Source organism: Peromyscus maniculatus, chromosome 11, assembly GCF_049852395.1.
Source record: "Peromyscus maniculatus bairdii isolate BWxNUB_F1_BW_parent chromosome 11, HU_Pman_BW_mat_3.1, whole genome shotgun sequence".
Lineage (NCBI taxonomy): Eukaryota > Metazoa > Chordata > Mammalia > Rodentia > Cricetidae > Peromyscus > Peromyscus maniculatus.
The window spans coordinates 25,268,189-25,412,367 of record NC_134862.1 but is presented as its reverse complement, the minus strand read 5'-3'; positions in this window follow the sequence as shown (position 1 = coordinate 25,412,367).

The following is a 144,179-nucleotide window of genomic DNA, read 5'->3' as shown; positions in this document are numbered from 1 at the left end:
TATAGAACTATACATTTATCTTACTAAATGTATATTATATATACAATTACACAATTTTTCTATGATGTATATATGTATATGTCTATATTATATATAATAACATAAATTTAAAAAAAAAACCTTGATACAAAATAATGAGTGAAGAAACTTCTAAAGATGCCTTTGAGTTCATTTTCTGTTGGTCATCTACTGCTGGATCTGCATCCTTTACTTAGAGTACTTTCTTGCTCCATTGAGATGCTCTTGGAGGAAACAGAATCTACACTGAAAGTGGTTATCATAGCTTCTGCAGAGCTTTCTACATCACCAAAGCCCAGGCCATCTCCCTGAAAAACAGGCAAGCAACTGCCACCTCTTGTCCTGCATGTACCTGCCCAGCATAACTCTTACTGACTTCCCTCTCCTAGTCATTATTCATGGGCGCATACACCTGGCAGGAGCTTCATACTCCACCAGAGGCCATGCATGATCCCTGAACCCCAGGTAAGTCTGTCCCCACCCTGATTGAACCTTCCCAGCACAACCATAACACCCCTTTTTTTCCTTGTCACCACTTCCCAGACCACACCTACAGTGGAAGTCTCTTACCTAACCAGAAGCCAGTCTAGCACCCTAAAAAAACAGCTGAAGCCTCCTACTTCACCACAGGAAAGGACAGCTTCCTGAAATGCAAGTAAGCTACCACCTCACCCAACTGCCTGCCCAACATATAAGTAAAATTGGACAAGTATGAAAGCAAACCTACTAGATTTGACTCTAAAAGCCAGAAGAGCTTGGGCAGATGTCTTGCAGTCTCAAAAACACAGATGCCAGTCAAGATTACTATACCCAGGGAAACTTTAAGTCATCGTAGAGGGAGAAATTAAGATATACCATGGTAAATTGAATTCAAAAAATATCTATGTACAATTACAGCCCTGCAGAAGGTACTAGAAGGAAAAATCCAACCCAGGCGGTTAAATAACACTCACAAAACACATAAATATATATTACACACACACACACACACACACACACACACACACACACACACACACACAAAACCAACAACAACAAGAAGAACATAATAACAGGAATTTAACAATCATGGTTCAAAGTGCCCCTCCTCTCCTCATCACCATTTCTCAGCCCATGCCTCTGATGGCAGCATTCTGCCCCATCCAAACCCTGGCCAGAATCCTCATCTCAGAGAACAGGTGGCCTCACTGGAAACAGGCAAATGCTACAAATTCCACAAGAACACAAGAAACCAGGCCAGCATCTGAACTCAGAGGACACTCAACCAGATTACAGGCCACACAGACACATGGCCAGAACTTCATCTCCAAACATGGGCAGCAACACTCTCCAGAACCAGAGCCCATCCCCACCATTAGAAGCCCAGCCATCAACATGAGAAGAGACCCTCTAAACAAGCAAAGGCCGTGGGATCCAGAAAACCAGAGAGGAAACAGAAAACATCATCCAACAAATCACTCCAATTCCAGATGCCTAAATCTGAGTGTAAGAATACAAACAGTAAATAACAAACAGGGCAATATATTACTACCAGAGCCCAGCCACTCCATTACAGCAAGCCCTGAATACACAGTTCAAGCACATGATAACAATCTTAAAACCAACTGTATGATGATGATAGAGGTTCTTAAAGAGGAGATAATGCAGGAAATCCTTGGATAACTGGGAATGAATCTATTTATTAAGGTATTATATGCCGGGCGGTGGTGGCGCATGCCTTTAATCCCAGCACTCGGGAGGCAGAGCTAGGTGGATCTCTGTGAGTTCGAGGCCAGCCTGGGCTACCAAGTGAGCTCCAGGAAAGGCGCAAAGCTATGCAGAGAAACCCTGTCTCGAAAAACAAAAAACAAAAAAAACCAAACAAAAGGTATTATATGGGGTAACTCACTGATATAGGGTAGTGAAATTTTGGTCACAGAGTCCCTGGAAGGCTGAGAACCAGTTTCAGGATGCTTCACACCACCTAACTCCGTCTTCCCCTTCCACATGTGAAGAGAAGAGAGAGACCAGACCGTGTACATGCTCCTCAGGTCTTAAGTTAGCCAAGAGGCCACACCCTAGGGGCTGGTACCGCAATGTCATAGGTGGAATGAATAACCACTGCACCAGAGCCCAGCCATTCCACTACAGCAAGCCCTGAATATTCCAACACAGCTCAAGCACAAGACAAAAACTTAAAACCAATTTTATGATGATGATAGAGGTCCTTAAAGACAAGATGAAAAACTCCCTTTAAGAATCTAGGAAAAGATTTAAAAAAATAGAAGAAATCAACACATCTCTTAAAAAAAAAAGAAGAAGAACATAAACTGAGGGAATTTATTAAGTGGAAAATATGGGTATGTGAACAGGAACTACAGACACAAGCATCCTCAACAGAATTCAAGAGATGGAAGAAAGAATCTCGGGCATTAGAGATACAAAAGAAGAAATAGATTACGTAGGTCAAGGGCATCACAAGAAAACCCACAGAACCAACTAACCTGGGTTCATAGGGTCTCACAGAGACTTAACCAACCATCAGGGAGCCTGTGTGGGACTAACTAGGCCCTCTGCATTTTTATGACAGTTTTATACACTATCTACTCTTCATCCCATCCTGACAATGGGAGCATGGGCTCACCCTAATGCTTTGGGTGGCATTTGGAATCCTATTCCTCATATTAGATTGCTTTTTACCATCTTAATATGAGGGGAGATGCCGAATCTTACTGCAAATTGATATGCCATGTTTGGTTGATAACTATAGGAGGCTTGCCCTCTTCTGAATGGAAAGGGAGGAGGAAGAGTGGCTGGGGGAGCATAGGGGAGGTGGTGGGTGAAAGAATAGGAGGAAAGCAAGGAGAGCAATATTATTTATTTAAAAATCATTAGAAAAAATAAAGTGGTTACAAATTGGGGATTGCCTTTGGTTTAAGGAAAGGGGCATGAGCCCACTTCTTTCAGCTCTAGTATCACATCTTGTGTAAACACTTGCAGGACCTGAGCATGCTCAGTCTCCGTGAAGTCATAGGTATGTAGATTCTATAGATTTGGAGGACCTTGTTTCCTTGGTGAACTCTAGCTCCTCTAACTACTCCTTCTTTCATCTCCTCCTCCTCTTCTACAGGATTCCCTGAGCTCTTAGGGGAGATATTTGATTGAGACATCCCTTTTAGGGCTAAGTGTAATAATGTCTTTCTGTAGACAGAAAATAGTGTCTGGTTGTAAGTCTCTGTATCTGTTTCTCTATGCTGCAGGAAGAAAGTTTTCTAATGATAGCAGAGCAAGGCACTAATCTATGAGTATAGAAGAATGTCATTAGGAATGAATACATACACACACACAATAGACAGAGTGTGTATGTGTGTGTGTGTGTGTGTGTAGTAGTAGTAGTAGTAGTAGTAGTAGTAGTAGTAGTAGTAGTAGTAGTAGTAGTAGTAGTAGTTTTTACCATAGGTCTCTAGTCTCAGTTTCTTAGTCACTTAAACAGTATTGTATATGAACTCCATCTAATAGAATAGAATTTTGTGTCAAATCAAAAATTGATTTTCACTCCCATAGGCTTTGTGCCACCATTGCATGAGTATATATAACAGAGAAGACACCATTGTAGATCAAATGGTTTGTGGTCTGGTGGGCATTTACATTTGTCCTTTGTTAGCATACAGAGTACCTTCCTCTACCAGACTATTACAAATGACTGACAGCCCTATGTAGGCATCCGTAGGCATCCGTTAGACTTATAAATGTTCAGTGGGTTCTGTTGGAGCTGTCCTCAACAATAGTGCCTTGCTGTTAGTTTGGTGAGAGAAACCTCTATTGTGTGCAACATCCTGGGTTGTTTGGTAAATCCCATTGGACCACTTTGGCCTACAACTCAAACAGATGTAAACCAGTGCTAGTGTTGGAAGGTTGTTTTGGTGACAAGAGATGGTCAGTGGGGCTCTGTCGCATCCACTATTTGATGGTTTCACTTATAAGATCATCATATATGTATATGATTAGGAAGCTTCTCCTGTATTAGGGTCCCATACTACCCCTCCAATGGACCTTAAATTAACTGTCTTTCCCTGTGTTCCCTCCCTCAGCCTCTTTCCCTTTGTACTACATACTTGATCATTCCATTCCTTCCGTTTATCCATTTATAACTACCTATTTTATTTCCAACTCTTGGAGAGATCTAAGTTTCTACCCTAGTATCTTACTCTACATCTAATCTCCATGATTCTATAGATTGTGTGTGGTTATCATTAACATTACAGCTAATATCCACATAAAAGTTTACGCAATATTTGTATGTCTGGGTTTGGGATTACTCAGGATGATTTTATTTTTCTAGTAGCATCTCTTTACAAGTTAAATACATGAATTCATTTTTGATGACTGAATAGCATTCCATTGTGTAAATGAACCATACTTTTCTTATCCACTCATCTGTTGAGGGACATTTATGCTGTTTAGAAATTCTGGCTATTATGAATAGAGCAAGAAGCATATTTGTACAAGTGTCTCGGTGGAAGCGTCTTTTGGTGTATATGGCCAATAGTGGCATAGGAGGATCATGAAGTTCTGTCCTGAGGAACCACCACATAGCTTTACACTGTGACTGTCCAAGTTTGCACTGCCAACAGTAGCTTAACCTACATCCTCACCAGAATGAGCTGTCATTTGGATTGACCTTTGGCATACAATAGATATAAGATAAAATCTCAAAGTAGTTTTGATTTGTATTTCCCTAATAATTAAGGATGTTGAAATTTTCTTTCATTGTTGCTTACCCATTTGAGTTTGCCCTATGGGTAATTATCCATTTAGTTTTGTACTCCATTTTTTTAAATTTTGTATTCTTGATATCTAGTTTTTTTTTTAAGTTTTTTATATAATGTGGAGAAGCTTTTTAAGTTTCATGAGGTCTTATTTGTTAATTGTTGATCTTAATGTCTGCCATACTGGTGTCCAGTTCAGAAAGTTTTTTTCTGTGCCAGTGAGACCAATGATATAACACACTTATACTTCTATTAGGTACAGTATATCTGTTTTCATGTAAGGTGTCCAATCTATTGGGACCTGAATTTGTTCAAGATGATAAGTGTGGTAATATTTTCATTTTTTAGATTCAGACATCCAATGTGACTAGCACCAACTTTTGAAGATGTTGTCTTTTTCCAGCGTGTATATCTCAGTTATTTATTTTAAAAAAGTTGTTCAGGAGTGTGAGAATTTATATCTATATCTTTTTTTTTTTTTTTCGAGACAGGGTTTCTCTTGTGTAGCTTTGTGCCATTCCTGGAACTCACTTGGTAGCCCAGGCTGGCCTCGAACTCACAGAGATCCGCCTGGCTCTGCCTCCCGAGTGCTGGGATTAAAGGCGTGCGCCACCACCGCCCGGCTTATATCTATATCTTTAATTGAATTGTTTTGATCAACATTGCTTGTGTGTGCCAATAACATGCAATTTTTGTTTCTGAAGCTCCATGGTAAATGTTGAACTTTGATTTAGTGGCATATGCAGCATTTATTTGTTTATTCAGGATTGTTTTAGCTCTCTTGTGTCTGTGCATGTTTAAGTTTGTATGTGTTTATGCTTCTGTGTGTGTTTCCATATGAAGTTGAAAATATTCCTTTCATGTTCTGTGAGGAATTGAGGTAGAATTTTGATGAAGACTGCATTGAATCTGAAGATTGCTTTTGGTAAGGATGACCATTATTACTATATGATCACTTGCAGCTTCTGGTATCCTGCTAAATTTCTATCTTCAATGTCTTAAAACTTTTATTATACAAGTCTTTCATTTGCTTGGGTAGAATTACCTCAATATATTTTATATTATATTATTATATTATTGTGAAAGGTGGTGTTTTCCAGGTTGCCCTCTCAGTCAATTTGTTGTTTCTGAAGGACACTGATTGTTCAGGAGTTAGTTGTTTATCTAGATACTTTGCTCAAATACTTATCAGCTGCAAGAATTACCCAGGGAATTTTAGTCTAAATGATTATATTATCATATCATCTCCAAATAAAGGTACTTTGACTTCATTCTTTGTAATTTGTACACCATTTACCTCCTCCAATTGTGTTATTGTTTTAGCCATGTCTCAAAATTCTATATTTAAGGGGAGAGTGGACAACCTTGCATTGTTCATAGAATCACTTTGAGTTTCTCTCCATTTAAGTTAATGTTTGCTATGGGCTTGCTCTACACTGCATTTATTATGCTCAGGTGTGTCCCTTTTTCTGTAATCTCTCCAGGATTTTTATCATAAAAGATGTGTCATTTGGTGAAAGACCTATTCTGCATATAATGAGATGATTGTGTGTCTTTTTTATTTCAGTTTGTTTATGTAGTAGATTACTTTTATTGACTTTTGTATATTGAAACATCCAGACATCTCTGGAATGAAGCCTATTTGATCATGGTGAATGATCTTTCTGGTGCATTCTTGGATTTGTTTTACAAATATTTTATCGAGTATTTTTGCATCTGTATTTGGCCTGTAAATTTTCTTTCTTTGTATAGTCTTATGGAAGTTGGGTATTAGGCAATGTTTTTTCTTTTTCTATTTCATAAAATAATTTGAGCAGTAAAGTCATTACCTCTTCTTTATAATCTACTAGAACTGTAGTCTAACATCTTCTGGTTTATGGCTTTTTTCTGCTTGAAGGAATTTCTATGAGTACTTCTATTTTAAAGGTGGTTGTAGGCCTATTTAAATGGCTTCTCTGATTTAAGTTTCGTAATTATCTATCTATTTTTTATTTTCCAATTTGGTAAAGTACAAGAGTATAAACTATGTTCATATGCTTCTCAGGGTTTCCTATGTGTGTGTTGTTTTGTCACACTTTTCAGCTCTCATTTTGTTAGTGTGGAATTCCCACTCCAGCTTTTAGTTATTTACAATAAGGAATTCTTAATCTTACTGATTTCCTCAGAAGACCACTCTGTTTCTTTGAACCTTTTTATTGTGTTTGTTGTTGGTCTATTTAATTGATTTCAGTTCAGATTTTGTTGATTACTTACCATGTACTACTTTTAGGCCTGATTTCTTTCTTTTGTTCTAGAGTTTCTACATGTGCTATTAAGTAACTAGTGTGAGATATCTCCTCTTTTCCCCCTTCCCATTTTTATGTAGGCATTTACTTGTATGACTTTGCCTCTTAGAATAACATTCATTGTGTTACATAAAATTTGTATGTTGTGTATTCATTTTCTTTCAAGTCTATAAACTCTTTAGTATGTTTCTTAATTTCTATCTTGACTCATTATTCATTAAGTAATGAGTTGCTTAGTTTCCATTAGTCTGTAAGCTCTATTTTGACTCTGTTGTTGTTGATATCCAGCCTCCATCTCTGATGAAAGGATATGATGCAGGGGATTATTTTAGTTTTCTTGTGTCTATTGAGACTTGCTTTGTGTCTGTGTGTGTGGTCAATTTTGGAGAAAGTTCTATTAGGTGCTGAGAAGAATGTACATTATTTTGTGTTTGAGTAAAATGCTCTATAAATGTCTGTGAGGTCCTCTTGGTATGTAATGTAAGTGAATTCTAGAATTTCTGTTTAATCTTTGTCTGCATAATCTGTGTATTGTCAATTATGGGGTATTGATGTGTACTACTATCATTGTGTGAAGGTCAATATATGATTTAAGATGTAATATTGGGTCTTTTATGAAATTGGGTGGCCTTAATTTTGTTACACGAATATTGAGAGCTGCAATATTCTCTTGGTGGATTTATCCTTTGAAGTGTAAACAATGTCCTTCCCTATCACTTGTAATTATTTTTGATTTGAAGTCTATTTTTTAGATAATAGAAAAGCTACACCAGATTGCTCTGTAGGTCCATTTGCTTGGAATATCTTTTTCCAATCCTTTACTCTGAGACACCTTTCTATCCTTGATGTCAATACTTGTGTCTTAGATGCAGAAGAAAGACTGGTAGTGTATTTGAATCATCCTGTTAGACTGTGTATTTTTATAGGGGAATTGATGCATAGATATATCACCAGTGATTCCTATTATTATACCATCTTCGTAGTAGTGGTGGTGGATTTGCTGGCAGTGGTGGTGGCAGCTGTGGTGGTGGTGGTGGTGGTGGTGGTGGTGGTGGTGGTGTGTGTGTGTCTTTTACTTAGCTGATGTAGAATTATTTGTTCATTGTGTTTTCTTGGCTGTGATACTCCTCCTTAGGTTGGAGTTTTTTTATAGCACCATCAACAAGGTTGGAGTTATAGATAGATATTACATAAATTTAGTTTTGTAGTGGAATATCTTATTTTCTTCATGTACTGAGATTCAAAGTTTTCTGAGTATAATTTCTTGACTGACATCTGTGGTCTCTTAGAATCTGAAAGCACATCTTTCCAAGCCCTTCTGGGTTTTAGATTCTCCATTGAGAAGTGAGATATAATTCTAAGAAGTTTTCCTTTTTATATCATGTGGTAATTTTATTGTTTAGCTTGTTTGCCTGGATTTGTATAAATGAAACTGGAAGTTTAGTGCAGGTGTGTGTAATGGGAGGGGATAGGTCCAGAATCATTTTTCAGTTAGCTATCATAAAGCTGATGTACAACCAATGTTTTACTGAGAAAAAAAATGAGAAACTGTATTTGTTATATTTAAATTATTTTTCTAAAGGAAAAATGTTCCTCATATTTGATACTAACATAAAATATGGGTAATATTCATAGATATTATTTTAATATTATTCTTGTTTACATTGGAGAAGAATGCTCTTCCTAAGTTTAGAAACTGTATGTCTGCATTTGTGTGCATAAATGTTTCTATACATCAAGGAATTTATACACTCGCTGAGAAACATGATGCATTACATGGAATTTTGTATCACTTCTGTTAAGTCTTTTACTCTGTGTATTAGGAAATATGTACATTTGCAACTAAATGTTAGATTTTATTCCTTGGTAAGAATCTGGTTAATTTTTTCACTTGATGTTATTCTTTAGCTCTTTTATCAACATGAATGGAATTTAGAGTATTATAACTTGAGATATTTTTAGATCAGTAAACTGGGATTCTTTTTTGTGTAACATTGCTACCCAAATACTCCAGCATTCCTGATGTTTCTCCCGAAAATTGGAGCTAATTTTCTTTTCCATCAATTTCAACCCTATATCTCTGAAATATGTGTCAAGTAGTCACCAAATCACCCAGAAACATGTACTTATCTCCTCAGCAGGGCATCTGGAAAGTAAGAAAACTGTATGTTTTTTGTAACTTCATGTAGCTCACTTTACCTGAACGTTCACAAAATGGATTCTGAAAATAGGAACTTAATAATACTTTGTACAAAACCATGGTGTTAACATTTACAAAAAAAAAAAAAAAAAAAAAAAAAAAACTAAATAAAAGGAAACACATTGGCCTATTTTTTAGAAAGAACCCAGAAATTTCTTTCAAAAACTGTTGTCCTTACTTTGTTTTCCTTTATGTAAAATATAACTTGCCAGTAAAGTTACATATTATTAAAATAATTTGTACATGTAGTACAGAAACTAAGCATTGTAAATAAAAATTCATTGATAACAGGAATTGTAGGATTTCATGTTCATGAATGGTTAAGATGCTGCTTTGATATATACTCTTGTAAGCAACTGAGAACCCAATAAAATAACGGAAAATACAAGAAACAAATTGAAATAAATAGGAAGAAACTTAAGTGAAATAGCAATTGTGAAAAAAAAATTATATGTGAATTTCTAGATTTTTATGGAACTGAATAAGTGTAAGTTTCCTTGTCCTCATGCATTGAGGTGACTGTACAATCTCTTTTGGAAGACTTTAGATGCAAACTACTTAGAGAACAAAAAGATATTATACAGAGCAACTATACTGACTGTGAAATGGGAAGGGAAATCACAGTTAGAAAAGAGACAGAGATAACAAGTGTTTATATTCAGTCTGAACTACTGGATCTTCATGCAATCACAATTCACCCAAAAATATGGAGTACATAATCTAGCTAAGGCTAGAATAATTTTATTAAAATGAATTACCACTCAGAAAAGGATGGAAAACTATTAATCATTATTGCAATTAAGTTATACATATATCTTTAAAATATCTTGTAAGAAAAAATTAAATCCCTTCTCCATTTCCAGGATTCTTTCAAAATCATACATCACCCAAAGAAGTTGATGAGAAAACTTCACTAGGTGTTAATTATATTTAGGATTCCATAAATAACAAATCAATACAGATTTAACACATCTACACAAAAATTTAAGCATAATCAAATTTCTCATGAAAATAAGGGCCAACATCACAGGAATATTACCAAGAAATGATAATATCATTTCAATAAGAAAAGTTTAGAAATCAGAAATTATTCAGAATGTTATAAAATGTCTCCACTAATTTAAGAAAAATCTAGGTAATATAAAGTAAAGAATGAAGGTCAGAGTTATACATTATGCAAATATAGAGAGAAAATCAACATGTATAAAATATGCAAATTCTTAAGAACATAAATTCAAGTAAAAATTTAAAAAGTTATCTTGAATTTAAGTATTTACTTAAGAACAGAACTCTACAAAGGCAATGCTCTCAATAAATCACCAGGGAAATAAATTATTAATAATCACCAACAATACTCTTATTTGACAAAAGAGGTGAATTAAAGTCCAGGACCAGGAATTGATTTCTTCTTTTGGAGTTATTAGAAAATAAGATTTTGTAGACCTGAAAATATCAAAGGATGTTGTTATTATACACTCCAAAACTTATAATTAAGACACTGTTTTTGAAGACATCATACACTTGAGTTTAGAATATGGAGACTTCAAGCTGGCACAGCCCTGGAAGTTTCATCCCAACTGAGTAGCTTTCAAAGTTTTGGAAATTTCTATGCAACATACTGAAAGAATATAGTAAGTATAAATTATTTCCACCTATGAGTTACTTGAACTACAACAATGCTTGGTCTGAAAAAAAACATTCATGCTAGTACGTTAGTGATATAAACATCATGGGCATAACCAATAAGTTTCTGGTTGTATTAAATTTCTGCTCATGACATGAAACCCCTACCTGACACAAATAACCTACCAAGAACCTTCAAATAGAAAGTATCTAGGGAATAACCTGTTACTATCATGATGATAAATGTACACGGTGTTAAAATAATTTCCAAATGAAATATCATGATACTCATACATGTGTCTCTTAACCCTCAACCTAGAAGATTTTATTTACAGTAGATGGTGATTAACAAAGAAATATACAACTAATAAAGTGCAGAGAATAAGAATCTGTGGAATGCTCATCGACATATAAAATATCTATATTCATACCCTCGTCCCAAGACTCAGACTCATGGTAGAAAAGGAAAAAGATTGACCTGATAGACTCAGTTCAGGCAGGTCCAGTCCCCTCCAATCTCAGTCCTCGAGGGAGACCTTGATCTGGAGGAGGTGGGAATGGGGGGTGAGCTGGGGGAAGGGGAGGGGGCAGGAAGGGAGAGAACAAGGGAATCTGCAGCTGTTATGTAGAACTGAATAGTATTGTAAAATAAAAAAAAGATTTTATGAAAATACTCTAAAAGAGAATTACCTAAAGTTACCTCTTCAAATCCTATAAAGATTGTATTTAATGCTTTTATAATTGACATATGTAAAAAGGACCATAAAAATAAAAGCTGATGATAAAATTGCTCAAAAAAATAAATATGCAAATACACAATCACTAAAAAAAAAAAAAAAAGAAAGAAAAAGAAAAAAAGAAAAGGGAAAAGACTGAATGCAAGTGCCAGAAATGTTGGGTGACTATGAGGAAATAATGTTTTACAAATACAGCTTGGGAACTGCACAGATGAACTCAGTGGCTGTCACACTGTGCCCAAGACCAATGCAAGCACACGCTAGACAAAATCCTAACATGTAGAAGATGGTTGGGAACAAATGCCTATCCTGAGCCAAGCAGTTATTTGGTATTTATAGTTACTGAGGGAGGAAAAATTAGTTTTTGTTAGGAATATATTTCTATTTTCCCTGGGAGAGACAAGAAGAATACATTTTATTGCTGTAAAAATATTCCAGAGCAATGGTGGTACAAAGCCTGTGAGTAACCAACCAACTTCTGATTTGGCTTAAGACACATGCCTCAGGAAAGAACCCATATCTCACACTACTTTGGTGACAAAGAGCCATAAAATTGTAGCAAAGAGATCCAGGGTAAAGCCAAATACTACTGACCTCAAACAAACAAACAAACAAATAAATAAATAAATTTAGTGATAAAACCGTTCATAATATCCTGCTATACTCATAATTCAAAGTCTTATTTAGCCATCATCAGAGAAGCTTCCTCCTGGAGCAGATGAGAACAAATTCAGAAAACCATAGTCAGACATCACAACAAACACATACAGACAGAGACAGACACAGAGATAGAGACAGAGTCAGAGAGACCATAAAACCAACAGTGCTAAATGGGATGTCTTCATTAAATCCTTCCCCTCAGATATCTGGGAACCCTGTGAAAGTGGAGGCAGAAAGAGTATGTCAAAGCCATGTCCTTGCAACCTAAATGCCACAATTAACCAAGTGAGAAGAATAGATGGAAGCAAGATGACTGAGAAATTATCTTATTGAAAACTAAAAGGTCAAATTGTGTGATAGTGTCATGAATCATATGCCTCTGAGTCAAATGAAGAAAGTGGTTTCAAGAAAATTACAGCTAATGTAAGGGGTAAGGAAAAACTATAGTCTGTAATTGTTTCACTGGTCTGAGCATAAAAATAATTTGTAGTTATGATGACATTGAGTCTTAAACATGGACTTTTAATTAGTGCATTTTTAACAGGAAATAAACATTACTTTAAATAAAAATTATTATCTGGGTTAGAAAATCATCTTGTACTATGGTTTTATATTTTTTAAGATATTAACAAGAGAAAAATATGATACAATATAGATGTGGATTATTACAACATATATCATAGAAAAGTAGCCAATCTCAAAATCAACATTTTCAAACATGTGTTTAGCATTTAATAAGCTAGATTCAGCACCCAGAAAAAGAATATATTAAACATAGAGAAGGCTCAGTGAGTAAGAACAGTTCCCATGCCAAGTTGACTCCTTGAGTTCATTCCTCAAACTCCTTGTGGAAAGGAAATTGACTTTCATTTTCTATATGTTAGACATGGCTCATGTGCACCTATATTCCCACATCGAGAGATCATATGCACATACAAACACAAACAGAGATCTTACATACACATATAACAAGTGTATTAAAAAATACGAAATGTATAAGTGAGATATAAAGTCTGCAAATATAAAGTATGAGAGCATTCTACATAGTAAATTTTAGAATGAATGATGAAATTCTCAAGATTAAGGGTTCTGGAAATGATTCTATTCATCTTCAATTTCACAATAAGGGATGCATTGTATTGTTCTGATGATATTGGCAGATCTTATTTAAATACTGATGCCAGAAGCATAGAGAAGTGAAAATGAGATTTGAGAAGTATTTTTAACAACAGAACTAGACAGATATAATTTTAAATAGAAAACTATAAAGGGGAACCACCATAACAATCTCTTGGGACAAGGCCTACTTGATATGCCTCAAAGTTTTCTTTTCCCCAGCAAAACAAAGCAGTCAGTCTCATTTTTAATCTCTGTCCATTTTTTTCAGTTCTGTACAAAATATATGGTTTTTGATCTGTCCTTACCCACTATGCTCTGTATTCTTTCATTACTGTCTAAGTCCTTTTAACCTATTATTAGCTAAAGCACAAGAAAAGGACCTTAAAGGAGCCATTATAAAGATAATAGCGGTACTTACAAAAGGAATGAATAAATCCCCAAACAATCCATGAAAACAGAAACAAACAATAGGAGGAAATGAATTCCTTAAAGAAATAAAGGGAAACACCACTTGACTGTTAAAATAAATTAATAAAACTGTTCAAGACATGAAAAGGGTAAGAGAATTATTAAAGAAAAACCAACCTGAGGAGACTTGAGAAATGAAAAATTTGGGACTTTAAACATCAACTACAGAAGCAAGCTATACCAGTAAAATTCAAGAGATGAGACAGAGAATTTCTGGCATTAAAGATACAACAGAAGAAATGGATATATTGGTCAAAGAAATCGTTAAACATAAAGAGCTCCTGACATAATATCGAAGAAATCTTGGAAACTGTGAAAAATCCAAATCTGGTTTTGTCTTGGAATGTCTAGTTCACGCCATCTATGATGATTGAAAGATATGCTGGATATGTTAGTCTAGGCTGGCATCCATGGTCTCTTAGTGTCTGTATTACATCTGTCTGGGTCCTTCTGGCTTTTAAAGTCTCCATTGAGAAATCAGGTGTTATTCTGATGGGTTTCCTTTATAAGCCACTTGGCCTTTTTCCTTTGCTGCTCTTAATATTCTTTCATTATACTGTAGGTTTAGTTGTTCAATTATTATGTGGTGAGGGGACTTTTGGGGGGGTCTAGTCTGTTTGGTGTTTTATATGCTTCTTGTATCTTCATAGGTATCTCCTTCTTTAAGTTGGGAAAGTTTTCCTATATGATCTTGCTGAATATATTCTGTGCCTTTGAGTTGGTATTCTTCTCCTTGCTCTATCCCTATTATTCTTAGGTTTGGCCTTTTCATGGTGTCCCAGATTTCTTGGACACTTTTTGTTATGACTTTTTGGCTTTGGTATTTTCTTTGACTGATACTCAAACCACACAAAGATGCAACAAAGGAACAGAATTGCAGACCAATCTCCCGCATGAACTTTGATGCAAAAATATTCAATACAATATTGGCAAACTGAATCCAAGAACACATCAAAAACATTATGGACCATGGCTAAGTAGGCTTCATCCCAGGGATGCAAGGATGGTTCAACATATGAAAATATGTCAATGTAATATACCATATAAACAAACTGAAAGAAAATAAAACACACATGTACATCTCATTAGATGCTGAAAAAAACCTCTGACAAAATCCAGCAGCCCTTCATAATGAAGGTCCTAGAAAGATCAGGAATACCAGGAACATACCTAAACATAAAAAAGGCAATTTACAGCAAACAAACAGGCAAATCAAATTAAATGAAGAAAAACTCAAAGTGATTTCACTAAAACCTGGAACAAGACAAGGCTGTCCATTCTCACCGTATTTATTCAATATAGTACTTGATGTTCTAGTTAGAGCAAGAAGACAACAAAAGGAGATCAAAGGGATGAGAATTGGAAAGGAAGAAGTCAGACTTTCACTACTTGCAGATGATATGATAGTATGCATAAGTGACCTCAAAAATTCTACCAGAGAACTCCTACAGCTGATAAACTCCTTCAGTAATGTGGCAGGATATAAGATTAACTCAAAAAAATCAATAGCCCTCCTATATACAAATGATAAAGGGGGTGAGAAAGAATTCAGAGAAAATTCACCCTTCACAACAGCCACAAATAATATAAAATATCTTGGGGTAACTCTAACTAAGCAAGGGAAAAACCTATATGATAAAACTTTGAGTCTCTGAGGAAAAAAAAATTGAAGAAGATATCAGAAAATGTAAAGATCTCCCATCCTCATGGGTAGAAAGGAATAACATAGTAAAAATGGCAATCTTACCAAAAGCAATCTACAGATTCAATGAAATTCCCATCAAAATCCAAAATCCCTGGCATTAATCCACACACGTATGAACACCTGATTTTAGACAATCTAGCCTATGGTGATATTTTATTTGTACTGAAATGTAATTTTAATTTTATGTTAATAAATAAAGTTGCCCTGGGGTCAGAGCTATTAGAGCCATTGCAAGAGTGTGGTGATTAGAAGAGCTAGGTTGATTTCTGTGTGTTCAGGGATACAGCCAGTATTGGAGACATATGCCTTTAAGACCTGGAGGGCGGTACTTACAGGCAGTGACGAGGCAGTCATGTGGTTGGGTTTACAACCAATGAGAAGGCAGAACAGACTATTTAAAGACAGACAAACGGGAAGAAGCTCTCTCTCGGGGAAGTTAGGAGCACTGCAGGAGGTAAGATTTTATCTCTGAGCTCTGACCTCTCGGCCTTCTCTTTTACATTGGCTCTGTGTTTCTTATTTTAATAAGACGATTGGTTACATCTACAGTAGCCAAAACTGTACAATGCAAAAAAGAAAGCATCTTCATCAAATGGTGCTGGCATAACTGAATGTCAATATGTAGAAGATTGCAAATACATCCATATCTGTCACCATGAACAAAACCCAAGTCCAAGTGGATCGAAAACCTCAACATAAATCTAGTTACTGTAGTGATATTTTATTTGTGCTGAAATGTGTTGATTTTTTTGTATATTAATAAATGAAGTTTGCCTGAAGATCAGACATCATAGCCATAAACAGAATTCAGGTGGTGGTAGCACACGCCCTTAATCCGATCATATCACAGGCAGAGTCTCTGTGTGTTGAAGACCTGGATGTCTGTATAGACAGACAGTGATGAAGAAGTGATGTGGCTGGGCTTACAGCCAATGATAAGGCAGAAGAGGAAAGTAACAAAGGCACAGGTTAGACAGGAAGAGGCTCTCTGTGGAAGCTAAGATGAGGTGGCGAGCTTAGGTTAGTTGGCAGCTATTGCTCTGATCTCTATGGCTTGCACACCTATATTTGGCTCTGTGTTTCTTATTTAATAAGACTGTTTAGAAATTTGTCTCCAAGTTACACTGAACCTGATAGAAGAGAAAGTAGGAAGTACTCTTGAATGCATTGGCACAAGAGATCTCTTCCTAAATATAACACCAGTAGCACAGACACTGGAAGCAACAATTAATAAATGGGACCTCTTGAAACTAAGAAGCTTCTGTAGCAAAGGACACAGTCAATAAGGAAAAACAGCAGCCCATAGAATGCAAAAAGATTTTCACCAACCCCACATCTGATAAATTATTAAAACTCAAGTTCCATTTGCTTATGGGATACCACCTTACAAGGACTCCAATTTGCAGTAAGGCTCGTTTTAGAAGAGAATGGTTCAATTGCCTTTAGCCTCCTGGCTATGGGTGGGTTAGGATTTCTGTTTGTCTTTTCTGTGTTGCACAGATTGCAAGCCCAGTGCCATTTTGAGATCTTTGGCAGCAGTTACTCTACAGCTCACATGGTTGAGTCTGTATGATACTGAGTATTCAGAGATGGGTAATTCTTGGGGGGCAGTCATCAACCTAAGACAGAGCACTTGTGTGGCCTGGGCAGGTGTCTCTATGATGGGTAAGGTGACCTACTGACGTCCCACGCAACCTAAGTCAGAAGCTCATTTTTTTTAATAAAAAGGGGGGACCTGTGGGCCCCAGCCCCCGACTGTGAGTGGCTGCCACCTTGATTGCCAACCTTGACCAGATGTCCTCCCTATTCAGATTCCCTGCCAGTTTCCTCACCTAACGATCACCGGAGGTTCTTTGTACCTGTATGCTGCATTTTATTTACTGGAAAAATAATTTTGTAACCTCTTTATCAGTAAGAGATTATCATTTATGGGTTTATCTTAGCAACATTATTTAATAAGCTAATAACCCAATTCATTTTAGGTGTTATATTTTTATAGAATTAAATCAAGAATTCCTAGAAAGCAACTTAAATTACAGAGCCAATTTTTCAGTAATGATCAACAGACAAGTGCATACCTAATATATAGTTCAAAATTATGAATCCTGTTCCTTTAGTTTATCAACCATGAGGATCAAACATTTATCCAAACATTTATTAAGACAATCAAAAGAACAGAACATCCTTTGTTCAAACAGCATTGACTTAGCAATCAATGTCCTGACCGAAACCATTTTTCACCAGAAGTTAGGCCCGGTTTAAACTTTTAGTGCTAATCCCTTCCCGGCCTCAGCTCATTGGCTCTGCCCAGTGTTCAGGCTCTATTGTCAGTGCCTGCCTGGGCCACACTCCATCCCGGCTCTGCCTCCCACCAGCTTGTACCTGTCTACCCGCTGCTTTTGGCCATCTTGTATGTGTTGCACATGCCTTTGTCGGCCATAGCCACTGGGTGTGTGCCCCGCACACATAAACTCATGTTTAAACTTCCTACTCCCATGAAGGGACTACCTAATAATGAGTTATTCCCACCACAAGGGAAAAACAGCAAAACATTTCCCATGAAGGGATCCTAAATATTTAATTATTCCCACTCTGAGGGAAAAATACAAAACATTTGAACTAAAATAAGCAAACAGATAGCCAAACTTCTAACCTCTGGGCTTGCTTGCTGTTTAGGCAGCAGCAATGAGGCCTACCTGCCGATTCTTTGTAATTTAGATGCTGCCGCTCTGCACTGGCAGGGAGAAAAAAGCTATCCTGAAAACTCTACATCTGGAAAAAGTCTTTACATCCTCCATTACCACTGGGAAGAGGCTTCTCTCTTTGTTTATCCTTCCTCTACAGGGCCCAAATCTTTAAGCCTAGTTTCAAAAATTTTTCCCCTTTTTACCGGGAAAATACTTTTTTCTTGATTAAAATTTTTTCTCCCTTTTTAACAGGAAATTAACTGACTGTGAGCTAGCTGCACCCATTTTAATTCACTCTTACCTTTTTCTTTTTTTCTTTAAAATGCCGGCCGGTCTTCCAAGAGTGTCCGTCAACTCATTCCCTCTTTCTTGGATCTCGGTGGGACCTCCATTTGTTGCGGTAATGCCCACATTACCAATACCGGTTCACCATGTCTGAGCGAGGGGCTGCGGATTAAAAAATAGAGACAAGAGACAGCGAGTCATTCGCCATGGCTGAAATGCCAAATGCCAAATGCTGTTTATTGATAGAGAGAGGGAACCTTAAATACAGGCTTACAACACAATGGAAGATCCCTGGAGGGGAGGGCAGAAGTTTGCTACCCAATGTTCTACATTTTTGCATCTAAGCTGTTTACACCAAATGCAGGATACAGGTACAAAGAACCTCCGGTGATCGTTAGGTGAGAAGGAAACTGGCAGGGAATCTAAATAGGGAGGACATCGGGTCAAGGTCAGCAAGCAAGGCAGAAGCTACTCACAGTCGGGGGCCGGGGCCCACAATGTCCAGAATATATAAAGAACTCAAGAAACCTCATGTCAAAATAACCTAACAATCCAATTAAACAATGGGCTACAGAGCTAAATAGAGAATTCTCAACAGAAGAATCTCAAATGGTTGAAAGACATTTAAGGAACTGCTCAACATCCTTAGTCATCAGGGAAATGCAAATCAAAATGACTCTGAGATACCATCTTACACCTGTGAGAATGGCTAAGATAAAAAAAAAAAAAACACTGTAGACAGCTTATGTTGCAAAGGGTGTGGAGCTGGGGAACTCGCCTCCACTGCTGGTGGAAATGCAAACTTGTACTTCCACTTTGGAAATCAGTTTGGCAGTTTCTCAGAAAACTGGAAATCAATCTTCCTCAATACCCAGCTATACCACTCTTGTGGATATATGCAAGAAATGCTCAATCATACCACAAGGGCACATGCTCAACTATGTTCATAGCAGCATTAATTGTAAGAGCCAGAACCTGGAAAAAACCTAGATACCCCTCAACTGAAGAATGGATTAAGAAAATGTGGTACATATCCACAATGGAGTTCTACTCAGCAGAGAAAAACAATGACATCATGATGTTTGTGGCCAAAGATGAAGCTAGAAAATATCATCCTGAGTTAGGTAATACAAACACAGAAGGACAAAAATGGTATGTACTCACACATAAGTAGATACTAGATGTAAAGCAAAGGATAATCAGACTGCAACCTACAGCTCCAGGGAGGCTAGCTAGTAGGGAGGGCCCTAGGAAGGACACATTGATCACCCAGCGAGGGGGAGAGCAAATTGGGGGGTAAGGAGGGGGGTGTAATGGAGGGCAGGGAATGGGGGATGAGAACATAGGGGAAAGAGAAATTCAACCTGGAACAGGGACAGAGTGGAAGAGCAAGAAAAGAGATGTCATGATAAATGAAGACATCATGGAAATAGGGAGAAATAGGGTGCTAGGGAAGTTCCCAGGAATCCACAAGGATGACCCACCTTAGACTCCTGGCAATAGTTGAGAGGGTGCCTGAACTTGCCTACTCTGGTGATCAAATGGCTGAATATCCTAACTATCATCATAGAGCCCTCATCCAGTGACTGACTGAAGCAGATGGAGAGATCCACAACCAGTTGCAAGGCCAAGGTCCATGAATCCAAAGGATGAGAGAGAGGAGGTATTTTCATGAACAAGGGGCATTGAGATCATGATGGGAAAAAGTACAGAGATGACCAGCCAACCTAGTGGAAACACATGAACTGTGGACCAATATCTGTGGAACCCCTAGCAACTGCACTAGGCCCTCTGGATTGGTGAGACAGTCATTTAGCTTGAACTGTATAAGGGGCACCCAGGCAGTGGGATCTGGATCCATCTCTGGTTCATGAGTGGGCTTTATGGAGCCTAGTGCCTATGGTGGGACATCTTTCTCAGCCTTGGTGCCAGGCTTGGACCTGCCTCAACTGAATGTACCAGGCTCTGCTGACTCCCCATGGGAGACCTTGCCTGGGAGGAGGTGGGGAGCAGAGGGGGCTAGGGAGAAAGGCTGGGGGGAGAAGAGAGGAAAGGAGGATCTGTGATTGGTATGTAAAATTAATAGAAAATTTAATAAAATAAAATAGAAAAGAAGTCATTGGTCATTATTAGCACACAATATCAAATAGTTTCAATTTACCAATAAAACACACAAACAGAATGGATGCAAAACAGGATTCATTCTTCTCCTGCATATAAGAAAAACACCTCAGAATCAATTTAGGCATTACCCCAGAGTAATGGGTTGGAGAAAAATCCTTCAAGCAAAAGGATCTAAGAAGCAAGCTGGTGTACACATTTTAAAATAAAAAAAATAAATTAGACTTCAAACCAAAATTAATCAAAACAGATGGGCAAAGATGCTTTGTTCTGTAATCAGAGGCTTTTCTCTGTCCTGCCCTGTTCTGCACCCATTTCTAAATAATCACTCAGAGGCTTATATTAATATGAATGCTTAGCCAGTAGCTCATGTTTATTATTAACTAGCACTTACACTTAAATTAACTCATAATTCTTATGTATGGTTAGCCACAGGGCTTGGTACATTTTCTGAGAACAACATTCTGATCTTTCTGATCTTGCTTCCTCTACATCTGGCCGGTGACTCTGACTCTGCCCTCCTTCTTCCCTAATCTGGATCTCACACTCAATCGATTCCTGCCCAACTATCTGCCAACCATCTTTATTATTAACAATGAGCATACTCCACACGATCATAATCTTCAAAGGAACAATCTACCAAGATGATATTCCAAATCTTAATATATATGCCTAAAACACAAATGGTACACAGGTTTGTAAAATAAATGCTTCTACAGCTTAAATTACGTATTGACCCTCAAACAATGAAAGTGGAAGACATCAACACCCAACTTTCATCAATGCACATGTCATCCACACCAAAATTATACAGAGAAATTCTGGAGCTAAAATAGGTTATGAACCAAATGAACCTAACATACAGTTTTAGGACATTTCACCCAAACAGAAAGGAAAATATATTTTTCTCTGAATCTAATTGAATTTTCTCAAAAACTGACCACATACTTGGGCATAAAGTAAGGTTCAATAGATAAAGGAAAACTGATTTAATTCTCCACATACTATCAGACTACCATGGATTAAGACTGAATAGCAACAGCAATGACAATGAAAACCTTACAAACTCCTGGAAATTGAACAACAGTCCACTGAATAAAATTTGTGTCAGACAGAAAAAAAATCAATGACTTTGTACAATTGAATGAAAATGAATAAACAAAGTACCCAACATTATAGGACATGATGAAAGTGGTTCTCAAATGAAAGTTCATAGCACTAATTGCCTATATAAAAAAAAGCAAAAAACAAAAACTGGAAAGATCTTGTTTTAGTCAGGGTTGTTTATATTCACAGAACTTAGGGAATGTAACTCTCTATATGAAGGGCATTTATTGGAATTACTTACAGGATGCAGTTCAATTTATCCAACAATAGGTAGTTATGGGTGAAAAATTCAAGAATCTAAGTTGTTGTTCAGTCCTATGGGCTGGGTGTCTCAGCTGGTCTTCCGTATGTGCTGGAATTCAAAAGAAGTAGGTTCCAATGCCAGTAAAGGAATGAATCTGCTGGCAAGACAAAGGCAAGCAGGCAAAGAAGAAGGAAACCTTTTTTTCATTGTTCTTTTTATTTATTTATTTATTTATTTATTTATTTATTTATTTATTTATTTATTTATTTTACAATACTATTCAGTTCTACATAACAGCCACAGATTCCCTTGTTCTCCCCCTTCCTGCCCCCTCCCCTACCCCCAGCCCACCCCCCATTCCCACCACCTCCAGATCAAGGCCTCCTCCGAGGACTGAGATCGACCTGATAGACTCAGTCCAGGCAGGTCCAGTCCCCTCCTCCCAGATTGAGCCAAGCGTCCCTGTATAAGTCCCAGGTTTCAAACAGCTATCTCATGCAGCAAGCCCAGGACCTGGTACCACTGCCTAGATGCCTCCCAAAGAGATCAAGCCAATCAACTGTCTCACCTATTCAGAAGGCCTGATCCAGTTGGGGGCCCCTCAGCCTTTGGTTCATAGTTCATGTGTTTCCATTCGTTTGGCTATTTGTCCCTGTGCTTTATCCAACCTTGGTTTCAACAATTCTCACTCATATAAACCCTCCTCTTTCTTGCTAATTAGACTCCCAGCGCTCCACCCGGTGCCTAACCATGGATGTCTGCATCCAGATTCCTCAGTACTTGGATGGGGTTTCTGGCACAACTATTAGGGTGTTTGGCCATCCCATCACCAGAGTAGGTCAGTCCCGGCTGTCTCTCGGCCATTGCCAGCAGTCTTTTGTGGGGGTATCTTTGTGGATTTCTGTGGGCCTCTTTAGCTCTTTGTTTCTTCCTTTTCTCATGTGGTCTTCATTTACCATGGTCTCCTATTCCTTGTTCTCCCTCTCTGTTCTTGATCCAGGTGGGATCTCCTGCTCTCTTTCCCTCGACCCCCGCCTTTCATTGCTCCCACTCATGTCCAGGTTGTTCATGTAGATCTCATCCATTTCTCCGTCATTGGGTGATCCCCGTGTCTTTCTTGGGGTCCTGTTTTCCAGGTAGCCTCACTGGTGATGTGAGTAGCAGTCCACTCATCCTTGTTCCACGTCTAGTATCCTCCTATGAGTGAGTACATGCAGTTAAGAGCACTGACTGCTCTTTCAGAGGTCCTGAGATCAATTCCCAGCATCCACATGGTGGCTCACAACTATCTGTAATGAGATCTGGCGTCCTCTTCTGGCCTGCAGGCAAACATGCTGTATATATAATAAATAAATAAATCTTAAAAAAAAAAAAGGACTCTTAAAAAATTTAAAAAAATAAATAAATAAACGCCTTTTGGACTGGCTTTAGCTCAGCGGTTACTTCGACAATGCATCAGTTCGCTACTTTGCCACTCTTTCATTGTTCATATATTGGCTTCTAGCAGAAGGTGTGACAAAACTTCAAGGTATGTCTTCCATCCTCTAGATATGGATTAAAAATATGTGTCATCCTGCCTCAAGATCTAGATCAAAAGTCTGTGTCTTCAAGGCTCAAGATCAGGATCATAGGTATGCTTTCCATTTCTGGATTATAGTTCACTCCAGATATTGTCAAACTGACAATGAAGAATATCTGTCACTGATCCCATATGACCAATGTAACAATATACCAGAAAGCTCTACAATAAAAGGAAGAAATCATTCCCAAAAGTAATAGAAAAAAAATGATCAGACTCATGGCTGAAATAAATAGAATAGAAATAGAATAACATTAGGAATCAATGACACAAAGTTGGCTCTTTGAGAACATCAATAATATCAACAAAACTTTCTATAAAAATTTAAAAAAGCATAGAAATATTAAAATTAACAAAAATCATAAAAGAAAGGTAGAGTATATAACAACTGCTATGGGATATTCTGTATGTTAAATGTGTTGCTCTGATTGGTTAATAAATAAAACACTGATTGGCCAGTAGCCAGGTAGGAAGTATAGGCAGGACAAGGAGAGAAGAGAATTCTTGGAAGTGGAAGGCTGAGGCAGGGTGACACTGCCAGCCACCACCATGAGAAGATGTAAAGTACCTGTAAGCCACAAGCCATGTGGCAACTTATAGATTAATAGAAATGAGTTAATGTAAGATATAAGAACAGTTAGCAAGAAGCCTGCCACAGTCATACAGTTTGTAAGCAATATAAGTGTTTTATTTGCTTGAGTCTGAGCGCCACAGGAGCTGGCCAGGAACAGGATAACTAGCTACAAATGGCGCCCAATGGCTCAGATTTCCACCTAAAACTTGAGAAAGATGATTCTAAAATGGAGCTAAAACAGCTTTCTAGTTGTCTCTCTCAAGTTAGCCACAGCCTGCATGCTTGAGCTACTATATGGCAGGTTTGTGGCGTGCATACCTGACCTGCAGTATGGTGGGAATGAGGTGTCTGCAAGCCACACATTACACTGCTGTGTGGTGGATTTAGCCTTTGGTAGTACAAAAAAAAAAAAGGCTTCTGGGCTACACGCTGCTTTGATAGAAGCATAGACCCACTATTTCTGAGAAGTGATGGCTCCCAGAGCTGGCAGTAAACTGTATCAATGCCATGTTGGGAAGCTGAGGTGGGCAGAGCCAGCAGCCACAGTGGCCATTTCAGTCTTACAAATGCTGCAGTTTAAAACAATAGATTTGGGCTGGAGAGATGGCTCAGTTGTTAAGAGCACTGCCTGCTCTTCTGGAAGTCCTGAGTTCAACTCCCAGCAACCACATGGTGGCTCACAACGATCTCTAGTGGAATCTGATGCCCTATTCTGGCACAAAGTTGTACATGCAGATAAAGCACTCATATATGTAAATAAATAATAAAATCTTAAAAAAATAGATTCACCATAAGACAGATTCTGATGGAACAAGACTCTAAATGCTTTATAATGTGTGTAAAAATGTATGTAGGCTTGGAAGAGAGAGAAAAATGAATATATATATAGTTATATAAAGAAATAGAGTTTTTAAAAATAAAATTTTAAAGAGACAGTAAAGGTGGTATAGAAATAAGCCACATAAAGATAGATATTACACAGAGAATCTGGATTGTGTTGTCTTTGGGATTTTTAACTGCAGAAAAACATTTGATTGTAAAAGCTGTTGAGTTAAACAAGTATATATATTTTAAAGTTACCTTGACTTCAAAATTTGGATGTAAGGATATGTTGCTTTGGAAACGAGGCTCTGTTTTTGTTTCTACAGAAAGCCAGCGGCTATGGATTTGTTCCAGATTAAGATACATCAGCTTTGACCAGCCAAGAGCCCCAGAAAGGTCTCCAATGACACCATGGCCCAGATGATCCAACATCCAGAATGGTTTCAAGGCAAATGGCTCAGATGATACACCCTCTCAGACTACTCAATAATCCTAAAATTTTCTTTGTGTCCCCATAAGATGCAGTGCCCCCCTCCAGCAGGAAGTAGTAAGAGAAGCTACGCCCAAATTCCCAAATATACCAAGCTGGCTCCAATATATTCCATTGGAGATGGAATTGGCTCACTCCTTCTCTAAACCCAAGCATATAACTAAAAGAAAAGATTAAGAGATTTTTGTGTCCCATATCAGAAGAGCCCTCTGGTGTGGGACCGAGAAAAACCAATATTTCTATAAATGCAATCTCTTTCTAAAGAAGAAAAGGGGATACAATGTAGATATCATAGGATGAAAGGGTAAATTAATGAACCTACTTTTAAAGGGCAACAACTTGTTTAGAAATGTTTTACACTGCTATGGATTTTAGTTTATTGATACAAATTTAAAGTTAATTTTGTTATACTGTGTGTATATTTCTACTCTTGTTTAAGGTATTATGTTTGTACAGTTCATTTAAAATTGCAATGGATAATTAAGAAATAGATGAGTAATTAGTTATCTAAAATAATCATACTTGTAGACATGTTCGTTAAGTCTTCTAGGTATACATAGATATATTTCAGATAGATAGGTAATCTTCAAATACTTCAAAGACCTACAGAATATGGCATTTAAAATGTTTTAAAAAATTTAGACTTTCTGGACAATGAGACATGTCTGCTCCTGGCAGCACCGATTTACTTCAGAGAGGAGAATGGGCATCAAAGACACTCTGTATAGAGTTTATCTTCTTCTTGGCAAAAAATAGCCATTTGAGCAAGAAACTGTACTTGCCTGAACTGCTTGATCGACTGGACATGCAGGATCCACAGGAAGGTGACCAATGAACTTTGCTTGACAAAATGGTCCTTCAGGTTAATGCTTCACAGAGGAAACTGCCAGACATTCTACAGGACACAGAGAAAAATGACTGAGAGACTCTAGGCCTGTGGGCTGAAGACAGATGCCCCAACTTTACAAAAGAACTTTGGATGACTTTCCAAGCTGCCAGCTGTCTCTGTCCTTTCTCGCAAGACTCTCGAAAGTTTCTTGTGTCCTTCTCCCATTTCTCAGGTAATATTATATCCTTCTGAGGTCTTTGATGTAGTTGAAGACTAGAGTTATAATTTCCTCAGTTATGATAAAATATAAGTTAGATATAAAACCTTAGACTCACAAATATAAGATAGATAGGGTATCTTCTTTAGTTTTGCCAAATACAAATAGACTAGATATTATAAGTAGACTAGATATTATTACTGTAATTCTTGCTTGATAATTGTTTTGTTATCTGTAATTTTACTATGTGAAAGTTAAAACTTTCCTTTTTGAAAAAAAAAAGAAAAGGGAAGTGCTGTGGGATGTTCTGTGTGTTAAATGTGTTGCTCAGATTGGTTAATAAATAAAAGACTGATTGGCCAGTAGCCAGGCAGGAAGTATAGGCAGGACAAGGAGAGAAGAGAATTCTGGGAAGTGGAAGGCTGAGGCAGAGAGACACCGCCAGCCACGGCCATGACAAGCGAGATGTAAGGTACCGGTAAGCCACGAGCCTTGTGGCAACTTATAGACAAATAGAAATGGGTTAATTTAAGATATAAGAACAGTTAAAAAGAAGCCTGAGCCATTAGGCCAAACAGTTTAAATAATATAAGTGTCTATGTGTTTATTTTATAAGTGAGCTGTGGGACTGCCGGGGATTGGTGGGACCTGGAGAGAAAACTTTCTAGCTACAAACAACAGACACTGAAGGATTTCCTCATAAGGAAATACTTTATCAACCTATATTAAACCAAATTGGAAAATCTAAATTAAATAGATATTTTTCTTTTTTAATTTTTATACAAAATAATAATTATACATTGGCCCCAATTCTTGTCATCTCTTTCAATTCTCTCTTTCCTCCATCCCTTCTTATCTACCTGATCCCTCCAGTTTCAGTTCATTACTTCCCCCTAGTCCACCCATGAAAATTTTCTATTTTCTCTTCCTAGGGAGATCCATGTATCCCCTCTTTGGCCCCCTTGTTATTTAGCCTGTCTGGATCTGCAGATTTTATCATTATCATCTTTTACTTTTCAGCTAATATCTACTTATAAGTGACTACATACCTTTGTCCTTGTAGGTCTTTGTTACCTCATGCAGGATGAGTTTTTCCTAGTTCCATCCTATTGCCTTCAAATATGTCAGTTTCTTAAACGGCATAGTAATACTCCTTTGTATAAATGTACCACACTTTATTTATCCATTCTTCTGTTAAGGGTCATCTAGGTTGTTTCTAGTTTCTGGCTATTATGAAAAAAAGCTACTGTGGACATAGTTGAGTAAGTGTTTTTGTGTAAATACGGAGAGTCCCTTTGGGTATATGCCCAGTGATGGTATAATTGGATCTTGAGGGAAATCTAAATCCAATGTTCTGAGGAATAGCCATATTGATTTTCAAACTGGCTGTACAATTTTGTACTCCCAACAGCAATGGAAGAGTGTTCCCATTGTTCCACATTTTTGCCAGCATGAGTGATTATTTGTGTTATTGATCTTAAACATTCTGACAGGCATAAGATGGAAACTCAAAGTAGTTAAATTATACATCATGGAAGCTAGATTTGGTAAATATGAACTCATAATACTAGAGTGAGTATTCCTGTTTTCTATTGTTTGTTTTTTTGAGACAGGATTATTCTGTGTAGCCCCTGGCTATCCTGGAACTCACTCTGTGGACCAGATTGCCCTCAAACTACCTGAGGTAGAGATCTACCTGCCCCTGCCTCCTGAGTAGAGGTATTAAAGTTATGTGCCACTACCACCAATTGTAGAGTTGAGTAATCTTAAAATTGAATCCTCTTGTTCACCAGCATCAGAGACAGACATCAGTAGCAGCCATGGGAACATGAGTTGGCATGACATGAGAGGCTGTACTAATAGTTTGTTTGTTGTCTATTAACTTATTAATTTGTAGTGCTGATGATAGTTTTGCATGCTTTACACAAGCTAGGTATGAAGTTGACTCTGATTAGATAATAGAACATGTTTTTTTTTTCCACTGAGAAAATTCAAATGGCATGTAAATCATTGAATTACAGTTTTAAGGTGAAATAAATGTTGAAAAGTTTCCAGCCAGTAGCCTCTCTTTCTGTAAGCCAGACCGGATTCTTGATTTTGTGAAAAGATGACAAAATTATAAATGAACAGATGCCTCTTAGTCATAATTAATCTTTAGCAGAAAGATGATTACTATGAGCTGGTGTTTGCAAATAGCTTACTAAATCATGCTATTTTTAATTTTTTTTCATGTAACTGAAGATTTCACTTGAAAACCACTATGTAACTTTTACCTTCTGGAAAACCCTCTATGTCTTTTGGTTGCTTACTGAAGTAACCAGAGTTATAGCCATTCAAACATTTAAAGGAAATATATGCTGAGGAGAAGAAGAGCAAATCATATGCAGATAATACATTTGTCAGAACTACCCTGAATGAGTAAAACATTGTTAAATATTTCTTGAAGATATGCTGTGATGGCTTTCATGTAGCTTACGAAAACTTGAAGGCATGTAATGATGGTTGTGATGTTTCAAATTTTAAAGAAATATATAGCAAGTATATGAAAGAAGAACATATGAAGAGATGTACTCAATATATTTCTAGAACTCATCTTATATACATACATCAAAAGGGAAGAATCTTTATAACATTAAAATTATTGCTGATTATTTTTATTTCAAAAGCAGTCAGCAAAAATAGATAAATATGACTAATCAAATTTAATAATTTCTATGCATAATGGGACACAATCAATAAAGAGAAAACATAGAAAATAAATAATGTCCGGAATGACCTAAGGTAAGTCATTAATCCTTAAAATCAACTTTCTCTCTCTCTCTCTCTCTCTCTCTCCTCTCTCTCTCTCTCTCTCTCACACACACACACACACACACACACACACACACACCACCACCACCACCACCGCCACCACCACCACCACCAACAACAACAATAAACACAATATTAGCAAATTACTTGAATAGGGTTTCCTCTTAATGACATGTGCAAGTAATCAATAAGCTCATAAAAGATGTTTACTACCACTGAAAAGTCTGAAAACACAAATCCAAACCACTTAAGGCCACCATGCATCACTCATGAAGATCTAAAACAAAATGAATAAAATTTGTTAGTGAATATTTGGATAAACTGAAATCTTTCAATACTGTCAGTGATAATGCATTTGAGGCAAGTGCTATGAAAACATATGTTCTCTCAAAAACATCAAACATAGAATTGTGTCAACACAAAATGTCATTGTGATACATACACCTTCAGTTGCCAGTAATATGTTGGTATATATAAAATCATAATATTATAGCATTTATATTAATAGCCAAATTTTGTAGCAACCTATTTACCTTAGATAGCCATCAGTGTTACATGGATAAGTAACTGGCTACATACAACTGAGTGATACCCTATTTTTTGTATTATTACTTATTATAAATCTTAGGATAGCCGGGCGGTGGTGGCGCACGCCTTTAATCCCAGCACTCGGGAGGCAGAGCCAGGCGGATCTCTGTGAGTTCGAGGCCAGCCTGGGCTACCAAGTGAGTTCCAGGAAAGGCGCAAAGCTACACAGAGAAACCCTGTCTCGAAAAACCAATAAATAAATAAATAAATAAATAAATAAATAAATAAATAAATAAATAAATAAATAAATAAATAAATAAATCTTAGGATACCATTTTAATCAAAAATTAAGGAAATTCAGACACTTGCTGTACAAGTGAGCTACCTTGAGGACCGTAACCAAAGTGAAATAAACAGAAGACTATAACTATGTAATTTCATCCTATAAAAAGCCTGAAATAGTCAAGTTCACAGAAGCGCAACACAGAGCAAAATCTCCCAGAATGGGATCAACAGAATTGGGTGTGTTAGAAAATAGAGTCATGCTCTGTTTTGCAACATTAAAATATGTCTTTAGATAAACCATGATGGCACAATGAAGTACATGACCTTGCTGAAAGTGACCTTAAACTTCAACATGATGGGTCATAACATTTGTTTTACATGTTACCATAATCAACCATACCCATAGATGAATAGCTACAACCCATCAATGTCTAATGAGAAAGGGAGAATCATTTTATCCCAAGGACAAAAACTTGAGAAAAATTATCTAATCCTAATCCTAATTGATCAGACCCGAGTGCATATTCGTGCAAGCAACACTAAGCAGTCTCCATATGTTTTAGAAACATACACAGACACACACACACACACGCACACACACACACACACACACACACACACACACACACACACATATATATATATATATATATATAGGTATATAATTTAAATTATTACATAAAATGAGATATAATTATGGTTGTGGGCAAGTGAAAAAGAGGAGAGATGGAGTGGTAAAAATGATGGAAATATAGTACTCATATATGAAATTCTCCAAATATATAAATAAAAGTCTTTTAGAGGTTACTCTATAAACTTTTGGATGAGTACTATATATAAGCATTTCTCATATGTAAATTTGATTAATCTGTTATGTATTTTATGTGTGCATAAGCTCAGTGCACTAATAGTGTAGTCCCAAAGTTACTCAATCTGATTTTCTTTATCATCCTTCTTTTACAACTTGGGAAAATAATATTGAATTTAAGAATATAATGAAAAATATAGTCTACCAAATGAGGATAGCTAAAGATATGAATAATTTTCTTTTTTTAATTTTTCTTTTTATTATTATATATAAGAATCCCAGTTCCCCCTCCCTCCTCTTCTCCCACCCTCCTTACCTCCCCCAGTCCCACACCTATCCAGTCCTCAGAGAGGATAAGGCCTCCTCTGGGGAGTCAATTAAGTGTGACATACTAATTGGAGGCAGTATCAAGTCCCCCCTCCCTGTGTAAAGGCTGAACAAGGTATCCCACCCTAGGGAATGTGTTCCAAAAAGCCATTTCATGCACCCAGGATAAGTCCTGATCCCACTGCCAAGGGTTCCCCAAACAGATCTAGCCATATAACTGTCACCTACATCCAGAGGGTCTGGTTTGGGCCAATGCATAGTCCCCAGCTGACAGGCTAGTGTCCATGAGCTCCCACCAGCTTGGGGCAGCTGATTCTGTGGTTCTCCCATCATAGTCTTGACCTCACTTGTTCCTGTGATCTCTCCTCTGTCTCTTCAACTGAAGTGTAGGAGCTCAGCCCAGTGCTCAGTTGTGGATCACTGCATCTGCTTCCATCAGTTACTGGATGTAGGTTCTATGATGACAGAATAATCATTAATCTGATTACAGGGAAGAAAAATTCAGACACTTGTGACATTATTGTTATGAGTTTTAGTTGATGTCATACTTGTGGATAATTTTCTTAATTAGTACTACTTAACAAGTTAAATCAAGACCAGATAAACTATTTAAGTAGTATAGCTTCTGCTGAAATGGATGTAGTACCTATGTCACCCAACCAAAACAAACAAACAAAAAATAAAACATACACACAAACAAATCAAAAAGAACAGGGCCAGGGCCAGATGATTTTTAGCACAGAATTTTATAAGATTTTCAAAGAAGAATCAATGCAATACTTGTAAAATTACTACACAAAATTTAAAAGAGGAACCATTGAAGAATATTGTCTAATTCATTTTATGAAACAATAAATACCCTGGTACTCAAACCACATAAAGACCAAACAAATATGAATTACTGACCAAATTTCTTTATGAGTATATATACAAAAATCCTCAATACAATATTTATTATATTTTATGCATAGGGATGTTTTGCCTCCTTGAATGTATATGCACCAATGCATGGAATGTTGTCCAAAGTAATCAACAGAGAGCATTAGGTCCTTTATAAATGGATTAATATTCATGGTGTGAGTTGCTACATGAATACTGAGAATTGAACTCTGGTCATCATCAAGAGCAACAACTATTCTTAGCCACTGAAGCATCTATCTAGGTAGGTAATAAAAGCAGAAGCAGAATGCACTTTCTACACACAGTTTTAGGATTATAAATTCCATTGATTACTGGAACTATTGTTTTCCTTGCAAACAATGTAATATATTACTTAAGGATATTAGTACATATATATGAAATAAGTAATATAAAGTATACAGATTTAACAAAACATAGTTAGATGCCTGAAAATAATAATTTATGTTTATTTCATATGGAAATGTGACATATAGGTTACAGTAATTTGTAGAGATTTTTAAAATGGCTTCCATGACTTCTCTTAAAAGTTTGGTCAGAAACTTTGCATTCTAACTTAATAGTAATATTTCATTTTTGTAACAAAAGCATTTATAGCTGTATGTTGGCTTGTTTTTAGAAAGATATCAGTGAACTACCACAACAACAGCAGCAATAATACATGAATCTGATATATAACATCACTTCTTACAATCTTCTGAGGCTAGCCAGGTGGTGGTAGGCTATGACTTTAATCACAGTTCTTGGGAGACAGAGGCACGTGAATCTCTATGAGTTCAAGGCCAGCCTGGGCTACAATGCTAGATCCAGAACAACCAGGGCTGTTAAACAGAGAAATCCTGTCTTGAAAAAAGAATATCCTCAGGCAGTTTCAAGTAACAGGGAGATTCATTATCCTTCACTTTCTCTATGGAAATTGTAACTACTAGTGTAGTCTATTCTTTTACATGGAACCAATACTTTGCAAGCAGATGATACAGTTTTTCTTGGAAGGAAAAAAGCAATACACACACACACACACACACACACACACACACACACACACACACACATATATATATATATAAACTTCATATCCATATATGTTCCTTTCCCTCATGAGTTAGTCATATTCGTCAAATTTCTCTATCAATCCTCATATTACATCATAATCAATTATAACTTCATCTGTGTTGCTCTTGGCTAATGTGATTCTTATTTGTACAATCATACTTTATATATTTGTATTTAGGATTAGTATCAGTCAAGAGTCTTAGGTCACTACTGTACTATCAACACACGGTACATTTCTTTTCTAAGGTGATAAAGTCATATTAAATATTTGGCTAAAAATATTACACTACACTGTATTAACTTATACCCATTATCATTAATATTTCTAGGCATAATGCTGCGTGCAGAGACTCTAAATCACAATATCTGTATTTGTTGAGTCACCTGTGAGGAAAATTGAATCAAAACTAGAATCAGTGACCCTGGCATTCGTTAATTTTGTTGTAAGTTGTACCAAGTTATTAACATGATAAACTATTGTTATAATAATACTTTTTCCTTTCTGAGAAATCCTAGTGTCAGGAATATCTAATAAATACCATTAAATCAGAAATAATATGCATGTGATAGCAATGTCTCTTACCTGCACAAATCCTGAGGATTCTACTTCAGAATCAGCATTCATATATAAGGCCAAAACAGTCTCATGAACACGTAACACTAGCATTGTAGAGAACAAAGACAGAAGCACTACTGGAGTTTGATGACTGCTGGGTTCAATGTTTCAGAGAATAAGTTGGTGATTAACAGAGCAAGTACCCAACATCCTTTTTTCCCTTGCAATAGTGCATGTGCTCAGGCAACTATAAATGCACACACACACACACACACACACACACACACATACACACACACAAATAAATAAATAAATAAACACACATATATCCATACAAAAAATATATAAACCCCACATGCTCACAGAAACAACACATAATATACCCATACTCATTAACATACAATGACCCACCACACCACCAAACCACAATCACATACACACACATTTTATATATATGTAAATATATATATATATATATATATATATATATATATATATAATGTGTGTATAACAATTTATATTGTATATATATGTATATACATACATAAAACATTATTTTGCAAGATAGGTTTCTGAAACCTGTGAATAAAATTAGTATGTTACTAATTTTAAAATTTAAAAAAAGTGTTAGGGCATTAAATGAGAGAAACAATGCAATAATTTCAGTTCTTCTACCTAGCACAGGTCTCATGTTTTAGTATGGAATATTGTTTTTATTTAATTGTTTTTAATTTTATGCCCAAGAATGTTGTATAACATTAATTTAGCTATGAAAAATGAGTTATATTTTATGTTGCCGAATATCACTTTAACTATTTAAAGGTGTGCTGTATTTGTTAATTTTATATTTTTTAACTAGGCAAAGATGTGTCACATTTGTTTATGCTACATTTGTTTAATTATGTAAAGATATTTTGCTGTTTCACCTTGCCAGACTAAGCCACCTAATTGGTCTCATAAAAAGTTGAATGGCCTATGCCCAGACAGTAGAGGAATAGGCAGAGCTAGCAGGCAAAGAGTAATAGTAGGAGAAGGAGAAAAAAGAAAGTAATGATGAGAGGAGAGAATTAGGTAGAAAGGGAAGGAGACTCACTCATTCTCACAGTCAGGTGTCTCATAAAAATACCAAGTTAATCACTACAATATATATGCAGAGAACCCAGTAAAGACCCATGTAAATACAGTGCTTGATGCTTTAGTCTCTGTGGACTCAGATGTGCCTTACTTACTTGATTCAGAGGCTCATGTTCTCCTGGTGTCCTCCATCTCCTCTAGCTCTTACAATCCTTCTGCTTCCTCTTCCATGAGATTACCTGAATTCTAAGAGGAGGAATTTGATGGAAACCTCCCATTTAGTCTCTCTGTGCATAATGTCTGGCTGTGGGTCTCTACATCTGTTCCTATGTGCAGGTGGAGTAAACTTCTCTGATGATGGTTGGAAAAGGCATTGATCTATGAGTACAGCAGAATATCATTAGGAGTCATTTTCTTGATACATTTTTATACCATTAGTGATTTGTTTTACCCTAGGTCTCTGGAATATCTAGTTTCTTATTCTTGGCTATCTGAGCAGTGTTGGATATGAGTTACCTGTTATGGAGTGGACCATATCCAACTTTGATATCACAGTTCTGGCTTCATCCTTTCATACTTTATTTTGTCATGTTTAGTTGTTATCTCTTAGAATCCTGTTCTTTTCTAGTGAAAGATAGAAAGTGAATGACTCTGGAGGAGAGGGGATGGGGAAGAACAGGGAGTAGAGGGAGGAAAATTTTTTGTGGAATATTAATTTAAGATGTGTTACATTCATTTATGCTGTGGTGTATTTGCTTAATACTGCAAAGCCATGTTACGTTTGTTTAATTAAGTAAAAATTTAACCTAGAGTCAGGAGGCTGAGCCAGCAACTAGCTGACAAGAAGTAGTGTGGAGGAACCATGTGTAGCTAGGTTCTTTAGGTATGCAATGAGCAGAAGGGCACACTGTTTTTTGGGAAACATGAGCTAGGAGAGAAGGTTATCTACTTGCTATTCAGCCTCTCTAAGTGAGCAGGTTTTCACCTCAACCTTTGAATCTAGAGAATCGAGATACAGAGAAAATTCCCTGTAGCAGACATGATGGAGCCAGCGCTTAGGGAACAGAATCCTGGCCTCGCTGAGGCCAGTGGATGAGCTGCTCCAGGTACTTGCTGAGTTGCAACTGCCAATCAGGACAGCAGTTGCTTAAGGTGCAGCCACTGAATTTAATGAAACACAACAAAAAACTATCATCAGGATATATCATATGAGAAAGAATCTATTTTCAATATGATTTTAAAAAGGAAATTACTGATATATAAGGACTCAATCAGAACTTAATACTTTAGGGAATCTAGCTTTCACATCACAAGAGAATGACTTGAAAATATTGTTACATGTTTTACGTTTCTCAGAGATGTGCTTATAATTCTTACTTTGCACTTATTTTAGTATTTCCTCCTACACACACAATGCTTATGTGTGTATCTAGGAGCAATACTCCACATCAGACATGTGGCTACATATGGTCATAGTAGCAATGATAGACCTCAAAATTAATGACTTTAGAAAGTCTAATGTATCCTCACTATTAACAACATTATTTAGAACAGAGCATTTTAACATGCCTCGCTTCTACTAATTTGCCAACTGTTAAAGTGACAATCATTTATTTTTTTACTATAACAAAACTTGTTTTTGGAACTGTGGTTGAACTATTATTGATTCAGTACTCCTCAGGAAAATATTGTACGAAACTTCAAGTGTTTTCACAGCTGAGGTTTCCAGGGGAATCCATAGTATAGGGCAAGCATGATGTGAGAGAACAATACAGAATGGCTGGAAAAAATGACTATGGTGACAGGGAGGGAAGAAGAAGAAAAGTTTTAGGCATAGGCATGGACTTGAGGTTTAAATTCCTATCTGCTCCAAAATAGGGAAAAACTTGAGTTCATATTCACACGTAATAGTTTGTCCAGAAGTAGATAAAAATGAGGATAAATTGAAATGAACCAATATTAAAACCTGTCCACAATTAAACATAGCCAAAATGTTAGTCAGCCTCATTATTATATATTCTTCTCTCATTTAAAAGAAGATAACAGATATATTAATATTGTATTCTTAATTATATGGCTATTCCTGACAACAAAGAAGAAACATAACATTCAGAATTGAATGTTTAGGCAAAAAAAAGAATAATTAATCATTCCATATCATTAGGCGTACAGTTCTATCTGAAGGTGCATGGACACTGGCTTCTTGCAACAGGACTTATCAGAAAACAACAGTTCCTTCTACATACATGTCTGTAGCATATTCTCTTCTGACTATCTAAAAACAAAACCATGATAAGGATTGGAGGGAGGTGAGACAAAAGCCACAACATTATAATTAATATTTGATATTTTTCTTACATATTCTGCCTTAATAGTACCATTGATTTAATGTGTTTTACAGAAACTTCAAAGTCTCTTCACCTTCATTGCAGAAGTGCAAGAATAGAACTGGTCACCCATTTGATTTTTATGCCCATATTTTCAGCAACACAACAAAAGGGCATTGCGTTTAATGCCTCTCTGAGTATTCAAAATTTATTACAATGTTCCCTGAAATTCATAGTGTGTAACTTAGAAAATTCTTCTTTATGTGTTTTTCCTGATCAGTTTTTAGGATTTCTTTTGTTTCTTCCTTTCTCTAAATCAATCTGTCCCTTGTGAATAAATGTTCTCTTGCCACTTTATCAAAATGCTTTTTTATTTTTCATTATGTCACAAGCTGAATAAAATTTAAAAATGTTCTACCTGTTCAAGTAGCGTCTTTTGAAGTTTTGAGGTGACTATATGAATTTCCCCCTCTCTCTCTGTCTCTTCAACTCACACACATGCCTACACAAACACACACACACACACACACACACACACACGCACGCACGCACGCACACACACACACACACACACACACACACACACAAAACCATAGTAGGAATACTTTTGCTTATTGGATTAAAAATAGAAATTTGATTTTTAAAATTTCTTCTGTCATACCTTTCTTATTTTATATATTTCTTAAAACTCAGCATTATAAATCTGCATCCATGTATTTATGTACATGCAAAACTGTATAGTGCTATTTGAGTGCAACTTTTCATATTTTGCACTTTTGATTGACAGATTTAATTTGTAAAATAAAAATACAGATTAACTGTTTCAAAATGAATGGAATCGTCAGAAAATTAACAAATTTTGTTGATCTACCTCACTTTTTATGTTTTTAAAGAACATCATGAAATCACAATACTTAGGCTCTGATAATGTTGCTCTCCCTTTATGTATTACACATATCTCTATGTCACAACATTTGACACAGAGATTCATTTAAATTACATCTGACTCAGAAGGCATAGCCAGGAGGATCTCTGTGAGTTTGAGGCTAGCCTGGTCTACAGAGTGAGTTTCAGAACACACTCCAAAACTACACAGAGAAATACTGTCTTGAAAAAAAACAAACAAAATGAAATAAAAAGTAAAACAATATCTGACAGTTAGTGTATGTTGCATTAGGGTAAGTTTTCCTTAAGGATGCCCAATTTTAGTGCTGTGATCAGAATATGTGATGGCTGAAATGTTGAACCCAGTACTATTAACCTCTCTTTCATTTAGAACAAAGTGTAAACATGCCACACACCTGTCTAAAGAGACCCTGGATCCTGTACTGACACCAACCCGGTTAAATACACAACTCCCAACTCCTGTGCCTCAGAGCCATCCTGGCAATTTTAAAATCAATTTGCTATTTGACAGAGAGCCATTGCAGTTCCCAGAGGAAAGCAGTGACATGCTGAGGTCACTTAGTATGAATAAAATTTTGACAGCAGGATTTTGCTGGAGTTGAAAATTCCATGCATATTTTTTTTTCTAAAAGGCCATTAAAAAAAAAAAGCATGATACTGCTTCTAATCCAGGGGTCAAAGCAAAAAAAAATCTATTGTCTTAACCTCAAAAGCAGAGCAGGTGGTGGTTGATTTCAATTTTAAAGAAAATGTTATTATTACATTCTTGTCAGATTCTTGAAATTATGACACAAGGTAAAGGCTTATTCCAAATTTGCTGTCAAAAGTTTGGCTTGAATCCTGTGACCACTTACATTAATTTTAGTAGAGAAAGGACACTTCAGGAAATAGTCTCTACCAAGCAGGAATTTTAATTCCACTTTTCTGGCATCATTTTCTTCATCCTTTAATATATGCTGAAAGAATACACTAAATTACTGTGTTTCATTCTACATTCCAGTGATATCAATATTCCCAGATTCAAGAGATAACCTTATCTCTCTATATTTTCTTTAGTAATTGTAGTGCTTAGGATATAGCCTATATTCAATGAACATTTGACACGCTTTAACAGTAAATGCTTTTTGTTTATGTCATTATTGTCTGCTACTTTTATTCTAAATTATCCAAAGCACTTCAGTATACTATTGCATTCAGTGAACAGTATGAACATAAATTACCAGTTTTTTTCTTCCAACCAATCAAATGTGTTAAGGAGTAGACTGGAACAAAGCAAATGTATGTATGTATATACATATGATATACATATATGATATACATATATATCTTAAAAACAAACCACTGGTATTGGAAACTTAGCCAAATACTCAGCACAAATGAAGTCATCTAACTTGAAATGAGGCCTACAACTATCATACCATAGTCCCTAAACCAAAAGTTGGGTGTAGTTATAACTCCTCAGCAAGAAACTTCTTTTTGTAACTGATGGAGATCACTACAGAAAATAATAAAAATACAGAGTAATGGAAACCAGTATCAATGCATACACCTACAAAGCATTCCCACCTGTAAATCTCAGGGAACACTGTGAATTCGGAGGCAAAAATATTGTAAGATCAATGAGTTTGCTGTTATACTGTACTCCTTATAAATGTGATAAGCTATAGCCATAATGTCAAACCAACATTGCTGCCTAAATATGAGCTGAACAAGGGCATATGACAGAGTATATAAGACAAAATCCACGAGGTCTCATCCTTACACAAACTACAGGCAACTAAAGAAATTTTGAGAGTCAGCTAAATAGTTGTGTTCAGGAAATAGCATTCAAATTTGTTATCCAATATGCAATGGACACTTCTAAAGACATATACATGAGTAACATTATACAGAATAACATTATGTAAGGTAACAAAATGTAGGACAATATTGAGAAACATTTATACATAAATAAATTAATATATTCATTTTAACAACAATTAATGAATAGAGAGGATATAATGACATGAATTTAAAGGAGATACAGCAGGGGTTATGGGAGGGCTTGGAATGAGAAAAAAGGAGGAATAACTAATGCCCGCAAACCTCATGATGTCATTGTTTTTCACTGCTGAGTAGTACTCCATTGTATAAATGTACCACATATCCTTAATCCGTTCTTCAGTTGAGGGGCATCTAGGTTGTTTCAAGTTCTGGAAATTATGAATAATGCTGCTATGAACATAGCTGAGCATGTATCCCTGTGGTATGATTGAGCATTCCTTGGGTATATGCCCAAGAATGGTATGGCTGGGTCTTCAGGAAGATTGATTCCCAATTTTCTGAGAAACTGATTTCCAAAGAGGCTGTACAAGTTTGCACTCCCATCAAAAGTGGATAAGTGTTCCCCTTGCTCCACATCCTCTCCAACATAAGCTGTTTGCAATGCTTTTCATCTTAGCCATTCTGACAGGTGTAAAATGGTATCTCAGAATCCTTTTGATTTGCATTTCCCTGAAGAATAAAGATATTGAGCAATACCTTAAATGTCTTTTGACCATTTGAAATTCTTTCTTTGAGAATTCCCATTTAGCTCTATAGCCCATTTTTAAATTAGATTGTTCATTATTTTGATGTCTAATTTCTTGAGTTCTTTATATATTTTGGAGATCAGCCCTCTGTCAGATGTGAGGTTTGTGAAAAAATTTTCCCATTCTGTAGTCTATCCTTTTGTCTTATTTATTGTGTCCTTTACTTTACAAAAACTTCTCAGTTTCAGGGGGTCCCACTTATTAACTTTTGCTCTCAGTGTCTGTGCTACTGGTGTTATAATTAGAAAGTGGTCTCCTGTGCCAATGCATTCAAGATTACCTCCTACTTTCTCTTCTATCACATTCAGTGTAACTGGTTTTATACTGAGGTCTTTGATTAACTTGGATTTGAGTTTTGCGAATGGCGATAGATATGGATTTATTTGCAATCTTCTACATGTTGACATCTCGTTATGCCAGCACCATTTGTTGAAGATGCTTTCTTTTTTCCATTGTAAAGTTTGGGCTTCTTTGTCAAAATCAAGTGTTCATAGCTGTGTGAATTAATATCAGTGTCTTCAATTCGATTCCAGTGGTCCACATAGTGATTTTTATGCCAATAATACCAAGCTGTTTTTATTACTATGGCTCTATGTCAGGGATGTCAGGGATGGTGATGCCTCCAGAGGTGGCTTTGTTGTATAGAATTCTTTTAGCTCTCCAGGATTTTCTGTTTTTGCAAATGAAGTTGAGGATTGTTTTTTCCAGTTATGTGAGAAGTTGTGTTGGGATTTTGATGGGGATTGCATTCAATCTGTAGACTGCTTTTGGTAAGATTGCCATTTTTACTATGTTAATCCTACCTATCCATGAACATGGGAGATATATCCATTTTTCTGATATCTTCTTCAACTTCTTTCTTCAATGACTTAAAGTTCTTATCATACAGGTCTGTCACTTGCTTAGTTAGAGTTACCCCAAGGTGTTTTATATTATTTGTGGTTATTGTAAAGGGTGATTTTTCTCTGAATTATTTCTCAGCCCTTTTATCATTTGTACATAGGAGGAGTACTGAATTTTTTTAAGTTAATCTTGTATACTGCCACACTACTGAAGGAGTTTATCAGCTATAGAAGTTCCCTGGTAGAAATTGCGGGGTCTCTTATTTACACTATCATATCATCTGCAAGTAGTGAAAGTTTGACATCTTCCTCTTCAATTTATATCCCCTAAATCTCCTTGTGTTGTCTTATTGCTCTACCTAGAACTTCAAGTACTATATTGAATAAATATGGTGAGAATGGAGAACCTTGTCTTGTTCCTGATTTTGGTGGAATCACATTGAGTTTCTCTCCATTTAATTTTATGTAGGCTATTGTCTTTATTATGTTTAGGTATGTTCCTTGTATTTCTCTTCTCTCCAAGACCTTTATCATGAAGGGGTGTTGGATTTTGTCAAAGGCCTTTTCAGCATCTCGTGAAATGATCATATGATTTTTTTCTTTCAGGTAGTTTATATGGCGTATTACATTGACAGATTTTTGTATATTAAACCATCCTTGCATCTCTGAGATGAAGCCTACTTGATCATGGTGGATAATTTTTTGATGTGCTATTGGAGTCAGTTTGCCCATATTTTATTAAGTATTTTTGCATCAATGTTCATGAGAGAGATTGGTATGTAATTCTCTTTCTTTGTTGCATCTTTGTGTGGCTTGGGAATCAGAGTAACTGTAGCCTCATAGAAGAAGTATGGTAATGTTACATCTGTTTCTACTGTTTGGAACAATTTGAGGAGTATTGGTATTAACTCTTCTTTGAAAATCTGGTAGAAATCTGCACTGAAACCGTTTGGTCCTAGGCTTTTTTTGGTTGGGAGACTTTTAATGATTGAGTCTATTTCCTTAGGGGTTTTTGGCCTATTTAAAATGTTTATCTGTTCTTGACCTAACTTTGGTACATAGCACTGATCCAGAAAAATTTCCATTTCTTTTAGATTTTCCAATTTTAGGGAGTACAGGCTTTTGAAGTATGATCTGATGATTCTCTGGATTTCCTCATTGTCATTTGTTATGTCTCCCTTTTCATTTCTGATTTTGTTAATTTGGATTCTCTCTCTGCCTTTTGGTTAGTTTGGATAAGGGCTTGTCTATCTTGTTGATTTTCTCAAAGAACCAGCTTTTTTATTATATTGATTCTTTGTATTGTTCTCTTTGTTTCTATTTTGTTGATTTCAGCTCTCAATTTGATTATTTCTTGGCATCTATTCCTCCTGGGTGAGTTTGCTTCTTTTTGTTCTAGAGGCATGCTGTTAAGTCACTAGTGTGAGATTTCTCCAACTTCTTTATGTGGACATTTAGTGGTATGAATTTTCCTCTGAACACTTCTTTCATAGTGTCCCATAAGTTTGGGTATGTAGTACATTTATTTTCATTGATCTCTAGGAAGTCTTTAATTTCTTTCTTTATTTCTTCCTTGGACATTATTCAGTTTCCATGGATTGTAGGCTTTCTGTAAGTTTTGTTGTTGTTGAAATATAACTTTAAGATATGGTGGTCAGATATGATACAGGAGGTTATTTCAATTTTTTTTTAATCTATTGTGATTTGCTTTGTGACCGAGTAAGTGGTTGATTTTAGAGAAAGTTCCATGGGGTGCTGAGAAGAAGGTATATTCTTTTGTGTTAGGGTGGAATGATCTATAGATATTAATTAAATCTATTTGAGTTATAATATCATTTAAGCCCCTTATTCCTCTGTTAAATTTTGATTTGGCAGATCTATCCAGTGGTGAGAGTGGGGTATTGAAATCACCCACTATTAATGTATGGGTTTGATGTGTGATTTGAGCTTTAATAATGTTTCTTTTATAAATGTACATGCCCTTGTATATGGGGCATAAATGTTCAGAATTGAGACTTCATCTTGGTGGATCTTTCCTGTGATGAGTATGTAATATCCTTCTTGATCTCTTTTGATTGATTTAGTTTGACGTCTATTTTGTTAGATACTAGAATAGCTACAACAGCTTGCTTTTTAAGTCCATTTGATTGGAAAATCTTTTCCCAGCCCTTTACTCTGAGGTAGTATCTGTCTTTGAAGTTGAATGTGTTTCTTGCATGCAGCAGAAGGATGGGTCTTGTTTTCATATCTATTTTGTTAGCCTGTATCTTTTTATAGGTGAATTAAGTCCATTGATACTAAGGGATATTATTGACCAGTGATTATTAATTCCAGTTATAGTTTGGTGATAGTGTGTGTGTGTTTCTCTTCTTTGAGGTTTACTTCTGTGGTGTTGTCTATTGCTTGAGTTTTCATGGGTTTATCTGACTTCCTTGTATTAGAATTTTCCTTCTGGTGCTTCCAGTAGGGTGGATAAGTATTGTTTAAATCTGGTATTGTCTTGGGATGTCTTGTTCACTCTATGGTGATTGAAAGTTTTGTTTGTTTCATTAGTCTAGGCTGGCATCCATGGTCTCTTAGTGTCTGCATTACATCTCTACAATACATTCTGGCTTCCATTATTCTGATGGGTCTGCCTTTATAAGTCACTTGGCCTTTTTCCTTTGCTGATCTTAATATCTTTTTCTTCATTCTGTATCTTTAGTGATTTAATTATTATGTGGTGAGGGGACATTTGGGGGGGTGTCTAGTCTGTTTGGTATTCTATAGGCTTCTTGTCTCTTCATAGTTATTTCCTTCTTTATGTTGGGAAAGTTCTTCTATGATTTTGTTGAATATATTTTCTGTGCTTTTGAGTTGGTATTCTTCTCCTTCTTCTATCTCTATTATTCTTAGGTTTGGCCTATTCATGGTGTTCCAGGTTTTCTGGACATTTTGTGTTATGGCTTTTTTGGCTTTCATATTTTCTTTGACTCATGAATCTATTTCCTCTATTATATCCTCTACACCAGAGATTCTCTCTTCCATTTCTTATATTCTGTTGGTTATGCTTGCATCTGTGTTTCCTGTTCATTTACTCAGATTTTCTTTTTCCAGTATTCCCTTTTTGTGTTGTCTTCATTGTTTCTATTTCAATTTTCAGGTCTTGAACTGTTTCCTTCACATGTTTAATTGCTTTTTCATGGTTTTCTTGGGTTTCTTTAAGGGATTTATTGATTTCTTCCAATTTTTTGTTTGTCTATCCCTCAAATTTTTAAGGGAATTTTTCATTTGCTCTTTAAAGTCCTCTAGCATCTTCATGAAGTTATTTTTAAGATCACTTTCTTCTGCTTCTACATTGTGATGTTCAGGTCTTTCTGTTGTAGAAGGACTAGGTTCTGATGATGCCATACTGCTCTTTATGTTGTTGTATGTATTTTTACACTGGTATCTACCCATATCTTCCTTCAATAGGTGCAAGAGGTGCCTGTGTCTGAGGGAGCTGCTATTGGTCCAATCTGTGCTTGCTGTGTCTGTGTCTTGGGGGCTGCTCTGGGTCCAATCTTAGCTCTTGGTCTAATTGGAGTTGGCAGATTCTGTATCTCAGGGAGCTGCTCTTGGTCCAATGCAAGCTAGCTGATTCTGGGGCTCAGGAAGCTGCCTTTGGTCTTATCAGGGCTCTTTGTCCAATCAGAGCTGGCAGGGCCTGTGTCTCAGCAAATCACTTTAGGTCCAATGAGAGCTGGAAGATTCCATGTCTCAGGCAGTTAATAGGGACACCGGCAGATGGGTATTGGGTTATAGCATGGGTAATGTAGATTGCAGAGTCTGATGGGGTGTTTTGGTGGTGGGCCCTCCTGCAGAAGTTTTCCTTGCTTTCTGCCAACTGGGGCAGAGTTGGATAGGGGTTTCAAGGCAATGGCTATGTCCCAGAGCTTGGGTCTAGAGGCAGGACTGTCTGAGCTCATCTGGCAATTATACTCTTTCTTTTCCTCTTCTACAAGTATTCGTGAGCCTTAGGTGGAGGAGTTGTGTCATAAAATTGTTGTTTGTAAAAGGGCTGCAGCACTCTGAATTTTGATAGGTTGTAGTTTTCAGTAATAGTATCCTTTTGTTGAAGAGAAAATTATCTTGTTGAGGGTTAAGAAGTACAATTACCTGCAGCTGTAAGAACAAATATTTAGAACATAGTTAGTTATTATGATGGCTTTTGTAAGTGGGGGTTGTAGCTTCTTTTCCATGTGCTAAGAGTTCACCAGCCCTGCCTAGGTAGTTGGTTAGATTTCCCAATTCAGATATGATTTCCTTACTGAAATCTTAAGTCCAAGTAGAAAGCTGGAGGGAAGACACAAATATCAATCATTCCCCACAGAGAAAGAAAGATAGAAATAGACAGACAAAGAGACAGAAAGAAAGAGATCATCACCATAAAAATGCAAAAAAAAGACCAAAAAATGTAACCTTGGAATCTGATTTTTGTAGGCCAACCACTCCTCAGCATGAGGCTTGCTCTGGAGTATGATTGAAATAACCCGTGTCACCTCATTGAAGAAAACTGATTTTTTCCCCTCTCTCAGAAGGTCAATTGCAAAAGCTTCTGGGTTAGGGGTGGGACTTTGTGCCTAGTTCCCTTTCTGAGAATATTTTTTTCTGGCTTGATCTTATTCAGGGCTTGTGAATGTTGTATTCTAGCTACTCCTTCTTTATCAGATATACAATTGGTAAGGAATTTTTGCCACTCAGTAGGCTACTACTGTATGCAAATAATGTTGCTATCAAATGCTTTTTAGCATCATTAGGTCTCATCTATTGATTGTTCATCTTAATGCTTCTGTCCTATTCAAAAAGTCCTTTCCTGTGCCAATGAGTACAAGCCTATTCTCTACTTTCCTTTCTATCAGATTTAGAGTATCTAGTCTTATCTTCATGTCCTTTATACATTTGCAATTGATTGTACTAGACACTATTGTAGACTATTGTACTAGACACTAATTATGGGATAATTTTAATTCTTATAAATGTATCTATGGAGTTTGAACAGCACCATTTGTTAAGAATGTTGCATCAAAAAGTCAGTGTTCAGTGCTATGTGAAATTATGTCTTGGTCTTCAATTTTTTTCATTGACCAACATGTCTGTTTTATGCCAATACCATTTCAGTTTTTTGTTTCTTATGATTTTATTTATAGTAACTAATTTATTTATTTATTTATTTATTTATTTATTTATTTATTTATTTGCTGTGTGTGTATATTTATGCTTTTGTTTTTTTATGAAGTTTAAGATTATTTTTAGTGAGGAATTGTATTGGAAATTTTGGTGGGAATTACATTAAATCCATACATTGATTTTTTTACACTGCCATTTTTACAATATTAATCTTATCAATCCATAAGCATGAGAGATCTTTATCTTGTAGTTTCTTCAATTTCCTTCTTCAATGTTTTATATTTTTATTGTACAAGAATTCCGTTTTTGATTTAAATTATTGAAATGGGGTTTTATGGTATTGTGAATACTTAATATATTTGCAATTTGGATAATGAAAGGCTGATGATTTTTGTATATTGACTTTGTATCCTAATACTTTGCTGAAAGTGTTTATCAGCTGTACAAGTTTCCTGGTGGAGACTTTAAGATACTTTATGTATGATTTATATAGTATATGTATAAAAATACCTTGAATTCTTCCTTTCTTATTTATATCAATTGATCTCCTTAAATTACTCCACTGTTTTTACTGAAACTTCAAGTACTATACAAAACAAGTTTTGCTAGAATGAACATCATTATCTTGATCCTTATTTCCACCCAAACTGGAAATGCTTTGGTTTTCCACCATTGAAGATGATATTGTGTGTTGGATAGCTCTAAATTGCCTTTATTATGTTACATGTCCTTTGTATCTCTAGATCTCTAGGAATGTTTTTGCAAACAATGTTAAATTTTGTCAGTCATTTTCTGTAATTAATGAGATCATCATGTAGTTTCTCCCTTTTAGTCTGTTTTTTGTTTAACTATGTTCATTAATTTATGTATATTGAATCATGGCTTGCATGCCTGGGATGAGGCCAACTTAATCATCTTTGATAATCCATTTGATGTTTTCTTGAATGCCACATCCGAGTATTTTTAAAATTATTTCTTCCATTTTTCTGAGATTATAATCCTGTAGTGCTCATCCTTCATTAAGAAAATTTCTCTGTGCAACAGTTGGAGACCTTTACAGGAAACTGCAACTAATCCAAAGACATAGAAGTAAAGCCCAATGCTAATGCATGCATCTACAAAACAACTCTGATATTTGAGGCTCTGAAAAGGCCAAGAGGTATATGAAAAAACATAAGAGCCCCAGTAACAGGGGATTTGCTGTGAGATGGTGAAACCTAGTAATGTCAGAAGCTACATCTGTAAAGTCTCATTAAGATGATAACTGAAAAATGAACTAAACAAGGAAAACTGATAATAGACAAGCTAAAGTTTACAGGGAGATTCAATAATTTCATTGATAATTTTTTTGTATTATGCTCATTACAGAAATGGATATATAATTTTTTCTTAACTTTTTATATAGTTTTATATGAGGAAAATAATGACATCATAAAAGGAATTTGGAAATATTACTTCAGTACCTATTATGCAGAATTATATGAGGAAGAGTGGCATTAGTTTTTCTTTGAAGAAATATTAGAATTCTTCACTAAATTCATGTAGCTTCAGGGTTAATTTTGGTTAGAAGATTTTTTTAATTTCTCCTTATATTGCATTAGTGATAATGGTTCTCTTTTTTTTATTTCTTTTAGATTTTTCAACTTGGTGGAATACAGGGTTTTTTTTAAGTATGATCTTTAAATTTTCTGAGTTTTCTTATTATCTATTTAATATCACACTTCTTATCTCTAACTTTATTGATTTGGCTATCCTCTGTCTTTTTATTAATTTCACTGGGTGTTTGTTGATCTTATTCATTTTCGCAATTAACCATTTGTATCTCAATGATTTTTTGTATTGCTTGTTATATTTTTAATTCATTAATTTCAGGCCAGAGATTGTCTTCTTGTGTACTCCTTTTGAGTTTGAGTATTATCTTCTTTTTGACTAAAGCATTCACATAGATAAATAAGTTATTGATATAGTAATTGTTGTACTTTTTCTATTTAGACACTTAGTGCAACAAAACTTTCTCTTAGAACTAACTTCATTCAGTCCTGTAGATTTTTGTATGTTGTGTATTCATTTTCATTCAACTCTAAAATGTTTCTATTTTCTTTTTTTTTTTTTTTTTTTTTTTTTGGTTTTTCGAGACAGGGTTTCTCTGTGTAGCTTTGCGCCTTTCCTGGAACTCGCTTTGGAGACCAGGCTGGCCTCGAACTCACAGAGATCCGCCTGGCTCTGCCTCCCAAGTGCTGGGATTAAAGGCGTGCGCCACCACCGCCCGGCTTTCTATTTTCTTTTTGAACCAATTTTCACTACAGGCTAATTGTTTGGCTTCCACCATTTTGTATACTACCTAATGTTCTATATCCAGCTTTCATCCATGGTGATCACATAGGATCAGACCCATATTATATGGAGGTAGAATTTAGTTGAACTTTGGATTTTTTTGTCGTTATTTTTGATGTCTTGCTGTTTTTCTGTTGATGTCCTTTGTTATTTTAAGTTTTACCTAGACCCTCCTCCTAATAACAGTTCTAGCCTTATTTATTCCTTGTGACATCTTTGGTGTAGATAACCTTCTAGTTTTTTTTTCTTCTAGTGGCATATGTAGATCTGGATAGATGGACATACATCAATTGAAGCTGTTCGTATAATGGAATGCCTTTTTATTGTTTGATTATGATTGACAGCTTTACTTAGTATAGCAGTTTGGCCATTTATGTAAAGTTTTTTCATGACTTTATTAAAAATTTTTCTGTGACTTTGGTCTAATAGGTTTTTATCAATTTAAAAATAATTATCAAGCATTCATATGCACTATTGGGATGTCTAGAATTTGATAACTGCTGCTAATAAATTTAAATATAAGGCAAAAGTATGATAATCTTCAGTTTATTGGGGAAATTATTGTCACAAATCTCACATAAGTTACTGCAGATGAGAATGTAAGAAATTACTAATTCTTGCATTTCAGGGAATAGTATGTTGTGCTGTGGTCAGTTTTTAATTATATTATCTCAGGAGTATTTTGTAGAGATCACCTGTATTTGCTTCATTATTACACACATTTTTCCATAGACATATCAAGTATGCAACACTAGTCAGATGCATAAAACTGAATTACATAAAGCATTATGAATGTAAAGCATTTGTCTATAAAATTTCCAATTTTGTTCATAATTACAACTTTAAAGTGTCTCAAGTGGAAAATGGAGATTTATACATTGAAGGATCAGACTTTGTGAAAGATTCAGGGCTTGGGGAACTATGGTTCGATTATTGAGACCCAATTCTCTAGCTACATTATCTCTCAAAGATTATTTTATTCATTGCACTTTTATCTTCTCGCATTCCCATAATCTTTTTCATCATGACATAGAAAATAGTACTCAGATACTCAGAATGGGTAATAAGTAAAGCCTGTGCAATTGAGCCGTTATCTCTAGAGAATCATTTCCTATACCCTTCAGGTATAGACATAGTCCCTTTATCACAATGAAATTGGAAAAGGAAATGGAATTCTCAAAGGGTCTAAAGGAGAAATCAAGAATTTATCAAACCAATAGTGCCTATTTCTTATAAGCAAAGGTAATAATGTGAAATCCAAGAGCAGTTGTTCTCATCCTGAAGTTAAATATTCAAATATCTAAACTCAAAGTGTTAGCCTTTGTATCTGCTATCTAGTTGTGACTATGCAATGTGTTCATATAATAATGGAACCAAAGAACCAGCAACAAGCAGAGAAAGACATACTAAAAGTGAAATTACAGAAGAAGAAAGATAATCAAACATTATACCATTACATTAGTGAATGTCTTCAAAGATGTGTGCCCTGAAATATGAAATTATGAATATTAATTTGGGCCATAAAACTCTACAACATGGAAGGAGGTGATCTTACAGGGACCCACAGACAAATAAATACAGACAACTAAAGAATTCTGAGATTGGGACACATAGTCTTCTCCATGGATGAGATCCATAATTGATGATCCAATATCAAGAGCTCAACTCTGAAGTCATATATACAAGCAACACAAAAATACTTAAGAGGTATGTATTTAACTGGTGGTTTTAATAGGAATAACTGCCATAGGATCATATATTCGAATCCTTGGTAATTAGGGAGTGCTGCTACATGAGAGGGTTTAAAAAGTATGGCCTTTTTTGGAATAGGTGTGGCTTTATTGAAAGGAGTGTATTATGGGGTTTGCTTTTAGGTTTTTAAGACCTCAATCCAGGTCCAATGTGTCTCTTTGTCTTTTTCAGATACTTATGGATCTGTATGTAAAACTCTCAGCTTCTCCAGTACTGTGTCTCTCTCTCCATTCTATCATACTTCCTGCCATGATGATAATGGATGAAACTTCTGAAAGCAAGATTAAAACTGAAAGCAATCCCCAATTAAATGTTCTCCTTTATAAAAAGCAATATGTTTTCCCCTAGGGCCTGTAGACATGAGTTCTTGGCCTGATATTGTTGCCTGGTATGGATATTTTATTGGATCAGTACTTAAATCTAAGCAGAACATTGTTGCATATTTCTATGATCTTTCATATCATTATTATAGTAGAGGCATGTCTTTCCAGGACAGTCATTATGGTACCTGTCAGGATTAACACCTGGGTAAGATTGATTTTTTTTTTTTTCTCCAATAGCATGCGTAGTGCTTTTTAAGGGTGTGAAAGCTAGTTAATATGGATGGATCTCTGAAATGACATCTTACTTTAGTCAGAATGGATGAGATCAAATAAATAAGTGAATAATAAATAATGCCTGAAGCTGACATGGGTGAGTAATGTGAGGACTTATCAAGGCAACTCCGTGTAGTTAAAAAGGAGGTTTATTTTGGGGTAACTTACAGCCAGTAAAGGGGTTGTTTACAGGATCTGGGAGAGGTAAGGTGCTGTCCAGCAGGGGTTCTCTGGAGAACTCTCACTCGGTCTGCCATCCAGCAACCAGGATCTTGAGGTACAAAGAGGCCTGGTACATTTGGATCTCAGCTCTTAAGGGCTCTTGTCTCAGCCCCGCCCCAGGGGTACATCATATGTAGGCATGGCAGTTACCAGAAGAATCACTAGGGGTAGTACTTCCAGGTCAAAGTTGGAACAGCAGCCCACTACATCTCCCCCTTTTGTCTAAATAAGAAAGTGCTAACCTAATAAAAAACTATATAAAATAGGAGTAATTATCCAATATTGTCCAGGAGGAAAAAAGGATAATGACCTTGACAAGATGGAACTAAAACCAACATGAACAATATCAAACAAGAGACACATACTAAAATACTAAAATCCAGAGAAGCCTGGAGCATATGTAAATGGCATGTTACAGACATCATTCCAAAGAGAGTCATATCCTAAAAACCTGAATCTAATACTTAATATATTCTAGCTAAGATACAAGAAGATTGTAACTATGATGGTTAATCTCCAATACCATCAGAAGGAATATAATAATACCTGAGAAATGGGAGAAGGATGCAAGCAACTTTCAGAAGACTTGTAAGAGTAGACAGAGACAGCTGACAGCCTGGACAGTCACCTAAAGTATCTCAGTATCATTTGTACATTCAAATTGGCTATAGGCCTAGAGTATCTGTCATACCATTTTACTGTTAGTAGTTGAGGCAAGGGCAGTTCTTTGCCCAGTGGGCCATTATGTGCCAAGTTGAAGACAAACTTCCAAACAGAAATGTTTCAGAAACCCAACATTCTCTCAGGATCAAATTGATGCTGCCAGGAGCAATCGTGTCTCACATCAACAGAATTCCAAGTTATCAAAACATTTAAATACTGTATTCTCTAGGTCTATGAAGTGTTTGAAGATTGCCTATCCATCTGACATATGTTTCTATAAATCTGGAGAACCTAACAAACATAACTATAGAGATGACAAGCATAGTTGACTATAAATCTGTAAGTCTTATCTACCTAGATAACCTAAGGACTAAGGTTAAAAAGTCTGTAAGCAAATGTACAGTAAAAGGACAATGACCTCAAAATTGTGACAGTATAAAACAGCTAAAAGAGAAGTATGAATGTATAGTACAATATGTAATATGACAATAATCCTAAATATGCATCAATATATTAATATCCAAATATCCTAAACAGAGGTAGGACATACATACAGTTTGACAAATATAATTTTACATTTGTATCAATATAAAACATTTAAAATAAGAGTAAAAATATATGTACATTACAACAAATATGGTTCAGTATTTATATCAATATAAAATTATCTGGAATAAGAATATAAAAATAGTTTACATTTATATCAATATACAAGAATCCATAACAGTGCAATTTATCTAAGGCTGATATTTTACTAAATTAGTTTACTAGTATATACAACAATCTACCTTAATACCCTATACCTATCCACCAGCTCCCCTCTTTGTTTTCTCAAAGGGAATACTGAGTCCGATGTTTTCTTCCACTCCCAACCTATAGTTGGACTAACTATAGATTCTGCAGCCAATCTCAGAGTAATGGGTAAGGTGGTATAAGACCCTGGCTAGAAGTGTAGTATGATGAACCATCTTATTATTGAATGATCTTGGAGAGTTTTCAGCGCAAGGTTGATCATTGAATAATGTTTACTAATAGCATGGTATCATTCTGGACTCGCTGGAGTTGTTGTGGGGACCCATCTTCCTTCTGGAGACTTCAGAGATTTCTATTGGAAAGACTTATTTTTCATTGTGAAAAACTTTAACATTATTAATATCAAAATGGAAAGTTTGGATTTAAAGATGACATGACATGTAAGAAAGGATTCTGAGAAATGAAGTATAAGCATGGAGAGAATTAGAATCTTGAAGACAATGGTCCCTTTTTATTGGTTATTTTCTGTCCCACACCAGATGGCTCTTCTGATATGAGACAGAATTTCTCAATTTTTCCTTTTAGCAATATGCTTGGGTTTAGAGAAAGAGTGAGCCAATTCCAACTCCAAAGCCAGCTTGGTATATAATTTAATCAGAACCACAAGTTTTCTAGAGTTAAAGAGGTATAGACATTAGGCAGTGAGATATTATCTTGTGTAGATTGGTACCAACAGATTCTTTCTTTCTGCTGTAGATGTCTGGATATTCAGGACCTTATGATTTCTGGAAGATGGGCATTTCTATTTTCCTGTAAAGACAAAAACAGAATCCTACCCCAACCCTTGTTTGTTAAATTTTCCTTACATCTTGTAGAGATGAAACACAATGGATGAACTTTTACTTCTCATCAAAGGGTTTCTACTGTTTGAATCAAATTTTTATTACTTTTATTGGTATCCTTTGCTTTTTTTCTTTTGCAGAAATAAAAACAATGCCCCTTCTTCAATGTAGGACATACTCTGGTTTCCATTCTGAGGTCAACACATATTTAAAATAATCCAGTTGATTTAGCTCCTAAGTTTTTTTTATTTAATTTTATTTTATTTTACAATATAATTTAGTTCTACATAGCAGCCATGGATTCCTTTGTTCTCCCCGCTCCCGCCACCCTCCCCTTCCTCCCAGCCCACCCCCCGCCCCCGATTTCCCACCACCTCCAGGGCAAAGCCTCCGCGAGGATTGAGATCAACCTGGTAGACTCAGTCCAGGCAGGTCCAGTCCCCTCCTCCCAGGCTAAGCCAAGCGTCCCTGCATAAGCCCCAGGTTTCAAACAGCCAACTCATGCACTGAGCACAAGACCCGGTACCATTGCCTGGATGCCTCCCAAACAGATCAAGCCAATCAAATGTCTCACCTATTCAGAGGGCCTGACCCAGTTGGGGGCCCCTCAGCCATTGGTTCATAGTTCTGCAGGACTAGTCAGAGAGATTTGTCCTGACTGTGGGCCAGGCAGGACAAAGAAAACTAGAGCTACATTACACCATACCATTGACATCTATTCATAAGTTTTGTCTGTCATCCAAAGTCTCTCCGCAGCTGTTGTTCTTTTTTTTATCAGCATTGAGAAAATTCAAGGTTAATACAGCATTATGTAATCTATTTCTAGGAGTAATTGTTATCTGATGCTGTTCATTTAGCATATCCTTTAAAGTTTGATTGGATCTTTCGATGACTGCTTGGCTTGTGGGATTGTGTCTTATACCTGTAACATGTTTTATATTGTAAAAAGCAAAAAACTGTCTCATTCTATTGGAGACATATGCTGGGGCATTATCTGTCTTAATTTGTACGAGTATTCCCATGATGTCCATAAATTCTAATAGGTGTGTAATCACAGAATCAGTCTTTTCAGAACTCATAGGGGTTACCCACTGAAACCCTGAATAGGTGTCAATGGTATGGAGTAATGTAGCTATAGTTTTCCTGGTCCTGCCTGGCCCACAGTCAGGACAAATCTCTCTGACTAGTCCTGAAGCCACTCTGACCCAACCAAGTAAACACACAGAGACTTATATTACTCATAAACTGTATGGCCATGGCAGGCTTCTTGTTAACTCTTTTTATATCTTAAATTAACCCATTTCTATTAATCAATAAGTTTCCATGTGGCTTATGGCTTACCAATATCTTAACATCTGCTTCTCATCTTGGCAGCTGGCAGTGCCTCTCTACTTCAACCTCCCGCTTCCCAGAATTCTCCTCTCTCCTTGTCCCACCTATAGTTCCTGCCTGGCTACTGGCTAATCAGTGTTTTATTTATCAATCCATCATCCACAGCAATGTACATACTTTAATCTTCCAAATTCTGCAAAATGAAACACATCTGTCTGCCAAATTTCATTTCTTTGTATACCTTTTGGATTGCTCCCTGAAGGTAATGGACTTTTGTTATAGAAGGAACAAGTAGGACATTTTTTTTTACAATATCCTTGGCTTGTTGCCAAGTGATGGAGAAGTCCTTCTTTAAACTTGTGTTTTTTACATGATGTTTCTTATGAAATTCTAAGGCTTTTAGGATGTCACCTATTAGTATCTGATCAATGTCATCATTGCCTTGAGCTAGAGGTCCTGGCAGACCCATATGGGATTTGATATGCGATATATGTACACACACACACACACACACACACACACACACACACACACACACATATATATATGTGGCACAAACACACACACATATATATATATATATATATATATATATATATATATATATATATAATGTTCCCTATTTCTGGTGATTTCCTGTCATTGTATGAATAATGAAGTTAATTCAGTATTTTAAGGAGTAAATTCAGCAGTTTCAATATGTAAAACAGCTCTCTCTGCATATTGAGAGTCAATGACTATATTGAGGGTTTCTGTGAAGTCCATCAGTACCATAAAAATGGTATACAGTACTGATTTTTGTACAGAGTTGTATGGACTTTGAGCCACTTTTCTTAAGTCTCCTGATTCTCTCCTGCTTTCCCTGATTTATTTCCATCAGTAAAGAATGGGAGGACTAAAGCAATTGGCCTTTGTGAGGAAGGACACATTCAGTCATCTTTATGAATTATATTCTCTTGCCTTTGGGATAATGGTTGTTAATTTCTCCCAAAATGTTACTGCAGGCTCTCTGCCAGTATTCATTGTTTTTCCATGCTGAGGAAATTTCCTCATTATTTAAAGATACTACAATTTCTGCGGGGTCCATTCCTGTCAAATGGCAAAGACTTAATTTCCTTTTTGAATCAAATCAGAGAACTTTTCCATATTAGTCTTCAACTTCTTAATTGGTTTACATGGTAGAAATATCCATTCCAGTATAGTGTCTTCCCCCTGCACCAAAATCCATTTGGGTCACTGTCTGGGGGGGAGTATGACTAGAGGACATTTAAGTTCTGGATTGACCAGAGGACATTTAAGTTCTGGATTCACACGATCTGCATGCACTTCTCATATTGTATTTTCTATTAGAGCCAATTCCTTCCCAGCTTTGGCTGATAATTCTATTGGATTATTTAAGTCCTTGTACCCTTTTAGAATATTAGCCAACTATTTTAATTCATCCTTATGTATTCCAATGATACCCTGTGAGTTGGAAATGCTTCCTAACCATTTTTGAAAATCATTAAGAGTCTGCAATCAATCTCTCCTGAGTTGTACCTTTTGGGGTCCAGCTATTTTTTTTTGTACCTGTATGTTGTATCCTAAGTAATTAATAGAATCTCTTTGTATTTTTTCAAGAGCAATTTGCAATCTCCAGTTAGGTTAAACTGTCTTTACTTCTTCAAACATGCTTTCTAAGGTACCCTACTTTGGATTAGCTAATAAGATATCATCTATATAATGATAAATTATTAATTGTGGAAATAACACATGAATTATCTCCACAGATTTCTGCACAAAGTATTGGCACAGTGTAGGGCTGTTTAACATTCCCTGTGAGATGACCTTCTATTGATATCTCTTGACAGGCTGAGAATTGTTATAATTATGTACTGTGATGGCAAATTTTTCTCTATTATTTTCTGTTAAAAGTTTGATAAAGAAACAGTCTATTAAGTCATTAGCTATTATAGGACATTCTTTGGGTAGCAGAGATGGCAAGGGCATCCAATTCTATAGGGAGCCCATAGACTGGACTACTTCATTAATAGATCTCAGATCTGTCCACATTATTCAATTACCAGACTTCTTTTAATAAAAAATACAGGATAATCCTAAGGGCTGGTAGATCCTTCAATGTGTTGAGCATTTAACTGCTCTTGAACCAACTGTTCTAAAGCTTATAGCTCCTTTTTTTGTCAAAAGCCATTGTCCAACCCAGACAGATTATCAGTTAGACATTTTAAAGGTAATGCTGTTGGTACTTCTGAGAGTTCAAAAGCAAATGTGCTCTGTTTAATTACAGCCAGAATGGTTGGTGGTTGTTTTTTATAGTATGTAATAATATTATTCCTAGAAACACGCATTGGTCTGTATTTTCTTTCTGAGATTGTAGGGATTTTAATCTAGGTATTCCACTGTTGTAACAGATCTACGTCCCAAAAGGATAACAGCTACATTTGCCATGGTTTCAACCTTCGTCTCTGTCTTTCTGGTCTGCTGTGGATGTCTTTCTGTTCCTATGCATGCAACCAATCTCAAACTCTGATTTTACCTGAGATATGGTTCCAATCCCTAAAAATTTGACATCTGTCTCTTGAAGAGGCCAATTTGGATATGCCATGATTTTGGTGTAATTATAATCCTGTCCACACCTGTGTCTAACAGGCCATCTAGAACAATGCCATTAAATCAAAGTCTTAACTTTGGTGTTTTTTCATTTATGGAAGTATGGCAAAATATTTGTTTCATTGTGTTCTTTGGAACTTTTGCTTCATCTAGTGGAGCTTTGCAATCCAGTGAAGTATTGTTCTTTACATTAGACACAGGGTTATGCTGTGGGATGTTAATGTATGTCCTGTGGGAGCCCTTCTTGGGTTCCTTGTGGCGTTACCCAGCAGGTTTGCATAGAGGATGATTAGGACCATGGGCCTGAGTGCAGGTGTCTGAGATGGTCTGCACTTGGCTGTACTGGGGGATGGTCTGTATGTCAAGTTGCTCTGATTGGTCAATAAATAAAACCTGATTGGTCGTGGCTAGGCAGGAAGTATAGGCGGGACTAACAGAGAGGAGAAATAAAAGAACAGGAAGGCAGAAGGAGTCGCTGCCAGCCACTGCCTGCCAGTCACTGCCAGGACAAGCAGCATGTGAAGATGCTGGTAAGCCACGAGCCGCGTGGCAAGATATAGATTTGTAGAAATGCGTTACTTTAAGATATAGGAACAGTTAACAGGAGGCCTGCCACGGCCATACAGTTTGTAAGCAATATAAGTCTCTGTGTTTGTTTGGTTGGGTCTGAGTGGCTGTGGGACTGGCGGGTGACAGAGATTTGTCCTGACTGTGGGCAAGGCAGGAAAACTCTAGCTACAGGGTTATTTAATTGTCATGGAGAAGAATTTCTTCCACAGTGGCTGGGAATGTTTGGACCACATTCTATTTCGGGGCCTGCAAGAAGCCCCTGGGGCATTTCCTACCAGTAAAGTATTTTCTGATATATCTGTTGTTGATGTGCACTCATTATTCAAAAGTTGGCCTTTCCTGCATCTTTGACATGATCTAGACAGTTGATGTCTCCTGTTTGGGTTATTTCTATCTAGATATAATATTGCTTCTAGGAGCACCCTATGTACAGTTTGTATTCATATGACCTGGTGTACCACATTTACATTTGGTACCTTGAGGTCTCCTTCTTCCTCTGGAAATTGTTTCTCCTATCCAAGCTACATTACCATAGCTAAGAGATTCAACACCATTTGTATATTGAATCCATTATTCCAGAGGTGCTGAGCTGACCTTGAATGGTGTAAGTATTCATTTGCATTCTGCATTAGCATTATTAAATGCCAAGGATCAAGTTAATACTTGTTCATTGTCTGACACTGTATTATAGCTGTGGTCAGCCTTTGTAAAAAAAAAAATCAGTAAAATTTTCCTTTGGCCCCTGTACAGTTTTCCCATATAGCTCAGTTGTTTTTTTCTGCTTCTGGAATTTGTTCCTAAGTATTTAAACCAGCTGCATCACATAGGGATACTGTATGCTCATCATAAGTGGCTTGTGCATTTCTATCTGTGAAACAACCTTCACCAAGAATTTGATCTTGGGAGATCTCAATACCTCTGGCCTTTTCCTGGCATTCTAGGATTCTCACTTTCTCTCTCAAACAGCCCTTCCATTGTAACTGTTGCCTACATTCTAGAACAGCTGATATTAACTGATTCCAATCATCTGCTATAATTCTATTTGTGGAAGACCACATATTTAACATCTGTTTTACATATGTTGAGTGTATACCATAAGCAACCACTGCTTCCTTAAGTTTTCAAATCTCTCATAGGAATAGGTTGCAACAAAAATTCCATACTTGGCTCAGGATGTCTATCATCTGCTGGTCTTACATGGATGATGATGACAGGATAAGGCTTTGTATGGGAGCCATCTGCAGATGATGACTTGTGTGGCCTTGCCCTTCTGTCTATTAAGTCCCTAGTCATCTTTACTGAGAGTTTCTCATAGGGCTTGCAGACAAGCACCTAGGGTATATTCCAGTGAGTGAACCTCCTCTGTTGTAAGAGATTCCAGAGGTTTCATGGTATCACACAACCTTTTATGTTCTTTGGAAACACATGATTCCATAGACCTTATTTTATCATTTAATTATAATCTTTCTTCCTTACAAAGTATGTGAGTAGCAACACCTTCATTAACGAGAGGTATTGTCTTATTCATTAAGTATTCATATTTATTATCAATATAATCAAATCTGGTTGTACATTTATTATTATTGGACTGAAGTTCTTTTAGTAAGTTAGCAGACTCCAAAGAATCTTTTTAAATGTTATTACTACCTTGTAAATCCTGAGTAGCAGATTCCAAAGAAATATCTTTTATCTAAGTCTTCATTGCTAGCTTGTAAAGCCTGGTTAGCAGATTCCAGAGAAGGAATCCTTTTATGTAATTCTTCATTGCTACCTTGTAAAGCCTGTATCAGTCCCAATCATGGCTCATCTTTGTTATTATTATTAAACAAGTTTTACAATGCTATGTCAATTATCATGGTAAATGCTAAAATGATATATATTATATATGTCCCAGGAAGGTAGTATATGTCCTATAAAATTTAATACATCATACAAGCAAAAATGTTTTTAAATTCATGTCATGTGATATTTTCCACCATGCTTTGAAAAATATTCAACATTTGTAAAGAAAATTTTATTAATTTGTTTATTTATTAATCAGTGTTAAGGTGTAAAATTATTAAGTACTCTTACCTGGAATGGAATTCTTGATTGCTGGTGTTTCAGTTCTTGTGAATTTTTTTGGTGTGTAGTAGTACTGTGTGGTCAGCAAGTGTCACCAGTGTAGTGTTAAATCAGTTCTGGTGCAAGCTGACTGAGGTCTCTGAATGGCTCCTGTGAATTAAACATTTACCCAGACCACTCCTGAACACTAGGTAGGTATGCTGGGACCACAACAGATTGTATACAACAATGAGGCAATACATCAATGAGCTGGAAGTACTCAGGCATAGTCAGGCACCTGGCAGGAGCCACCTGGCAGGTTGCTGATATAGGACTGGTGACAATGGTAGCCAGTGGGAATATGCCAGCAGGACCAGAATCAGCTGGAGTGCTGGAAGCAAGCAGGAGGGCAGCCCTTGTGCATGCTCTCAAGGGTTGCATCTCAGGGTGTCCTGGAATTGGCAGTTGCTACAATGAACAATTTTAAATGTAAAGGAACAGTCTGCTGGTAATCTCTAAACAAGTGCTGAAATGTGACCCAATCTGGCTCCTAAAAGCACAGAACTAGAAAGGTGCCTGCACTAGGTGCACTAGGCACCTTTCTCTGTGGCTCTATCCACTGAAAAATGTGAGTGCTTCTGGTAGTGGTTACAAGAGTTGCTGCTTTGTGAGTCACCTGGCCCGGCAGTGATTGGCTCACATGTCAAATGAGCTGCCTAGTCTACAGGCTCTACCCACAGGGCTACTGTATGCATCTGGTCACCTGAGCAGAGCTCAGGCCCTTCCTGGGTGGGAGGGGAAATTGGGCTGTGTGGGCTCTGTAGGGTGGATAAACTCATCAGTAGTTTCCTTCATGCATTAGGGTTTGGTCACACAAGCAACCCCAGTATGGATGTGAGGGACACAGATCCACATGGTTAGGACTGAGTGGTTCTAGGGTGCTAGCATGGCTGGCTTGCTCTGTGCACACAAACCTCTGAGCCAGTGTGCCAATGCTGCCAAAGAGGCTGTGGGCAGAAGCTACAGGGAGTGTGGGGTCATTTTGTCACATGGGCACCACTTATTATGATCATTCCACATGAGTCTATTAAATGGATAACAGAATTTATTAAGATATAAATTGAGGAAATACACTCATGATTACAGAAAAGAGTAGACATTAGATGTAATCCTTTCATCTGACTGGAATCAAATCCACCTTACAGGCAAGAGCAGGGAGAAGGCATATGACCCTTCTCCAACTCCTTATCAGAGGTCACATACAATGGCAGGATGCACAGCCTCCTTTGGGCCATCAGAACAAGGTCATAGGATGAGCAAATACCACTACAGCCTCAACCTCCACAAATGGATTAACCTTCTAGGAGATGGATCCAAGGCTTGGCTACTGAACACTGTCCTGCAACCAGAGACAACATGAGGGCATATGGACATGTGCTACAAAAGCATGGAAGCCCCTACTAAACACAAGACATAAGGACTCAATGCAAATTCCATCCCTGTTGACTCTCTGACTGTTGTTTGCTTGATGTTTCCTTCTAAAAGATTGGTAAGCTTTTCATCACTCCTACCACTTCCAAGTCAGATATCTCTACAATATCCAATGATGAGGAGACAGATAGTTTGGGCCCCACAAAATCTGTCAAGGAGAAGGTAGCTGTCATTTTCATGTGCTGCTACCACTTCCATTCCACCACCACCTTTGGCGGCTCCACTTTTACTTCATATACTTGGGGTGATCTACCTCAATACCCTCCTGCTTCAGGAGGTAGCTACTCTCCTAAGGTGCCAGGTATCTTACAACCCTCACAGTCTGTAAAAGAAGAAGACTCCGCAGTCAATATAGGCCCAAATACAAATGCCCAGCTCTAGATTTTCACCCCCATAGCTGATCTCTCCCTCATCTGGAAGGTAGCTAATGAGTCAGTCCCAGAGTCCCCCTACTTTCAACAGGTCCTTACTCAATGGTCCATGCAGTCACAAATTTATTTTGATTGGTACCATTTGCTTAATTCAGTGTTGGAGCCTGCAGTCTTTCATGGTTGGAGATCAGCCTATGATGACCAGGCAGAATCCCAGGCCAAGATGAACATTTTAGTTAATATTCCAGTGACCTATGATACTCTCCCAGGGTACAGGGAATATGTCCATCCAGTGCTTCTGGCACAAATTGTCTTCAATGCCTATTTTCTTTTTCTTTTTCTTTTTTTTTATGAAGGTTCACCAAAGTCATTTAATCTGTCAGTTTCTCATTCATTTTTATGTCTTAATAATATTCTATTGTATGAATAAGCCACATTTTACTTCTCTCCAGTATTTGATAGCTATTTGAGTTGTTTTAACTTTTTTACTATTAGCAACACACTGCTGTAAACCTTCATGTACATGTTTCATAGGTGCACATTTTCAGTAGTTTGAGGTTATATTCCTAAGAGTAGAATTGTTGAGTAACAGAGTAACAATGTTTTGTATTTTGACCAACCACCAAACTGTTTTGCCAAAGTGGCACACCATTTTACAATCTCACCAAACCCTTGTTTTTAAGGCTCTGATTTTTGTACAAAAGCATTCAATCATTCTGTCAGACCAAACCAGGAAAAGTAAGCTATAGTTCAGAGCTGTTCTATTCCATTTACCATGCAATAGATAGCTATTTACAAACAAGATGTTCACCTTTTTTGTTCCTTTATCAAGAGAAAAATCTACCTTCAGACTATGAGGGTGGTGATGGGGAGGGACTAGAAAACAGATTCAAACAATCCCATGCAAATATCACATTTTTCAAATGGAAGAACTCCAAACTGCACTAGAAGTTCCAATCACTAAGACACTTTCCACTGAAATGATTTAAGTACAACTACATGGCACCAAGGTTTAGGCCTAATATAGGCCTGACAACCAAGTCCTTGTTTTCTAGAAGAAAGGCCTCAAAAGTCCCACTCAATTCCACATAACAATACTTCAAAGATCAATTAGGTTTTCCTTTCCTTAATATTTTTGTTTTTGACTTCTAATTTTAAAGACTAGATTAAAACTTAGCTCATTTCACTTCTAATTTTAAAGACTAGATTAAAACTTAGCTCATTTCCCAGAAGGCATTGCTTCCCTTTGCTCTATGAAAGAGTCCACCAAGACCTCTTCCTCAAAACCATCTAGCCCCCAGCCTCCAGCCTGTGCTTGTGATGCATCTTTCTCAACATCCTGAAAAGGTAATGTAGGTAAAATATGCTCATAAACATTAAAACTAGTTGTTAGAAAGACGTAACTAGCTTTATAATTTAAGTTTTAAAGCATAAATACTTGCAGCTTAATCTGCACTGACAATGATTGTCGAAGCCTAGAATTCAACATTTACAAATTCTCATTCACACACACAAAACACATTATTATCACACAACTTGTGTCTTGAGAGAATCTTCTGCTTTTTAAATCTTTGGCTTCCCAGTCAATCCCAAGTTCAACCAACTTTTCCGAGTTCTGGTATTTACCTGGACCACTGAGGCATTGCCACAAGACTTCTCTTTTGAAACATCCTTTTTCTCTAGATATTAGGATAGCTACACCAGCTTGTTTATACTGTGGTGTATGTTGGTGTGGAATTATCTATTGCTTGATTTTTCATGGATGTGTTTAGCTTCTTTGGGTTGAATTTTCCCTGCTAGTGCTTTCTGTAGGGTTGGGTTTGTAGACAGGTATTGATTAAATCTGGTTTTATCCTGGAATATTTTGTTTACTCCGCCTATGGTGATTAAGAGTTTTGCTGGGTATAATAGTCTGGGTTGGCATCCGTGGTCTCTTAGTGTCTGCATGAGATTTGTCCATGATCTTCTAGCTTTCATAGTCTCTATTGAGTAGTCTGGTGTTATTCTGATGGGTTTACCTTTATATGTTACTTGGTCTTTTTCCTTTGCGACTCTTAATATTTTTTCTTTGTTCTGTGTGTTTAGTGTTTTGATTATTATGTGGTGAGGGTACTTTTTTTTTGGATCCAGCCAATTCGGTGTTCGGTAAGCTTCTTGTATCTTCATATGTATTTCTTTCTTTAGGTTAGGAAAGTTTTCTTCTATGATTTTGTTGAATATATTTTCTGTGCCTTTGAGTTGGTATTCTTCTCCTTCTTCTATCCCTATTATTCTTAGGTTTGGTCTTTTCATGGTGTCTCAAATTTCCTGGACGTTTTGTGTTACGACTTTTTTGTCTTTAGTGTTTTCTTTGACTGACGAATCTATTTTCTCTATCGTTTCTTCAGTGTCAGAGATTCTCTGTTCCATCTCTTGCAATTGGTTGGTTATGCTTGTTTCTGTAGTTCCTGTTCATTTTGTCAGGATTTCTATTTCCAGCATTCCCTCAGCATGTGTTTTCTTTATTGTCTCAAATTCATTTTTCAGATCTTGGAATGTTTCTTTCATCTGTTTAATTGCTTTTTCTTGGTTTGATTTGATTTCTTCCCATTTTTTGTTCGTTTTTTCTTCCATTTCTTTAATGGAGTTTTTCATTTCCTCTTTAATGGAGTTTTTCATTTCCTCTTTAAGGGAAGTTTTTATTTCCTCTTTAAGAGAGTTTTTCATTTCCTCTTTAAGGAAAGTTTTTATTTCCTCATTGAGGGAATGTTTTATTTCTTCTTTAAGGGCCTCTATCATCTTCTTAAAGTCATTTTTAGGGTTGATCTCTTCTGTTTCTTCTGTTATGGTATGTTTAGGTCTTGCAGGTGTAGAATCACTAGGTTCTGATGTTGCCATATAGGTCTTTATGTTGTTGCCTGTATTTTTGCACTGGCGTCTATTCATCTTTTCCTCTGTGCGGTGCAGGTGGTGTCTGTGTCTGAGAGTGCCTCTCTTGTTCTAATTTTTAGTCTTGGTTTAGTAGGGGTTCTTGGTTAAATTGGTGCTATTGGGCTGTTTCTTCAGGGACAGCTGATTTCAGTCGGTAAATTATATACTTATGATTTTGGTGATCTGGTTTGGTGACTGGGTAGCGCCTTCTTCTGTGTTCCCAGGTCACGTTTTGTTCATTTGTCAACTCCTCAGCTGATCTTGTTTCTTCAGACTTCAAACTGTAGGCATCTGAATCCTCTCCCAGATGGGTTTCAGCTGAGCAGGGTAGTCTCACCAACACCTCCAAGTTGTTGGGTTTCACAGGATCAGCAGTTGGGCCCTGGGTTGTCCCCAGACTGAGTGTCCAGACTCGCCCTGGTTCCAACCCACGGAGATAGCCTCTTCCCCAGGTGTTGGGGCTAGGGGTGTCCCTGTTCCAAGCTGCGTCCACCCCTCTCCGTCCCCGGGCCTGTCCACCCCTGTGGCCCACCGCCACAGGCCCACCTGTGTCCACTTGTCTCCGTCGCCGCCGGCCCTGTATGTCCCTGTCAGCTGCCGCTGGGTCTGTCTGCCTGTGCGGGCGGCCAACAGGCCTGTATGTCTCTGCCAGCTGCCACCACGGGCCTACCCACCTCTGCTTGTCACTGCTGCCGGGCCCATCCACCTCTGCGAACTGCCACGGGGCCTGTATGTCTCTGCAGGTTGCCGCTGGGCCTGTAGGTCCCTGTCGGCCACTGCCACCGGGCTCTTCCACCTCCGCGAGTCGCCGACCTGCGTCTGCCTGTCTCCACCGAGTGGCTTGTTTACTTGTGTGGGCCGCCGCCAGGCCCGAATGTCTCTGTTGGCCGCCGCCGCCGGTCCTGTCCACCTCCGTCTGCTTATGTCCGCCGCAGGGCCTGTCCACCTCTGTGGGCCGCCGCTGGGCCTGAATGTCTCTGGCCAGCTGCCGCCAGGCCTAAATGTCCCTGTCGGCCACTGCCGCTGGACCCGTCTACCTCCGCGGGCTGCTGCCACAGGCCTACCTGCGTCTGCTTGTCTCCGCTATCTTCTTTCTTTTTCTTTTTCTTTTTTTTTTTTTTTTTTGGTTTTTCAAGACAGGGTTTCTCTGTGTAGCTTTGCGCCTTTCCTGGAACTAGCTTTGTAGCCCAGGCTGGCCTCGAACTCACAGAGATCCACCTGGCTCTGCCTCTTGAGTGCTGGGATTAAAGGCATGCACCACCACCGCCTGGCTAATGCCTATTTTCAATAGGTCTCAGACCTGGCCCTCAAGGCTCTCAGAGTCTGTAATCCCTGGAACCCCTCAGCTTACTTTCAGAATCTTATCCAACAGCCAGGGTAAATCTTCACTGACTTCCTCACATGTGTCAATGAGGCAGTAAAGTACAGTGTGGATGACAGCCCCACTACAGGTATGCTGACTAAACAACTGATTTGGCATGGCCTTAATGCCCAAACCCATAATGTGGTTGCAGCTGTGGAAAATGAGGGCATACATAAATGGGTACAGGCTACCAGAGATCCCAACTGCAGCACAGGTCCTATCACCTCTCTTACTGATCTTATCTCCCTCTAATGGCAGCTATCAGCCCCCCTGCTAACCCATGGGAGAGGGTATGCTTGTGTTTGTCCTCATAGTGTCATAATGCCAATATGGGGCCCTGCAAGAGATGTGTACCTGGCCATGTATCAGTCTAATTCCACTAAGTAGGAAATAACCCTGTCTTGCTCTCATTGCTCCTCTAAAGGATCTCTATGAGTTCAAGGCCACATTGGGAACACAATCAGGCAGTGGTGGTGCATGCCTTTAATCCTCATACTTGAGATAATATGCCTTTGCTTGGAAAGCACACACACACACACACCCCTTTATTCACAGGAAGTGACATGGCTGGGTGGAGAACGGTATATAAGGCATCAGGAGACAGGAACTAAGCAGCAGTTCAACTGAGACCCTCAGGAGTGAGGACTCAGAGGCTTTCAGTCTCAGGATTCATGGAAAGATGATTGGCTGAGGAGATAATGAGGTGAGATGGGCTGTGGCTTATTCTGGTTCTATGATATTTCAGCTTTTGCCCTAATATCTGTGGGGTTTTTTATGATAAGACCATTTAGCAATTCATGTTACATAGACCCTTGCTTTTCCTCATTTTATATGCCTTTTGAAATGAGGAACATCAGTTTATCAGGCAAGGAGCTCACAAAATATATTAAGGGCCCATGGTCAGCTAAGTTTCTATATTATTCATTACAACTAACTCATGGAATTTTCCAATTAAATCAGATAACATCAGAGGTTATGACCTTTGGATCTTTATTTTTGGAAAATGCTTGGCATAAAATAAATAGGCTATTTGATCCCTCATGAATTTTCACTTATGTTTTGATTAGTGCAGTGGTGTTTTTAATCTTTCTTCTTTCTAAGTGTCTTCTACAGCACATCTGGCAACAACAGGCAGTCATTAAGGTGACTTGTAGCATGAATCTTAAAAGTTCTTATTAATAAAAACAAACCCAGAGCCAGGCATTGGGGTGAATGCTGAATGATCAGAAAAACAGAACAAGCCACAGCTACCTCACCTTGCCAATTCCTCAGCTGATCCTGTTTCCTAAGACTAGAAGCCTCTGATTCCTCATCCAAATGGATCTCAGCTGAACTACTGCTCAAAAGCCTAAAAGCTTAACTGACTCTAGTTCCTGGTTTTCATGCCTTATATACCTTTCTGCCATCACTTCCTGGAATTAAAGGCATAAGTCACCATGCCTGGCTGGTTCCAGTGTGGCTTTGAACTCACAGAGATCCAGATGGATCACTGCCTCCCAAGTGATAGGATTAAAGGCATGTATGCCACCATTTTCTGGCCTCTATGTCTATCTAATAGCTGTTCGGTCCTCTGACCCCAGATAAGTTCATTAGGATGCTCACTAGTTTGAGAAACACAATATCACCACAGTGACTCTACAGGTATTTATGGTTCTTAGACATCCAACTCATAGCCCTCCACAGGAGATTATTCATGCCTGGCTTTAAGGAATTGAAAAGCTTACTGCCTTACCCTCCCCACCTGGGGTGACCCCGAGTGATTGATGCTCTTTGAGGGCTGATTGTAAATGGCAAATAAAAGCTTGTTTGGCAAGTCAACCTAAGACAGGCAGAGTCCAGTTGCTGAGCCCCTCTGATGTGGGGTCAACAAGGCTGGAAAAAGAACTTCACCTCCTGCTGAGTGTCCATGTATTAAAATAAAAGCATGGCTATGTATTAAGGCAGGCCTGTAAGGTTGAGAAAATTGTGTCAAACCAGTTGCCAAGGCATGTATATAATGTATTTTCTTATGAGCCAACATGGAGTCTGCCTGAGAGCCTAGCAACAGCCCAACTCAGCCCCAGGTGCCAGCCAGCAGGGAGGGCTCCTGCAGGAAGGCTCCCTGTTCACCAAGACCCCTCAGCAGACCCTGCAATCTATACGACCTCTCCCCATAACCATCCTCCTAAAACTCCAGCCACTCCCTGTGGCTTGGAAACCAACCCCCAACTCTTACCAAGCCTAGAGAGAGAGCTGTCATTGGACAAAGAGCTGCTATTAGACCAAAAGTCACCTCAGCAGTCAGGGAATCTACCAGCCCTCATTAGACTAAGAGTGTCTTTCTGAGAAGTAGAATCTGCCAACTCTCATTGGATCAAGAGAAGCTGCCTGAGACACAGTATCAGTCAGCTCTGACTGGACCAAGAGCCCTGAAAACAAACAAACAAACAAAAACCCAACAACAACAAAAAACAAAAACAAATAAACAACAACAACAACAAAAAAAAAAACAAGATCAAGAATTGATCTGTGACTCACAGAATTAACTAGCTTGGGTTGACACTGCTCCAATTAGACCAAGAGCTAAGATTAGACCCAGAAGGGGCCCCTGAGACACAGATACAACAAGCACATAGTGGACCAAGAGCAACTTGCTCAGACACAGGCACCTTTTACACCTATTAGACTAGGAGATGGGCAGAGGTCAAGGCAGAAGTACATACAACAACATAAAGAGCAATACAGCATCACCAGAACCTAGCCCTCCTCCTACAGCAAGACCTGAACATCACAAGGTAGAAGAAGCAAAAGAAGGTGTTCTTAAGAATAGCATCATGAAGATGCTAGAGGTCTTTCAAGAAATAATGAAAAATGAAAGTGAGAAAAGGACAATCAAAAATTGGAAAAAATCTATAAAGAAATAGAGAAAAAGACAAATAAAAAATTGGAAGAAAGCAATAAACTCCTTAAAGAAAACCATAAAAAAGCAATTAAACAGGTGAGGGAAACATTTCAAGACCAAAAAAAAAAAGGGAAATAAAAACAATGAAGAAGTCACAAACAGAGGGAATGCTGGAAATAGAAAACCTGAGGAAATGAACAGGAAACACAGATGTAAGCATAACCAACAGAATACAAGAAATGGAAGAGAGCATCTCTGGTGTATAGGATACAATAGGGTAAATGGATTTATCAGTCAAAGAAAATACCAAAGCCAAAAAAGTCATAACACAAAATGTCCAAGAAATCCGGGACACCATGAAAAGGCCAAACCTAAGAATAATAGGGATAGAGGAAGGAAAAGAATACCAACTCAAAGGCACAGAAAATATATTCAACAAGATCATAGAAGAAAAATTTCCCAACTTAAAGAAGGAGATACCTATGAAGATACAATAAGCCTATAGAACATCAAATAGACTAGACCCCCCAAGAAGTCCCCTCGCCACACAATAATTAAACAACTAAACCTACAGAATAAATAAAGAATATTTAAAAAAAAGAATATTAAGAACAGCAAAGGAAAAAGGCCAAGTGACTTATAGAGGCAAACCCATCAGAATAACACCCGATTTCTCAATGGAGACTTTAAAAGCCAGAAAGACCCCAGACAGATGTAATGCAGACACTAAGAGACCATGGAAGTGAACCTAGACTAATATACCCAGCAAAACTTTCAATCATCATAGACGGAGTGAACAAGACATTCCAAGACAAAACTAGATTTAAAAAATACCTATCCACAAATCCAGCCCTACAGAAAGCACTGGAAGGAAAATTCCAACCTAAGGAAGTCAGATACACCCACAAAAAACACAGGCAATAGATAAACCCACAGCAGTAACCCCAAAGAAGAGAAGTACACACATATTACCACCAAAAGATAACAAGAATGAACAATCACTGGTCATTAATATCCCTTAATATCAGTGGACTTAATTCAACTATAAAAAGACACAGGCTAACAGAATGGCTATGAAATCAGGACCCATCTTTCTGCTGCATACAAGAAAATACCTCAATTTCAAAGATAAACACTACCTAAGAATGAAAGGCTGGAAAAGTCTTTCAAATCAAACTGTTTTAGGAAGTAAGCTGGTGTAGCCATCCTAATATCTAGCAAAATAAACTTAAAATAAAATCAATCAAAAGAGACCAAGAAGGGCATTACATCCTCACCACAGGAATGATCCATCAAGATGAAGTTTCAATTCTGAACATTTATGCCCCAAATACAAGGGTACCCACATACGTAAAAGAAATGTTAATAAAGCTGAAATCATGCATAAAATCTCACACATTTGTGGTGGTAATCTAATTATACTGAAATGTGATTTTGATTGTATGTTAATAAATAAAGTTGCCCGGGGGTCAGAGCTATTAGAGCCATAGCAAGAGTGTGGCGGTGGTGGCACACGCCTTTAATCCCAGAAAGCCAGCCTTTAATCCCAGGGAGTGGTGGTAGAAAGCAAAAAGATATATAAGGCGTGAGGACCAGAAACTAGAAGCATTTGGCTGGTTAAGCTTTCAGGCTTTGGAGCAACACAGTTCAGCTGAGAGCTATTGGGATGAGGACACAGAAGCTTCCAGTCTGAGGAAACAGGACCAGCTGAGGAACTGGTGAGGTGAGATAGCTGTGGCTTGTTCTGTCTCTTTAAATAGACGAACAGACAGGAAATAGAGCGCTCATTCGGGAAGCTGGGACACCGCAGGCGGAAGGGTGAGATTTTGGCTCTGAGCTCTGACCTCTCGGCTTTCTCTTTTGCATTATTTCTGTGTTTCTTATTTAATAAAACGGTTGGTTACATCAATGCACATTAATAGTGGAAGACTTCAACACCCCACTCTCACCAATGGACAGATTTGCAAAATCAAAACTTAACAGAGAAATAAGGGATATAACTGATGTTATGACTCAAAATTACTTTATTAAATCTACAGAATATTCCATCCTAACAAAAAAAGAATATACCTTCTTCTCTAAAAGTATGGAACCTTCTCTAAAATCGAACACATACTTGGCCACAAAGCAAATCTCAACAGATACAAAAAAATTTGGAATAACCTCCTGTCTTCTATCAGACCACCATGGTTTAAATTTAGATTTCAAAAACAACAAAGATTACAGAAAGCCTACAATCTCATGGAAACTTAAATATGCTCAACTGAATCACCAATAGGTCAAGGAAGAAATAAAGAAAGAAATTAAAGACTTCCTAGAGATCAATGAAAATGAATATACCACATACCCAAACTTATGGGATGCTATGAAAGCAGTGCTAAGAGGAAAATTCATAGCACTAAATGCCCACATAAAGAAGTTGGAGAAATCTCAACTAGTGATTTAACAGCACACCTGAAAGCCCTAGAACAAGAAGAAGCAAATTCACCCAGGAGGAATAGATGCCAGGAAATAATCAAATTGAGAGCTGAAATCAATAAAATAGAAACAAAGAGAACAATACAAAGGATCAATGAAATAAAGAGATGGTTCTTTGACAAAATCAACAAGATAGACAAGCCCTTATCCAAACTAACCAAAAGGTATCGAGAGAACATCCAAATTAGCAAAATCAGAAATGAAAAGGGAGACATAAGAGCTAACACTGAGGAAATCCAGAGAACTATCAGGTCATACTTTAAAAACCTGTACAGCACCATGGAAAAACTCAACTAAAAAGTGTCTATTTTAGGCAGAGGCAGGGCATGATCACTGCTCAGAACAAACTCTCTATTGCTTCAGAAAATCAGGGATTTAAGACTATTTAGATGATGAGATCAAATACCAGTAAGACAACCCCAAGGAGGAGGATTCAGAAACATTCCTAGGCTGACCAAAGAATGTATAGAATTGACCACCCTGGAATCAAGGAAGTACCTCAAACTGTTAATGTATTTTCCATAAAAGATGGGTGGAATGGTCCAATAGATAAATTGGCTGATAGATACAGGGAGTGAAAGGACAATTGGTAACCATTACTCACCCCTATTAAACCCAAAGAGCTTATGTAAGTTTTGCAAGAATAGTATGAAAATCCTTTAAAGAAGGATAGAAAATATAGAATTACTGGTATACAATTTATCTCTAAATATCCTTCAATATTTATACCAGCACCTAATTGTGTGCTGGGGATTGCTGTCATACTGAAATTATTTCTGTAGCAGCATTACATTAAGAACTTAAGCCCTTGGGCTGTGCGTGATGTTAAACAAGTACAAATTCATCCAATAGAATTCCCTAAAATTAAGAGGGGGATTTCACCAAACAAAACCCTTCCAAGTGACATGATTAAAATATAATTCAAACTGTAAATAAATTGTAGAAGGAAGACATAAGTGAATCTATACAATCTTTCAAATTCAATAGTCTTGGTTGGCAATTAAAAAAGCCAAACAGTGAGTGGAGATTCACAGTGGACTATATGAACGTTAATCTACTTTCTCCACAAATACCAGGGGATTTACCTGATATAAAAGATATAGTCTTAATGACAAGGAATTTCAACTGGAAATTCTTTGGCACCATAAACTTATCAGATACATTTTTGTAGCATACCCCTCCATGTGGCCTCTAGAGACATTATTACTTTTACTTACAACAATAAACAGTACAGATTCAAAAGACTATCTGAAGGTTATAAGAATATCCAAATAATTGCCCATATGACACTAAGATGGTCACTGGAATAGCTATCTAAGTCACGTTGACTATTTTTAACTTATGTAGGTGATATTTTCATTTCAGGATACAACAAGGACAGTGTTTAAAATTATGTGGAGAAAATAATTGATACCATGATCCATGACTGCTGAACATTTAATAAGGACAAGGTGAAAGGGCCAGATATATCAACAAAATTTCTAGCTGTGTTATGAACATCTGAAGGACACAAGTTCCCAGATGACCATATTGCATACAATTTTAAATATACTGTCTCCCAAGGACAAAACTCACTGCAACACCCAATTGATTGTTTGCATACTTGTAGAACTATATACCATAACCTTAGGTTATTATGAAATCTCCCTATAGGGTTACTAGAAAGGCAGCTGACTTCAAGGGATGATAGGAAAAGAACAGGTTTGGAGACAGCCTGTAAGGTCATCTCTGAGTATGCAAGCCTGAACAATACTAGACCAAATGATTACCAAATTATCAATATCACATGTATTGGTAAATATGGCAGTTGGGAACTCTTTACAAAGTGAAAGGGAATCCACTGATATCTGCCTGTTGGCTTCTCTTGCAAGTACTTCCCTCACACAGAGAATAATTCATCATTCTCTAGAGTATGTAGCTAGAGGTTTCCTGCCTGGCCCACAGTCAGGACAAATTTCTGTCACCCGCCAGTCCCACAGCCTCTCAGACCCTACCAAGTAAACCCAGAGACTTATGTTGCGTACAAACTGTATGGCCATGGCAGGCTTCTTGCTAACTGTTCTTATAGCTTAAATTAATCCATTTCTATAAATCTATACCTTGCCACATGGCTCATGGCTTACTGGCATCTTCACATGCTGCTTGTCATGGCGGTGGCTGGCAGTGTCTCCCTCCACCTTCCTGTTCTCTCAATTCTCTGCTCTGTTAGTCCCACCTATACTTCCTGCCTGGCCACTGGCCAATCAGTGTTTTATTTATTGACCAATCAGAACAATTTGACATACAGACCATCTCACAGCAATAAATGTGTTTACAAGTACAGAAATACTTGAGATTTAAAAGAGACAGAAATCAAGCTACCTGGAACAGACAATACAATCTGGGCCACAGATGAGAAGAGGAAAATGAGCCTTAGAAAATTAGGTAACCTACAAGCATAATGAGTCAAGTACATTGCGACAATATTGGAACCAGAATGAAGAGCCAGTTTACCAGACTGAGGTAACAAAATCATGTGAACCCATGATTTGGCAGAACTTTACCTTTGACCCAGACACTGATAGGAGAACATCATGGAAGCATTATTTTTGGAATACAATACTACCACTATAAAAACTCAAATGCCCAAATTCACTTTTTGGACTACATCCAAAACTAAATAGGTCAAACATGGCTTTAGGGTGTGTGTTTGAATTTGCCAACCTACCCTGGTATGAAATAATGACGTGATATGGAAGGTATTCTCCTGAAATTTTCACTTATTGATGACTCTATGAGAAATGTAGCATTGGGAACACAACATTCCATATTTCCATTGATGTTAACTAAGCACTGCCACAACATTTCACACATTATAATATTGAAGCCCTACCTCCTTAGGAGAACTCACACAGATACCCGGACACTCTGTGCCTGAGTGACATTTTATGGATCCGAGATTATACCATAGAACAACGAGGCATATTTTGTACAGACATGGCCTATGTATCACCACATTCTCTTTTTTATATACAAAAGTCCTACAATCCATAATAGAATCTCTGGAATGGGTACCAATCAGTGCAAACTGGTTTAACGTACTGCCTAATGTCTCTTGAGTATGAATGACTTCTCAATGCATTCATCCATGCACAATGGACTTCTAAGTGTAAATCTATTCACATTGCCTCATCAATGGCTCAAACTTCAACTGGGCCACCACTTTCTAAGGTTTATCACTCAACCAATAAACAGCAAGTCTAAATAGTAGAGGAGACAATAGAGTAACCTAACTGACCTACCAGTCTTTTTTATACACCACTGTCAGAAAATTTTAGAACTTGTCATCTACATTTGCTTATACCTTTTAAAGAATTATTAAACCAAAGGAGCAACAGACTCCATTAATTATCAGTGATACACTGAAATCCATCTTTAAAACTAAAATATCTTCTTGTCAAATGAGGAAGAAATTTTGGAGCTGTGATACCATGCATATACTCTATGACAATAAAATGATAAACTTCACAATTCCTCTGGATATACATGCCAGGAACCACACACACATATTTCCTCCCAGAATATGGAACATTAGTTCCCAGGCTGTTGATATTCCAGCCTGGAATTATACTCACTATCAAATTTATTACATCAATCCAAGAGTGGAAATTATACCCTGTGCAAACAGAGGTTGCCATAGATCCCATGACTCACTTATTCCCAAGTATTACATAAGAAAAGCAGACCAAAGAAACTTAGATTAGAGGAAAACTGAGGGTTTGGATCTCTCGAAATTGGAACCCTAGAGACACACATACTGAGGACTTCCATATTATTTCTACATGATTCTTCCAGTACTGTATCCATAATCCTATATAGAGTTTAGCACATACAGGAACTCTGTACAAATAACCTGAATTTGATGGCTTCCTTATGAAGTGTAAAGACTGTGGAATCAAAGAAGTTAGACTAGCACCATGCATCAATGATAGAGGAGGATATGATGAGAAAAACAAATTCTCATCCCACTAGAAGGCAGCATTTGTCAACCCCACTACACCCCTATCAATAGTTACCAAAGCACCCTTGATGATGCCTGCCCTTAGTTTACCTGCAATACTTATAATTACATCCAGATTAATAGAATCTAAGAGAATTCACTTACCTTCAACTACAAATTAATGCTACCACCTAAAGAAATCTGGTTGAAGACTGAATTTAGTGGAACACCATTCTTCTCCTATTCCTCAGGAAATAGTTTTGCTGCATTTTATTTTATTTTATTTTTTGTTTATTTTTTTTTACAGTTGATGATTGCTGGAGCTATATTGGTTGGGTCCTTCCTTAGAGATAGTAAAGCATCTTCAGTTCTGTCAGGCAACATTGCATATATAGCAGATATCGGAAATCTTACTGAATGACAACCATTGACTATTAATATGTTGTCTGATGGACCAGCTACTACTCACAAACTGATTACAGGCCTTCATCATGAAATATATTTATTAAAGCATTCATTTGCAGATATTCACAAATAAACAACTGAAGACTTGAAGACACTACCAACTAGATCTCTCCAAATGATCTCCTTCAACTTACTCAGAGAAACAAAGAGAAGTTAGTATCCAAGCAAGACTTGCTTTTCAAAGAGTAGAGGCACACCTGCCTCAGCTCTTTCCTGCAGGATTTGGAAAAGAAATGCCAGTCTATAAGACTCTGTTGGACTCACAGCAAACCTCCTGGTGTGAACATGGATTCCAAAATACATTTTCTCTCATTCTATATGGACAATGCAGTACCAGCTTATCACACACATACATTGCCTAGGAAACTTGGGGGTGGGTTTGTTAAATTGGCTGATTCTTACCTATGGTCTAGTTAGTCAGAGGATGTCTATTACCTAGAAAAGCATACCATCTCATTCGGAGCCCATACCTTTGTAGCTACTTATTCTCTTCCCAATGGCCTCCAAATATCTGAGCTGACCACTTTGTACTTTGCAAACGAAGTCACAGACCTTGGCAACAGGCTATAATATCACCATGGACACCTTAGACTCCACATATTATTCTGCAGAACCTTGTTGTGTGGCTATATACAATGCTAATAGAGTTAAGGACAGTTAAACATATCTAAGATCTCTACCCTAACTTTTGAACAGAGACATGTTTTTGACTCAGGTACTCTTTATAATAACTAATATGAAGATTGCTTCCCAGAAAAGGCTTTGAAGGAGGGCACCAATGACATTTCCAGTGTTCTCTCCTTTAACAAGCTGCAGTTACACTCATTGGATTATGAGATCACTAGGGATCATAAGACTCTGGGAGAACATGTAAACAGAGTACAGCATTTATCAGCTGCACTCAAAGTGGATACTGTTATCTATACCCATAAGGTTGGTTAGCAATCTTAAAAAATTCTATTTATTTGACGTGATTGGTATGGTATTTAGGTTTGACTGTACCAGCTGTCCCACATGGACTTTTCCACTGAATAAAGGAGAGATTTTAGCTTTTTATGTACATTATATTGGTCCTTTTGTTATGTAAATTCTTTATGATTATTTTGGGCTTGTTTAATAAACTTCATTTTATGAGGACATATGACAGTGAGCTCCAGAGATTATTGTAGAACCAGAAGGACCAAAACACCTATGTATGATTATGGCATACATATCTGTGCAAACTGATTGGAGAAATTTGGAGTTGTTTAATCTCAATGGAGATATCTCAGGCCAGGAGTATTGTATTCTGGATTCTTAGTTCTAGCCCAACAAGTCACTACCACATTTGCCAAAAGAGATTGTCTGTATACATTGGTCTTAGATACAACCACATTTCCTGATGCTTCAAATTCATCATTTAATTTTTCATAATATTGGCTTACACAAAAATGAGAAATATTGGAAGTTAATTATCAAAATTACTGGACTCTTAGTTACTCTTTTCATTAATAAATAAAATAATTGGCCCATGGCCATGACCTACATTCTCCTTCTTAACCCTACTCAAGTCAGGATGATGCTCCAATATTACTGGCTTTGATCAGAGTCCTACATCTCCAACCCTACTATGTCCCATTTTTCTCTACAAGGTTTTTGTTTAAAAGTCATTGCATAGCTTTTATTTATGAATATGTTCTTCAGCTTGCTGTATACCAAACCTGAAGAAAATATACATCTGGAAAAATAAATATATGTCATGGGGATATTGACAATATCTTGTGATCTACCTTGTTTTGACAATTTTGCTTAATAAGTAAATTTTATTGCCTGAAATATTTCTTCTCATTATACTTCTATATTTGTGATTGTAATGTTTATTGTATGCTTTCTGCTTTTCCTGTTGTTGCCTAAATTTACAAATTCCTGAGAAATTGTTAATAATTCTTATATGTGGTCCTCATTGGCACTATGCATACCTCAAGGACCACGTGGCAGAATTTCACTAGCATAGTAAAAATGCCTTTTATAAATGTGAAAACAGCTTGGTCAGGATCCCCACTAAACCCAAGACTGCATCTGATAACCAGAACTCAGTGATATCACTCACTCAAAATAGCTAGACACAGTTCTAGAACCCCATGAAGGCTCCCTGGTATGTTTATAATCAGCAATAAAGAACTCTTCTCTGCATATCTAGAGAGACATCACCTTGATCTGTACTGAAGGTGGAAAGTCTCCAACGTGGTCCTCATCCTTGAATCATAGACTTCTGTTATAGAGTGGACTTGGCTTTCAGCTAGGATAAATCTTACAGGTAAGCAGCCTTGGGGAACCTCAGTTAATAATTCAGAGTGTAAAACTTGTGTGGTGACCCTCAGCATGATAAAATGTAACTTTTGTTTTAATTACTACCTGACTACCTCCTTACTATCTACCTCTGTACTCCAAAAGATACTCTTTTTTTATTTTTATTTTATAAAGGTTATAGTTAAAACATTGCATGAGTCACAGAAAAAAATTAGGACTTTCATCAGGTTTGGGACAAATAGATTATAGGACTTTTGGAATTGGGCTGAATACATTTCTATGTTTTGATATGGTTATAAGTCCATGGGTAACAATGGGTAGGATGTGATGGTTTGAATGAAAATGGTTTCCATAGGTTGATAGTGAGTGTCACTGTTAGAAGGCCTTGTTGGGGAAGTATATCACTGGTGGTGGACTTTAAGGGTTCAGATGTTCATGCCAGACCAGTGGCTCACTCTCTCTTCTAGCTGCCTGCCTATCCAGATGTAGAACTCTGGGTTCTTTCTCCAACTCCCTTTCTGCCTGTGTGCTGCCATGCTTCCTTTCATGCTTCCCACATTGATAACAATTGAATAAACCTATCAACTGTAAGACTGCCCAAATTTAGTGCTTTTTTTCTTTATAAGAGGTGCTGTGTTCATGACATTGCTTCACAGCAATAAAACCATAACTAAATCAGTAATAATAAGAAAAAATATCTAATATCTTCCTTGATTGTCAATGTGTTTTTTTTCCTCACATGATGGTTTTGGAAAGTGTTTGAGAAAAAAAAAATAAACAGAGTTAAATAGTGTGTTTATTGCCACAGGAATAGACAGCAAAAAGAACAATATTTTGAAAACTTATTTTGGATAAATATGAAATAAATACACAGTAGATGGATTAAACAATTATTTTGTGTGTGGTAATACAGATATAGGAGGATAAATGTATTTTTCTTATCATGTGTGGATATTAGCTTTGAATCTTCAGGTATGAGACTTTTTTTGGAATACCCATAAATGTGAAATTATTCAGGAGTTGTGAGAGGATTTTGAAGGGAAGGGAAATGAAATTGGTTAGAAAGAAAAACTGGGTTCAGGGAATGGAGGGCACTATAGATAAAGAAGTATGTGTAGGGACAAAAAATAATAAAGAACGTTTGATAAAGACACATGGTACAATGAATAAATGATTACAGAATGTTCAGTCCTAAATGGAACAAATATTCCACACTGGAAGCCTTACTCCTAAGATGCTTGTAGTTTTTACAGAGCCCACCTGGAAGTTAGTGTTCCCAAAGTCTGTTTTCTTTATGACTGAAGATTGTTAAACTGAGGCTCATATGGTTTGGAGCTTATTTTCCCTTGACTGACAGTTTACACATTAACCAGGCTTCTGTCTTTTTCTGAAGAGAGTCTAAATCAGCCCTTGTATAAAATGACACAAAATTGATTTGAACTTTGGGGTGAAGGCCATTGATGAAACTGGCCCTTAAACCCTGAAGAAACCTCACATTTCTTCAGCTCCCAATGTCATTCCCTCTTGTTCATCTTCTAAGGCATGTGTCCCCTCCCCCAGCATTGCTGAATTAACAAATGCTTATTTCTCTTTAACCAATCATCTGATTGTTAGAGAAATCATCAGTTTTCTTATTTGACCCCTTCATCATTCTATAATGTGTTATTTTATCTTCATGAATTTGTATAATTTCTACTGATTGATTTGCTGTTGATTTATGGTTTATTAAATTGAAGTCAGAAAGGACAACTGCAGTTATTTCATCCTTCCTATATTGTTTAAGGTTATTTTGTGTCTCAGTCTGTGCTTTATTTTAGACAAGCTTCCATGGACTGCTGAGTGGAGTAAATATTCTTTGATGTTTGGCTGGGATAGTCTGTAGATTTTTGTTAGCTCTATTTGATGTATTATGTCATTTAAATCTATTGGTTCATTGTCAATTTTTGTTGTTGTTGTTTAAATGATTTGTTTATTGGATAAAGTGGAACATTTGAATAGTCTATTATTTCTTAGCTGGATTTTAACCTGTGTCTTTAATTTCCATATTATATGGAACAAGAAGTTCTAGAGTTTGGTATATATATATATATATATATATATATATATATATATATATATATATATATATATCTCGCCAGGCTGTGGTGACACACGTCTTTAATCCCAGCACTGGGGAGGCAGAGCCAGCTGCATCTTTGTGAGTTAGAGGTCAGCCTGGTCTACAAAGCAAGATCCAGCACAGGCACCAAAACTACACAGTCTCGAAAAACAAAAATAAATAAAATTAAAAATAAAAATTATAGTATCGCTTTGGTTAATTATCCCCTTGATTTGAATGAAATTTCCCTCTTTAGGTGTCCTGATTAGCTTTAGTTTGAACTCTAGCTTTTCAGATGGTAAGAAAAAGATACCTGCTTGCTTTCTTGTGACATTTTCATAGAATTTTTTTTTATGTTCTGCTACTTTAAGGTGACACTGAAATTTAAGACTGAGTTTCTTTTAGAGAAAATTAATGAATAAATTTTGTTCTTAATTTTGCTAAACTTTGCCTCATGCTTACATATTGAAGCTCTTGATAATTATAGATAAAATTTATATTATATGCTTATGAGAGTCATTTTATTTCTTTACATTTTTGCATTTTATTCTTAATCAATCGTATTTAGTGTTTCAGTAACTGGAGTTTCATTATTTCCTTTCTATGCTCTTTTGGCTGTGCTTATCCATCTCTTCAATCCAATTCATTGCTTATAATATTCACTATTAAGAGGATTTGAATTTTCATCCTGTAGAAATCATGAAACATTTTCTTTCTTTTTTAACTATTGCAGGAAGTTTTGTTGGTTACAGCAGTCAGTTTGGCATCTGTAGTCTTTTAGAATATGTAGTGCATTGCTAAAAGCTCTTCTGGCTTTTAAGTTTTCCACAGAAAAAACAGTTGTTCTCATGAATGTTCCTTCATATGTAGGAAGGAACAATGTGGTTTTTTTTCTTTCATACACCCCCAAAATCTTTCTTTTATCTGTATACTTAGTGTTTATTCATAATATGCATGAAGATTTTCTTTACCATTCCTTTGAATTTGGAGTTCTATGTGCTTCTATGTGTGTGGTTGTGCATTGCCTTAATTTTGGGGAAGTTTCTTTTATGATCTTGTTCAAGATATTTTCTATGACATTGACCTGAAATTCTTCTCTTTCAGATATTTCTATAATTAAAATATTTAGTTCATGTATAATGTGCCACAATTCGTGGGTTTACCTTTTATATATTTTCTTATTCTTTGCTTGTGTGATTTAATTTCTCATCTTTATATGTAACTCCTGAAGTTAATTCTTCTACTTGATCCATTTTACTTGCAAGAATTTCCTCTCATTTTCCTAATTGGTTCATTAATTTTTTTAAGTCCATATCATTTCAGCTATCATTTCTTTTATTAAATTAAGTTTTCAAATTTTGAATTTTCCTTGTCATTTCATTCATCTATATATTTGTGTTTTCTTGGACATAGCTCAGGTATTTATTGCTACTCTTATTAAATGCAGTGAGCTATTTGTTCATATTCTCTTTAAATTCTACAAATTCTTTGACAAAATTTATGATGAACTTGTTATAATCTTTGCCCGGAAGTTCATCTAGATAATCTTTCTTTGTTGAAAATTTCTATTGCACTGATGGATTTCATGGGTGGTAGTCATTCACTGTATTGGCCTTTTGTATTGTTTGTGTTCTGTGTAGAGCCCTGCATATGGGCTTCTTTCATTAACTGTATATGATGTAAGATTGTAGCTGTCCACTCTCCCCATATTTATTCAATATAGTACTAGAAGTTCTAGCTAGAGCAATAAGACAACAAAAGGAGATCAAAGGGATACAAATTGGCAAGGAAGAAGTCAAACTTTCACTATTTGCAGATGATATGATAGTATACATAAGTGACCCCAAAAACTCTACCAGGGAACTCCTACAGCTGATAAACTCCTTCAGTAAAGTGGCAGGATACAAGATCAACTCAAAAACACAGTAGCCCTCCTATACACAAATGCTAAAAGGGCTGAGAAAGAAGTCAGAGAAACATCACCCTTTACAACTAGGCAGTGGAGGACTTGTCCTGGAAGAGGTGGGAATGGAGGGTAGGCTGGGGGTAAGGAGAGGGAGTGGGAGGGGGAAGAATAGGGGAACCCATGGCTGATATGTAGAATTGAATGGTATTGTAAAATAAAACATATATTAAAAAAAACGAATTACAAAAAAAAAAAAGATTGTAGCTTCATCCATTCAGTTTGGTTTCATTTTTATTATTGCTGAAGCTTCATTGAATTAAGATGAAATATTAGATTTTGGTACCTGACTCCTTCAGGTCTTCAATGTTGATTTTTTTTATTGGAAGAATGAGTATGATTCCAATGAAGTGGTGAGAAAGAAAGTATGTGGATGGGGATGAGACTCTCTCTATTCAGTCTGATGTGCATGTTGTGCAATGGGAGTTATGTCTGGAAATATGAGCATGGTGTGCATGGGCTGGAATTTTGGACACTCACTAGGCTGTGCTGCCATTCATGTTGTGTCATAGGCAAGACATAAGGTTTGGGAATAGCTTGAGCAGGTAAAACTGTAGGAACTCACCTAGATCTATTAGTACAAAGAAATCAAGTTGGTCTTGACTAGTCAAGCTTAATACCTGTTGGCTAGTTTGCATATTATTCTTATGTGATGTACAGGAATAAAACTCATTAGTAGTCTCACACAGACAAGAACTTGGTGAACTAAGCTGATTACTGGTGTGGTAAGATTTCTTCATGGTTGCAAGTAGAGCAAAAATTTAATCAAGAGTTATAAATCTTTTTTATTGAAATTAAAGCATTCTTCACTGGTGAAAACTTGTGCCTGGCACCATAAATCTGGCCAAGGATCCATGGCATGGGTGTTCAAGAGAAACCCAACCATTATTCTGATAAATGGATATACTATAAGCTGGCCTCTAACTCATACCAAAGTTCTGATTTCCGACATCTTCAGAGAAATTATTTTCTGCAGTGATCAGTGGTGAACTCAGAAGCTCACAACTAGTCAAAGTGTAGTGAGTAGCTGTCTTGGAATACTCAGTAATAAATGGAACATCTATATCACACTCCCCTGTGCTGGTAGCTAATAGCCATATCACAAGTGCAGCAAATGGCAGGAGTCAGTCCACCAGAATAGTATCTCTCTGATCCATATGCCTTGTTCAACCAAGGCTTATGAGAGTACAGATGCCAGAATGTCTATTGCTTCTACTGTACCTTTGGTATCTGATATTATGTATATGGTATGGGGAATTCCCCACTACCTGTATTGTAATGTGTCTATCTTAGGCTTACGAGTATTTATATCTGTGGACTTTCTAGAAGATGACTCCTCTGTAAGCTGTATTGACCACTTGATATCAATAATGTTAATTCACAGAGTTTTTGAATAATTGAATACAGAGAAATACTACACAATAAGTAATTATATAGTACATACAAACTATTTTCTATCATTGCTCAGGCTAACATAGGAAAATAGCTGTTCCTCCACAGATATAAAACAGCTTCTCTACCATTTGCTGATTTAAATCCTCAAAGTAAGTTCAGATCGACCAAATACCGTGCTAATGGATTTTAAGATAAACATTTCCCAATAAAAAACAGTGTAATTTACAAGGACATACTGAACTATCTGGCTAGGTCATGTATACCAAAAAAAAAAAAAAGAAAGAAATAAAAAGAAAAAAAACCTCAATTACTGTTAGCTGGCAAATGACTAAGTATTTACACCCACTCGTGATCTAAAATTATGAAAATATATTTTACTAGACAATGCTACAGAAAATAACTTGACTCTGTATGCCCAAATAATGGGTGCAGGTGTTTTTAGATAATAAAAGCCACACAGAGAAAAAAAGTACAGTTTAAGGTTTAAGTGTTATTATGCCATAGCAATATGGAAAATACACACTTGAGTTGATGCTAAAGACATAAGACTTATCTAAGAGAACATATGGTCTCTTTGCCTGGAGACGTAACTCTCGCCGGCCACTCTGTAATTGCAGGGAGTTAGTTCAAGTTGTTTTCATAAGTCATGGTTTCTATAATCTTAATAAGAATGTGACCTTTTTGTGACTCCATAATTGCTTGAAATTTTTTCTTGGCACACACACACACACACACACACACACACACACACACACACACACACACACACGCAGAAAACAGACTTGAAAGAGGGAGGAATGAGAGAAGCCCAAATGAGAAAATAAGAAAGAAACTCCTCAGAATGAGTGTAAAAGTGTGCTTTTCCTTTACACTTCAGATAGAATAGTCTAGTTTCCACCAACACTGTGGATTATTTACAAACTCTGCTTTCTGAGTTTGTAAATAATCCTGGAATCTGAATTCCAGGAGAGTAATACCTCTTTATGAAACTCAAGGAATATAATGCAAAGTGGTACAAAAACATTTTAAGAGCCAGAAGTTAGGGAAGACTGGGAAAAAATTATCTTCTACTCATGACAATCCCACTGCATTCAAAATTTTCAACAACCTTTAAATTTATGCTCACAACTTGCACAAGAACAAATCAATCAAGATTCTAGAATAGAATGGTAAAAAATTTATGAGCCCCACTTCCTAACTAAGGAGCTAAGGATATCTGATGTCTCCATGGAGATACAGTTTTCTTTATGGTGTGTCCCTAGTTGTATTTATCATGCTACCATGGTTCACCTCAGAACATGAGTACACATGAGTACACAGTAGATATTGAGTTCAGTGACGTATAGAAAAAATTAAAATATAGAATGTTAGGAGAAATAGAATGAGAACTGGATTTAAGAAGAATGGGATAGATATAATCAAAATACACAGTATGAATACATTACATATTCAAAGAATTAATAATTATATGTTTTTAATAATAAAATAAAAGATGATAGCATATAGGGGCACATATCTATATATAACTTCATATATCAAGCATAATAATCTAGATTGAATAAATTGGAACATACTTGTTTTATTAGTAAAATCAAAAGACAACAAAAGTAAATGTATATGAAAAAAGCTTCCAAAGTTGAACTAATTGTACATATACTCATTCATATTATAACATAAGTGTGGCATATTACATAATCATTGTATGAATATAACATATAGAAGCATTTGTATGTTTAATTTTTAATATTTATAAGAATTTCATTATATATTATATCCTATATCATGTTAATGTGTTATTAACATTGGAATATAATTATAGACATGAAAATTTATATTGATATTATAAAAGTTATAGTATAATATAATACAGATGTGTTTGTACATATACACATATATACATAGGTTTTTATATATATAGCTATATTCATATTTATGTGATACCCAGAAATACTAGAAATACTGTTTATTTCTCAAATACATATAAAATCAACCTTACACTAAGCCTGAAAGAAACTCAAGTGTCTTCAAAGATTAAACCATTCAGAATATATATTTATCTAAATAAAATTCAGCAACATATACTAAAAAAAGAGAGAAAAAAACATTGTATATCATAGCTCATCAGAGTTTCAGATACATAAACATATAATACCTTCAGGAAATGTTTATAATGTGGATTTCTTCTTCAACCTCCTATCTCACTTTCATATCACTTGGGTTTTGTTTGTCATTGTTTTGTGACTTATGAGGTTTAAGTTTAAACAGGGCCACTTATGTGTTCTTGAATGCAAAGCTATTCTTTGAAGTGTGAGTACTTCAATGGTGGCTACAACCACTAAAGACAATATTTTCATCTCCTTCAGCAGCCTTCAACTGCCATTAGCTGTTTTACATTGGATAGAAAGCCATGAGGCACTACCCATCTATGATTAAATTGTGTGGCCTCAGTCTTGTACAGGTCCTTTGCATCCAACTACTGTTTTTGAGGGTTCATGAACGACACAACAGAATCATGTATTTAGGAGTTGTCTGTGGATCACCTCCCTGTAGTTTTTGTTCTGTTATTTCTGTCCTTCTCCCATGACGCTCCTTGAGGCTGGCAGGGTGTGATTGGAGTTTTTGCTTACTGTTGAATACAATAACTGGATATGGTTGTGCTTTAGCCATTGTTCACTACAGAGAAGCTTTGTCTTTAATAATGAATGGAGATTGTGATTGTCTATGAATAGAAACACAAATATTTAAGATATAGTTTAACATTGTGCTGATTTAATACAACAAAAATAATACAGTCATCCCTAGTACACATGAACTATCAAGCTATAGGTCCTTCACCAATTCTAAAAGTGCTTCTGAAGGAGGCCTCAAAACAAACCAGAAATAATTTGCTTATACTCATAACATTCATACACTATTCACCAGTAAGCAAAACTTGCCTTGCAGGTTTCTGTTGTGAACATGCCAGATCTCGGGGGCCTGCCTAGAAACTTCAAATAATATGAAGGCCAGCCATTGGAAGAAACCTTATAGTTCACTTCTATCATTATTACTCTTTAGTAATCTATAAAGAAGATTAGCACTACATTTAACAATAGAGCCATTTTACCATGTGGTAGGTAACCAACAGAAGCCGTCATATCATACACATAGTTCTGGGGCTCTCTGGAATCTTCCAGAGTAAGAACTCCTAAGGAGGTGTCCAACCACTGGCACTGGGATTCTCATTTAATTACTCATAGTTGCTGGGATCTGCATTACACACACAGGCACTGTACTTCCATAGAATTTTTTCAATTATGTTTTATAATTAGATCATAATATAAACTTACAAATTTCTATAAATTTCACCAGAAATCCCTTTTGAAGTAATGGTATATATTGAATAAATTGTGGAAATCTGTTGGGTTGTTGTGTTCTTTATCAGATTTTAAATCCATTCAAGTGACCCTGGACTCACCCTATAAGCTTACTAATCAAAAACAAAACAAAACAAAACAAAACAAAAACAAACAAAAAAAAACAGAGGAAAGGGGCAGAAGGGAGAAAAATACAGGACAGGAGGTATAATAACCCTGAAAGATATAGCTGAAGAGCTGACAAAATGGTATATAAGAGCAATGCTAAGACAATTAACTGTGGATATCCCATAAACTGCTTATATCCATACTGTATCTTATGTTCTGTTACTTTCCACACAGAAAGAATGAATATGTCTCATCTGAGTACAATTCATTCCCCTAATATCTATGCCCAAGTATACATTGAAGTGCCTTGATAAAAATATCACATTATTGGTTCACCAGAGTAGCCAGGCCTTGATTCCATAGAGTCAAAGTGAATGTTAGATTGAACTCCATCATGATTTCTAATGCATTAAGGAACTCTTCAGACTGCTGTGGACAACCATAAGGACATGTTTCTGCATCTTTTCATTGATTACAGTGTGATCAATTCTCCCAGGGATAGTTTTACAAAACCCCGAAGGCTTGAAAAATTATGTGTGCAATTTCTTTTGTATCATATTTACTTTAATGAAAAGAAGTAGTTACCATATATAAAATTTACATTTTAAATACATACATCAATTATGCAACTATTAATATGTTTAAAATGACATTGGTGTACAAAATTTTACTGATGGAGAGTTAAATTAAGAGGCAAGGTTATAAATGAGGTAAAACAGTTGGTCTCAAAACATTAGTCACATGCACACTAAAGTTTCTATGCAACATTTGAAATAATCTAAAAATGGAATTTTTAATCCATTGAAAGTAGATCACATGTAGAAGAAACATTTACTCTGGCATGGCATAGGCATTTATATGCATTTTAGGAGGATGATTTACTGTGCTAAATTATGTCTGATAATTTAAGGCCAATAAAACCTTTTTTCTTTGATACTGTGTTCCCACTAGGTCCACCACTCTGTTAACTTGAAAACCATTCACATCATTAGATATATTCCATACAATGTTCCTCAATTCTCATTCAGTACTTTAAAATGTTTTGTTGTATAAAATGATTTTAATAGGGGAAACACTATATACCATTTGTTTAGAGTCAAAACAAGATTTCAGACTCAATATTTATGTACACGTCAAGCACAACATTAAAACTCCACACAAAATTAATGAGTGACATTAGCTCTATAAAAGAATTAAATGTAGGTGTTTTTATTAAAAATTCATCCACACATATCTGCCGTTATATATATACCTCTCTGAGTGTGTGCATGTGTGTGTGTTTGTAATGTTATATTCATTAATATATGCAATACAATTTTGCAAGTAATAAATTAGACTAGTTTGTATTTGAGACAAGTTAAATAGAGAGACTGAACATATTCAGCTATGTTCTAAATGAATGCTTTGAGTGAATTTCAAAGGTATGTCTTTAGATTCAGAAACAGTAAGATGCTAGAGACTGATAAAATCCTTGATTTGAGCAGATAGATCTAAGATTTTAATAAAAAAAAAGAGTTGATAAGACAAATTGGTTAAGAGGCTTCTAATGATTTAGAGGATTTTTCTCAGTTTACATTTTGTATACCCATAGTTTAGAATTATAAAAACAAACAAAAACAGTTCACAACAAATTGCCTTGACTCTCACATAATGTTGGAAATAATGACTATTGCTAATCCTATGAACCTTAATGCCTTATGAGGTGTAGATGAGGTCATGACTTCATAGTTATAATTGCTTAATATTATATTAAAGGAGTTAAGATGTCTTCAAAAGAGAACTGTAGCACAAATACTATTCATGTAAAACAAACAACATAGAAAAATTTTGTGCACATAGGACAAACATCATCCTTCTTGCTGAAACAAAATATATTTCATTACTATTGCCATCATTATTGTGGGAACTGAGTCTCATCCTGGGCCCACCTGGACTTGCTGTTTCATTCAGGTTGGCCTCAAACTAACCAAAACTTCCTACTTCTACTTGTTGAAAGCTGGCATCATAGCAATGCTACATCATACCTAATTTGAAATAGCCTTTGCAGGTAAGTTGAAAAAAGATTTAATTCTTCTCAGTATATACTCAGGGGTTGCACATATTCTGGAGCCAAGAGATACAGATTCAGAATCACAAATAAGTTCTGGCTCTTAGAAATATCAGAAAAAAATAGAAGTAATTTTTTTAAGTTCAAATAATTTTAAAAACAAATTAGAAAATTAGATTTAAGTATGTGATGAAAAATGATCATAAGGAGATTCTAAATTTCTTTTTTTAATATTTTATTTTATAATGAATTTAATTTTTCATATCAGCTATGGATTCCCCTGTCCTCCCTCCTCCCAACCCCCCAGAACTCCTTCCCCAATCTACCTCCCATTCCTATCTCCTCCAAAGCAAGATCTCCCCTGGGAAGTCAGCCCAGTCTGATAGATTCAGTTGAGGTAGGTCCAGTCCCATCCTCCCTACACCAATGCTGAGCAAAGTGTCTCAGCATAGGCCCTAGGCTCCAAAAAGCCAACTCATGCACCAAGAACAGGTCCCAGTCTCACTGCCTGGGGCCTCCTAAACAGTTCAAGTTAATCAAGTATCTCACTTATCCAGATGGCCTGGTCCAGTTCCATGGGGTTTCCTCAGCTATTAGTTCATGGTTCATGTGTTTCCACTAGTTTGGCTATTTGTTCCTGTGCTTTTTCTGATCATGGTCTCAATATTTCTTGCTCATATAATCCCTCCTTTCTCTCACCAATTGGACTCCGGAGCGCCAACTGGGCTTTGGTCTTGAATCTCTGGATCTGCTTCCATCAGTCACTGGATGAGAGTTATATCATGACAATTAGGGTGTTTGGCCATCTGATCACCAGGGTAGGTCAGCTCAGGTACTCTCTCAACCATTTCCAGGAGTCTATAGTGGAAGTATCTTTGTGGATTTCTGGGGACCTCTCTAGCACTCTGCCTCTTCCTGTTCCCATGGGGGTCTTCTTTTACCATGGTATTTCTTTCCTTATTCTCCCACTCTCTTCCTGATCCAGCTGGGATGTCCCACTCCCCTAAGCTCTCTTTCCCCCAACCCTTGCCCTCCATTAACCTCCCCCTCAACCCCAGTTTGCTCATATAGATCTCATCCATTTGTCTGTCGTTGGGCAATCTCTGTGTCTTTCTTAGGGTCCTCTTTACTAGGTAGCCTCCCTGGGGTTGTGAGTTGCAGTCTGGTTATCCTTTACTTTACATCTAGTATCCACTTATGAGTGAGTACATACCATGTTTGTCTTTCTGAGTCTGGGCTTTTGTAGGATAAAAGACATGGTCAACAAGACAAAATGACAGCCTACAAATGGGAAAAGATCCTCACCAACCCCACATCTGACACAGGGCTGATATCAAGAACCTATAAAGAACTCAAAAAATTAGACATCAAAACGCCCAACAGTCCAATTAATAATGGGCTATAGAGCTAAACACAGATTTCTTAACAGAAGAATTTCAAATGGCTGAAAGACGTTTAAGGAATTGCTCAGCATCCTTAGTCATGAGGGAAATGCAAATCAAAACAACTCTGAGATACCATCTTATACACATCAGAATGGCTAAGATCAAAAACACTGAAGACAGCTCATGTTGGAGAGGATGTGAAGCAAGGGAACACTCCTACACTGTTGGTGGGAATGCAAGCTTGTCCAGGCACTTTGGAAATCAATATGGCACTTTCTTAAAAAAATTGGGAATCAACCTCCCTCAAGACCCAACTATACCACTCTTGGGCATATACCCAAGGAATGCTCAATCATACCACAAGGACACATGCTCAAGTATGTTCATAGCAGCATTATTTATAATAGCCAGAACATGGAAACAACCTAGATGCCCCTTCAACTGAATAATGGATAAATAAAATGTGGTACATATACAAAATAGAGTACTACTCAGCAGAGAAAAACAATGACATCATGATTTGCAGGCAAATGGATGGAACTAGAAAATATCATTTTGGGTGAGATTCCAAATTTCTTTCAAACACTTGCCATTTGAAACTATGACCAAACTCTGTAAATAATGATAAAAAATAAATAAGCAGAAAAATCAATTGGAAAATCTTCCAGGAAGCCTAAATAGGTTCATTGGAGTTTATTCCATGACATAGTAGAGAAGTTGCAAAACAAAAATTCCTATTTCACTGTAGTGTATGGATGACAGGGAGAAATTGAGCAGCTAGAATTAGGGAAGTAGTCAGATCAGGAACAGTCTTATATTCAAAGTATAGGATTGCCTTTTTCATAAAGTAGGACATCATAATATGCAGTTGAAAAGACAAGTCATCACACTTAATTTAATTTTTTAAAGTGCTTTTATTGAAAGTGAACCTTAGTTGGTGAAAATGAAAAGAATGGTCCCAATTAATATTGTATTAACTTACATAGTTAGAGTAATCGAGAAATGATAGTATCTACAACATATCTGAAGCTTAAGTATAAATTACAATGATATAGCTTGGCATGTACTTTAAATAGAGTGTGAAATTTATATTTATATAAAGGAAAAGAGAAGAAGTCTTAGTTTAATACAGGCATTTTTATAACACACAATCTAAAATCATGAATGTTTTTTACTCTGTATGTTTCCAAATATGAATAAAAATTAGTAAGTACTTGCATGAACATGAAATAAAATTTCTATGTCACTATTATAGACATATATATGATTAAATTATATTGTTGTCTGCTAGGGATGATAAAATCAATAACCATTGACACCAGAGAGTCACAGGGACTGATGGGGAAAAATTTTTGACTTTTAATGGTCAGTGATATCACACCATCTTATTGTCCTCTCTCCAGAGGCATTCTTCTTACACAATGACTGTAGGTATGGAAATTCTGTCCTTACTTTCCACCATAGTAGCTCAACTTCAAAGTCATTTTCATTCTGATATTATAAAGATGGACAATAAATAATGTTTTTGAGTATTCTTAGATGCCTGTTGAGTAAAGTTGTTCTGCAGTTGGGCTACAGGAGGATCATATGTTATGTTTAAATTTTTTATGGAATTGGAGAATTTTAACTATGTAAACTTTTTTTAAACTAGTGCTACACCCTTTTTGGTAAAAGGCAGAAAAAAGCTGAGTAAGTGAATTCACATCCATACTATCTTTACTTATCTGTATATTACCTTTGTAGCAAATGCCATAGGCTTGTGTTGTCTTAAAATCCTTGTAGGAGGATGTTTCTCTCCCACCTGCCATTTCTAAAATAACCACTTGAAGTCTTAATATTACTTATAAATCCTTGGCCTATATTTCAGGCTTGTTACTATCTAACACTAACACTTAAATTAACCTAGATTTCTATTTATGCTTTTCCATGTGACTCAAGGCTAGTTATCTTATTTGCTAAATGTCCTGCTTGCTTGGTGGCTGACTGCCATCTCTCTTGACTCTGCCCTTCCTCCTACCAGAGTCTTCTGTGTGTGGCTACCCACTTAACCTTCCTGCCCAGCTACAAACCTGTCAATTTTTATTAACCAATGAGATCAATACATATTCACAGTGCACAGAAGGATTATTCAACAGCATTTGCCATTTTTTCTAATTAAAAGGGAAGTTTTTAACATAGTAAAACTGTGTGTGTGTGTGTGTGTGTGTGTGTGTGTGTGTGTGTGTGTGTAAGACAGAAGTTATTAGTCCATTTGTATTTGACAACATTAGAGAAAATACTCATATTTATCTTATCATTGTGAGTCCAATGTTTTGTACCTAATTTACCTTTTATCATAACTAAGGAAAACTATAATTATATCTAGTCTTTAACTCCATCAAAGACCACAGAAGGGTAAAATGTTACCTAATGACAGGGATATCATACTTTCTGAACAGTTACACAAAGTTCCTTTCTAACATTGGGGAATCCAATTCTGGCCTACAGGACTTGCATATCTGATAGACTTTCCTGTGAAGCATGGAATTCTGATGGACTGACCTACCTTGTCTTGTCAAAGTTTGGCAGTTGCCTTTCTTGTATCCTGCTTTTCCATTTTGGAAAATCTATTATAAGTGATTGAGGCAATTGAGGCACATGAGTAACTTTTGCCATAAAGAAAGAAATACATTATGGTGTTTCTTCTATGTCCATCATTTTCTTTGGAGCTGAATATCAGCTCCAATTAAAAGTTGAAAAGAAATGGAGCTCAGAGGCACACCATCTTTGTCTGACTAGTGGCAAATCAACACAGGCTCAATATAGTGCATAAGAGCTGCACAAGGAGTTTTTGCTAAGAGCTTTATGGCAGTTCAATATGATACTTTCACCCTCATCCTGAGTCAAGGTTTTTTGGTAGAGCAAAATGAAAGTTCTGATGTAACAGAAACATTTATCTGAATTGTGGCACAGGGAAGCAGCAGTGAGGTGAATAAAGGGAGAATCTCTAGACAGAAACCATCTACCATTGAGTGCATATCTGCTGGTTCCAAAACAGCTGAGAGAACTCAGCATGAAAGGAGACTTTGGAGGAGTGGCATTGTCCAGAGAGTGTTACAGCCCCCTAGCAATATGTGTTACAACTCCATAGTGACATCACTCACTAAACCCAAGGACTGAGGGACAGCCATTGCCAAGTTAGGTTCTTGTTTGCAACTGTCAAGAGAACATACAGAATATTTTCAAAGTTGACTATAAACTCTGAACTTTACTATAAACTCTGAACTTTAGAAATGATTTGTGTACTTCTTGTCTTGTTAATAGTTTAGCTAAGAAAACTTTTCTAGGTGTCAAGAAATCTTTTCTAGGTGTTAAGTAATCTCTTATAGATGTTTGCTAAGTTCCACTAAGAGATTGTTTCTAGAGTAAGTCAGTTCTGTTAAGAGAGTCTTCCTAATAGTTCTATAGTCTTCTCTTAAATAAGCTTATAAAATATGTAAATATGTAAAGTTAGGAGATATCTTCTAGATGTCAGGATTTGTAAAGCAGTACTATAGAATGTAAGTTTAATAAGAAGTGTAAATACATATAGTAAAGTAAGTCATAAGTTTAGTTTTATAAATGTAGGTTTAGATATATTAGGTATAATAAGCTTTAGGCATAAAGATATTGTGAGGATATTGTGTAGGCTTAAGTAAGACTTAGGTATAATTGGAATTTAGGGTAAAGTAGGTTTCCCTGCTCCCAAGTGCAAGCAGAGCCTGGGATGCACAATGCAGTAGCCATAGCAGACTGAAAACTTGGCAGTCTGAGTGGTTTCAGAAGCTCCAGAAGCCACTAACTACGGTGAACACCAGAGCCAGCACAAGCAGCAGCAGCCCAACATCAGCAACTGATACCCAAGAAACATCAGCCCAGCACAGGTGGCAGATTCTCAAGGGTCCGCAAGCTTTTGGCCAAAAGGAAGCTGCAGTGAGGAGCTGATTGGAGAAGCTATGCTGCAAGAGACATGAATGTCAGGTAGTGGCTTGGAGTGCAGCAACGACTTCAGATCCCAGCTTCCAGAGCAGGTCTGTCACCCTGGAGTTGCAGTCCCTGGCAGCCAGAGCCTGAGATGCTACAGCAGAAGTGAAAAGCTGAGAAGGTGGCTCAGCAGAGGAGCCATGGGAGAGGCTGAGAGCAGAGCGGGTAGCTGGAGAGCTAGAACCCAGGGATCTGTGGGTATGAGAACTGTGCTCCAGGCTGAACAGCCAGACCAGGGTTCTGGGGGAAGTGCTGAGACTGACACAGCCTGAACTCCCAGCAGCAAGGTTTGGTTGGAACCATGGAATCGCCCTGGGTTTACATTTGGCTGTGCAAGCAGGAGTGCATATGGAGGTTTCTGGACCCAGGGTGCTGAGCATGGGCCATCAGTGAAGCAGGAACACAAGGAAGTTGCAATTTGTAGTAGCTGGGTTTCTTCCCAGAGCCAGGATTGCTGTAGGAAAGCCATGGCTCAGCTCATAGCAGCTGGAGGAACCTTGAACTGTGTGGCATGACATGATTGAGAGTCTTCTAGCTTCAGGACGCAGGGGTCATGAGAATGGCCAGGCTACTGGAAGCAGAGACAGACTGAGATGGTAAAAGCAGTAAAAGCCTGAACAGAGCTATCAGATGAAGCTACACAGTTTCTTTTTCTGGCTGTGAGAAAGTCTCTTTTGAGAGGACTTTATACTAACCAGTTCTTGTGGAGCTAATAGCCCGATGCAAGGTTCCTCAGGAAAGACTGCCATAAAATGACAATGAAACTTAAAATACCTCTTTGCCTGAGAAGGAAATTTGCAGAGATGCTTGCTTGAACTAGAATTGATAACTGCAAAAAGGTTTTGGTTGTGAGAAATATTTCTTCATATTTGGAAGATTGGTACCAGAATTTATACTTTTAAACTTTTTAGACTTAAGAGATGAGATGGACAGGAGTGATTTCATTGCAATCGGACAATTTTGAATTTACTTATGCATATAGACTCCATTAACTGTGAGGATTCATGAAATAGTTTTGTGTTAAAAATGGAACTGTGTAAATGGAGAAGTTTGGGTTTTTTCTAAGTAGGCTTGGGATGTATTTTCAGAAACCCCATCCAAGGACTGAGGAATTTGGATGCAGAGATCCACGGCTAGGCCCTGGGTGGGTGGAGCGCTGGGAGTCTAATTAGTGAGAAAGAGGAGGGTTTATATGAGTGAGAATTGTTGAAACCAAGGTTGGATTAAAGCACAGGGACAAATAGTCAAACGAATGGAAACACATGAACTATGAACCAAAGGCTGAGGAGCCCCCAACTGGATCTGAAAAGGTGAGACAGTTGATTGGCTTGATCTGTTTGGGAGGCATCTAGGCAGTGGTACCAGGTCCTGTGCTCATTGCATGAACTAGCTATTTGAAACCTGGGACTTATGCAGGGACGCTTGGCTCAATCTGGGAGGAGGGTACTGGACTGAGTCTACCAGGTCGATCTCAGTCCTTGGGGGAGGCTTTGCCCTGGAGGATGTGGGAATGGGGGGTGGGCTGGAGGGAAGGGGAGGGAGGCAAGAAGGGGGAGAACAAGAGAATCCATGGCTGATATGTAGAACTGAATGGTATTGTAAAATAAAATAAAAGGAAAGAAATAATTAAAAAATATAAATAAACTTTTAAAGAAAAAGGTAAAAAAAAGTTATAAAAATAAGGTAGAGTTAATATTCCTCAGTCTATTTAATTTAAAAAATATTATCTTGTTACTTGAGTGGATTAATGTTGTCTTTTGTATAGTTCTTTTACGAAATTGCTTTTGAATGTTTTGCTAGTTTTAAATATGTTAATCATTATATTGAGAGTATTGCTTTTGAATGTAGGTTTGTAGTAATTAAATTCTGCATAGTAATATTTCTGTTAGAGTTATTATGTTAACCTATTGATATTTATACACCATGGTTTGTTGAAGTTAAGGGAGTATTTAAGTTTGATGTGAATACATCAGAAGTTTTTCCTGTGTTTTGTTAACAAGAAATTCAAATGGTTCTATTAACAGAATGCTTTAAAGTATATTTTTGCTAAAGTTTTTAAGATGTTAATTGTTCTATTAAGAGTATGCTGTTGTATGTAAGTTTGAGAGAATTGTAATTATGTATAGCAGTATTTATGTTAGAATTATGTTAAGCTGTTAATGTTAATGGTGAAGCTTAAGGGAGTTTTTAAAGTCTGATGCAGTTGCATCAAATGTTTAATTTGTTTCATGTGATTGCATCAAAAATTTTTGATTTTAAAAAAATGGGTTAATGTACTTAAGACTGCTTTGTTCATCTTAGACCAATTCCAAAAGGAAATTCCATCTTTATAATCTTCTACTCCTTCACTGGGAGGTGTGACAGCAATGGAGATTGTTGTGAGCTCTTACTGGGGAGCCTTTCAAAATGTAAAGAATGGGAGCCTGTTGATGCCAACAAGGTTTTCTAGTGGCTTTACCCAGCAGGACTGCATATGAGGATGATTGGATTGTAGGCCTGAGTACCAGATATTTGGAAGAGTCTACACTTGGCTGTATTTTGCAAGGGGGAGGGGTTTTTTGCCCTTCTCTTTGACATTGTTATAAAAAAGTCCTTTTAAATAAACTTCTGGGCTGGTGGATAAGGATCCAAGCCCACTTGAGGCTATCCGGCAATTCTGTTTCTCTGCCCTCTATATTTCTATCTAAATCTCTTATCTCTCATTCCTAGAGTCCCTGGAGTAAATAAATGTAGGAGCTGGTCTCCTATAAGCCTTCAAGATATAAGTACAACATTGTAAAATAAGGTGTTCTAGACTGTTAATAAGTTGAACAGCACTGCACAAAAAAAAAAAAAAAAAGAAAAACACAAGCCAGAATGTTTTCCAGTGGAAATTGGCCAAATAGAATACACAAATTTTAATTTTAAATACAAATGATAAGGACTCAGAGAATAGGAGGGTCAGGAGGGTCACTGTCTGAATAAATAAAATAAGACTACTCAAGACATGATTTTAAAAAGACATAACTATAGCATTGCTTGTTTGTTTGTTTAGTTTTTTGTTATCATCTTACATCTTGGCCAACATTTCCTCTCTCTCCTTTCCTCCAGGTCACTCTTCTACCTCTACTCTTCCCCTCCCCCAATGCACTCCTGTTCCATTTCTCTTCAGAAAAGGATGAGCCTTCCATGCACAGCATCCAGCCATGGTATACCAAGTTGCAGTGAGAATGAACAACTCCTCTTCTTTTAAGACTTGACATGCAATCTGGTAGGAGGAAAGGGTCCCAAAAAGAGGCAACAAAATAGGAGACAACCCCTTGCTCCCATTATTAGGACTTCTACAAGAGGATCGAGTTCAGGTACCCTCTCCACTATTGCTGGGAACATCCTTGTGGATTCCTGGAAACTTCACTAGCACCTGGCTTCTCCCTACCCCCATTATGTCTCCCTGTATCATGGTATTTCTTTCATTGCTCTCCCACTCCATCCCTGTTCCAGCTTGATGATCCCAGTCCTTTATTTTCTCATCAACATCCCCTACCTTCCATTGCCCACCCCTCATTTCAAGTTTACTCATGAAGATCTAATATATTTCCCCATACCAGGGCAATCCATGTGCCCCTCTTTGGGTCCTCCTTTTTAGCCAGCTTCTCTGGAGCTGTGGGCTGTAGTCTGGTTATCCTTTGCTTTACATCAAGTATCCACTTATGAGTGAGTACACACCATTTTTGTCCTTCTGAGTCTGGGTTACATCACCCAGGATGATATTTTCTAGTTCCAATCATTTGCCTGTAAATTCCATGATGTTATTTCTTTTCTCTGCTGAGTAATAATCCATTGTGTATATGTACCACATTTTCTTAACCCATGCTTCAGTTGAGGGGCATCTAGGTTGTTTCCAGATTCTGGCTATTATGAATAATGGTGCAGTGAACATAATTGAGCGTGTGTCCTTGTGATATGATTGAGCATTCCCTGGGTATATTCCCAAGAGTGGTATTGATGGGTCTTGAGAAAGATTGACTCCCAATTTTAGGGGATACTCCCATACTGGTTTCTAAAGAAGTTGTATAGGTTTGTACTACCACCAAGAGTGGAGGAGTGTTCCCCTTGCTCAACATAAGCTGTTATTAGTGTTTTTGATCATAGCCATTCTGATAGGTATAAGATGGTATTTCAGAGTCATTTTGATTTGCATTTCGATGACGACTAAGGATGATGAGCAATTCCTTAAATGTCTTTCAGCCATTTGAGATTCTTCTGTTGAGCTCTGTAGCCCATTTTTAAAGTTGGATTGTTTGGCATTTTCATTTCTAGTTTCTTGAATTCTTATTATATTGTGGATATCAGCCCTCTGTCAGATGTGTGGTTGGTGAAGATATTTTCCCATTCTGTAGACTATTTTGTCTACAGGACAAAACAAAAAATAACTGTGTCCTTTGTCTTACAGAAGCTTCTCATCTTCAGGTCCCATTTAATAATTGTTGCTCTCAGTGTCTGTGCTACTGCTGTTATATTTAGGAAGCAGTCTCCTGTGCCAATGTGTTCAAGACTACTACATACATTCTCTTCTATCATGTGCCGTGTAACTAGTTTTACATTGAGGTCTTTGATCCACTTAGACTTGAGTTTTGTACATGGCAATAGATATAGATTTATTGGCAATCTTGGACATGTAGACACCCAGTTACGTCAGCACCATTTGTTGAAGATGCTTTCTTTTTTCCATTGTACAGATTTGGCTTCTTTGTCAAAAATCAGGTGTTCATAGGTATGTGGGTTAATATCAACATCTTCAATTTGATTCCATTTTTCCTCCTGTCAGTTTTTAATCCAATATAAAGCTGTTTTTATTACTATAGCTCTGTAGTTGATCTTGAGGTCAGGGATGGTGATGCTTTTGATGGGGATTGCATTCAATCTGTAGATTGCTTTTGGTAAGATTGTCATTTTTACTATGTTAATCCTACTGATCCATGAGCATGGGAGATCTTCCCATTTTCTGATATCTTCAATTTCTTTCTTCAGAGACTTAATGTTTTTGTCATATGGGTCTATCACTTCATTAGAGTTACCACAAGGTATTTTATATCACTTATGGCTATTATAAAGGGTGATGTTTCTCTGATTTCTTTCTCAGCCCATTTATCTTTTGTATGTAGAACAACTATTGATTTTTTGAGTTAATCTTGTGTCCTGCCACATTACTGAATGTGTTTATCAGCTGTAGGAGTTCCTTCTTAGAATTTTTGGGGTCACTTATGTATACTGTCATGTCAAAAGGAAATAGTCAAAGTATTAATTTTTTTCCTTTCAAATTTGTATCTCCTTAATCTCCTTTTGTTGTCTTATTGCTCTACCTACAACTACTACTATATTGAATAAATATTCAGAGTGGACAGCCATGTCTTGTTCCTCATTTTAGTGGAATCACTTTGAGTTACTCTCCATTTAATTTGATGTTGGTAGTTGGCTTGATGTAAATTGCCTGTATTATGGATAGGTATGTTCCTTGTACTCCCAATCTCTCTAGAACCTTTATCATGAAGGGGTGTTGGATATTGTCAAAGGCTTTTTCAGCATCCAATGAGATGATCAGGTGTTTTTTTTTCTTTCAGTTTGTTTATATTGTATATTTACATTGACAGATTTTCATGTATTGAACCGTCCTTGCATTCTTGGGATGAAGCCTACTTAATCATGATGGATAATTTTTTTTTGATCCATTCCTGCATTCGGTTAGCCAATGTTTTAATGAGTATTTTTGCATCAATGTTTATGAGGAAGATTGGTCTGTAATTCTCTTTCTCTGTTGCATTTTTGTATGGCTTGGGTATCAGGGTAACTGTAACCTCATAAAAAGAATTTGGTAATGTTCCTTCTGTTTTTATTGTGTGATGAGTATTGGTATTAGGTGTTTTTTAAAAATCTGGTAGAATTCTGCACTGAAACCATCTGGTCCTCGGCTTTTTTTTGGTTGGGAGACTTTGAATGACTGTTTCTATTTCCTTGAGGGTTATTGGTCTATTTAAATAGTTTATCTGGTCTTGATTTAACTTTGGTATGTGGTACCTATCCAGAAAATCATCCATTTCTTTCAGATTTTTCAATTTTGTGGAGCACAGGTTTTTCAAGTATGACCTGATGATTCTCTGGATTTCCTCATTGTCTTTTGTTATGCCCCCCTTTTCATTTTTGATTTTGTTAATTTGGATGCTCTCTCTCTGCTCTTTGGTTAAATTGGTTAAGGGCTTGTCTATCTTTTTGATTTTCTCAAAAAAAAAAACAACTCTGTTTCATTGATTCTTTGTACTGTTCTCTTTATTTCTATTTTATTGATTTCAGCCCTCAATTTCATTATTTCCTGGTGTCTGTTTCTCCTGGGTGAGTTTGCTTCTTCTTGTTCTAGAGCTTTCAGTCGTGCTGTTAAGTCATTAGTGTGAGATTTCTCCAACTTCTTTATTTGGGCATTTAGAACTATGAATTTTCCTCTTAGCACTGCTTTCGAGTGTCCCATAAGTTTAGGTATTTTGTACATTCATTTTCATTGAATTCTAGGAAATCTTTTATTTCTTTCTTTATTTCTTCCTTGACCCATTGGTGATTCAGTTGGGCATTATTCAGTTTTCATGAGATTGTATGCTTTCTGTAATTTTTGTTGTTGTCGAAATCTAACTTTAAGCCATGGTGGTCCAATAAGATACAGGAGGTAATTTCAATTTTTTTTTCTGTTGAGATTTGCTTTGTGACTAAGCATGTCGCCAACTTTGGAGAAGATTTCATGGGGTGCTGAAAAGAAGGTATATTCTTTTCTGTTAGCATGCAATATTCTTTAGATATCTATTAAGTCCATTTAAGCCATAATGTCTGTTTATTCCCTTATTTCTTTGTTAAGTTTCTGTCTGGCAGACGTGTCCATTTGTGAGAGTAGCGTGTCGAAATCTCCCACTGCTAGTGTATGGGATTTGATGTGTGTTTTAAGTTTTACTAATGTTTCTTTTATGAATGTAGGTGTCCTTATATTTGGGGCATAAATATTCAGAATTGAGACTTTATTTTGTTAGATATTCCCTGTGGTAAATATGTAATGTCCTTTCCAATCTCTTTCAATTGATTTTAGTTTGAAGTCTATTTTATTAGATATTAGGATAGCTACACCAGCTTGCTTCTTAAGTCCATGTCATTGAAAAGTCTTTTCTCAACATTTTATTCTGAGGTAGTGTCTGTCCTTGAAGTTGAGGTGTGTTTCTTGTATTCAGCAAATGGATGGATCTTATTTTCACATCCATTCTGTTAGGCTATGTGTTGTATATGAGAATTGAGACCATTGATATTAATGGATATTAATGACCAGTCATTGATAATTCCTGTTATTTTTGGTGGCAGTTTTGCGTATTTCCATTCTTTGGTGTTTGTTGGTGTGGGTCTGTCTATTGTCTGTGTTTACATGGGTGTATCTAACTTCCTTAGGTTGGATTTTTCCTTCAAGTGCTTTCTGTAGGGCTGGATTTGTGGAGTGATATTGTTTAAATGTGGTTTTATCATGGAATAATTTGTTTACTCCATCTATGTTGATTGAGAGTTTTGCTGGGTATAATAGTCTGGGTTGGCATCCATGGTCTCTTAGTGTCTGCATAATGTCTGTCCAGGACCTTCTGGCTTTTAGAGTCTCCATTGAGAAGTCAGGTGTTATTCTGATGTGTCTGCCTTTATATGTTACTTGGCCTTTTTCCTTTGCAGCTCTTAATATGTTTTCTTTATTCTGTATGTTTAGTGGTTTGATTATTATGTGGCAAGGGGCCTTTTTTTTTTATCCAGTCTATTTGGTGTTCTATAACCTTCTTGTATCTTTATAGTCATTTTCTTCTTTAGGTCGGGAAAGTTTTCTTCTATGATTTTATTGGATATATTTTCTGTGCCTTTGAGTTGGTATTCTTCTCCTTCTTCTATTCCTATTATTCTTAGGTTTGGTCTTTTCATTATGTCCCAAATATCTTTGACATTATGGTCATGACTTTGTAAGCTTTATTGTTTTCTTTGACTGATGATTCTGTTTCCTCTATGGTATCTTCAGCAGCAGAGATCCACTCTTCAATCTCTTGCATTCTGTTGATTATGCTTGCATCTGCAGTTCCTGTTCGTTTACTCAGGTTTTCCACTTCCAGCATTACCTCAATTTGTGTCTTGTTTATTGTCTTGATGTCAGTTTTCAAATCTTGAACTATTTCCTTTACTTAATCACTTTCTCTTGGCTTTCAGGGGATTTACTGATTTCTTCCTTTTTTTGTTTTTTGTTTGTTTGTTTTTTTGTTTGTTTGTTTGTTTGACTTTTCGTTAAATTCTTTATGGAGATTTTTCATTTCCTTTTTTAAAGAGCTCTATCATCTTCTTAGGGTCATTTTTAAGGTTGATTTCTTCTGTTTTGTCTGTGTTGAGATGTTCAGGTCTTACTGATGTAAGTTCTGATGGAGCCACATTGGTTTTTATGTTGTTGACTGTATTTTTGCATTGGTGTCTACCCATCTCTTTCTCCATTTGGTGCAAGCGGTATCTGTGTCTGAGGGACTCTCTCGGTCTGATCAATATTCTTGGTCCAGTGGTATCTCTAGGTCTAGTCAGTGCTGATGGATTCTTTGTCTCAGGGAGCAGCTCTTTATCCAATTGGCACTTGTGGGCTCTGTCTCTGTGAGTAGTTGCATCTCTTAGTCTAATCGGGTACTAGCAGGCTGTCTCAGGGAACAGTTGCAGTCTCAGAGGGTGGGCCTATCATCTTCTTAAAATCATTTTTAAGGCAAATTTCTTCAGCTTCTTCTGTGCTGGGATGTCTAAGTCTTTCTGATATGGAACAACTAGGTTCTGGTGATGCCTTATTGGTCTTTAGGTTGTTGACTGTATTTCTGCACTAGCATCTACCCATCTCTACCTCTACTCAGTGCAAATGGTGTCTGTGTCTGAGGAAGTCTCTCTTGGTCTAATTGACACTCTTGGTCCAAATGGACCTCTTAGTCCAGTGAGAGCTGTTGATTGAATTTGAGCTCTTGGACTAATCAGAGTTCTTGGTCCAATAGTTTCTGGTGGACTCTGTGTCTCAGGGAGCAGCTGCAGTCTTGGAGGATGGGTGAGTTTGAGGGGCAGAGTGGTACTTGCAGGTTATAGGGTCCAGTAGGAGATGGTGGTAGTCCAGCTTGCCAGCAGGAGACCTGCTTGCTGGCTTGAAACTGGGCCTGCAATAGGTGGTTGTGTGGGGGCATGGTATTGTGCTTCTGAGCCCAAAGCCTAGAGGCTGGTGTAATCTTCTAGGAGACCAAAGACTCACCCTCTTAATCCAATTGGCACTGGCAGACTCTGTTTCAGGGACCAGCTATGGTCTCAGTGGGTGGGTGGTTTTGGGGGGGTGGGCTGGGGTTTATAGGTTGCAAGGTCCAATGAGGGATGGTGGTAGTCTGGCATTCCTTCAGAGGACCTGCCTCCTGCCCCAAATCTCAGGCTGCAATGGGTGTACCACATTTTCTTTATATATTCTTTTATTGACATGCATCTACATTGTTTCCTGGTTCTGGCTATTATAAATAATGCTGTTATGAACATTGTTGAGCAAGTTTCCTTATGGTGTGAGTGTACATTCTTTGGACATGTGCCTAAGAGTGGTATTGCTGAGTCATGAGGTAGAATGATTGCCAAGTTTTTGAGAAACTGTCATACTGATTTCTAAAGTGGCTGTATAAGTTTGTACTCCCACCATCAGTGGAGGAGTGCTCCCCTTACTGCAGATCCTCTCCAACATAAGCTGTCATTTGTGTTTTTGATCTTAGCCCTTCTGACAGATGTAGGAAATTGTATCAAAATTCTTTTGATTATTATTTCCCTGATAGCTAAGGCTGTTAAGCAATTCCTTAAATAGTTTTTGACCATTTACCATTTGAGATTCTTCTGTTGAGATTAGATCTGTACCCCATTTTTTATTTGCATTTTTATTTGTATTTTGATGTCTAGTACTTGAGTTCTTTGTATATTTTGAAGCTCAGCATTCTGTCAGATGTGGGGTTGGTTAAGATTTTTTTTCCCACTCTGTAGGCTGCTGTTTCATCTTATCAAATGTGTTCTTTGCCTTGAAGAACCTTCTCAGTTTCATGAGGTCCCATTCATTAGTGATTACTCTCAGTTTCTGTGCTACTAGTGTTATATTTAGGAAGTGTTCTCCTGTGCCAGTGTGTTCAAGGCTACTTCCCAACTACTCGTCTATTATGTTCAGTGTAACAAGATTTGTTGAGGTCTTTGATCTACTTGGACTTGAGTTTTGCAAATGATGATAGATGTTGATCTATTTGCATTCTTCTACATATTGACATCCAGTTAAGCCAGCACCATATGTTCAAGATGCTTTCTTATTTCCATTGTACAATTTTGGCTTCCTTGTTAACAATCAGATGTTCATATGTTTGTTGATTAATGCCAGAGCTGTCAATTGAATTCCATTGATCCATATCTCTATTTTTGTGCCCATACCAAGCTATTTTTATTACTATGGCTCAATATTATAGCTTGAAGTCAGGGATGGAGATGCCTCCAGAGGTTTTGTTATTAACAAGGTTATTTTTGTTATCCTGGAGTTTTGTTTTTTCTGTATGAAGTTGAGTATTGTTCTTCTGAGGTCTGTGAAGGATTATGTTGGAATTTTGATGGGGATTGCATTGAATCTGTAGATCACTTTTGATACAATTGCCAGTTTTCCAAGTTATTCCTATCACAAAAACACCACTTGCTTATGGCTTTACAGGCACCTGGCTCTGGCCTGAGCTGCATGTAGCCAGAGTCTCCACCCCATGGGCTAGAAACTCGTCTTTTTCTCTCTTGGTCAGTTGTGGGTTCTCTCTAGATTCTCATCTTGGACTGCTACCACACTAGGTAGCTGCTTTGAAATTTCCTCAGACTTCTATTGTCCTACACAGTCATCAGACATGGTGAATCAATTATGATTTTTTTTTTCTTATTCGAAAAGCAGTTTTTATGGCATCACCCTCTTTAAACAGATTCCTCTTAATCAAACACGCTTTTTAGATTGGCTTCTGACAGGATAATCATTAAAGTCTGAGACTATGACTTCGCAGCATCACACAATCTTAAAATGCCTCCGGAGTCAATCCGTTCAGGTGGGCTGATCCAGTTGGGGGCCCCTCAGCCTTTGGTTCATAGATCCTGTGCTTCCATTCATTTGGTTATTTGTCCCGGTGCTTTATCCAACCTTGGCTTCAACAATTCTCGCTCATATAAATCCTCTTCTTACTCACTAATTAGACTCCCAGTGCTCCACCAGGGGACCAGGCGTGGATGTCTGCCTTCAGATTCCTCAGTCCTTGGATGGGGTTTATGGCACCACTATTTGGGTGTCTGGCCATCCCATCACCAGAGTAGGTCAGTAATAGCCAAAACCTGGAAACAACCTAGATGCCCTTCAACTGAAGAATGGATAAATAAATTGTGGCACATATACACAATGGAATACTACTCAGCAGAGAAAAACAACGACATCACACTGTTTGCAGGCAAATGGATGGATCTAGAAAAAATCATCCTGAGTGAGGTAACCCAGACTCAGAAAGACAAATATGGTATGTACTCACTCATAGGAAGATGCTAGATGTGGAACAAGGATGACTAGACTGCTACTCACATCACCAATTATGATATCTTAAATTGAGAAATTAGTTAACAGAAAATTTTTTCCCACATTAAAAAAATGGGAAACATTTTTACAATGGAGTGAATTTGGTTTCTGTTTGATAACACATTAGGCAGTCTTAAAATGGAACAACTAAATGAGAGGTTAATTAATGTTGGAATTTACATTACGTCAATTATGAATATTATTTCTTTGGACATATTTTATCATTAAAAAGGTTGGTTAATTTGAGTGTCAAGATAAAAGCTTTTGAAAAACTTGTTAAAACAAACTATAGAGAAATACAGACCCATACAGAAGAATTTAAAGGTGAACCTATCTCAGCATTGGATTATATGATTACATAAAAACAGCTTAAGAATTTCAAACAACCAACCTTAATCTATCCAGTAACCTTATAGAAACTGACAACTGCTCAAGGCTGTGTATGAGCTAACAGGACTCTGTGAAACGTTAGCTTTGAGGACATCTGAAGAAGCTATAGTCTCATGTGGTATGTGTTCTCCATTTGTAAAGCAGATGTTAAACTTGGGATCAATTTGCAATAGAATTATCCCTCAGAATCGGAAATATTTGGCTACAGCTGTCCTAGAGACTAGGCCAGAGTTACAGTGGAGAACCTGGTAGAAAGAGGAAGCCAAGGTTATAGAATAATGATATAGGGCCAGAAGTATAGAAATTACCCAAGATCAAATTCTTGGAGAAGGCAATTATGCTGATATACAAAGACAATCTTTATATGATGACCACACCCTAATTCTATGCTACATGGCAGTCTTGAATGCTTGAGGAAGAACTGAAGATGTAGGAAAGAAAATGGAGTCATTTATAAAAGTTATACAGGGCACAAAAGAAATCTTCATGGATTTCTTACAAAGACTGTCTTTGGCAGTAAAGAGAATGATACCAAATTCAGAAGCTACACAGAAATTAATTGAATCTCTGGCTTTTAAAAATGCTAATGTAGCATGCAAAATGGCAATTAGGCCATTGCCAGCAAGATCAGCACCCTTGGAGGAATGGATAAGAGATATAAGTAATATTGAGTCTTAAGACCATGATGATACCTGTATAGGAGAGGTGATTTCCAGAGGTCTGAAGGAAATTAATAATGTGAAATGCTTGCCAGAACGTCCCTCCCTTCTGGGTTAGGCAGAAGGTATGGTAAAGGCAAACATTGGGCTAAAGAATGTAGATCAACAAGTGTCAGACAAGGTAATCTTTTGCCTTTGCCATTGGAAAACTTCCAGAGGGGCCTCTCATGGGTCTCCATGTCAAATTCAGCCAGTCCTTTCATGCCATCATAGAAGAAATTCCTTCCCAGAGTAAATAAATAACCAAATCCCTATGATAAAAAACCATAGTGCTTTGGTTGATAGAAAAGCTAAAGCAGAGAGTACAAAAAGTTCAGGAGAAACCATAAGGTGAATTATTTAGCAAACTTCTATAACTGAACAAAGGCCAAAATTAAAAATACAAATACATGATATTCTCATTGAGGGTCTTGTAGACATAGGTGTGGATGTAACAATAATTGCACCAGAATCTTGACATTCAAATTGGTCTCCTCAGAAGGTAAATGTTCAACTGTTAGGAATTACAACATTATCTAAAATGAAATAGAGCACAAGATGTGTCAAATTTATAGGGCCAGATGGACAAAGAGTAATATTAAAGCCATGTGTGGCTAATAAAGCTATGAATTTATGGAGTCATGATTTATCACAACAGTGGCATACCCAGGTTAACATTCCTACAACCTCAGAAGCAAGCCATAAACAAACAAATGTTACTGAGAAAACTATTAGACGGCAATATAAAGAATTCACCAGCCATCCAGATTGTACAAGAATAGGGCACAACAGCTGCTGACACCAACAGCTCTACCTTTAAAATGGTTAAAGGACAAATCTGTATGTGTTCCACAATGGCCTTTAACAACAAAGAAACTACAGGCTTTAGAACAGCTAGTACAAGAGCAGTTAGATGCTCAGCATGTTGAAGAATCAACCAGGCTTTGTAATTTTCCTGTATTTGTTATTAAAAGAAATCTCATAAGTGAAGAATGATACCAGACCTAAGAGCAATTAACAACATAATTCAGCAAATGGATTATCTACAATCTGGAATTCCTTTGCTTACTCTGTTACCTAAAGTATTGCATGTTATAGATATCAATTTAAAAGACTTTTTTCTCAATGCCCTTACAAGAAAAAGACAGAGAAGACTTGCCTTCATGGTGCCTACTTATAATCATTCCCAGATGCTCAAGTGATATCAATGGAGGGGTCTCCACAGGAAATGTTTAATAGCCCAACCCTGTGCCAATATTTTGTAGGACAGCCACTGGAAGTAATACACAATTTCCTTAATCTATAATTTATCATTACATGGATGATATGTACTAGCTGATCCAAAATACAGATACCTTACAGATTCATCCACACTCAGAACTTAGCCAGGCATGGTGGCACATGCCTTAAATCCCAGTTCTGGTTAACCATAGAAGTATGGAGGTATGGACAGATAGGAAGTGATAGTGGTGGGCAGAAAGAGGAAGTGATGTAACTGGATGGAGTGAGGAAGTGAGATGTCAGGGCACTGAAAGTATATAGGCATAAGTATACAGGAAGTGGCTCTCTGGAGGCTGTGGGTTGGTAAGGTGACGTTGGCTTTGGCTTGTTCTATTCCTCTGTTATGTCAGTTTTCTCCCAAGTATCTGGCTCCAGGTTTCTTATTAATAAGACCATTTGATATTTCTCTTACAGAAAACATAAGATATTTTATGGGTGAACTAGAGGTTGTAAGGGTGGGAGAAAGTAGAATTGAGTGGGAGTGCAGTGGAATGGGAAGAGCATTGAAAAAGTGAAATAGAAAGAGGGTCATTTCAGGGTCAGGTAGAAACCTGGTGCAAAGGAAACTTCCAGGAATTTGCAAAGATGACCCCAGCTAAAATCCTAGCCAAAGGGGATATGAAGTCATAATGCCCCCATCCTATAACCAGACTGGATTGTGATACCAACCCAGCCACATGACCTTCAACCTGTAATCTATCCTCTTATGATGTGCTGTAGAAAGGATGACAGAGATTGTGGGAGTGGCAAACCAATGGCTGCTCTAGCCTTAGACACATGAGAGTGACTCCATCCTTGATACTTCCTAGAGCACCAGGACCCAGAGGCTGGATGGCACACATAACTATAATATAAATAAACATGACTGGGGAAAAATATCAATATCTAACGACATTCTGCTTTACTCATAGATTGGTGCCTAGCCTAATGATGTGAAAAGCTTCATCCAGCAACTGTTGGTAATAGATTCTGAGACCCACAGTCAAACAAGAGTCCAAGCTCAGAGAATTGTGCTGAAGAGAGGGAGGAAGTATTGTAGGAGACAGAGGAGTCAATATCACTAAAAGAAAACTCACAGAATCAGCTAACCTGGGCTCTCAGAGATTCACAGAGACTGAACTGACAACTAGGGAGCCTGCATAGAACTGACCTAGGACCTCAGTATATATCTGGCAGTTATGCAGCTTGGTCTTCTTGTGGAACTCTGAAGAATGAGATAAGGTATGGGATCTCTGACTCTTTTGCTGACTTTTGGGATCCTAGTCCTCATACTGAGTTGTCTTGCTAAGCCATAATAAAAGGTGAAGTACTTGGTCTTACTCCAGCTTGATTTGCTATGTTTTGCTGATATCCATGGGAAGCCTGCCCCTTTGTACATAGAAATGTAGTAGGAGTGGATGGAGGGCAGGCAGCAGTGGGAAAGGGACTGGGAGCAGAGGAGTTAGGGAAAATTGGATTGGTATGTAAAATAAATTAATAAATAAGGAAATAAACAGGCTTCTAAGTGGTAATAGTAAAATAAGGTATAAAATAATAACATTAAATATAACATGATAAAACAAATCAAACACATCAGAGTTGGGCAAGACAAACAAAAAGAAGAAAAAGAACCTAAGAGAAAACACAAGAACCAGAGATCCACTCATTCACACACTCAATAACTGCCTAAAACAATAAACTAGAGGCCAGAGTAAAAGCCCAGAGGGCCTGTTGCAGACAAGTAAAAACCTTGTTCATAATAATTTAAATTATTTTTCTAAAATAAATGAATTGTTATGAATTTTAAATATTATAAGATCTAGTTTATTTTTTATTGTTAATCAGTATGCATAGTTTTAATTTTCAATTTTTTTTCTGACTTCAATATATATCTCTGTAGTGGATATCTGTTCTGCCTATGACCTGGAGGTACAGCCCCTCAAGATGTAACAGGTAACTGTTCTACCCATAACCTTAAAGTATGTGTCCCTCAGGCATGGCCTCAGGGCTCCCTTAAGACCTGAGGTGTGTGTATGCCCACCTCTTCTCTTGCTCATGAGCTTGAATAGTGTGAACTGGCTCAGGTGACAGAATAGCATGGGACTACAGAGCTAGCTGACTACACTTTGCTGAGCCTCTACTGGAGTGGCACTAGACCCCTGCTGAGCCACAGCATCTCAACACTCCCTACTTTGAGCTAATGTGGTTACTCCTTTATGTGTGGGTGCTGGGAAATGTGCACCTTCAGGTACTAGGTGCTCATCCTTTCAGGATGGGTCACTATTAAGTCCCAGGTCAGGGATTCAGGCTGAGTACCAGACACATCACCCACCTGCATGACAAAATGCCAATACAGCCCAATCCATCTCTTTACTTTGAAAAGAAAAGAGGGAACTGGTGCTTTTCCAATTCAGCACAAGCAAATTTCACCAGTCAAGCTGGGGAACTGAGCCAAAAGTTCTCCAGCACTCTCTCTAGCTGTATACAGGCACCGGGGCCAGTCTAAGCACACACCAAGTTAGTGGAGCTGCTGGACTCCACCCAAGTGACTGCTTGAGTTCATACATGAGCTGAGGGAGCCTGTGGGTGTGTAGTGGCATGTGTGCCACTGCAGCACATGCAGTCTCAGTTCTTGTAGTGTCCACATCGGGTCACAGCCCCCTGCCTGGTATGACTGCCAAGAGAATGTTCTTTTGCATTTGAAGCTCTTTGGTGAAACTCCCATCACCACTGCTGCTGCTGCAGTTCATTGTGCAGCATGCCTCATTTGTTCTGATCCCAGCAGCTCTACCCAGTATTCATGGGTAGGGTTTTCCTGGGTGAATATTTAGTTCAAAGAAGCCCATTCAGGGAGCTGAGTCAGCTCACACCAGACTTGTTTTGGCACTACACCTACAGCACTTACTGAAAAAACTTGGATACTACATCCCAAATCATCAAAAACAAAAACAACAGCAATTTGCCTAACCTGGTTAATTACACCTGGAACATTGGAACACTTTGGACAATCTTTTGAGGCTCTTATCTGAGATAATTATTTGATAATTTCACACCTTGAACTTATTAATAAACATTTTTTTCTATACTTTATAAATTTTAAGTATTTCTTACATCATGGCTGATAATGTAGCCATTCATGAATTTAAAACTTCTTTATTTATAACTATGCATGAAATTTAAGACATTTGACCTTCCTGAGACATACAATTTTCACCAAAATGGCAATTAACATAGTACTGCATATCATATCATTAAAAAAACTGGTTTAATAACAGCACCAAACATGAGATGTTAATGTGACTGATACAGACTTTACAAAGTGGTAACAAGAACTCAAGCAAAAGGATTCATTCTTTGGAAGCTACTAATTTACCATGTGAACTTCTGTGGTGATAATCTAATTGTACTGAATTATTATTTTGATTGTATGTTAATAAATAAAGTTGTCTGGGAGTCAGAGCTATTAGAGCCATAGCAAGAGTGTGGCGGTGGTGGCACACGCCTTTAATCCCATAAGATCTCTGTGTGTTCAGGGATACAGCCAGCATTGGAGACATATGCCTTTAAGACCTAGGGGGCTGTACATTCAGACAGTGACGAGGCAGTCATGTGTTTGGGTTTACAACCAATGAGAAGGCAGAACAACATACTTTAAAAAAAAACGAACCGACAGGAAGTAGGTCTCTTTTCGCGAAGCTGGGACAGCAGGAGGAAGGGTGAGATTTTAGCTCTGAGCTCTGACTTCTCGGCTTTCTCTTTTACATTGTTTCTGTGTTTCTTATTTAATAAGACGGTTGGTTACATCTACATCTGGCGCCCAACGTGACAAGAATCCATTAAAAACCGCTTGGCTTGACGGCAGGTCCGCTTTACCGCAAGGGCGGCAGGCGGTGGCAGGCGGCGGAGGAAGCGGCAGGAAGCTGCCGGCGTCTTAGTCCGAGCTACCGGCGTCCTAGTCCGAGCTGCCGGCTTCCTAGTCTGAGCTGCCAGCTTCCTAGTCCGGGTAGCATCTTCTAGCCCGGGCCTAGGTCTGTGAGCAGCTTGCCTAAAGCCGGTGCTACAAACAACTCAGACCTGCCCTGCCGAACAGGGCCCTGCCTGTAAAGCCAACGCACGTGGTCGGAGCTTAAGGAAGCCAGACCCAAGCCTTGACTCGGCACAAGAGGGAACACGAGGCTGCATTTAAGCTTTAGCCGGCTACGCTTTCTTGTGCGTTCTCTCTTCTCTCTCTCTCTCTCTCTCTCTCTCTCTCTCTCTCTCTCTCTGGATTTACACCTGGGACACTAGGTGGCTGCTTTGAAAATCCCCTCGGATTTCTACTGTTCTACGCAGATTTGGTAAGTCATAATATATCAGATATTTTAAAGGAAACTATCTAAAAGAGAATTTTTTCCACATTAAAAAACAAATGGGTTTTATGTGTACATTGGAAGAAAATTGGTTTTTGTTCGAAATTTTAGGCAGTCTGGCAATGGAACAACTATATAATATTAGTATTGGTGGAATTATGCACCTTATCACTATAATAATCCACATTTTAATATTTAAAAAGATAGTCAATTTAAGTGCCAGGATAACAGCTTTAGAAGAACTTGTTAAACCTGTAAAAATTCAGACAGAAGAAATTAACAGTGAAGTTGTTTCAAGTCGGGATCATAAGGTTGCAGAAAGAAAGCCTGTTTTCACACAGTCACCCTTAATTTATCCTGTAACCATACAGCAGATGCCTGATCAAATGGCTACACAAAATACTTGGGCTCCAATTGAAATGTTGGATTTAAAAAGGTTTAAGGAGGCAATAGTATCTTATGGCATGCATTCCCCATATGTAAAGCAAATGTTAAACACTTGGTCAACATATAATGGGATAGTACCACAGGACTGGCGGGACCTTGCACAAGGTGTTCTGGAACCCAGCCAGAGACTTCAATTTCTGACTTGGTTTAAGGAGGAGGCTAAAAACATAGAAAAACAATGGAGGGATAAAGGAGTACAAGTTTGCCAGGATCAGCTTATGGGTGAAGGCCAATATGCTTCAGCACAAGCACAATGTTTATATGATGTCCAAACCCTAATTTTATGTCGAACGGCAGCCTTGAATGCATGGGACAAAGTTGAGGAACCAGGAAAAAAATCTGAGTCATTTACAAAGGTGAAGCAAGGCCCAAAAGAGTCTTTTACAGATTTTTTACAAAGACTGGCTTCAGCAGTAAAGAGAATGGTCTCGGATTCAGAAGCTGGTAAGGCAATAATTGAATCTTTGGCCTTTGAGAATGCGAATGCAGCATGCAAAAGAATAATCAGGCCATTAAGGGCAAGATCTGCACCTATGGAAGATTGGATTAGAGAAACAATTAATGTTGAAGCTGATGAGCATGATGATACATGGGTAGGAGAAGTAATTTCAAAAGGTTTGAGGAGTGTTAGATGTTTTGGATGTGGAAAGCAAGGACATTTGAAAAGGGACGGTAGACAGGTCATTTCCAGAAACAATGTTTCTTCAAGGAACAATGGCAACAGAATGCCCCTTCCTTCTGGAGTATGCAGAAGGTGTGGTAAGGGAAAACACTGGACCAACGAATGTAGATCAACAAAGGACAGACAGAGTAATCCTTTGCCTCAGTCTTCGGGAAACTCCCAGAAGGGCCTCAGGCAGGCCCCCAGTGCAAATCCAGTTCAAACCTTTCCAGCAGCCATAGAGGAAATGCCTGCTCTGGAGAGCGATTAAATAACCAAATGCCTATTGGAATAAATCATGCTGGTCAGGATGATGAAACAGAGAGAATAGAAAATTCAGGAGAAAACATAAAGAAAATTTTTTGGCAAACTTCTATTAATGAACAAAGACCAAAATTAACGATAAAAATAAATGGTGTTTTGTTGTCTGGTCTGGTAGACACAGGTGCAGACGTTACCATAATAGCACCAGAATTTTGGCATCCAACTTGGCCTCTTCAGGAGGTAAACGTTCAACTGTTAGGAATTGGGACATTATCTCAGGTGAAACAGAGTGCAAGATGGCTCGAATGTATAGGTCCAGAAGGACAGAGAGGAAAATTAAAACCATATGTGGCTAACATAACTATGAACCTGTGGGGTCGAGACTTGTTGCAACAATGGAATACTCAGATTAACATCCCTCCAATCTCAGAAACAAATCATAAACTAGCACATGTTACTGAGAGAAATATTAGAAGATATTGTTCTAATGAGTGGTCACCAGCCATCCATATTATACAAGAACAGGGCACAATAACTGATGATCTTCCAAAGACACCAACAACTCTACCTTTAAAATGGTTAACAGACAAGCCTGTATGGGTCCAGCAATGGCCTTTAACAACAGAGAAACTCCAGGCTTTAGAAGAGCTGGTAGAAGAACAGTTAAATGCTCAGCATATTGAAGAATCAACCAGCCCTTGGAATTCTCCTGTATTTGTTATTAAAAAGAAATCTGGTAAATGGAGAATGGTAACAGACCTTAGAGCAATTAACAAAGTAATTCAGCCAATGGGCTCTCTACAATCTGGGATGCCTTTGCCTACTCTGTTACCAAAAGGATGGCCTCTCATAGTTATTGATTTAAAAGACTGTTTCTTTTCAATACCCTTACAAGAAAAAGACAAAGAAAGATTTGCTTTTACAGTGCCTACTTATAATAATTCTCAACCGGTTAAAAGATTTCAATGGAGGGTCCTCCCACAGGGAATGTTGAATAGCCCAACTCTGTGCCAATATTTTGTACAACAGCCATTGGAAGTGATACGTAAAAAATTTCCTAAATCTATAATTTATCATTATATGGACGATATTTTACTAGCTGACTCAAATGCAGATACTTTAGAAATAATGTTTGAAGAAGTAAAGAAAATTTTGCCTCGCTGGGGATTACAAATTGCTCCTGAAAAGATACAAAGAGGAGATTCTATTAATTATTTAGGATATAAAATAGAGCTACAAAAAATAAGACCCCAAAAGGTGCAAATTCGGAGAGATAGACTACAGACTCTTAATGACTTTCAAAGATTATTTGGAGATATTTCTCATCTACGAACTATTGTTGGGGTAAAAAATGATGAACTGACTAATTTGTTCAAAACCTTAGAAGGTGACAAGGACTTAAATAGTCCAAGAGAATTATCACCTGAAGCTGAGAAAGAATTAGCCTTGGTAGAAAAGAAAGTGCATGAAGGACACGTGAATCGTATTGATCCAAAGCTGGATTGCATTTTGGTTATCTTACCTTCTAGGCGTTCTCCTACTGGAATATTAATGCAGAGGGAAGATATTATATTGGAATGGATATTTTTACCAAATAAACCAAATAAAAAATTAAAAACTTATGTGGAAAAAATCTCTGACTTGATTTACAAAGGAAAAATGAGACTTCGTCAATTAGCAGGCATAGACCCAGCAGAAATTGTCGTACCATTAACTAAGGAGGACATTGAAAAATTATGGACAGAAAGTGAACCTTGGCAAAGAGCTTGCAGTAATTTTTTGGGAGAAATTAACAGCAAATATCCCAAAAGCAATAGAATTGATCTTATAAAGAGAGCTGATTGGATCTTGCCTCGAATTGTACGGCAAAAACCCATATCTGGACTTCGTACATTTTATACAGATGCCAACAAAGAAGGAAAGGCAGGTTACAAATCAGAAAATTTAAGTAAAGTGGTTCAAAGTCCGTATAATTCAGTTCAAAAATCAGAATTGTATGCTATTCTGTTGGTATTAATGGATTTTTCAGAACCTCTCAACATAGTAACTGACTCTCAGTATGCTGAAAGAGTGGTGTTACATATTGAGACTGCAGAATTTATCCCTGATGCTTCAGAATTAACTTCACTATTTATTCAATTATAAGATACAATCAGGAAAAGGAATCATCCTTTATATATAACTCACATTTGATCCCATACTGGTCTGCCAGGCCCTCTAGCACAAGGCAATGATGAAATTGATAAATTATTGATAGGAAATGTGCTGGAAGCCTCAGAATTTCATAAAAAACATCACGTTAATAGTAAAGGTTTAAAAAAGGATTTTTCCATAACCTGGCAACAAGCCGAAGAAATAGTAAAGAAATGTCCTACTTGTTCCTTCTACAATCAAACGCCATTACCAGCAGGATGTAACCCAAAGGGTACTCAGAGAAATGAGATCTGGCAGATGGACGTGTTTCACTTTGCAGAATTTGGAAAATTGAAATATGTACACCACACTATCGATACTTATTCAGGATTTCAATGGGCAACTGCTTTGAGTTCTGAAAAAGCTGATTCTGTAATCACTCATTTGCTAGAAGTTATGGCCATCATGGGTATACCTACACAAATCAAAACTGACAATGCTCCATCATATGTCTCTGTTAAAATGAAACAGTTTTTTGCTTATTACAATATAAAGCATATTACAGTCATACCACATAATCCTACAGGTCAAGCAGTTATAGAAAGATCAAACAGAACTCTAAAGGATATGCTAAATAAACAGAAATGGGTAACAAAAACCCCCAGAAATAGACTGCATAATGCTCTTCTAACTTTGAATTTTCTGAATGCCAATGAGAAAGGAACAACAGCTGCAGAGAGACATTGGATAATAGAAAAAACTACAGAATTAAATCAGCCTATATACTTGAAGGATGTGCTGACCTCAGAATGGAAACCAGGGTATGTATTACATTGGGGACGAGGTTTCGCTTTTGTTTCTACAGGAGAAGATAAGCTGTGGGTACCGTCAAAATTGATAAAGGTTCGATTTGAACAAGAGAGACCTCTTAATTGAGGAGGTGATAGTTCATCAACCAGCATGAACATCCAATTTAAACTAACTTGTATCAATAACACATGCCTTTTCATTTAATCAGATAATAACTTGTCAAAAGGAAACATCCCCAAAATTAGTCTTGGGGAAAGGTTTTTGTTTTTGTCTTTTAGGAGAATGAAGGTTAAGGAATCTGAAGAACACTGGACAAATGAGACAACTGAAGAAAAGGGACAAATCATCTATCCCAAGAAACAGAGTGAAACGGTGTATGGGTATATATTATCTAAAAAAATTTTATGTCTTCCTAAATGTTTGTTTCTGCTTTTCTCTAAAGATTTAACACTATTGGTTTTCTAATAGTCCCAGTTCAATTAAAATTTAAAGCTGACTTTGGAGTTGGAGAATGGCTCTCTCCTTATTTAAAATCAAGCATGTTGTTAAAAGGTAAATGCAAACTCCCTGTATCATGCCAGAATAAGAGCCATCTTCTGCTATGGTACAGGACAAAAGCAAAATTAATTAAGGGACGATTCTATTACTAATCTCAACTCTTTGATTCTATTCTGATTCTTTAAACTTTTCTCAAATTATAAATTTTATATCAAAATTTACAAGATTAATATATATATACATTTTAAACTTTGTTAAGATATGAATGGTCACATAGAGTACTAACTAATTCTAGAAAAAAGGCTAGCTGCATATATATGTTTTTGTGTTCGAGTCTCTTATCAGTTTTCTACAGGAAATCATGGCCAGGCCTAACATCAACTGAAGTCTCCAGAAAGAAGATGGGGCCCCACAACAACAACAATTCCACGTGGACAATAATCATATCATTAAGCTGACAAACATCATCCATAGATCAGCTTTGAACTATAAGATGCTCAGAGCAATTTTGAGATGACTAGCTGAGATGATCCAGTCTCAAAGACTACTTGAATAAGGACTTGAGATAAACCCTGAACTTTGGCATTATACACAGACTGGATAATGAAGGATATAGTTACCTCTCTTAGAATTTGACAATTAACCTAAAATTTTTCTTTCACGATAAAGAAAACTTCGCCCATACCCAGCAGGAAGCAATTTTAAGAATACGACGCCCACATTCCCAAAGAGGTGGTGTGGGGCGGGTGGTTTTTTGGTCTTTTTAATGGGTTTTGGGTCTGGGATAATTTTCAGTATTTAGAGGGGTTGGTTACAAGTTACTGTCAAGGGTTAGGAAAAAGGCTAAGCAAAGGAGATTAGATTTAAGGTTCTTGTTTAAAAAAAAAAAAGAAGAAAGAAAGAAAAGAAAAAGACAATTACTAGTTTTAAATACTTTACATTGGATTGGATTGTTTTATATTGTATACAAATTTGAAATTGATATTGTTAGAAAATGCTATATGTATATTTCTAATTGTATTTATACCATTCATTTAACAATGTAATGCAAATTTCTGATCCTTGAATGTTATTATTATCAACTATTAGGATATAAAGAAATGAAAGTTAGTAGTTAGACATTACAATAGAACTTGTAGTCATATTAGATATGTTTTAAAAATTGAGCAGAGATGTTTTAGACAGGTCATCTTCAAACCCTTCAGAGATCTACAGAATATGGCATTTAAAATGTTTTAATAACTTAGAACATTTTTCTTTTTTGAGACATGTCAGCTCCTGGCAGTACCAATCTACTTTAGAGAAAATATGGGCATTGAATAAACGGCATATGGAGTCAACTTTCATTCTGGCAAAAGTTAGCCACTGGACAACAAAGTATCCTCGAATCAACAGGACAAAATGGACAGACAGATCACGAAACAAGGGACTACTGATTCTTGCCAAAACAAGTGTGGTTATGGCTTTATCAAAAGGCATCTTCTGAGGCCAGGACAATATGGCCCCATCCCTGAAGTGGCCTTCTCATCCGGAAAAGGTATGGTGCCCTTTTCTTCGAAGGCAGCTTAACAGGCAGAGGGCCGATGGATTCTGTTGTACAATGGAACAGCAGCTGAAAGCTCATGCCTCTCAAAAGTAGACTGGCATTTAATAGAGGGATGTGGAGAAGAAGGGGATGCTGAGATGAAGCCATATATACACAGCCAAGAAGAATGGACAGCTGAATTAAAAAACTGTCAACAATTTCCAGAATTTAAAATCCTGAATCATGACAGGACACTAGTGGAATTCAGGTGTTTCTGGTACGTAGACTGCTCTCACCCAATGTGAGGTTGAACTGTTGACCTTGTGTACATCCTACTTCACAAATGAGTCTGTCAGATACACTAAGCCTATAGGCTGAAGATGATGCCCCAACACTGCGGAGAAACCTCAGGTGACTGCCCAGGCAGCTGGCTGTTTCTGTCAACTCACAAAATTTTTTGGAAGTTGCTTGCATGCACTTCCTGTTTTTATTTTTGTTAGCTACTATTATTCCCTTCTTGGGTCTCTGAGGGAGTTGAAGATTAGTTAGTTATGGTTGAAGATTAGTTAGTTATAGTTGAAAATTAATTAGGATAGAAAGTGCATTAGATACATCTTGGAATGACCAAAATAGGATAGATAATGGAATTGTTTTCTCTGATTTGTCAAATACCTGTTTAGGTATTTATTACTTGTATATATTGTATATAGTTATTGTACTTTTGTATATAGTTTTTCTTTTGTTAGTTATAACCTTTTGCTTTCTTTTTTTTTATTAAAATAGAAAAGGGGAAATGTGGTGATAATCTAATTGTACTGAATTATTATTTTGATTGTATGTTAATAAATAAAGTTGTCTGGGAGTCAGAGCTATTAGAGCCATAGCAAGAGTGTGGCGGTGGTGGCACACGCCTTTAATCCCATAGATATCTGTGTGTTCAGGGTCAGAGCTATTAGAGCCATAGCAAGAGTGTGGCGGTGGTGGCACACGCCTTTAATCCCATAGATATCTGTGTGTTCAGGGTCAGAGCTATTAGAGCCATAGCAAGAGTGTGGCGGTGGTGGCACAAGCCTTTAATCCCATAAGATCTCTCTGTGTTCAGGGATACAGCCAGCATTGGAGACATATGCCTTTAAGACCTAGGGGGCTGTACATTCAGACAGTGACGAGGCAGTCATGTGTTTGGGTTTACAACCAATGAGAAGGCAGAACAACATACTTTAAAAAAAACGAACCGACAGGAAGTAGGTCTCTTTTTGCGAAGCTGGGACAGCAGGAGGAAGGGTGAGATTTTAGCTCTGAGCTCTGACTTCTCGGCTTTCTCTTTTACATTGTTTCTGTGTTTCTTATTTAATAAGACGGTTGGTTACATCTACAAACTTCAGTCTGCTAATAATAAATGGACATCCAGATTTAGTTCTGTTGAAAATAAATGTGAAAAACTAGTGGATAACTCAGTAAGGCTGCAAAGCAATCTTAATGACATACAGATAATTTCTAAGAAGGAATTATCATCATTAATCAATAGAATGAAATCTTTGGAATCATGTTTAACATGAACATAACATATTTTTAATCCATGAAGTCACTATAATCATTTACAGTATAGGAGGTACAGAATTTAAAAAAAGCTGTGGTTAATCAATTTTAAGATTCAGGAGAGTCTCTTAGAACTGATAATAAGAGTGCTAACAAGCAGAAGGGAAAATCCTGAGAGGTGATTATATGGCCAGTGCCTTACAGAGTTAAAGGTGACTTATCAAAAGTCACTTTCCATTATGACATATACCCTGTAACCATTTGTGAAAAGGCAGCAACTGATAAATATCGTGAAGAATATATACAATATATATGGAAGTCTATACATATGAGAGCTTTAAATAACTTCAAGGAAGCTGTATTTACTTATGGTATACATTCTACATATGTGAAACAGATGTTAAATATGTGTTCTTCTAGAAATAGAATCATGCCAAATGACTGTAATCAGTGTCAGCTGAATTAGAATGTAGCCAGCAATTACAATGGAAAAGCTGGTTGAGAGATGAAGCTAAGGCCCTTGAGCTGCAAGGTAAGAATAAAGGTTTTGAGATCTCCCAAGATCAAATTCTTAGTGAGGGCTGCTTTGCTGATATAAATGCACAATCTACCTTTGATGAACATACACTATTCATACACCATAGAGCAGCCTTAAATGTTTAGGGTAAGATTCCAGAACCAGGGAAATCAAATGAGATATATACAAACATATATATAAGAATCAAAAGGATGGTTTACTGATTTTTTTTAATAAAAAATGACCGAGGCTATTAATAAAACAATATCAAGCCAAGAATTAAGATGAGTATTAATTCAAATTTTGGTTTTAGAAAATTCTATATAGAATGCAAAAGGATACTTGCACTTTTAAAGATCAGATCAGCAACCATAGAAGAATGGCTCTAACATTTAATGTTGAGTCTTCTAACAATGGTGATAAGGCTTGGATAGCAAAGGCAATTTCCAGAGGTATAAAGAGACATCAAAGTGCCAAATGTCTTAACATGGTAAAATAGGCCATATAAGAAGAATTTGTACTTCTAGAAATGACCCATACAAAATACTCCAAACTTTTTGACGATGGATAAGATGCAGCAAAGGCTGACTTTGGACCAATGAATGCAGATCAACAACAGACATATGAGGCAACCCTTTTCCATCAATAAATGTCTTGGGAGAGTTCTCACAGGCTCCCAAATAAATCCTGGTCAAGTCATTTCCAGTCACTGTGGAGGAAATTCCTCCTCAGGACAATTAAATAATCCAGTGTCTAATGTAAAGAACACTATTGCAATGGATGATAGAACAGCATTGATATATGGATCACAACTTCCAAACAACACAATAAAATGAATATTTTGGCAGAATTTTATAAATTAAAAAAGACTAAAGCTCAGTATATGAATAAAAATCCTTATTCTAGAAGGCTTAGTGGGCACAGGTGTGGATGTTACTATAATTACACCAAAATCATGGCATCCAAATTGATCTCTAAAGCAGGTAGATGTCCAATTCCAAGGGATTGGAACCCTCTCTCAGGAAAAAAAAAGTAAGGAATAGGTTGAAATCACAGGGCCAGAAGGGGAGAGAGAGGGAGGCTGAAGCCATATGTGGCTAATGTAGCAGTGAATCCATGGGACAGTGATCTTTTACAGCAATGGAATACTCAAATTAATATTTCACCAGTATCAGAAGGAGAACATAGACCAACTCATGTAACTGGGAATAATATTAAAAGACACTATAAAAAACAGCCACCAACCATTCAGGCTGTACATAAACAGAGCACAACCACTGCTGAACTCTCAGAGACACCAATGGCCCTACGCTTAAAATGGCTAACAGATAAACCTGCTGAGTTGGGCAATGACCTATATGACACAAGAGAAATTGCAAGGCTTAGAACATCTGGTTCAGGAGCAGTTAAATGTTCAACATATTGAAGAGTCTACCAATCTTTAAAGTTCTCCTGTATTTGTTATTGAAAATAAATCTGGTAAATGGAGAATGCTAACAGATCAGAGAGCCATTAATAATTCAGCCTATGGACTCCCTACAGAATGGGATGCCCTTGCATTCTCTGTTACCTAAGTAATGACCTGTTATACTTATTGACTACAAATATTTTTTTTTACCATACCTGTACAAGAAAAGGATAGTGAAAAATTTGCCTTCACAATACCTACTTATAATAATTCTCAGCCAATCAAGAGCTATCAATGGGAGGTCCTCCCACAGGTAATGTTAAATAGCTTAACCCTGTGCCAATAATTTGTGCAAAAAACATTGGAAATAATTTGTGCACAATTTCCATAATCTATAATTTACCATTATATAGATAATATTTTATTAGCTGATCCAAAGCTGCATACTTTAGAATGCTGTGGATATCACTCTATATAAATAAAACTCTGATGGCCAGTGACCAGGCAGGAAGTATAGGCGGGACAAAGAGAGAGGAGAATTGGGGAAACAGGAAGAAGGAGGAGAGACACTGCAGCCACTGCCAGGAGAAGTAGCATGTAAAGACGCTGGGAAGCCACCAGCCACGTGGCAAGGTATAGATTTATAAAAATGGGTTAATTTAAGATAAAAGAACAGTTAGCAAGAAGCCTGCCACGGCCATACAGTTTATAAGTGATATAAGCGTCTGAGTGATTATTTTATATGTGGATTGTGGGACTGCGGGGCTTGGGGAACCTGGAGAGAAGCCCTCCGGCAACATTAGAAGGCATATTTAAAGAAGTAAAAAATAATAATAATAATAAAATTTTTGCCTTGCTGGGGACTACGAATTGCTCCTCAAAAGATAAAAAGAGGAGATTCCATTAATTTCTTAGGATATAAGACATATCTATAAAAAATTAGACCCAAAAAGGTCCAACTCAGGAGAGATTGATTGTGGACTTTTAATATTTTTTGAAGTTTGTTAGGAAGCACTTACAACTCACAGACTATCATTGGAATACCTAAATATGGACAAGTAAATTTAGACAGTACCCTAAGAGAGGACAAGGATCTGTATAGTCTAAAAGAAATGTCAGATGAAGCTGAGAAGGAATTGGCTCTATCAGAAAAGATATGAGAGGCACATGTGGATTGTGTGTATGCAGAACTTAAATGCATTCTGGTCATATTATCCTCCACATATTCCCCTACAGGGATTTTGATGCTGAGGAAGTATATTATATTGGAATGAATATTTCTACCATGTAAACTGAGTAAGAAGTTAAACACATATGTGGAAAAGATATATGATTTAATTTTAAAGGGACAATTAAGACTGTCACTTGATAGGGATGGATCCAGCAGAAACTATATTACCTTAAAATAATGAGGAAATCTACTCTTTTTGGAAAGATAGTGAATACTGGCAAAGATCCTACAGTAATATTTTTGGGAGAGATAAACAACAATTATCCCAAAAGCAAGAGAAAATAATTCATAAAAAGAATTGAATGAGTCCTTCCTCGCATTGTATGGCAGAAATCAATCTCTGGAGTCACCAGTTTCTATAATGATGCAAATAAACCAAGAAAGACAGTATATAAATCAGGAAACTTAAGGAAAGTGGTCCAAAGCTCTCACTATCTGTACAAAAATTAGAACTGTATGCCATTCTTTTAGTAGCAACAGACTTCAGAGAACCTCTCAATATAGTTACTGACACTCAATATACAGTGGGGATTGCTTTACATATTGAAGCTGCTGATATTTTATTCCTGAGAATACAGAATTAAATTCACTATGTATACAATTACAGGAAATCATCAGAAATAAGGAACATTCTACATATATAACACACATCAGATCCCATATAGGTCGGCTAGGTCCTCTAGCACAAAGTAATAATGAGATTGATTAGTTAATAATAGGTGATATGCTGGAAGCCTCAGAATTTCATATGAAACGTCATGTAAATAGCAAAGGTTTGAAAAGGACTTTTCATCACTTGACAACAAGTCAAGGAAATCATAAAATAAAGAATCCTACTTGTTCCTTCTATAATAAAACTCCATTAACTGCAGGAAGTAATCATAAAGGCATACAAAGAAACGAAATTTGGCATATGAATGTGTTTCATTTTGCAAAATTTGGAAAATTAATATATGTACACTATACTATTGACACCTATTCAGGATTTCAATGGGTAACTTCTATGAGTCTGAAAAGGTTGGCTCTATACCTACACACCTATTAGAAGTTATGGCTATCATTTGAATACCTATACAAATTAAGACTGACAATGCTCAAGCATATGTCAAGTAAAATTTAAAAGTTTTTTTTTATTATTACATTGTAAAGCATATCTTAGGTTTACTACATAATCCCACAGGGCAAGCAGACATAGAAAGATCTAAATGAACTTTAAAGGACATGCTAAATAAAAAGAAAGGTAACAATGAGCTCTAGAAACAGATTACAAAATGCTTTATTAACCTTGAATTTTCTCAGTGCTGATGAAAAAGGGACAACAGTTGCAGAGAGACAATGGATAACAGAAAAAACAAAACAAAACAAACAAACAAACAAAAAACCTCCTGAGCAAAACCAATCTGTTTACTTCAAAGGTGTGCTGCCTTCAGAATGGAAACCAAGATATATCCTTCATTGGGAAATGGCATTGCTTTTGTCTCTGCAGGAGAAGAAAAGCTATGTATACCAAAAGTATTAATAAAAATTAGATTCAAAGAGGAGAAACCCCTTGATGAGATGTGATAGCTCATCCACTGATGTGACTATCCTACAAGTTGTAAGGAAAACTCAAAAAAAAAAAAAAAAAAAAAAAAAAAAACAAGGGACAGGGCAGGGCAGGGTTCTGTCCTTTGCCTTTACAGGAAAATAGAAATATCCACCACTGTTCTACCTATAACCTTGAAGTACATGTCCCTGGGTGTGGCCTCAGTGCTACCCTTAAGACCTGAGATGCATGTACACCCCTCTCCACTCTGTTTCATGGCCTTGGATGGGGCTGAATGACTCAGGCAGCAGATCAGTGTGGGACTGTACTTCTGCCTTCCTGGACCCTGCAATGATTCACCTATTCTGTTTAGTGGGTTTTCTTTCCTAATAAATTCCTTTTACCCTTTAAGCAGACACCAAGGATTTCTTACTATATATCTCCAGTTAAATTTTTAAATATGGCCAAACTTTCTCCTACCATTGATAAAATTGATTAGATGACTAGATATTTTATTGTTAATCACAGTGTTACTATTTACAAAAACAGATATTTATAGAATGCATTTTTGCCCCATGTCTCAGTAAGGCTTTGACACTATGCCTGCTAGAAGATATTAACATGTTTGTTGCTCTTTTCTTACCAATCTTGAAGAGAAAAACTCATGAACCCTTTACTGATATTGAAAATGTAATGTATTCAGCTTTTTTTTAACATGCATTTCATTATTTGTAAGAATTCTCTTTTCACTTTAATTTGCTGAGAGTTTTTATTTTGAAAGTGATGGATTTTTGTCAAATTATCTTTATCTACTGAGATGACTATGTAATTGTTTATTATATTGATGGAATTTGTTCTGTATTTACTAGAAGTGCTTGTAAAATAATTTTATTGATTCATTTTTAAATGCTAGACTTAATTCATTAGTGAAAATGTCTGTGTTTATGTTTTTCTTGTTTTTTTTCCTTTATAATGTTTTTTTTTTTTATTTTTCAGAATTCCAAAAAAATATAGACAATCAAATATTGGCATTCTGTTCCTCTTAACCCCCTTCTACACATCCAACATGAACCTAACTTCAAGTTTTTTGTTGTTGCTGTTTAATCTTCAATAATTCACTAAGTAAAGCGAGTGCTGCATATATAATCAAGATTGTACAGTCATCCACTAGAGCATGGGAAATGTACAAATATGAATATTTTCAAAAGATACTGTTTCTCCCTCCCTCAGCAAATGTCTTCTGGCAATTGGCTCCTTAAGAAGAGGTGGATCCTAAATATTATTTACGCTATCCTTGAAAGAATTTTGGTGGATTTGATATTCTGTAGCTCTTATAGGAACTCAAGAGTACATTAGTTATGGCATACCCAGAATAGAGCATTTCACAGTTTTCCTCCAAATCCTCTGTTTCTTACCTTCTTTTTCAATTCTCTTCTTTTATTTAGTGGTGGGAGCCTGATCTAGATGTTCCATTTTATCTATCAGCCATCAATCTCTTATTCTTACTATGAAATCATGAAATTTGCAGATAAATCAATATAACTAAAAAAAGAAAACCAGAAAACAAATAAGTGTGTTCAATGAGGTTAATTAAAAAGTGCTTTACATTCTTTTTCATAAGAAGATACCAGTTTCAAATCTTTTGCTTTGTGTGTTTCAGTTGGAGCAGAAATAGAAGTCAGAAAATCAGAAAGTAGCCTTTTAAATGGAGAGTATTAGATGGGGGTGGGAGATTTTACGTAATATGGAAGTAAGGAAGTATAAAAGACCTTTAAGCATAGAGGGGTGTGAAAACAGGGGGGAAATTAGGGAAGGGCTCAACCAAAGAAAGTAGGTATGAAAAAATAAATGGAAGTCTATTATCCCATATTCTAACATATAAAATATAAGTATTTTTAAATTACTATTTTAATCCCTTCTAGTTATGTTAAATTTTGATTCACTTTTTCATATAAGTAAAATAAAAAAAAACTAATCTACTGAGTTCATATTCCCTTTGATTTTATAGTCACTACTACCACAATTATTTTCTAAATAAAATTATGATTTTGTAGAAATAAACAAAGTAAAATAGTGTTTTTAAACATAGACATTTATTATTACTTAATGCACAAGTAATTTTCAAAATAATGAAAGAGAGCTTGAGAGAGTCATATAAAAATAAACAAACAGAGAAGTGAAGGGAGGGCAGTTTTTCTCTTTCATTGTAACTTCAGTGAGGAAGCTATGGAAGTTACCACAAATGATATAGAAGATTATTGTCATTAATGAATAATAAGTCATTATCTGTGAAGATTATAAGAAAATAGGTATATGTCCTAATGGGGACTAAGAACTTTTTTTGCAAAGTGTGTAGACCTGGGGAATGTTTGTTTCACATGTGTTCCTGGATTTCATCCCAAGCATCACCAAAATGAAAACATGTATAAGACAAAACAAAAGCTGCATCATTTAGCAGTATTTCTTGGTTATGTGAGAGTGGTTTTGAAGAGTAAGGTAACTGTGAATGGAAGTAATCTTGGTCATAGCTTAATACAACATGGTTTGTTATTTGTTGTGATAAAACATTCAAAGTGAATGTTCTGAGAAGAAATCAAGAGTTTGATTGCAGTCAGTTTAAGATATTTATTAAGCTGTTTCCATTTTATGAGATATGAGGCAAAAGTAAATATGAGGTATGATATAGAAATAAAGCTTGATGATGAAAAGCAAGAAGTCATAAGATGAATAATTATATTCACATTACTCTAGTATAACTAGTCACCTGAATGGTCTACAAAAAAAAAAAAAGCATTAGAAAATGATAAAAGATAGTTTAACATAAAAAAATTAGGGATTCAGATTCCTCAGTCCTTGGATGGAGTTTACGGCACAACTATCAGGGTGTTTGGCCATCCCATCAACAGAGTAGGTCAGTTGCTGCCATCTCTCGACCATTGCCAGCAGTCTTTTGCAGGGATATCTTTGTGGATGCAGACATTCATGGCTGGGCCCCTGGTGGAGAACTGGGAGTCTAATTAGTGAGAAAGAGGAGGGTTTATATGAGCGAGAATTGTTGAAGCCAAGGTTGGATAAAGTACAGGGACAAATAGCCAAATGAATGGAAGCACATGAACTATGAACCAAAGGCTGAGGGACCCCCAACTGGATCAGGCCCTCTGAATGGGTGAGACAGTCATTTGGCTTGATCAGTTTGGGAGGCAGCTGTGCGGTGGTGCCAGGTCCTGGGCTCGTTGCATGAGTCGGCTGTTTGAATCCTGGGACTCATGCAGGGACGCTTGGCTCGGTCTGGGAGCGGGGGTACTGGACCTGCCTGGACTGAGTCTATCAGGTCGATCCCAGTCCTTGGGGGAGACCTTGATCTGGAGGAGGTGGGAATGGGGGGTGGGCTGGGAGGAGAAGGAGGGGGGCGAGAGGGGGAGAACAGGGGAATCTGTGGCTATTATGTGGAACTGAATGGTGTTGTAAAATAAAAAAAAAATTAGGGATTATTATTTAGTAATTTCGCATGATTTGTTTCTTCTTGTTTATGAGCTTCTATGTTTTTTTTGGTTTTTCGAGACAGGGTTTCTCTGTGTAGCTTTGCGCCTTTCCTGGAACTCACTTGGTAGCCCAGGCTGGCCTCGAACTCATAGAGATCCTCCTGCCTCTGCCTCCCGAGTGCTGGGATTAAAGGCGTGCGCCACCACCGCCCGGCCGAGCTTCTATGTTTTAAAGGACCTCAATCTAAGTAAAATTACTTCTATTCTTAAAATACTTGTTTCTCATGTAAGTATGCTTTATTAGAATGAATAATTACTATGAATACATATCAGGTTAATTTGTCCATGTATTGAAAAATTTCCAAATGTGGACACGGAAACAAGTATTTTTTTTTTTTTTTTTTGCTGACTGTTCTGTTTGGAGGAAGAGAACCTTACCCCAACACCCCAAATCCTGTCACCACCAAACCATGTTTCCAAAGTCTCCAGATTTTTTTGTCTATTTGGCATGTGGTATTGACACAATATTCATAATTAATTTAATTGTAGCCTTTTTATAAACTCTTGTAATCTCCCTATCATTTATTTATTCCAAGTGCACTATTAACTCATTTTGAAAAGCCACTATAACCTGCTAAATAGTAACTGAACAAATAACCCCTCATAACTTCTTAAATTTAACTTTGGTAAATGCTCACTGTTCACTGTAACTCTTTTGCCTTTTTTACTTTTTTATGTTAATGGCTACTTAAACACACTTTACCCAACCTGACAAATGTACCCAGATCCCATTTCCAGTGTTAGGCTTAGTCTGAACTTTCCTGTTGTAATAAAACCAATCTGTAAGATTTCATCAGTATTCAGATTACCTACCATTCAAACCATGATACTCCTACTTTACATCCAACTTCTCCACCCTCACAGGGCTTCTCCCACTTTCCAGGCTTGGACAAGGAGGCACATCCTATATCCTCAATCACTTTTTCCCACCTGAATTGACTCTTAACTCTAGACCACTTCTTAACTGTAGGTCTAACTTTCCTGCCCATGCTCTATTCTTTCCCAATTTTCTCATTTTATACCAGACCTAGAACAACAATAATAATGCCTACATCTCAAAAGGAAATTGTAAACAATATGAAAGAGTAAGCCAGAATTTTTGAGAAATGTTTGCCAATGAGAATTACATAGATAAAACCTAAGAAAGACTTTAAAAGATGCATCATGAAATTCATCAGAGAATTAAATGAATAAAAGAAGAAATATAAAATGGTGCAGTGAAATTAAAGAGAATAAATACCTGAGTGATGTTCAAGAAGACAAAAACATAAAGCTGAAGAAAATTATAAAGACAATTGAAGCCTTCAGAATGGAATTTAATAAAGAAATAGAAACACTGAAGAGGACTCAAGCTGATATAAAGACAGAATTAGAAAACTGAATAATTCAACCAGAAAACTAGTAAACATTCCCACATAAAGGAAAGCATTAGAAGTAGACAGAAACAAAGCAAGGATGAAGTAGATCTAGATTAAATAAGTAAGGAAAACAAAAACTAAACCCATACACACACACACACACACACACACACACACACACACACATACACACAAGGAACATACAACAAATATGGAATACTGGGAAAGAATCCTCATTTATATGAATTGATGACAGATAAAAACCCAAAGCAAAATGCAAAAACCAGATATCCAACAAGATTATTAAGGATGTGTTTTTGAATCTAAGGAAAAACACACCTATAAAGATAGAAAAAGCATGGAGAACCCCAAATATATGAGGCAAGTAAAGAATATGAAAGCAGCACACCAGAGTTAAAGCACTGGCTTTGCTTAACAATGAAATTGTATTGAATGGGAAAAGACAAAAAACACAAGTCACATAAAAAATTAAACCCACCAAAAAAACGACTGATTCTCATTCAAAACATTGAAAGCCTTCAGAGCCAGAACAATGAATTCCAAACCCTAAAATATCATCATATATAGTCTACACTAATATACCATGCAAAATTTCCCTCCAAAATTGGAGAATTAAAAACATCTGACAATATAAACAACCTTAAAAATTGTATCCAATAAATCAAATCTATATAAAATACATGAAGCAATATCTCACACTGAAGAAAAAAATGAGAACAGGGAAGACATTGTGGGGAAATACAAAACAATAATTAGTGAAATGCAAGGTATCACTAAGAAATAAACAACACCAAAAATCAAAATCAAAATTATCACACAAATTTTAATATAATTTTAAATATCAATGGTCTCAATTCTCTATTCAAAGCCATAACTTGCCTGAATGGATCAAGAAACATTTATCCCTTTATCTGTCATCTGCAATAAATACAATACTTGTAAAAAAAATAAGTACTGCCTTAAAGTGCACAGGTAGGCAAAAATACTGTAATCAAACAGAATGAGGAAACATGGAGGCAATATTATCTCAATAGCTTTTAAAACAGATTTCACACTAAACTAATCAGCAGAGATAAAGATGGACACTGTAATCAAGAAAACAGTTATCTAGGTAGATATTCCTATCTTAAGTAAATATGCACCCAACTCGGGGCACTTAATTTCTTTAAAAAAGAAAAGAAAAATGTTGCTTCTGTATTTAAGACACAGATTATAACCAATCAATTAATAATGAGTGATTCCAATATCCCATTTTCTCCAATTTGAAAGGTCATCTGGACAATAAATGAACAGTCAAATATTAGCACATTCTGGTGTCACACAATGATTTATTCTGTACACCAAAGAGTGTACTTGCTAATCTGAAGCTTTTCTAAAGTAACTCTTATCACAGAACCAAATCTTTAAAAACTCTAAATAATGAGAATTACTGTTTATATTTCAGACAAAAAGGTGGTAAGATATAAAATTGATAGCAAAAAAAAAAAACAATTCCACTGGAAAATACACAAATTCATTGAAATCAAACAACTCATTACTTATGCAGGTCAAAAAAAGAAAAGCAATCTTAAAACTAAAAAATAAGCAGAAAAAATTTCAAATTAAAGATATCACAGAACAATAAAACCTTTGGGACATATTAAATGTGTCCTAGGAAGAAATTTATAGCTTCAATTGGCTACTTAAAAATAAATAAAACAAAAGAAATAAAATTTATATATGAATGTACATATGTTCATCTGATATATGTGGTGGGTTTGAATGAAATGGCCTCCATAGGCTCATATATTTAAATAGTTAGTCACCCAGGAATTGCACACTGTGAGAGATATTGGAAAGATTAGGAGGTGTGAACGTTTTGAAGGAAGTGTGTCTCCACAGATAAAATAGTTCTCTTTATGGAAGAGCTAAGGAGCTGGATAAAATAAGGATGTCCAATAATAGCTAATAATTGGTTATCCAATACCAAATGGTCAGTCCTGAAAACATACAAGATAGTATCATGATAATGAGTGAGCAGGTTATATCCAGGGATGTGTGTGTGTTTGTGTGTGTGTGTGTGTGTGTGTGTGTGTGTGTGTGTGTGTGTGTGCGTGCATGCATGCAACAGCTTTAAAGAAGTAGTAAGCTTTGCGTTTGAAAAGAGTAATTATGGTTATGTGGGAAGGTTTGTAGGAAGGAAAGGGAAGGAGGGGAGATGATGTGATTACAGTATAATTACCATTTTTTTGAACAGAGATTTTTTTTTAATTCCATTAAGACCTTTACATTGACTGAAATAAGATGAAGTTGGAAATCCTGTTTTCATAGTTGAAAATCTTTGTACTTTAAACTCATCTTAATTTCTGTTACTCACCATCACCAAGAACTAATAAGAATTTTTTGAAGAGCATTATTTTTAAAAACACAGCTTAGTACAAAATCAAAAAGGCTTTCCCTTTATATAAGTCAATATATTAATTTAAGAAAATGTGACAATAGAAAGACACATAAAAATGATATGAGATTGCCTGTGATGTGAAACATGTCTGCATATAACATCATTAATTAATAAACAATATAAACTGAAATATTTTGCTTGAGAGACTGTTAATGAATCTTTATAATTCTTTGTACTTGGCATTGAGTAACCATACCAGTGCACTATGTGGCTTCTCTGAAGGAGAGTAAGTATCAGTTGCCTGTCCAAAATCTTCTGCTTAGGTTCTGACAATGGAAACTATGTTATATGAACATTTTATCATTTCTACAGAGCCAACTCACACATCTGTCGTGATATAAGTTGTCATGTTTGAGCTGCTGCTGTTGCCACTCATGAAAGCTAAAATTACATTTATTCTTGGCAGAACATTACTAACATCTCCCACACCTTTTTAAATTTCAAATCATTAGCATAAATCCAGTTATATGAAAACCCCAAAGCACATGAATGAAGAGCTCAGGCACAGAATTTAGAAAAATTCACATTTTAGCAGATTCTAAAGGGTGTGGAACATTTTTCTGACCATGACCACTCTCAGGGCAACTACCCTCAATTAAAAACAAAGAAGTATCCAGCTAGGATCTCCCGCTCTCTTTCCCTAGACCCTTGCCCTTCATTACTCCCACTCATGTCCAGGCTGTTCATGTAGATCTCATCCATTTCTCCGTCATTGGGTGATCTCCGTGTCTTTCTGTTTTCCAGGTAGCCTCACTGGTGATGTGAGTAGCAGTCCAGTCATCCTTGTTCCACATCTAGTAAGAAATGAGAGGGAGAACAAGGAATAGGAGACCATGGTAAATGAAGACCACATGAGAAAAGGAAGAAACAAAGTGCTAAAGAGGCCCACAGAAATCCACAAAGATACCCCCACAAGACTGCTGGCAATGGCCGAGAGACAGCCGGGACTGACCTACTCTGGTGATGAGATGGCCAAACACCCTAATAGTTGTGCCAGAAACCCCATCCAAGGACTGAGGAATCTGGATGCAGACATCCACGGCTAGACCCCGGGTGGAGCATTGGGAGTCTAATTAGTGAGAAAGAGGAGGGTTTATATGAGTGAGAATTGTTGAAACCAAGGTTGGATAAAGCACAGGGACAAATGCCCAAACGAATGGAAACACATGAACTATGAACCAAAGGTTGAGGGGCCCCCAACTGGATCAGGCCCTCTGAATGGGTGAGACAGTTGATTGGCTTGATCTGTTTAGGAGGCATCTAGGCAGTGGTACCAGGTCCTGGGCTCATTGCATAAGTTAGCTGTTTGAAACCTGGGACTTATGCAGGGACGCTTGGCTCAATCTGGGAGGAGGGGACTGGACCTGCCTGGACTGAGTCTATCAGGTCTATCTCAGTCCTCGGAGGTGGCCTTGATCTGGAGGAGGTGGGAATGGAGGGTGGGCTGGGGGGAAGGGGAGGGGGCCAGGAGGGGAGATAACAAGGGAATCTGTGGCTGTTATGCAGAACTGAATAGTATTGTAAAATAAAATTAAATTAAAAAACAAAAAAACAAAAACAAAGAAGTAATGTAGAAATATGTGCAGCATCCCTGTATGTGCCTACATGTATGAAAAGGATAATGAATGGCTAGTAGTATGTATAATACAGTTAAAATATGAAAGAACACAATATTTATTAAAATTAATGACCAGAGAAAAGTAATTGACTTCAGGTTTTGTGTCTCTATGTCAGTGTGAGCCTACCTGCTCATGTTTGTTTGGATGTGTGTATGTGAACTATGAGTACTGTCTATTCTTCTCCTATACTAAATTTATGTATGAAATGTCCCTATTTGGTGTCATTTCAGGGACATTTATGTGGTATGGCCAAAGAAAATATGTCACTGGGGATAGCATTTGAGAGCTTAAAACCTTGTTTATTTTGAGCTTACATTCTTTGCTTTGTTCTTATATTTCAAGGTGTAATTTCTTGGGTTTCTCCTCCAATGGTCATTCCTGCAATTTACAGATGAACCTCCATCCTTACAGGATGGGTTCTTATTGTTCTAGAATAGTAAGCCCAAATAAATCCTTCTTTTTATAAACTACATTGGACATGGTTTCCTTTAAAAGAACCAGTGCTCATGGTGGTCTGATTTCAAGCTCTGAACCCAGATCAAGAAGAATTAAGGAACTAACTTTTCAAATTATTCTCTGTACATATACATGTTGTAGCACAGGCTGTCACCTTTATACATCATGCATAACACACACAGACACACACACACATGCATGAGTGCATGCATGCGTGCATACTGTAAATTAAGAAAATTTAAAGATGACATTGAGAACAGTTGAGTTCTTCAAAGAAGTTTAACTTGACAGAAAGAATATTCTTTTCTTACTTAAATGTCTCTGAAAATATAAACACTCAAAATGGTAATGAGATCTCAACTTCAGTGTTAAAATAGTTTCAACATAGTCATTAACTTGTTGACAATAGAAAAAAAAACTCCCCATAGAGTTATGCTTTCTTCATATTTATTCACCAGTTTCCACACTCATTAGCATACATTTGTATTGATTTTGGAAATGTCATCTAAATATTTAGAATACTAGAGGATCTGTCAGTAGAAAAAGAAAATGAATTTTTCCACTGGAAAATAAAACCACTTCTCTCAAGAATTTATCAGTTTGACATTAGAATTGATGGACTGGATATAATTATTCTCCAAAATATTACCCTAAGAGGTCAAGTGAATCCCTAAGCCATGATACTATAGCGTCATAGTACAGTCCAGTCTCTTCTGTGTGAAACACACAGTGATTTTTAAAATCACATTAGATATAACTTATTTAAAAAACTTTTTAAATCAAGGTAAAAAATATTTAAAAGAGATATCAGAAATGAAAATAACAGATGACATGGTTATAAGATATCAGTTAAAATATGTGTTTTACTCTATTAAGAAAAATGATCAAAACTAGTGATTTTATACACATGACAGTACAGCATTTACAGTAACTAAGTAAGCAAGAAAATGTTATATTCACCTATATTTTATTTTCTCCAATGTCATCAACTGGTATAAAATCAGCATTATTTCAAGTAATATTATAAAAGACATAAACTTGCCACTACATGCAAAGCCCGTGTATTTTAGTTTAATAGTATCAATTTAGGCTATAATTCATATGAAAAAAACAGAAATTCATGCTATAATCCATAATTTAGAATTTCATAATTTCATTTAGTACCAAGTACTATTATGAAGTAAGAACTTTTATTCTTTTTTCCTTGAAACTATAATATAATTACATCATTTATCCCTCTAAACCCCCCTATACCACTTCTTGATATTTAAAAATAAAAAATCAGGGCACTTGATTTCATTAATTTTTTTAAAAGAGCATTGTTTTTAAAAAACACATATATACTGAATATGTATATATATTCCTAAATATAAACTGCTCAGTGTGCATAATGTCAATCAAATGTATGTTTTGGGGGTTGACCATTTGGTAGTGGATAATCAATTAAATGTCATTAATAACCTTCTGGATCTTATCAGATCACCATGGAATAAATTAGAGTTCAATCAAAAAGACTTCAAACTCATGGAAACTGAAAAACTCTCAACTTGATTACTACTGGGTCAAGGAAGAAATTTAAAAAATTAAAGATTTCCAGAATTCAGTGAAAATGAATCTACATGATAACTAAACCTATGGGACTCTATGAAAGCAGTGTTAAGAGGAAAGTTCACATCACTAAGTGTCTATATAAAGAATTTGGGAAAACCTCACACTAGTGACTTAACAATACACCTGAAAGCTCTAGAAAAAAATGGAAACTCACATAGGTGGAGTAGATGTCAGGAAATAAACAATCTCTGAACTAAAATCAATGAAATAGAAATGAAGAGGACAATACAAAGAATCAAAGAAAAAAAGAATTGGTTATTTGAGAAAATAAACAAGATAGAAAAACCCTTATCCAAACTTACCAAAAGACAGAGAGGGACTCTCCATATTAACAAAACCAGAAATGGAAAGGGAGGCAAAACAGCAGATATTGAGAAAATCCTGAGAATTATTTGGTTATATTTCAAAAATCAGTACTCAATGAAAACAGAAAATTTAAAAGAAATGGAAAATTTTCTGGATATGTTCCACATACCAAAATTAAATCATGACCAGATAAACAATCTAAATTGTTCTATAACCAAATACAGAAATAAAAGCAGTCACTGAATGTCTCCCAACCAATAATGCTCAGGGCCAGATGCTTTCAACAAAGAATTGAACCAGAATTTCAAAGAGGAGTTAAAACCAATACTTCCCAAATTGTCCCACATAATAGACACAGAAAGAATATTGTGAAATTCTTTTTACGATGCTATAGTTACCCTAATACCCAAATCACACAAAGATGTAACAAGGAAAAGGAATTACAGACCAATCCCCCTCATTAACTTTGATCTAAAAATACTCAACAAAATAGTGGTACACCGAATCCAAAAACACATCCAAAAAATTCACCGACTATGATCAAGCAGGCTCCATTCCAGAGATGCAGGGGTGGTTCAACACACAAAATTCTGTCAGTGCAATCCATCTTATAAACAAACTGAAAGGGAAAATAAAAACACATGCTCATCTCCTTAGATGCTGTAAAAGCCTTTGAAAAAATCTAACACCACTTCATGATAAAGTTATTGGAGAGATCAGGGATACAGGGAAAATACCTAAACATAATAAAAGCATTATAAAGCAAGCTACAGCCAACATCAAATTAAGGGAAGAGAAAAATCAAAGTGATTCCTGAAATCAGGAATAAGACAAGGCTGTCAACTCTCTCCATATCTAGTCAATATGGTGCTTGAATTTATAGCTAGAGTAACAAGATAACAAGAAGAGATAATGGAATGCAAATTAGAAAGGAAGAAGTCAAGCTTTCACTATTTGTATATGATATGACAGTACACATAAATGATCCACAAGATTCTACCAGAGAACTCTTACAGCTTGTAAACACCTCCAGTAACATGGCTGGATCCATGATCAGCTAAAAAAATCAATAGCCCTCCTATATATAAATGATTAATGGGCTGAAAAAAACTTAGTGAAAAAACACTCTTTACAGTAGCCACAAATAATAAATAATATCTCAGGGTAACTCTAACCAAGCATGTAAAAGACCTGCAAAACAAGAACTTTAAGTTCTAAAGTTCTTTGGAGAACTTTTATTTCTCCAAAGAAATTGGAGAAGATATCAGAAAATGGAAAAATCTCCCAAACTTATGGATCAATAGTATCAACATAGTAAAAATTGCAATCATACCAAAAGCAATATCCCAACACAATAATTCACAAACCTCAAAAGATAAAGAAAAAGAAACAAAAAATCCCAAGATAGAAAAAAAGAAAACCTTGTACAGTTAAGGATCCTCCAGAGTCATCACCATCCCTGACTTCAAGCTCCACTATAAAGCTATAGTAATAGAAACAGCATGGTATTGGCATGAAAAGAAAAAGGTGGATCAATGGAATATACGTGAAATAAATCCACATACTTATGAGCACCTGATTTTTGACAAAGAAAACAAAATTTTACAATGTAAAAAAGAAAGCATCTTCAGCAAATGGTACTTACATAACTGGATTTCAGGATGTAGAAAAATGAAAATATCTATTGTCTTATACAAAACTCAAGTCCAGGTATATCAAAGACCTCAACATTAATCCAGTTACAGTGAATCTGATAGAAGAGAAAGTGGAAAGTATCCTTGAATGCATTGGCAAAAGAGATGGTGTTAAGATGAATCTTAAATGGTCTTATTAGTAAAATAAAATAAAATAAAATAAAATAAATTCAGAGCCACATATAGGAGTGAAAACATGAGAGATCAGAGTAATAGAGAAAGCCAAAAGCCAACCTCAACCTACAGAAGCTCAGCTTCCAAAAGAGACCTATTTTCTGTATACCCACGCCTATATGTCTTTCTGTTCTGCTACCTCATTTGCTTTCTCTGTCCAGCTACATCACTTCTCCTTCTTGCCCAGCTATGTCACTTCCTGTCTGTCTGTAAAGACCTCCAGACCTTTATGATTAACTAGTGTTGGAATTTAAGGTGTGTGCCACCATGCCTTGCTCTGTTCCCAGTGTGACCTTGAACTCACAGAGATCCAGGCAGATCCCTGCCTCTGGAATGATAGGAATAAAGGTGTGTGCTAACATTGCTTGACTTCGATGTTTAATGTGGCTTTTTACTCTGATCCTCAAACAAACTTTATTTGGTTGCACAAATAAAATATCACCACGTTTCCTCTTTTTTATTTAAACAAAAATAAAAAGGGAAATGTGGTTGATATATTGTACACCTCAATACACTTATCTGGGAGTCAGAGAACAGAACAGCCACTATATTAAACACAGAGGTTAGACAGTCATAACACATGCCTCAAATCCTAGCATCTAGAGGCAGAGATCTATCCAGATCTCTGTGAGTTCAAGGCCACACTGGAAAGAGCCAGGCATGATGACACACACCTTTAATATGAGCACGTGAGATGTCATGTCTTGACTGAGAAAGACACATGCCTTTAATCCCAGTAAGTGATGGAATAAAGCAGAAAGGTATATAAGGCATGGGGACCAGGAACTAGAGGCTTTTAAGCTTTTAGGCTTTTTAGCAGCATTAAAGCTCAGATCCATTTGGGTGAGGACTCAGAGGCTTCCAGTTTGAGGGAAGAGGATTGGCTGAGAATTTGATGAGGTGAGGTTAGCTGTGGCTTGTTCTGTCTCTCTGATCTTTCAGAATATACCTCAAAAGCTTGCACCAAGTTTTTTATTTAATAAGACCTTTACCAATTCTTCTAAAAGACAACTTCCTGAACATAACAATAACAGAAACGGTGAGAACAACAATTAATAAATTTGACTCCTGAAACTTAAAAACTCCTGCTAGGCCAAGGTTCCTGTCAATAAGACTAAACAACAGCCTACAGAATGAGAAAAATCTTTACCACACCATATCTGAAAGAGCACTGGTCTCTGAAATATATAAAGAATTAAAAAAAAAAAAGATATCAATATAACAATAATTCTATTAAAGCATAAGGTACAGACTTAAACAGAGAATTTTCAACAGAAGAATCTCAAATGGCCAAGATACACAAAAAGAATTTTTTCAGTATCATTAGCCATCAGGGAAATACAAATCAAAATGACTCTGAGATACCATCTTATACCTGTCGAAATGATGAAGATCAAAAAACAATAATGACAGCTGTGTTAGAGAGGATGTGGAGTATGGCAAACACTCCTCTACTGCTGCTGGAAGTGCACACATACTTGTACAGCTACTTTGGAAATCAGTATGGCACTTTCTCAGAAAATTGAGAATAAGTCTTCCTCAAGACCTAGCTAAATCACTCCTGGGAATATACCCAAGAACTGCTCAATCTTACCACAAGGACACATGCTCAACTTTGTTCATATCAGCATTATTTGTAATATCAAGAACCTGGAAGCAACCTAGATGCCCCCCAACTGAAGAATAGATAAAGAAAATGTGGCACATATACACAATGGAGTACTATTCAGCAGTTTAAAAAAAACAGTGATATCATGAAATTTTCAGGCAAATGGAAGGAACTAGAAAATATCATCCTGAGTGAGGTAACACAGACTCAGAAGGACAAACATAGCATGTACTCACTCATAAGTGGATACTAGATGTGAGGGAACAGATGGCCAGACTGCAACCCACAGCTCTGGAGAGGCTAGCTAATAGGGAAAGACTCTAGGAGGGACAGATGGATGACCCAGCAACGGAGAAGTGGATGAGATCTACATAAGCAGACTGGGAATGTGGGAGGTTGGAGAGTGAGGAGTGGAGGAAGAGAACATAGGGAAATGGGAGGGTCCATCTGGAACAGGGACAGAGTTGGAGGGCAGGGAGAGAGATACCATGATAGATGAGGACATCATGGGAATAGGAAGAGACTTGGTGCTGAGGAGGCTCTCAGTAATCCAAAAGGATGACCTCACCTGGAATTGCTGGCAGTGACCTAGAGGGTGCCTGGTAACCCTACTCTGGTAACCCGTCTGGTGAATACCCTAACTGTCATCATAGAACCTTTGTCCAGTGACTGATGGAGGCAGATGCAGAGATCCATAGCCAGGCACCAGGCAGAGCTCCAGGAATCCAACTGATGAGAGAGAGAAGGGATTCTGCAGGTGAAAGATGACAAGATCATGATGGGAAGACATGCAGAGATGACAGGCCACACAGGTGGAAGCCTATGAACTATAGTCTAGTGTCTGTGGAGCCCCCTGGGACTGGACTAGGTCCTCTGGATATGGAAGATGGTTGTTTGGCTCAAACTGTTTGAGGGGGCACCCAGACAGGGAGATCAGGATCTATCCAAGATGCATGAGCAGGCTTTTGGTAGCCCAGTGCTGGTGGTGTGATGCCTTGAACAGCCTTGGTGCAGTTGGGAGGGGCTTGGACCTCACTAGGCTCAGTGTGCTGGGCTCTGCTGACTCCCCATGGAAGACCTTGATTTGGAGGATGTGGGGATGTGGGGTGGCTTGGGAGGGAGGGCTGGGAGGTGAGAGGAGGGAAGAGATTGGATCTGTGGGTGGTATGTAAAGTGAGTAGAAAAATTCTTAATAAAGAAAAATGGGGGGAAAAGAAAATTGGCAATCAGTTTATTTCAAGACCCAATAATACCACCCTTGGACATTTGCCCAAAGGATGCACACTCACACCACAAGGATACTTTCTCAACTATGTTCATAGCAGTGCTATGCATAATAGCCAGAACCAGGAAACAACATAAATGTCCCTCAATCAAAAAATGTATAAAGAAAAATTTGTACATTTATGCAGTACAATGGTATTCACTAGTAAAAAACAATGAAATTTGTAGGCAAATAATGGAACTAGAAAAAATTATTCCATTTAAGGTAACTCATACCCAGAAAAACAAAAATGATATATACTCACTCATTAATGGATATTAGCTGTAAAGTAAAGAATTATCTGCATACAATCCATAGCCCCAGAAATGCTATTTAACAAGGAAGGCCCAAAGAAAGACACATGAATGTCCCTGGGAAGTGAATATAGAAGAGATCTCCTTAGTAAACAGGGGGTAGATGGTGGTGGTGGTTGTAGATGTAACCAATCGTATTATTAAAATAAGAAACACAGAGCCAAGGTAAAAGAGAAAAGCCGAGAGGTCAGAGCTCAGAGATAAAATCTTACCTCCTGCAGTGCTCCTAGCTTCCCCGAGAGAGGGAGGTACTTCCTGTGTCCCTGTTTAAATAATCTTTCTGTTCTGCCTTCTCATTGGTTGTAAACCCAACCACATGACTGCCTCATCACTGCCTGTAAGTACCGCCCTCCAGGTCTTAAAGGCGTATGTCTCCAATACTGGCTGTATCCCTGAACACACAGAAATCTACCTAGCTCTTCTAACCACCACGCTCTCACTATGGCTCTAATAGCTCTGACCCCAGGGCAACTTTATTTATTAACATAAAATTAAAATAACATTTCAGTACAAATAAAATATCACCACATTTCCCCTTTTCTATTTTAATAAAAAGAAAAAAGGCAAAAGGTTATAACTAACAAAAGAAAAACTATATACAAAAGTACAATAACTATATACAATATATACAAGTAACAAATACCTAAACGATGTCTAGTCCATTTGTATTTGACAAATCAGAGAAAATAATTCCCTTATCTATCCTATTTTAGTAAGTCCAAAATGTATCTAATTCACTTTCTATCCTAATTAATCTTCAACTATAACTAACTAATCTTCAACTCCCTCAGAGACCCAAGAAGGAAATAATATTAGCTAACAAAAATAAAAACAGGAAGTGCACAAAAGCAACTTCCAAAAATTTTGTGAGTTGACAGAAACAGCCAGCTGCCTGGACAGTCACCTGAGGTTTCTCCACAGTGTTGGGGCATCATCTTCAGCCTATAGGCTTAGCGTATCTGACAGACTCATTTGTGAAGTAGGTTGTACACAAGGTCAACAGTTCAACCTCACACTGGGTGAGAGCAGTCCATGTACCAGAAACACCTGAATTCCACTAGTGTCATGTCATGATTCAGGATTTTAAATTCTGGAAATTGTTGACGGTTTTTGAATTCAGCTGTCCATTCTTCTTGGCTGTGTATATATGGCTTCATCTCAGCATCCCCTTCTTCTCCACATCCCTCTATTAAATGCCAGTCTACTATTGAGAGGCGTGAGCTTTCAGTTGCTGTTCCATTGCACAACAGAAGCCATCGGCCCACTGCCTGTTCAGCTGCCTTCAAAGAAAAGGGCACTGTACCTTTTCCAGATTGTGAAGGCCACTTCAGGGATGGTGCCATATTGTCCTGGCCTCAGAAGATGCCTTCTGATAAAGCCACAACCATACTTGTTTTGGCAGGAATCGGTAGTCCTTTGTTTCGTGTTCTGTCTGTCCATTTTGTCCTGTTGATTTGAGGATACTTTGTTGTCCAGTAGCTAACTTTTGCCACAATGAAAATTAACTCCATATGCAGTTTCTTCAATGCCCATATTTTCTCTGAAGTAGATTGGTACTGCCAGGAGCTGACATGTCTCAAAAAAGAAAAATTTCTAAGTTATTAAAATATTTTAAATGCCATATTCGTTAGATCTCTGAAGGGTTTGAAGATGACCTGTCTAAAATATATCTGCTCAATTTTTAAAACATATCTAATATGACTACAATTTCTATTGTAATGTCTAACTACTAACTTTCATTTCTTTATATCCTAATAGTTGGTAATAATGTAAAGTATTTAAAACTAGTAATTGTCTTTTTCTTTTCTTTCTTTTTTTTTCTTTTTTTTTTTTTTTTTTTTTAAACAAGAACCTTAAATCTAATCTCCTTTGCTTAGCCTTTTTCCTAACCCTTGACAAC